The sequence below is a fragment of the Pan paniscus genome, chromosome 12 (genome assembly GCF_029289425.2).
Source record: "Pan paniscus chromosome 12, NHGRI_mPanPan1-v2.0_pri, whole genome shotgun sequence".
Classification (NCBI taxonomy): domain Eukaryota; kingdom Metazoa; phylum Chordata; class Mammalia; order Primates; family Hominidae; genus Pan; species Pan paniscus.
Window position 1 is genome coordinate 55,210,516 of NC_073261.2, and position 144,179 is coordinate 55,354,694.

A 144,179-nucleotide genomic window follows, 5' to 3' on the forward strand; every position below is an offset into this window, starting at 1 on the left:
GAGAGGATCTGGACAGGCAGAGGAGAGGGACCTAAAGACCTCAAAAGTGGGATCATAAAGGCATTGGGGACAATGAAGATGCCAGTCCGATCAGAGCAGAGGTTCCACAGAGAGGCAGGAAATGGCCGTATTTACAAACCAGAGAGAAAGATTTGGTACTGCTGGTCCTAAAGGAATAGGGATGGACTTGACCTTTTGAAGTGATTCAAAACCAAATGGTCAGTGCCAAGTTTTTACAATGCAAGGTCCAGGGCTGGCCACTCAAAGGTAAAGCCTTTGGTTGAAAAGTGATAGTGCTGACCAGTGTAATTAATAGAACAGCATCTAAGAGAGGTGTGTTCTCACTTGTGCATGCTGGAGAAGGAAGGGCTCTTAAAAATGATCTGGTCTAACTCACTTATTTGGCAGAAAGAGAAACAGAGACCAAGAGAAGGGAAGGCCGCCAGACAGGGGCAGTGGCAGGACTTGAATTTGGAGTCCTGTGAGATGTGCTGCCTGTGCTACCCTCCTGACTCCTCCTCCCCGGGGCAGCCAGGAAGGTAGTTTGCATTTCTCAGTTAAGCTGTTCCCAAGGAGATGGGTCAACCCAGACCCCATAGTCCCTCTGGCAAACACTGAAGGTATTATGTGGGGTTCAGCCCCATGGGTGATATTCTGTTCATGTAGAATGTGTCTGACCTACAGTCACATCGGGATCAGAGAAGGCCTTGAGTGCCTGCCAAGAGCTGGAGCTTTATCAGGCAGAGGGAGGTCTCTGGGGAGAAGGAGAAATGCAGGGCCTGGGGGCACACCCTGCTGTTGAGGAAGCTGGCCTGTGGCAGGTGGTCTGGGGGCTCCCTACTTGCACAGCCAGGTGGTCCTAAAAGGGGTACATCCCATCTGACTTTCTCCAAAAAGAGTTTGATTTCCTTTCCCAGTGCTGAGCTTGTTTCTGCCTTGACACAGTGACAAAATTGTGTTCCTTTCACCTGGGACTGGAAATCATTGAGCAGCACAGGAGCAGCAATTTAAGAAGAAAAGGCTGGCAAAGGGAATGCAGCACTGAACTACCCAAAGACCAAAATCCTTTTGTGGCCTTCAAGGCCCCTGGTGTCTGGCTGAAAGGGAGAGCACAAAGATGTGCTGCTGAAGGTCTGTGCTCCCATCACATCTCTGCTATCATGCTACTATGTGCAAGCACTCAACCTCTCTGAACCTCAGTTTCCTCATCTGTAAATTGAGGAGAATATCACCACCCTCCCTGGGCTTGTGGGAGGTTCAAACGAAGTTCAGCTCTACATAGATATTTGTCACTAATTTGCAGTCTTTCTCAACTGATCCCCTGCAAGCCCTCAGTTCCTTATCTGCTGGGGCTGGAGTTGAAAGGAACAATGAGGAGGCAGCTGAGACTTTCTGCAGAAGTGCCCCTGGATAGCAGAATCAGAGTATGACCAAAAAAGGTCCTCAGTGATAAAGGAGAATGACAGAAAGAAGGGGAGAAGAAGGAAGGGAGGTGGGTTTGGGAGGGTATGCAAAATCCATTTATTCATCTCTCATTTATTTGAGCCTACTGTGTACCAAGCACCATGCTGGGCCCTGGGGACTCAGATGAACAAGATTCTCATTCATTCATTCATTTATTCAACATACAATTATTAAGGGACTTGTATGAGGCTGCCAGGTGCTGGCATACAGAGGGAGTCAGGCAGGCAAATGAGCAATTGAAATGCAGGCTGGTGAATAGCCTAAGACAGGATGTACAGAGGGAGGCAAAGGGCATTGCAGATGGAGGGAGGCCTCCTATTCTGAGGCTGCAAGGAATGCCCCAAGGCTGGAAGGGACAGTATGTGTTGTGGTGAGAGGGGAGCCTGGAAAGGCCAAGAAAGACCCTGAATGCCACCAAGAGTTTGAACCACATGTACATAGGGAGCCACTGAGCGGCTTCCCAAAGGGAAACACCAGACTCAGATTCCAGTTTGGCTACAGTGTGGCCAAGTGAAATGGAACTAGTGGATGAAGCAAAGAGGAAAGGAAGAAGGGATGAGACTCTGGAGATGGTTGGGAGGACTGGGTGACTGATTGGCCTTTATGGGGTAGGGAGAGGGGACAGGCAGCCATGCAGCCCGTATTCACTGAAATGTTAGCAGAGCATGGTATGGGGGAGCGGAGGGGTGTGCGGGCCATCTGAGTGGACGTGTTCAGTGGACATACCAGAGCTTGAGACTGATTGGAAGTCATCAGCACATTAATCCATGTCTCTCAATACTGCCTGCCTATCACAGGCCCCAGGGAACTTATTAAGCACATGGGTTCCTAGGCCCTCCCCAGGCACACTGAATCAGAATCTCTGGAGTGCGGCCCAGCAATGTGTATATTGCAGCTCAGTGTTCCTGGTCTTTGTGGTTGTGTAGAGGATCCCCAACCAGCCACAGGTTCAGTGATTGGCTATAAGGACCCAAAGGACTTAGAAAAGCCTAACTGTGGTCTAATGATCCACAGTTATAGATCATTACAGTGAAAAGATACAGGTTAAAACCAGAAAGGGAAAAGGGAGAAACGAGGCACTAGCTTCCAATTATCCTTTCCCAGTGGAGTTGTACAGACAATGATTAATTCTCCCAGCAATAATGTGTAACAGCACATGCTAAGTGTTGTCAACCAGGGAAGCCCAACCAAGCCTTAGTGTTCAGGGTTTTTCTTGAGGGGTCAGTCATGCAGGCATGCAGCTCCTGGGGGATTGACCCCAGCTACTCAGGCTTCAGCCCCTAGAGAAATCAAATTGATACAGCAAGGCCCAAAGCCTCAGGCTTACAAAAACATTGTTAGAAGGCAGAATATTCCAAAGGCTTAGAGGTCAAGCACCTCTCAAGAGCTGGTCAAGGACCAGTCCTTTTTTTGGGATGTGCAGCGTTGTTAGAGCTAACCAACACTTTACTGCCCAGTGGTCTATATTAGAATGCACTAAGGAGCTTCCAGAATGCTCTATGGCCAGGCTGCATCCCAGACCAATCACTCAGAGTCTCTGGAGGGGGGTGTGTGGGTCTGTCCAAAGTCAGGCCCCACTGCCATAGATTGTAATTGCTACCAAAGGAGGGAGTGAGCTCATCCCAGAGTGAAGGAGGAGAGAGTGCTCACAGATGGAAGAGATGGCCAAGAACAGTGGACTAAGGAGCAGCACAGGCTGCAGACTGCAGGAAGGATGGCACACAGGGAAGGAGCGACCAAAGAAAGGGGCAGAGAACCAGGGTCCCCATGGTCTAGACAGCAAAGAGAGCGAGCAGGTAGTCAAGTCACTTAGGTGGCCTGGTGCCTTAGTCAGCTCAGGCTGCTGTAACAAATTATAATGAATTGCCAGGTAGCTTAGACAGTAATTTATTCCTCATAGTTCTAGAGGCTGGGAAGTCTGTGATCAGGCTGCCAGCATGGTTGGGACTGGATGAGGACTCTTTTCTTGGTTTCTCATACGGACGCCTCCTTGCTATATCCTCACATGGCAGAGAGAGAGAGAAGGCATGCTTGCTTATGTTTCTTCCTATAAGGGCACTAATCCCATCATGCAGGATACAGACATTCAGTGCATAGCACCTGGGAAGGCTCAGTTAGGTCCAGGGGTAGGAGCAGGGTGCCAGGAAGAGCAAAAATTTCTGTCAGCCTACCTCTCTCCTCCTCTTTCACCTCTACTTCCTCCTCCTGCTCCTCCTCCTCCTCCTTCTGATCCCCTCCCTCCTTCCCCTCTGCAGCTCTCCACTCCCCTCCTAGACTTTCTTGATAGAACCAGAAGGGAATGCTTGAATTGGCCTGGACTGCCCAGCCTGTACGGTTCTGGGAGTGGGGTGGGTGGATGGAGTGACCTCCGCAGGCCCTCCCAGCTCTGCCCTTCTGTGGTCCTGTGGTTGTGACTGGATCTCCAGGATGGATGTTGACCTTTCCAGGTCTAAGCACTGAAGATGCTTTGGTGCTTCTCCCCAGGAAGAAATTCAAAATAAAAGCAAAACCACAAACCACACAACTTTTATATGCACGCTAAAAATAAAATGGCTTTTTTCTTAAATGTTCCAATTGCAAAAGTCTGAATATTTGAAAGCTGTACCTCCTTTGCCCTCTTTTGAGTCTTGCTCTGTCACCCAGGCTGGAGTGCAGTGGCTAGATTCTGCTCACTGCAACCTCCGCCTCCTGGGTTCAAGCGATTTTCCTGCCTCAGCCTCCAGAGTAGCTAGGATTACAGGTGCGTGCCACAACGCTGGGCTAATTTTTGTATTTTTAGTAGAGACGGGGTTTCACCACGTTGGCCAGGCTGGTCTCAAACTCCTAACCTCAGGTGATCTGCCCACCTTGGCCTCCCAAAGTGCTGGGATTACAGGCGTGGGCCACCACATTCAGCCCAACCTGGTTCTTTTGTTAACCCTTTGTTCTGTGATCTTTGTCACTCCATCTCTTTTCAAAAGCTGTGTGCTATGTTTTGTTGTTGTTGTTGTTGTTGTTGTTGTTGCTGTTGTTGAGACAGGTTCTCCCTCTACCACCCAGGCTGGAGTGTAGTGGTGCGATCTCAGCTCACTGCAACCTCTGCCTTGAGGGCTCAAGTGATCCTCCCACCTCAGCCTCCTGAGTAGGTGGGACTATAGGTGTATGCCACCATGCCCGGCTAATTTTTGTATTTTTTATTGTAGAGACAGGGTCTTACCATGTTGCCCAGGTTAGTCTCAAACTCCTGGGCTCAAGCAATCCTGCTGCTTCAGCCTCCCAAAGTGCTGGGATTATAGGCATGAGCCACTGTGGCTGGCAAAAGCTGTGATATTTACAGGTTGGGGGGAACATCAAGAAAGTAGAAGCTTGCTTGGCTTGCTGGATCTTGGGAGATTTTGTTGCCATCCTAAGTCTTGGGCCTCTCTCACCTGGAGCTACAGCAGACATTTCAGCCACACCTCACAATCCTGATTTCAGCTCTCCCCTCTGACACCACATGACAACCAGGAGCTTCATTAGAAAGCCTTAGCCTGACATTGTAACCTTTACCCTGCATTGGGCAATGCCTCCCCGGGAGCCTCCCACCCTCCACTGGCCTCTATTTGTGACATTCACCTTAATGTTTGAGTGCCAAGTTCCTCCCTCTTGGTGTCCCACATCAACAAATCAGATGAATACAAAAAAATTACATAATTCCTATGAGCCAACCAGGGGGAAAGTGAAGACCAACCATCTAAGGAAATGGGGGGTGGATTATCTATCACCCCTGGTTCAAGTCGATTAAAGACATACAGACTGATCATGGATTCAAATATGGCCTGATCTAGAAGTGTGGGGAAAAACTGCCAACTCTATCAGCTTTGTCCTCAGACCCTGACACAAAAGCAGAGTTCACATCTACTGTCCCGCTTCTGACGGAGGCCACCTGTGGTCGGCAGTTCTGCTGGTTTGCGCTGCGCATGTATGAATATAGCCTCCAGATCTCCCCTAGCTTCCCACCCCATCCTTCATGCAGAGGTCACTATATGTTTGGATAGATGCCAGGGTGCCACGTGGCCATGTCTGCCAATGGGCTGGGGGACTACTATGAAAAGGCTCTGCACTTGGGGCCCTCAGGGGTACCACTGGCTCCATGAGCCTCCTATGGCAGGACAGGCTGATCCTGGTGTGCAAAGCCTGGTCATCTCACTTCCATTCCTATTCTGGGCCAAGCACTCCTGGGGCCTCAGTCTCCTGCCCCTGTGCCAGCCTGTGGGTGGTAGGATTCTGAGGTCCATGCTGGGTTAGAGCAGTAGGTCTCAGCCAGGAGATATTGTCACAACTAAGGAGAAGGTGCTGCTGGTATCTAGTGGGTCAAGGTCAGGGATGCTACTGAACATGCTACAGTGCACAGGACAGCCCTCAGAACAGAGGTCTATCTAGTCCAAAATGTCAAAGAGAAAGCCTGGGTTATGGGAAGGGGTGTCCTCCAGAGAGCATGGCCTTAGATTTTCAGCCCCTCTAAGAATGAGATGTTCCTTGTTTATTTTCTCCATCTCTCATTGGCCCAGTTGTAGGGGAGGGAAGAGTTAGACCAGGGTAGGATCCAAGCACTCCTGATCCTCTGAGCCAAATATGGTTCTCCAGATAGCACAATTTCCTCTAAAAATGCAGTCCAAGATGGAATGGGTAAGAAACCTGCTTCCTTCCATCTTCTAGTACATTGGCTTTAAAAACTCATCGTAAAAATATGAAAAAGACATTTACTGTAGCACTGTTCATAACTGAAAAAGATTAAAAACAAAAACCTAAATGTCCACTTAAAAGGACCGGATAAATAAATTATGATACATTCATGCAGTGGAATTATATGCAGTTGTTAAAAGAGTGAGGTAGCTCTAAATATAATGATATGAAACAATCTCCAAGACATTATTAAGAATCCCATGGCCAGGCACAGTGACTCACACCTGTAATCCCAGCACTTTGGGAGGCCCAGGTAGGAGGAGGGCTTGAGCTGAGGAGTTTGAGACCAGCCTGGGCAACATAGTGAGACCATATCTGTACGAAAATAAAACAATTATCTGGGCATGGTGGTGCACACCCGTGGTCTCTGCTACTTGGGAGACTGAGGTGGGAGGATCACTTGGGTCCATGAGGTCCAGGCCGCAGTGAGCTATGACTGTGCCACTGCACTCCAGCCTGGGTGACAGAGAAAGACCCTGTCTTGAGAAAGAAAAAGGATACCAGCAAGATGCAGGAACAATATGCCTGCTGTACTAATACTTGCATGAAAATATTATTTTAAAATACTATGTAAACCTAGATGCTGAGTGTGAATTAGACACGCTCAGAAAAGACACTGGTTGTCTCTTGGGAGGGGAGCTGGGGCTGGGACCGGGAAGGGATAGAAGAGAGATTTACTATTCACTCTAGGTCCTTTGCAGAATCATCATTGTGGTATGTTTCATTGAATAGAAGTTTAAATACCTTACTGAAGTCAAATCTATCACCATTTTTCTTTTGAGCTTACACTTTTAATATTTTTTTCTTGAGACAGAGTCTCGCTTTGTTGCCCAGGCAGGAGTGCAGTGGCTCAATTATAGCTCAATGCAGCCTCAAACACCCAGCCTCCAGGGATCCTCCCACCTCAGCCTCTTGAGTAGCCAGGACTACAGGCATGCAGCAGCACACCCAGCTAATTTTGCACATATATATACACACACACACACACACACACATATATATATAGAGAGAGAGAGAGAGAGAAAGAGAGAGATGGGGTCTTGTTGTGTCACCCAGGCTGCTCTGGAACTCCTGGGCTCAAGCAATCCTCCTGCTTCAGCCTCCCAAAGTGCTGGGATTACAGGCGTGAACCACAACACCCAGCCACTTTCAGTATTTTATTTAAGAAATTACTTTCTACATGTTATGGACTGAATGTTTGCGTCCCCTCAAAATGTATATGTTGAAATCCTAGCCTCCAATATAATGGTGTTAGGAGGGGGGGCCCCTGGGAAGTAATTGGAAGGGAGGAGCTCGCACGATGGGATCAGTACCTTTATAAGGAGAGATTCAGGAGAGTTTCTTCCTGTCTTTCTTGCTCTCTGCCGTGTGAGGATACAAGAAGATGGCCCTCTGTGAACCAGCAGGTGGGCCCTCCCCAGGAACCAGCCATGCTGGCACCCTGATCTTGGACTTCTAGCCTCAAGAACTTGGAGAAATCAATGTTTGTTGTTGAAGCCACCCAGTCCATGGCATTTTGTTAGAGCAGCCCCAACTAAGACACTGCTCCAATCATAAGGATATCCCCCTACGATTCCTTGTAATTGCTTTCAAAGTTTTGCTTTTCACAGCTAGATCTTTAATCAACCTGGATTTTATTTTTGGTATGATGTGAACTAGGGATCTAGTTGTATTTACTTTCCATATGGAAAATCAATTGTGCCAACACCATTTGTAGAATATTCCATCCTTTCCCCAACAATCTACAATGCAACTTCTGTCTCATTCCAAGTTTCCATGTGTCATGGGTCTTTTGCTGGGTTCCTGTTCTCTTCCAGTGGTCAATTTGTAAATCCCCTTGACAACACATCACTGTCCTAATTCCTATGACATTATAGTATGCACACAAATCTTAAACGTTCCATTACCCACCGACCTCTATGTTACTCTCATTCTTTAAAAATATTTTCACTTGTGGCTGGGCATGGTGGCTCTCACCTGTAATCCTAGCACTTTGAGAGGCCAAGGTGGGCGGATCAAGAGGTCAGGAGATCGAGACCATCCTGGCTAACACGGTGAAACCCCATCTCTACTAAAAATACAAAAAATTAGCTGGGCATGGTGGCGGGCGCCTGTAGTCCCAGCTACTTGGGAGGCTGAGGCAGGAGAATGGCGTGAACCTGGGAGGCGGAGCTTGCAGCGAGCCGAGATTGCACCACTGCACTCCAGCCTGGGTGACAGAGTGAGCCTCCATCTCACAAAAAAAAAAAAAAAAAAAATATATATATATATATATATTCACTTGTGTTCCACTAGAAGCAGAGTCTGAGTCAAGGATTTGGGTGCAAGCATTTTTTTAGAAGGTGATTCCAGGAAGCCCAGGTAAGAGGGTGGGAAGTGAAATAGGTAAGGGAAGAAAGCTAACAGACAGTGCATTAACGAGCAGGTTGCCACAAAGGGTAACTGGGGTTCAATCTCACTGGGCCCTTCAAAGTTATTCCAACTGAGGGGTGGGGAAGCTGCAATATTTATCCACCAACTCCCATTCCTCATGGCTGTTTTAAAATGCACTGAACATTTATTTTAATCAGATATGGTAAGACACATAGACATGGACATGACTGTCCTGAAGGAAAGAGTTTTTTTATACTCAAAGTTTCCTAGAAACAAGAGCCACGGCATGCTATGCAGGGATACATAGGGGGGCACCAGGGTTGGTCAAGAAGTCAAACGAGTGAGGGGAAAACATGGGCAAGAGCTTTATTTGTGGCATCCAAGGGAAAGGCAAGGTAAGCAGGCACAGGATTAGCTATTAATAGTTTGAATAATTTCATTCGGCTCTGGGGCCTAGGGCTCTCCCCAGTTTTCTGGCTCATGGCCCTGGGATGATGAGGGCAGAGGGACAGTGGCCCAATGTAAGAGCCCGATGAAGGAGGTGGTTGGGTCTATGGGCTTTGGATTGGCTGGTTTGCATATGGAAGGTGCACTTGCAGGTGAGTCCTTTACTATCTCTAGGAACTGGCTAGCCCTGGGAGGAGCATTCTCTCCAGGATCAGCAAGGCCCCAGCTGTCAAAACATCAGGAAATACAGGAAATGAAAAGGAATGATGAATACACTGAGTGTGCTCTTGAAGGCATGTAAGTGGCTGGCAATGCCGAGGGCTATGGGGAGGGCACCAATGGTGTCTGCTACACTATTCTTGGCCCCTCAATGACTACATGAATTTTAGGATCAGCCTGTCAAATTCCACAAAAACTTCTATTGGGATTTGTGTGGGAATTGCTTGAATTTATAGATTAATTTGGTGAGAAGTAATATGTTTATAACATTGAGTCCTACCATTCATAATATATACAGTATATATTTCAATTTAGTCAGTTCTTCCTTTAAGTCCCTGGGTAGTTTTTATATTTGTCTTAGTCCCTTTGTAGTGCTATGACAAAACACCTGAGACTAGGTAATTTACAAACAACTGAAGTTTATTTTCTCAGTTCTGGAAGTTCGGAAGAACAAGATCAACGCTCCAGCAGGTACAGTGTCTAGTGAGGGCCTGGTCTCTGCTTCCAAGATGGTACCTTGAATGCTGGTTCCTCTGGAGCAGACAATGCTATGGTCTCATGTGGCAGAAGGCAGATTTACCACCATCCCTAAGCCCTTTTATAAGGCACTAATCTCATACATGAGGGCTTGCCCTTATGACTTAATCACTTTTTAAAGGCCCCACTTCTTCATACTATCACCTTGGCAATTAAGTTTTAACACATGAATTTTGGGAGACACATTCAGGCTATAGCAATACTCTTCATGAAAGGTCTTGTGTATATTTTGCTAGATATATTCTCAGGATTTTGTTGCTATTGTGAATAGAATCTCTTTTTCTATTACATTTTCTTAATTTGTTATTACTGATGTATAGGAATGCTAATCTTTTTTTAAGTTGATCTTGAATTCAACAACCTTGCTAACTCTCTTACTAGTCTTAATAATTTATCTGTATATTCTTCTGGATTTTCTTCATAGGCAATTATATGGTCTGCAAGTACAGGAATTTTTCTTTCCAATTTAAAATTTTTATTTCCTTCATTTTTTTTTTTAAGATGGAGCCTCACTCTGTCGCCTAGGCTGGAGTGCAGTGGCATGATCTTGGCTCACTGTAACCTCCACCTCCCAGGTTCAAGAGATTTTCCTGCCTCAGCCTCCTGAATAGCTTGGATTACAGGCACCCACCACCATGCCCAGGTAATTTTTGTATTTTTTTTTAGTAGAGATGGAGTTTCACCATGTTGGCCAGGCTGGTCTTGAACTCCTGACTTCAAGTGATCCTCCTGCCTCGGCCTCACAAAGTGCTGGGATTACAGACATGAGCCACTGCACCTGACCTTTATTTACTTTATATATCTCACCTATTACTGCTGCAGTTTGCAGAAGAGAGGATGCCCTCAAACCTAACTTCTCCAAACCATCCCAAAGGGGAAGTCTGCTCCACATCAACAATGTTATTGTTTTTAAAGACCATAAGTCAACATGTTAGATAATAGCAAAATGATGTCCAAGGGGCAATATGAAAGCAAGACTGAGAGTCCTGGAAAGAAGGTGGCAGAGCTGCCTTTTTAAAATGGTCATCCCCTCACACCCTACCCTTCCTGCCTTCCTCCAGTTGTCAGATTTGCCTGTTGGGGTCCACACGGGGAAGGAGATAGGGGGCTGGACTGAGAGGGAGATGGAGAAGCTGCCAGAGGCCCTTTTGGATCCAGAATTGAGGCAGCAGTTCCAGCTAGGTCCAGAGGTGGGGGCTGCCCCCCAACGCCCAAGGGAATGGCACTGATTCCAAAACGTGGCAAGAACTCTCTGGCTGGGAGAGGGATGTGCTTGCTCCCTTGAATCACCTGAGCCCAGGCTGGAAGGCCCAAGGGGGAGCACAGGCCAGCCCACTCCAGCCCCATCCCCTCCCTTTAACCCTAAGCTATTCACTCTCCCAGATTCCACTCCCTTTTCCTAAGTGACCTCCCTGCAAAGTCTGCAGAGAGCAGCACTCCTTTGTGCCAGCTCACCCCGCACTGTCCTGTCTTTCAGCAACCCCCATGGGTATGAACTTGAGATGATTCATTTTCCTAAAAGCCTCTTTCGGGTGAGGGAAGGCGTGGGTGGCTCTGCAAGGTTTGGAGTGGGGGCTGCCTCTTCTCAGAGCCACTGGGAGAGCCAGTGTCACCCTCCATGGTGGGTGTCTGCGGGCTGGGGAGCAGCCATGGATGACACCATCTTTGCAGGCAGCCCAGGTCATCCCCAGTGGTCTAGGAGACTGGGGGTGCACCAACTCCCACTCCCAACAGGGCCGAGGCTCCTTCCTCACCTAAGAGGTGACTTTCTTGAAGAGTGGGGACAGAGGAGCTGGCAACCTGTGCGGCGTAGGCACCTGGGAACAAATCTGCGGCTCAGTCTCAGAGAGAAGTCTCCTCCAACACAGCTATTGCAGAAATGGGGAAACTGGGCCTAGAGGGAAGGGGGCTTGCCCAAATCACCAGCCCTGGAATGTTTTGCGCTTTCAGGGTGGATCTCCCAAGAAATGCATTTAATGGCACTGCTGCCTCTGGTCACCCACCTCGAGGTGTGGTGGGCCTGGACAGTCACCTTGACTGAGGGCCAGGCTGATGAAGTCAAACCTACCACTCAGGAAGGAGACCCAGCCCTTCTCCAGGCAGAGTTCGAATGTGAAGACTGCCTTCTTTGGGCCTCAGTTTCCCCACCTGAATTGCAAGGGCCCTTCTAGCTCCTACAGTCTGGGCCAGGCTTTTCCTCTGAGCCCCAGTCAGCCTGGAGGACCAGGGCTACATCTTCCTTGGACAGAGACCCACCATAGGGGTGGCAGGACATAGGGGTGGGGGTAGGCAAGGTTCCTGTAGGGAGGTGAAGCCGTCATCAGAGATGGTGTCTGCAGGCAGTGGGTGTATCATGGCTCTGCTACTACTTGCTGAGTGACTTCCCCATTCTGGACCTCAGTTTCCCCATCTGTTTTACGGAGATAATATGCCTGCCTACATATCTGGGGACTTGGATGTGTGTGTGGGCTAGTTGCAGTGTTTCTTAGGTGTGGTCCTGGGGCAGCCTGCACCACCCCATAGAGATTTCTGGGCCCCATCCTAGGCTCACAGGATCAGAACTCTGGGAATTTGCATTTACACAGGCATCCGGGTGATTCAGACACATGATTGAAGAAGCACTAATAGTATATTGTAAGCTCTTTATAAAAGGTAAATTCATAGCTGCCTTTTAATAAACATAAATTTCATCTTCCCTTCCTCAGTTAAGGACACACAACCCAGGTGAAAATCACTCTGCCTTTCCAGATGCGGAATCTTATCTTTCCACTAAGATTCTGTTAACTGTTACTTTCTGTAGTTTGTATTCCAAAACAATGGGTATATCTTTCCATTTTTTCAATATAAATGTTTAGGTTGGATGTGCTTTTTCAAATGGGACACACACTCACACCGTTTAGAATTCCAGCTATGGCTTGTCAGGCCTCTGAGCCCAAGCCAAGCCATCGCATCCCCTGTGACTTGCACATATACACCCAGATGGCCTGAAGTAACTGAAGATCCACAAAAGAAGTAAAAATAGCCTTAACTGATGACATTCCACCATTGTGATTTGTTCCTGCCCCACCCTAACTGATCAATGTACTTTGTAATCTCCCCCACCCTTAAGAAGGTTCCTTGTAATTCTCCTCACCCTTGAGAATATACTTTGTGAGATCCACCCCTGCCCGCAAAACATTGCTCTTAACTTCACTGCCTAACCCAAAACCTATAAGAACTAATGATAATCCATCTCCCTTCGCTGACTCTTTTTGGACTCAGCCCACCTGCACCCAGGTGAAATAAACAGCCATGTTGCTCACACAAAGCCTGTTTGGTGGTCTCTTCACAAGGACGCGCATGAAATTTGGTGCCCTGACTCGGACCAGGACCGCACCCTGTAGCCTTTCTGTGCAAATAACTTGACCTTACTGTTTTAGCCTAACCCTCATGTCTGCGTGCAGTGGCTGCCACTGCTTTAATACTTTTAGAGGCCCTAAAAATCACAGACTATGCTCAACTCACTCTCTACATTTCTCATAACTTCCAAAATCTATTTTCTTCCTCATACCTGATGCATATACTTTCTGCTCCCCGGCTCCTTCAGCTGTACTCACTCTTTGTTAAGTCCCACAATTACTATTGTTCCTGGCCCGGACTTCAATCTGGCCTCCCACATTATTCCTGATACCACACCTGACCCCCATGACTGTATCTCTCTGATCCACCTGATATTCACCCCATTTCCCCATATTTCCTTCTCTCCATGTCTCTACCCCTTCTCTGCTTTTCTGGGGGAGGGGCAAGTACACCTCAATCCCTTCTCCTTCACCCTTAGTGGCAAGTCCTGCTTTTCTGGGGAAGGGGCAAGTACCCCAACCCCTTCTCTCCTTGTCTCTACCCCTTCTCTGATTTTCTGGGGCAGGGGAAAGAACCCCTCAACCCCTTCTCCTTCACCCTCAGTGGCAAGTCCCACTTTTCTGGGGGAGGGGCAAGTACCCTAACCCCTTCTGTCCATGTCTCTACCCCTTCTCTGCTTTTCCTGTCTTGGTCCTTCACCCTTAGCAGCAAGTCCCGCTTTTCTGGGGAAGCGGCAAGTACCCCAACCCTTTCTCTCCTTGTCTCTACCCCTTCTCTGCTTTTCTGGGGAAGGGGCAAGTACCCCAACCCCTTCTCTCCATGTCTCTACCCCTTCTCTGATTTTCTGGGGCAGGGGAAAGAACCCCTCAACCCCTTCTCCTTCACCCTTAGTGGCAGGTCCCGCTTTTCTGGGGAAGAGGAAAGTACCCCAACCCCTTCTCTCCTTGTCTCTACCCCTTCTCTGATTTTCTGGGGCAGGGGCAAGAACCCCTCAACTCCTTCTCCTTCACTCTCAGCGGCAAGTCCCACTTTTCTGGGGGAGGGGCAAGTACTCCAACCCCTTCTCTCTGTGTCTCTACCACTTCTCTGCTTTTCTGGGGGAGAGGCAAGTACCCCGACCTCGTATCTCTGCACCCCGATCCCTTCTCTGCTTTTCTGGAGGGCAAGAAACCCCCACCCCTTCTCCGTGTCTCTACTCTTTTCTCTGGGCTTGCCTCCTTCACGATGGGTAAGCTTCCACCTTCCATTCCTCTTTCTTCTCCCTTAGCCTGTGTTCTTAAGAACTTAAAACCTCTTCAACTTTCACCTGACCTAAAACCTAAATGCCTTATTTTCTTCTGCAATGCCGCTTGACCCCAATACAAACTCGACAGTAGTTCCAAATAGCCAGAAAACTGCACTTTGAATTTTTCCATCCTGCAAGATCTAAATAATTCTTGTAAAATAGGCAAACGGTCTGAGGTGCCTGAAGTCCAGGCATTCTTTTACACATCAGTCCCTCTCTAGTCTCTGTTCCCAGTGCAACTCATCCCAAATCTTCCTTCTTTCCCTCCTGCCTGTCCCCTCAATCCCAACCCCAAGCGTCGCTGAGTCTTTCTAATCTTCCTTTTCTACAGACCCTTCTGACCTCTCCCCTCCTCACCAGGCCGAGCTAGGTCCCAGTTCTTCCTCAGCCTCCGCTCCTCCACCCTATAATCCTTTTATCACCTCCCCTCCTCACACCCAGTCTGGTTTACAGTTTCGTTCAGTGACTAGCCCTCCCCCACCTGCCCAGCAATTTACTCTTAAAAAGGTGGCTGGAGCTAAAGCCATAGTCAAGGTTAATGCTCCTTTTTCTTTATCCCAAATCAGATAGTGTTTAGGCTCTTTTTCATCAAACATAAAAAACCCAGCCCAGTTCATGGCTCATTCAGCAGCAACCCTGAGATGCTTTACAGCCCTAGACCCTAAAAGGTCAAAAGGCCATGTTATTCTCAATATACATTTTATTACCCAATCTGCTCCCAACATTAAATAAAACTCCAAAAATTAAATTCCGGCCCTCAAACCCCACAACAGGATTTAATTAACCTCGCCTTCAAGGTGTACAATAATAGAAAAAAGTTGCAATTCCTTGCCTCCACTGTGAGACAAACCCCAGCCACATCTCCAGCACACAAGAACTTCCAAATGCCTGAACTGCAGCAGCCAGGCGTTCCTCCAGAACCTCCTCCCCCAGGAGCTTGCTACACGTGCCGGAAATCTGGCCACCAGGCCAAGGAATGCCCACAGCCCAGGATTCCTCCTAAGCGTGTCCCATCTGTGCAGGACCCCACTGAAAATCGGACTGTTCAACTTACCTGGCAGCCACTTCCAGAGCCCCTGGAACTCTGGCCCAAGGCTCTCTGACTGACTCCTTCCCAGATCTTCTCGGCTTAGCGGCTGAAGACTGACGCTGCCCAATCACCTCGGAAGCCCCGTAGACCATCACAGGTGCCGAGCTTCTGGTAACTCACAGTGGAGGGTAAGTCCATCCCCTTCTTAATCAATATGGAAGCTACCCACTCCACAATACCTTCTTTTCAAGGGCCTGCTTCCCTTGCCTCCATAACTGCTGTGGGTATTGATGGCCAGGCTTCTAAACCTCTTAAAACTCCCCAACTCTGGTGCCAACTTAGAAAATACTCTTTTAAGCACTCCTTTTAGTTATCCCCACCTGCCCAGTTCCCTTATTAGGCTGAGACACTTTAACTAAATTATCTGCTTCCCTGACTATTCCGGGATTACAGCTACATCTCATTGCCACCTTTCTTCCCAATCCAAAGCCTCCTTTGCATCCTCCTCTTGTATTCCCCGACCTTAACCCACAACTATAAGATACCCCTACTCCCTCCTTGGTGACCGATCATGCACCCCTTACCATCTCTTTAAAACCTAATCACCCTTACCCCACTCAATGCCAATATCCCATCCCACAGCACGCTTTAAAAGGATTAAAGCCTGTTATCACTCGCCTGCTACAGCATAGGCTTCTAAAACCTATAAACTCTCCTTACAATTCCCCCATTTTACCTGTCCAAAAACAGAACAAGTCTTACAGATTAGTTCAGGATCTGCGCCTTATCAACCAAATTGTTTTGCCTATCCACCCCGTGGTGCCAAACCCATATACTCTCCTATCCTCAATACCTCCCTCTACTACCCATTATTCTGTTCTAGATCTCAAACATGCTTTCTTTACTATTCCTTTGCACCCTTCATCCCAGCCTCTCTTTGCTTTCACTTGGACTAACCCTGACACCCATCAGTCCCAGCAGCTTACCTGAGCTGTACTGCCGCAAGGTTTCAGGGACAGCCCTCATTACTTCAGCCAAGTTCTGTCTCATGATTTAGTTTCTTTCCACCCCTCCGCTTCTCACCTTATTCAATATATTGATGACCTTCTTCTTTGTAGCCCCTCCTTTGAATCTTCTCAACAAGACACACTTCTGCTCCTTCAGCATTTATTCTCCAAAGGATAGCGGGTATTCCCCTCTAAAGCTCAAATTTCTTCCCCATCCATTACCTACCTCGGCATAATTCTTCATAAAAACACATGTGCTCTCCCTTCTGATCATGTCCGATTAATCTCCCAAACCTCAATCCCTTACAAAACAACAACTCCTTTTCTTCCTAGGCATGGTTAGTGCGGTCAGAATTCTTACACAAGAGCCAGGACCGCACCCTGTAGCCTTTCTGTCCAAACAACTTGACCTTACTGTTTTAGCCTAGCCATCATGTCTCCGTGCAGCGGCTGCCACTGCTTTAATACTTTTAGAGGCCCTAAAAATCACAAACTGTGCTCAACTCACTCTCTACATTTCTCATAACTTCTGAAATCTACTTTCTTCCTCATACCTGATGCATATACTTTCTGCTCCCTGGCTCCTTCAGCTGTACTCACTCTTTGTTAAGTCCCACAATTACCATTGTTCCTGGCCCGGACTTCAATCTGGCCTCCCACATTATTCCTGATACCACACCTGACCCCCATGACTGTATCTCTCTGATCCACCTGATATTCACCTGATTTCCCCATATTTCCTTCTTTTCTGTTCCTCACCCTGATCACGCTTGATTTATTGATGGCGGTTCCACCAGGCCTAATCGCCACACACCAGCAAAGGCAGGCTATGCTATAGTACAAGCCACTAGCCCGCCTCTTAAAACCTCTCATTTCCTTTCCATCGTGGAAATCTATCCTCAAGGAAATAACTTCTCAGTGTTCCATCTGCTATTCTACTACTCCTCAGGGATTATTCAGGCCCCCTCCCTTCCCTACACATCAAGCTTGAAGATTTGCCCCCACCCAGGACTGGCAAATTAGCTTTACTCAACATGCCCTGAGTCAGATAACTAAAATACCTCTTAGTCTAAGTAGACACTTTCACTGAATAAGTAAAGGCCTTTCCTACAGGGTCTGAGAAGGCCACCGCAGTCATTTCTTCTCTTCTGTCAGACATAATTCCTCAGTTTAGCCTTCCCACCTCTATACAGTCTGATAAAAGACCAGCCTTTGTTAGTCAAATCAGCCAAGCAGTTTTTCAGGCTCTTAGTATTCAGTGAAACCTTTATATCCCTTACGGTCCTCCATCTTCAAGAAAAGTAGAACAGACTAAAGGTCTTTTAAAAACACACCTCACCAAGCTCAGCCACCAACTTAAAAAGGACTGGACAATACTTTTACCACTTTCCCTTCTCAGAAGTCAGACCTGTCCTCAGAATGCTACAAGGTGCAGCCCATTTGAGCTCCTGTATAGAGGCTCCTTTTTATTAGGCCCCAGTCTCATTCCAGACACCAGACCAACTTAGACTGTGCCCCAAAAAACTTGTCATCCCTACTATCTTCTGTCTAGTCATACTCCTATTCACCGTTCTCAACTACTCATACATGCCCTGCTCTTGTTTACACTGCCGGTTTACACTGTTTCTCCAAGCCATCACAGCTGATATCTCCTGGTGCTATCCCCAAACTGCCACTCTAAACTCTGGAAGTAAATAAATAATCTTTGCTGGCAGGACTATGCTGAATCTCCTTAGGCACTCTCTAATCAGATGTCCTAGGTCCTCCCAATTCTTAGACCTTTTATACCTGTTTTTCTCCTTCTTATTCCATTTAGTTTCTCAATTCATCCAAAACCGTATCCAGGCCATCACCAATCATTCTATATGACAAATGTTTCTTCTAACAACCCCACAATATCACCCCTTACCACAAGACCTCCCTTCAGCTTAATCTCTCCCACTCTAGGTTCCCACGCCGCCCCTAATCCCGCTTGAAGCAGCCCTGAGAAACATCGCCCATTCTCTCTCCATACCACCCCCCAAAAATTTTCACCACCCCAACACTTCAACACTATTTTGTTTTATTTTTCTTATTAATATAAGAAAGCAGGAATGTCAGACCTCTGAGCCCAAGCCAAGCCATCGCATCCCCTGTGACTTGCACATATACACCCAGATGGCCTGAAGTAACTGAAGATCCACAAAAGAAGTAAAAATAGCCTTAACTGATGACATTCCACCATTGTGATTTGTTCCTGCCCCACCCTAACTGATCAATGTACTTTGTAATCTCCCCTACCCTTAAGAAGGTTCTTTGTAATTCTCCTCACCCTTGAGAATGTACTTTGTGAGATCCACCCCTGCCCGCAAAACATTGCTCTTAACTTCACTGCCTAACCCAAAACCTATAAGAACTAATGATAATCCATCTCCCTTCACTGACTCTCTTTTCGGACTCAGCCCACCTGCACCCGGGTGAAATAAACAGCCGTGTTGCTCGCACAAAGCCTGTTTGGTGGTCTCTTCACAAGGACATGCATGAAAGCTTCCTCTCAAATTATTAGCCCTTTTCTGCCAGGGAGTAGTTTTTCCCAAGGAGTTCTGGAAGACAAGACCCTGGACAGAGGCTGGTGGTACCCCCCCTCCCGCCCCACCGCTCATCAGAATTGCTGGATCATGACTGACCCCTAGTGGCGGCTTCTCTGCTTAACTGTCAGCCCATGGACTGGGGTGTGACCCCCAATGCTGCTGCAGAAGCTTTCACCCGTCCTGGGCCACCCCTGCCATCTGTGGAGAAAGGCCTGTCCCTTGTCTTCTGAGCCCAGCTGGCCTCACAGGCATTCAGCAGATTGGAAAGTCTAAGCATGTGCTGGGCTGGGCTCCCCCACGCCCCTTTTTGGAGTGAGGCAGAGTGCATTCCAGCCCCCAGCATCCCTGCTGTTTATTCCCACCCCTCACCCCCGCCCCCATACACACTCACAAGTACAAACACGGGCGCAGTCACGGGCACACACCGCCACGGAGAGCATTTCCACTTCCAGCCTCGGCAGAGCAGTCTCCTTATAGGGAAGTTAACGAGGCAGTAAAGGCTCAGGGGTCAGGGAGGACCTCTGTCGGGAGGCGGCTGCTAGACCCAGTTCTGCCTCTGACTTGCTGGGGGTCCTTGAGAAAGTTGCTTCTCCTCTTTGGTTTCAGTTTCCCCAGCTGAGAAATGGAGGGTTTGGCCAAATGGTCTAAGGTTCTGGGAACCTCTAACTTAGAGCCCGTAACTGGTGGTCAAGATGAGGGAGAGTCCCTCGGGGTCAGCTGAATGCCTGAGAGGCAGGACAGGCCCAAAGGTGAGCAACTTGAGCACACCAGGTGGGCTCCGAGCTGGAGGTGAGCCCCACAGCCTGCAGAGCAGCCCTGGACTCGTGAGCCCCATCGCACCCGTCCAGGGGGACTTCAGAGATGTGGAATCCAGCCTCCTCTAGTATTGCAGAGCTGGGGGATGGGAGCTGCGGATTCTGACACCACAGCTGCCTTATATATGCCAGATGGGCTGGGGCAAGACACACCCCTTTCTATGAAATGAGCAGTCAGTCCAAATAGATGAGCTAAAGAAAGGCTGTGGGAGGGACCCAGCTCTAGCCTGAGGCTACAGACTGGCTTCCAGGGTACTCAAGCAGCTGCCTCTGGGGGAGGGGTCCCAGGTATGAGAGGCAGGGCTCAGAATCTAGGCCAAGCCTCCACAGGACCCCCCTCTGGAGAGCTCGGAGCAGTCTCGGGGGGAGGGTCAGCAGGCAGCAAGTGCACTAGGAGCATCTTTCACAAGGCACCCAATATTGCATCTGCTCCAATAGGCAGCGAGTTGGAAAGTGGATGGAATAGGCAGGGTGGCAGCTGCTCCCCAGGACCAGGAGTCCAGCCCAGCACCCACCCAAGTCCACCTCAGGCCTGCTCAATTGGGTTGATCCATGCTCTGGGCCCTCTGGCCCCACCCTCAGAGGGAGGGGTTTGGGGCAACCAGGTGAACTGGCCCTTGCGGGAGGCAGGCAGCCCCTCACCAGGATCCCCACCCCCACCTCTCCAGCCCCCCTCATTCCCTGATCCTTCCACCTGCTCTCCTGCCCCAGTAGTTTCCTCTGCTCACTCTCATCCCTTTTCCTGCTCCCAGGCTCACCTGCTCAGATGTCCTTGACTCTCCTCTGAGTCTCCCTCTTTCCAAGCCGCCTCCCCTCTACCTAGCACAGTCTCCCTGAAGACACCAGAGTACACAAGCTCAATTTCCCGCACCTCACCTTTACTCCCAGACATGGGAGAGAGATGACATGAAGACCCGAACACCACTTGGCAAGAGATCTGGGGTGTGCAGGGGGGCAGATCTGAGGCTGTGGAAGCTCCAGGGGCTCCCTGCAGAAGGCTGCATTTAAGCTGGGTTTTGAATGTGGCTCTGAGCTGAGACCTCTCCTTGAAGCTCCAGACCAGGAGCCAGCTGCCAGCTGGACCACTTCATTTGGTGTCTCAGAGGAACCTTGCACTCCATAAGTCTAACTCTGAACCCAGAAAATGCCCCCATCTCAGCCCTGTTTCTTCTCAGGGAAAGCACTACCTCATACCCAGTTCTGCACCAAACCCAAACTATGAGCGCTCTGGATAAGCCAGTGCCAAGAGGGAAAGAGCTCTGAATGCCAAGCCAAAACATGTGAGTTTTAACTCCACCTCCAGCTCCGAGAGTTGTGGGTAGGGAAGGGCCTTAGTCCATTTTGCTGTAGAAAGACCAGTCTGGCACTGTATTGTACATGGATGACAGGGGAAGAGTGAGGGTGGAGAGACCAGAAGGAGGGCAGGACTGGGGAGGTAGGGACATGGCTGTAGCAGTGGAGATGGGAGAACAGACAGGACTTGGTGGTTACTTGGATGAACCAAGGGAGGGATCAGGAAGAGACACCCAGTTTTGTACCAGATGTCTAGAGTGTGGGATGCCATTTATTGCTCGAGGGAAGAGGAGGAGGAAGAGGTACGGCATGGGAGGAGATAGCTGAGCTCTCTCTTGAATGTCACTTGAAGTCCCCAAGGAGAGACAGGCCTGCCAGCACCTTCATGAACTGCTTCAGCCAGCCCTTGGGGCACCTGTGGTCCCTGGCCATCTCGACTCTCCCCTTTGTGCCTGTCAGCTGCCATGGGGGTCAGTTGCACAAGGGCCCAGCAGGTCTGTGTGTTTTCCCAGGGGACTGCCGCATGGCCAATGCTGAGGAGAAGCTGATGGACGACCTTCCCTTCTGAACAAAACCCGTTACAACTACCTGATCCGCCCAGCCACCAGCAGAGGCCCTCACAGCTCATCTCCATTGAGATGGAGCTCTCCCTGGCCTAGCGTGTCAGCATGGTAGGTGCAGAGGGTAGCTGTGGCTCAGGCTCAGGCGAAGAGGCAGCTCATGCCCACACACCAAGCGATCATTGGCCAGAGGAATGAAATTACTAGGGTTGACTTAGACTTACCATTACATGGCAGGGAGGCTGCAGAAGAGTCCATGAAGTTCATAGGTGTCCAACATTTAATGAAGTCAAGGTTTTGTTTACAAAGAAGAAATAAGGGTGGGAGCGGGATGACCACTGGGTAGGCAGCCGATGGGCCTGCTCAGCTGAGTCTCCAGCACGACCATAAGCTTCTCCTCATCCTCACAGCCCCACCTTATTATCTCCCTCAACCCTGCTCAACAGATGACCTTACATGCTGCCTACTTGTTGGGGGAAATAAGAACCAGACTGGGGGAATTGACGGGTACAGAGGCCCAGGTGTAGGGGCAGGACCAGAGGCAGTGCAGCGCCTACTGAGCCAGGCGGGTGAGGGTCTGGACAGTGTGTGTGGCTGCTGCAGGCATGGAAAGGAGGCGCAGATGGAGGCACTCCCAGGGGCCATTGTCAGGCTCTCCATATGTGGACGCATGCAGAGGTGGGGGTGCTGAGGAGGGAGGAGGTGCAGGGAATTTCTCTTCTCCTCTCTACTGCCTCTGAGTTGGAGATGTCAGATGAAACCATGGCCCATTGTAAATGAACACAATGTCCCCACTCACAGGGTTAGAACCCCGCCCTTGGAAGCAGCTCTGAGGGGACCATTCACATGGGGAGAGTGCAGGAAGCTGTGTCCAGCAGGGGAAGGAGATCACCAAGGGGGCTGACCCTCCCCTGGTGAGGTGGCTGCCTTCTGACACACCAGATGCTCTCTTTAGCATGGTTGGCCCCCACACACCCAGCCTGTCAAATTTACAGCCTTCAAGAAGGCTTTGGCCAATTAATGAGCAGCTCCCTCTCCTAGGAGGAAGGACGTCTAAAGGATGAGGAGGGCAGTAGAACCCTGTACGCTCTGCCCCCTCCCTCCACAGTTGGACCGAAAGGAAGGGGGCTTTCAGACAGGCTTGCCCAGGCTGGGGTCTGAGTGTCACTGTCCAGCCAGTGGTCATCCCGCTCCCATCCTCACCTTCTTGCTTAATGGGTGAGCCCAGCTGCTGCCGCAGCTGCCACCCTAGTGAGGGTGAACGAGCAGGAGGCTGCGCTGCACTTCCAGGCTCAGGCTGCCTGGCCAGATCTGCTCTGAGAGCCCTGTAGGCTGATAGAGGCTACCAGGAGGAGGACGGGATGCAGCTGCCAGCCCCCACCTGTGCAAGTAGTACTTCTAAAAGCTTGGGTATACAGTAAATATTAGGTGCTGGGCTGCGGGGCCAGGAAGGGGTATTCTCCTCCTATTTTTCAGAGTTTATTTATTTGATGAGGGAGGGTTATAGATACAACCAGTTTAAAGATGGAAATTTTTAGAGTGCAGGCAGGGATTTAGGGTAAACCAAGCAGACTTGTGCAAGCAGCTCTTTTGGGGAGGCCAGAGTCCTGTACCAATGTCCTCAGGCATGTTCAGCAGCTGCTGGGGGAGTGCTGGACAGGATTAAAGCACAGGAGAACTTTCTGGATGACAGAAATGCTCTATATATTGAAAGGAAGTAGGTTACATGGGTAATGCATTTGTTAAAACTGATCAAAATGTGCACTTCACATCTGTGCATTTCACTGAATATAAATTATACCTCAAATTAAAAACATTTTTTAAAAGACAGATGGGTCAGGCGCGGTGGCACACGCCTGTAAGCTCAGTATTTTTGGAGGCCGAGGCGGGAGGATCACGAGATCAAGAGATCGAGACCACCCTGGCCAACATGGTGAAACCCTGTCTCTACTAAAAATGCAAAAAAATAGCTGGGTGTGGTGGCACGCACCTGTAGTCCCAGCTATTCAGGAGGCTGAGGCAGGAGAATCGCTTGAACCCAGGAGGCGGAGGTTGTAGTGAGCCGAGATTGTGCCAGTGTACTCTAGCCTGGCGACAGAGTGAGGCTCTGTGCCCCTCCCCCCCAAAAAAAAGCCCTGAGGTGGAAGATTGCCTAGCGGGCTCTAAGAAAACCAAGGAGGCCAGAAGACTAGAGCAGAAACAAAGCAAGGGAGGCAGCAAAGAGCCAGATCATGAAGGGCAAGTGTTAGCAAATTTGTTCTGTGAAGAGCCAGATAGTAAATATTTGAGGCTTTGGGGGTCACGTGGCCTCCATCATAACTAGGCAACACTGCTATTGTAGTGTGAAAGCAGCCACAGACAATACGTAACATATGAGTGTGGTTGTGTTCCAATGAAACTTTATTTACAGAAACAGCTGGCTAACTTGCCATCCAGCTACTGTTTGCCAGCACCTGATGTAGGACCCTGCAGGTCATTGCATGGATTTCAGCATCGACTTTGAGTGAGATGGGAGGAGGGGAGACAAAGATTTTGAGCATAAGCTCTGAAAGGACCCCTTTCCCTGTTGCATTAAGAATAGATCATGGGGTACACAAGGATGGAAGCAAGAGAGGGAGTGAGGAAAACAGAAGGCTGATGCAGTAATCCAAGGGGAGATGATGGTGACATTTTGGGTCGGGATGTTGGCATTGCCATTGATAAGAAATCGTTATATTCTGAATATATTTAGAAGACTGAGCCAGCAGGATTTGCTCATGGTAAAGGTGGTAACGTACAAGAGAAGAGTCAAGGGAAACTCTGAGGACTTTAGCCTAGCAACTGGCAGGATGGAGCAGAAAGAGTAAGAGTTCAGTTTCGGACATGTAAATGTGAGATACCACTTAGACGTTCTTGAGGATGAAAACCCTTGAACTGATGTAATCAAGTCAGGTCAGACTGGAAATACAAATTTGGGAGTTGTTGGGGTTTAAATGGTATTAATACATGGGACCAAGGATTGACTGTAGATAGAGAATTAAGAGGTCAAAAGACTGAGCATTTCATTAACAAAAGGCAGGGCAGTAAGAAGGAGCCTGCAAAGGAGACTGAGCTAGCGCAGTAGGAGGAAGAGACTTGGCAGCCAGAAAACCAAGTGAGTGATATATGTCAAGGACTGAGGGGCATCAAATGCAGGCAGAGAAATGCTGTGGGGCAGGGCCACCACAGAGAACACCTTCCCAGGCAATGCCCAGCACAGCCACTGGGGCAGGGCTGCCCCTGAGACCCTGGACCTATACAGCCACCAGTGTGCAATGCCAGGCTGGGAGAGCTGCATGCACAGGACTCCAACCAGTGAGAGTGAGGGCATGGGCTGCACCCAGTAAAGCTATGGGGGTGGAGCTGCCTGGAGCCTTGGGGACCTAACCCTCACCCCAGTGTGACTGGAAGGTGAGACATAAAGTCAAAGACTATCCTCAAGCCTCAAGACTTAATGTTGTTTACCTGGTGTGTTTTGGACTTACTTAGGACTAAGCTACTTCTTCCTATTTCTCCCCTTTAAATGGGAATATCTATCCTATGCCTATTCCACCGTTGTATTTTGGAAGCACGTAACTTGTTTGATTTGACAGCTGGAGGGAAATTTGGCTCAGGATGAATCACACCTTGAGTTGGTCTTACCCATGTTTACAGACTTTGGACTTAGAATTTAAAGTTGATGCCGGAACAAGTTAAGATTTTGGGAGCTATTGAGATGGAATTAATGTCTTCATTTAAGAACGTACACTTGAGAAGCCAAGGGTGGAATGCTATGCTATGATCTGAATGTGTCCTTCAAAATTCCTGTGTAGAAACTTAATGGCCAATGAGATATTAGAAGGTAGGACCTTTAAATGATTAAGTCTTGAAGGCAGAGCCCTCATGGATGGGATCAGCATCCTTATAAAAGGACTGAAGGATTGAGTTTGATGGCTTTTTGTTCTTCCACCTTCTGCCAAGTGAGGACATAAGGCACCACCTTGAAGCAGAGCAGCTCTTACCACTCAACTTGCCAGCACCTTCATCTCAGACCTCTCAGCCTCCAGAACCGTAGGAAATGTTTCTATTGTAAACATTTTCTATTGTAAACATATCATAAATGACCCAGTCCCAGGTATTTTGTTATAGCAGCACAGATGGACAAAAGCCAGTGCTTAATGTAGCCCCAGCCTAGCTCTACCCTGCTGCAGCCAGCCTCTGCAGTAACAGGAATGCAGAGTGCAAACTTCCACAGGCTCTTCTGGACCACTGATTGACCCCTTGTAGACAAAAAAACCAGAAGGGCTTCACCTGTTGCTTTGGTGGAATCTTAGTCCACATTCTCTACCCATCTGGACTAAGGCTTACTGCATTTCCATCAAATCAGTATGAGAGCCTATCAGACAAAAGGCATTTTTCCCTGGATGGGGAGGTTGAAACAATGAGCACCTGGTGGTCACAGAACACTCTGCAGACTGCAGTTTACATTCCTGGCTGTATGGAGCTTCTATTGCTTCTAGATTCACTTCTCCATCATACCTGTCCTCTGCAGCTGATTGTGGATAGTGCTCTACAGCCTACATTAAACCTTTGTTCAGATGACATGAGATCATTTCCCAAAGGGGAAGGAAGTAAGGCACAGGCATGAAAATGCTACTGTTTTATGAAATGACAGGGCAATGGGAGAAGGAAATCAAGAGCCCAAAGAGTGAGGACCTCTGCTGTAGACAGCTGCTTGTGAGGGGGTTGGCTGGCTCTGTCCTCTTCACAGCCTGCAGGCCAGTGCTTGCTCACCAGCCCATGTGGACAAGCTGGCCTGGCCTTCACACAGGCCTGAGCCACGGCAAGAGCACAGCAGGATCAGCTCAGGCAGTGCCTGAACAGGAAGGGCCTGGGGAGGAGCCAGGTCCTGCTTCACACCAGTGAAAACCGGAAGGGCTTTGCAAATGGTTAGGGGTTTGTCTTTTCACATTATGGAACCCTCAAATATCTGTCATCGATGCAAAGGAAGGTTCTCAAGAATTTTATTATAAAACAGAACAATGACACAATATAAGCTTACACATTAATATTTACATTATATTCAAAATATATTACAGCTTTAATTTATGAACAGAAATATCCTGTCTTTTCTTCTTTTTCTTTTCTGTTTTCTTTGCATCATTGATTTGCATTTTTACTTGATCTTGTAATTTAGAAAAGAATGCTTGAGAGGACTTTAAGGCCTTGTCTTTACCTTCATCCTGCAGTTAAAAACACATGCTTATGCTGTAAAATGTACTTATAAGTGAAAAAAGCCAAAAATAGTACATCACCATTACAACAATGTATGCAACCATAAATATGAAAAAGGACTAGAATTACAGAAAACTGTATCAGTTAGCATAGAGGTATTCTACACTGCTACAATGTTCTTATAATCTAAGAGAGAAAGGAGTGGAAGACAAGCTGCTGCCAGGACCCAGGTTATTGTGAGGACCCTACATGAAAAATTCTAGAACATTAAAGGTTGCGATTCCAGCCAGTCAGCATCATGCATCTCTATCCTGCAGGTGGGCTGTCGGCTGGCTCAGACATTCCAGTCACCCAGCACTTGCTATCCACTTGCCCCACAAAGGTCCCCTTGAGCAGTTTTCTTTCCCTTGTCCTTACCTTTATGAAGGAAGCTTTGCCAGTTTTGGTCAGCTGTTTTAACTTCTCCGAAGCTACTGTTTTGCTGTATTTCCCTGCTTGATCTACACTGCTCTTTTCAAGCAGTTTTCTCCGCTTCTCCTTCTCTTTTATTTTCATACGCTTTTGATATTTCTTTTTCCTTCGCTCTCGTTTCTTGTCTGTAGCTGTTTTTTCAGCAGCTGTTTTTATATCTCCAGCTTTATTTTTCTCCTATTAAAAAAATAACCACCAACATATTCGTTCATCAAGTTTAACAACTAGGACACTGGAATGGAAGAAACTGCAGGGTAGCCAGCAAGCAGGCTGTGCATCTGTGGCCAAATGCATGAAGATGCAGAGCAATCCCCACCTGCATTCCAATGAGCGTTGGTAACTCAGCTCTTTAAAACCTGAAATGCATTCTTTGACAGGCACAGACTCTTATAGTGACGGTTCAGTTCCCAAACTAATTCACAAGAAGGCAACATGGAGAGTTGGGTTCTCAACCTAACAGCACAAGAGGAGCCAGCCCTCCACAGCATTTAGATTCCAATGGGCTTCAGGGACATGCCAGAGGCAGCCTCAGCTCTGAGCTGCTAATGACAGCAACCGGACTGAGGCCAGAGGGCAGAGACCAAGGAACAGAGGAAGGGAAGGGAAACATCTCTCTAGTGAGGATCAATTCTATCTCTTTTCTCCTCAGCTGCCAGCCTATCCTGCCAGGGCTGTCACCTGCACTGAGGTGGCAGAGGCTCAGACAGAAGGGGTGAGTGTAGGTGTAGCAAATCAAGTGAGGAGGGAAAAAGAAGGCCCTGCTGCTAAGCCAGCCAGGAAGATGAGCACCTGGCAGAAACCATTATTACTGTGTAAGGCATAAGCTTCAATGTTCACATGGCAGGGATTGCTGCATTTGATATATCTAGCCTCTTCTGATAACCAAATGCTCGATTCTAGATTCAGATTCCATTACTAATTAGCATTACATGAATAAAATAAGGGGGAAATGCTGACACTAAACTATTGCTAGTATATATGCAATGCAAGCCATTTGTTTTCAACTTAACATCACTGCTAGTATTCGGATTGGATTATAACAAGATATTGATACTAGCTATTTTAAAACTGCTCTTACAGTAACTCTCAAACCTGTACCTCATAATAAAGCCAGAATATAGGAGACTGGTATTTGAATATTATAACATTACTAGTTTGCTTATACTTAGAAACTGCTGAGATACATTGGAATAAGAACTACAAGTGCAAGGCAAATGACGTCAAATAAATGGAGTCTGGCTATGATCAACTAACTTGTATCAGACATTTAAGGTTTCAACATTGGCTTCTTACCTTGATCTCCTCTGGGGCCAGGAGAGCTGCATCACTAACACTCACTGGGGCTACTTCCTCCATGGTTATGGCTGGCAGATTTGACACAACTTTAATCTCTGGTACAGGCTAGAAAAGAGATAATACATTCAATGGGAAGCCAGAAGGGACTCTAACACAAAATGTGTGAACTGTGAACCTATTAACTTAAAGTATAATATATAAAATACTTTATGGAGATTATCTTTTTTTCACTTGCTTGAAAGTCAGCAAACCTAATGGAGACTATTTAAAATGTTAGATATGGTGACAGCCAAAGTCCTAAGTGGACTGGCATGACGGCAGTGCTGAGGGGCAGCACTGCTTCAGGATCCCAGAGACCTGGGTATTTTAGGGTTTTCTGTCTCAAAACCATTCCAACAGCACGTATTTCTTTTTTTTTTTTTTTTCTTTTGAGACAGAGCCTTGCTCTGTTGCCCAGGCTGGAGTGCACTGGCGCTATCTCGGCTCACTGCAAGCTCCCTCTTCCGGGTTCACGCCATTCTCCTGCCTCAGCCTCTAGAGTAGCTGGGACTACAGGTGCCTGCCATCACACCTGGCTAATTTTTTGTATTTTTAGTAGAGATGGGGTTTCACCGTGTTAGCCAGGATGATCTGGATCTCCTGACCTTGTGATCTGCCCGCCTCGGCCTCCCAAAGTGCTGGGATTACAGGCATGAGCCACCACACCCGGCATTTTCTACATTTTTACATAACATTTCTGCCATCTTCAAACATCAGTTCTTCCATCTCTTCCTCAACTATTCCTATCTACCATGCATGTGGACATTCTCAAACAACCATTAATGCTGTTTGGTAAGATTTACTGATTTCTATTAATATTATCTTGACTTTGCTTACAGAAAAAAAAGCTAGCTCTAAGAAGTATATAGAAAAAGATGCAAGGAAAGATGTTTATGGGAACAAGAGTCAAAAATAGACTACTGATAAATTTCCTCATCTTTCAACTACTGAAAACATCTCTATAAACAAATATGAAATAATACTGAAAAACTAAAACAGTATCAAAATAAATCAAAGCTATCAATTACAAAAAGGGGGAAAGAATGCAATGTTAATTGAAGGACCATCTGCTTCAGATTTTTGTCTTTTTTTGAAAGAACTACCCAAGAAATCCAGTAATTAAAACAGGTTTCATACTGATCCTGCAACTAAAATGGTGACTATATATTGCAGTCACATTAGCATTCTTTCTTCCTTATCACCATCCTGTCCATGGAGTTATTTGCTCAAGGAAACTTCACAAAGAACAAAAACAAGCCATAAACACAATAGGATCCTGGATTCTAAGTGAGAGAAAAATGAGAGTGTGAAAGAAATCATTTCTTCCACCGGACCACTGTTCAACTGTTATTAAAAACACTGTGTTCCATTCTAGCGTTTAAAGAGAAATATGGAGAAAAAGAAGACAGTCCAAAAAGCCACAAAATGCTGGGCACGGTAACTCACGCCCGTAATCCCAGCACTTTGGGAGGCCAAGGCAGGCAGATCATTTGAGGTCAGGAGTTTGAGACCAGCCTGGCTAACATGGTGAAACCCCGTCTCTACTAAAAATACAAAAAAATTAGCCAGCCATGGTGGTGCATGCCTGTAGTCCCAGCTACTCGGGAGGCTGAGGCAGGAGAATCGCTTAAACTTGGGAGGCAGAGGTTGCAGTGAGCCAAGATCATGCCACTACACTCCAGCCTGGGCAACAGAGTGAGATTCTGTCTCAAAAAAAAAAAAAAAAAAAAAAGCCACAAAAAATAACGGCTGTGATTAGTAAATGGAGTCTACAGAGATGGTGTGAAATACCAACCTGAACATGAAAAAAGTAGTACCAAGGAGAACCTACACTAGCAATTCTACATTTCTTAAGGGAAAAAAGACAGGCTTTTCATTTGGGCACATAGACACATATACATTCACTTCTCCTTCACTTCCCAGTATTCCAAGGAATGTCTAAAGGCTTCCATGTGTTAGATCCTAGCTAGTGCGAGGAACAGAGTGGAACAGTAGATGCATTTCGTGCTGCCTGAAGACAAGTAGAGAGCAATGAACAACTAGCGAATGACTGCAAATGTGCGATGCAGCTATGAGGAAAAGGAGCCAAGTGGTGAGACATGCAGCAAGGTGGGAAGGGGAGTCTACCCTAGGTAAGGAGCCAAGGAACATCTGCAAGGAGGGGAAGGCGTCTGGCCTGGGCAATAAGAAGGAGCCAGCCATGCCAAAAAGGAAGTGCAGCCTACTGGGCCAGGGGAAGAGCACAGTGAGAAAGCGCAAGGGACTTGGCCTGCTCAAGGAATCAGAAGATCAGTGGGGGTGGGGGTAGCAAGCCAAGGGAGACCAAAGGGGTGGGAAGAGCCAGATCACACAGGTAAGGCCCAGAAAGGCCCACGTCCTTCATCTCAGTAAGACCTGCTGGACAAGAGGAGTTGAGAAATTCCACTCATCTCTTCACCTGTTTATTTTACACAGCCCATAGCAGGGACTTTGGGAATCTAAAGATGGTTCCTGCCATCAAGAACTTACTTGCATGTAATTACAACTGGATTAAAAGCATACATATATACCAAAAAAAACAAAAAAAACAACAAAAAAAAACCAACCAGGTTAAAAAAGCTTACTGTCTGAGAAGATAAAATATTTGCATGGGAATCACCTAGCCATCAACTAATAATAAAGGATCTTGGAGATTAGCTCTTCGGTACAAATGAAACGTAAAGCGACTGCCTGTATCATAAAGCTAGTTAGGAGCAGAACTCAGCTCAGGTTCTGACTTCTAGACTAGTCTTTAATTCATGACATTCCATTTCAGACAACAACACAGGCACCAAAGGGCAACAGGTGAACAAGTACCAAAGGATGGTACAAGCATGTTTTATGGGTTCACAGAAGCTGGTAAGCAGGAGATGAGGCTCCAAGGAATAGACAGGTAGAGCCAAGTCTGGGTGACAGACAGACAGGGGAGGAGCATTTGAGAGGGCTGGGCCTGGTGAAGGAACATCATGCGGAGACAGCTGGGCCCAGAGTTAGTTCTCACTCTCCCACCTCCTAAACCTTGGTTTTCTCCCCTGTGAAATGGAAACTATAGTACCTGCCTTAGTGTTGTGTGCATTAAGTGTTAGTGTATGTAAAGAACCTAATATGACACATAGCAGATACTCCATAAATGCTGGTATAGATATCCATACATCTCCAAACCCATTATACAATGAAAATGCAACAGAAGACTGAGAGGGTAGGGAAAGGAGGAGTCCCTGTGGCTACGGCTGAGGGTCTTTTAAAGTGTGAGGTAAGTTAAAACAGTAAGAGGCAGTACTAGCACGATGCCTGACCATGCCCAGCCCCAGCTGGCAGGGGCTCACTGAAGATCTGGGTAGAGCCAGAACTGTCATGGGACCAGAAGTGAGCTTTCCTCATGGAGACCCTGCCTGGAATTTACAGCAAACTACAAGTTTGTATCCTGAAACAAAATAAAGAGCTAGTCTCACAAAGGATCAAAGCTATGAAGGTCACCCTGCTCTAGCTACACACTGAACTGTTAACACACTTACCGGTTTAGGGATAAAGTGGAAGTTTGAGAGGGCATCCAATTTTAAGAAGAGGGAATCCATCATCTTCTGAATTTCTACATGTTCTGGATTTTCTTCTTCTGCTGTTTTTTGCTTAGGAAATAAGTTCAACAATGTCAAACTAAGCGACTTGATATATATCACAGGACAAAACACTAAAGGTCAATGAGGGTATTTCTAACTTCTCATCACTAAAGCTTCAGCTACAAAGAAACATTCCAAAAGCAAAATTAAAAGCAGCAGTACCATGAGGGTTCCAGCACCTACCAGAGATGTGATGTGCATTTTAGGAGCTACAGTAACCATTACCTCTAATATTCAGAACTTAAAAATTTAATTACCTTGGTATTTACTTCTGTCAAAAACTAAGCTGTTCCTAAGATGGCTACAGTTGTTTTTAAAAGGAAAATAGCAAGTGATAACAAGTGTTGGCAAGGATGGAGAAACTGGAACCCTTGTGCATTGTTGATAGGTAGGAATGTAAAATGATGCGGCCACAGTGGCAACAAGCTTGGCAGGTCTTCAAAAAGCTACACAGAGAATTACCATCTGACCCAGCAATGCCACTCCTAGGTGTACAACCAGGAGAATTAAAAATAGATACTCAAACAAATACATGTACATGGCACTATTAACAGTCAAAAGGTGGAAACAGCCTGAATGTCCACCAGTGGATAAGCAGATAAACTATGGTACCTACACACAACGGAATACCGTGTAACCATAAAAGAGAAATGAAGCACTGACAAATGCCAGTCTTGAAAACACAACACTAACTGAAAGAGGTCAGAAATGGAAGGCCACATATGGTATGGTTCCATTTATATCAAATACTCAAAATAGGCCAATCCACAGATAGGATGCAGACTGGGGTTTGTTGGGGCTGGGGCAAGTGAGGAAAGGGTAGCAACTGCTTAATGCGTATGGGGCTTTATTGTGGGCTGATAAAAATGTTTTAGAACTAGAGAGAGCTAGTAGTTACATAACACTGTCCTAAATGCTCCCAATTTGTTCACTAAGTGGTTCATTTTATGTTATATAAATCTCACATCAATTAAAAAGAAAAAAAACGGCCCAGCATGGTGGCTGGCTGGGCGCGGTGGCTCATGCTTGTAATCCCAGCACTTTGGGAGGCCGAGGCGGGAGGATCACGAGGTCAGGAGATTGAGACCATCCTGGCTAACATAATGAAACCCTGTCTCTACTAAAATACAAAAAATTAGATGGGCTTGGTGGCATGTGCCTGTTACTCAGGAGGCTGAGGCAGGGGAATTGCTTGGACCCGGGAGGCAGAGGTTGCAGTGAGCTTAGATCACGCCACTGCACTCCAGCCTGGCAACCGAGCAAGACTCCGTCTCAAAAAAAAAAAAAGAAAAAAAAGAAGTAAAGTGTTAATATAGACTTCATAAAATTATCCAAATACCCATTTGGATGGTAGGGACTTTTTTGTTCTTTTATTTACATGTAATGTGTTAAAGATTTATTCTCACAAATCACATTGAAAAAACTGACAGAAATTTTAATTCTACTGAAGAGAAAAAGAAAATTTCATGCTTCTCTCTCTGTCCCCTTTGGCCCCAAATGCTTATTCTAAATGCCTAAGAGGGCTTTTTGTTTGTTTGTTATTAAGACATGAAAAAAAGAAACCCACCAGAACTAGGAAACGATAGGCTCTTTGCCTCCTAATCCTGATGACAGAGATGCATTCAGGTCTGTTTCCAATGTCCATCATCAGCACCCACCTTCCAGCCATAGTCAGGCATCACGCTACTACTGCTTACTATTTTAACTTACCTCACACTTTAAAAAATCCTAAACATGTCCTTTCACCTCATTCTAGGTAACAATATCTGTAAAATCAAATATGTAGCTATATATTGGCTATACAGCATTTTTCTGAGCCACATTACATACACAAATGTGAGTAAAGGGTCCTACATGTGCTGTTTACCATCATTTCACTTCTAGAACTAGCCTAGCTACTAGAACTCCAAGTCCATCCTCAAAAGCTTCTGAACTGGCTGTTGACCTCTAAGAGAGAAATGAAACTAACATTTAGAGCTGGCATAAGCTATTGCATTACCTATCTAATTTTTAATTCTCGTGGTCACCAAATACCTTCTGTATCTACCCAATCTCCTCAAAGATTCAAATGAAACTGTACACATCCTCCTTCAGCTACCACCTTGGATTGCAAGGCAGCCAGGAAGAATTTTAATTCAAATCTTTTCAGTTCTTCAGTTTCACAGTGGCATCAGGGCAATTTGCTGTTGCTGAGGGGCATTCATTAACAAAATCTGGTGGGAATCGTAAATGGCTTTTGCAGAAGAAAAATGCCATCTGATCCCTAAGTACCCACATTCCCAATAAATCAAATGTGAAGGAATAATTTGATTATTATATCAGCATATAATATTCCTAGGAATAGGACCTTGTCCTATTATTTAACCAGAGATTTCTTCCTTCCTTCCTTTCTTTTTTTGAGATGGAGTCTCACTCTGTCGCCCAGGCTGGAGAGCAGTGGCGCGATCTGGGCTCACTGCAACCTCCACTTCCCTGGTTCAAGCAATTCCCCTGCCTTGGCCTCCCGAGTAACTAGGATTACAGGCACATGCCACCATGCCCGTCTAATTTTTGCGTATTTTTAGTAGAGATGGGGTTTCACTATGTTGGCCAGGCAGGTCTAAAACTCCTGACCTCAAGCAATCCGCCCGCCTCAGCCTCCCAAAGTGCTGGGATTACAGATGTGAGCCACCATACCCAGCCCAGAGATTCTAGTTAAGTGAAAGAAAAAACAGACCTAAAAATCAGAATGAATTCATAATCATGTAAAATATATCAGTTACTTCAAAATATCAATGAGAAATGCTTTTAAAGTTGTAGCACCACCATAATTGCTAGAAAGTTAATGAGTTGTAAAAGTATCAGGTGACCAAAGTCTAATTGCAAAGCAACCCCCCTCAACCCCTCACATCCAGCGGGAATATTAGAACCCTTCTATTCCTAGCATGCTCTGTCTCATACTTACATGAGGTAGCCAAAGAGCTCAAGATTTCTGTTTCACGATTTCAACAGTCACAAAAAGCCTAGTTCTCTACTTCTATTTCTTTAATAATAATGGCTTGGCCTTACAGGCTTCCTCACCTGGTTGAGTTTGATGTACTCCTGTTCATAAATTTCAGCAAGGCTCAATTTACTCTTCTCATGGTCTAAGGTTAAACGCTTTTTATATTCATATGCATCCTCTTTAGGTTTTTCTTTACGTACTACATCATCCCAAGCCTGAAACATAAAGTGCAGGTAGAACATAACAAAACCTACAATTTATTTCTAGGTTCACTTAAGAATCTTCCTCTGGAATATTATTATAATAAATATTATCAATATATTAATAAATTATCATTAATATATTAATAGTAAATTATATCATTGTTATAATAAATATTTATTATTACTTATTACAGAGTAAGCAAATTATAGCAAAAAGAAAATTTTCAACTCCTGAAATAACTATTCAAGTCACAAAGAATAAACATTAGGAAAGCAAAGAAACCATTACTCAAATATCTTTTTCTGTTTTAAATGAGTCTTCCTACCTGGTTACCAACTTTAATTCCACATTTCCCCATCACAGTTTGTTTAAAAGTCAAGCCTTGAGTTAGTTTATCATGTTTCATTTCAAATTTTAAGATGTTCTGCACATGATACTCACCCTTTAAACCCTTTCTATTTTAGACCCACAAGTGTAGGCAAACATTATACACATGTTATAAGGCCATCTCTTACTGTACATGCCATATATCTAAGTTTTATTCTAAGTTTACAAAATCAGATCAATTCTTCAACAAAAACCACTAGGTTTTTAACATTTGAAAAAAATACACCATTGAGAAATGGTTTTAAAATTGTAGTACTACCACAATGCTAGGGTTTGAATGTCCCCTCCAAAACTCATGTGGAAACTTAATCCTTGATGTGGCAACACTCAGATGTGAGGCCTTCTAGGACGTGACTGGATCACCAGGGTTTTGCCCTCATGAATGGCAGTTGCATTTATGGATTAATGGGTTATCATCAGTGGGGGAATGGTGGCTCTTAAGAAGAGCAAGAGACACCTGAGCCAGCATCTTAGCATGCTCAGCCCTTTCACCATGTGATGCCCTGCACCACCTTGGGACTCTGCAGAATCCCCACTGGTAAGAAGGCCCCTCGACCTTGGACTTCTCAGCCTCCATAACTGTATTCCTTTTAAGTTACCCAGCTTCAGATATTCTGTTATAAGTAACAGAAAAAAGACTAAGACATATATACTGAATAATTTACCACACCAGATACTGTGCCTAAGCCAAGGGTTCTGGGTGCAACCATCACAGGTCAGCCACCAGCTTCACTGAGCACCGCCCAAAAGGTCAGCAAGACTCACGAGAAAGGATAATGGCTTCTTGCTCCTCTCAGGCACAATACTCGTCTTTCCTGGGTACTACTGAAGAGCAGTACCTCACACAACAAAAGCTGACTAGGTAGCCTAGATTTAAGGTTTGTGAACACTAAGTGAAAATAAAAAGCAATAGTCCTACTCTCAAAGTACTCTCGCATTATTTCTAAAAATTTCGGTGACATTTTGATTAAGTTAAATTTAATTCTTACTGACCTGATCTCTTATCCTCTGTTTAATGATATCTTCCAGTTGAAGGGTGGTTTCCTCTGTAATCACAGGTGCTAAAGGATATACAACGTTTATTCATTAGGTAGATATCCACTAGACCACTGATTCAGTGCAGTCCTTGGACCCACAGCATCAGCAACACGTGGGAACTTGTTAGAAATGCAAATTCCTGGGCCACCCCCATACTTCCTGAATCAGAAAGTGGGGAAGAGGGACAGCTATCTGTGCTTTAACAAGCCTTGTGATGCTCCCTGAAGTTTGAAAACCACAAAACTAGGATACATATGGTAGTAAGTGCTAATACTTTACCCAAGGTACCCAGGGACTCTTCCCCTCTTTTCCATTCTCTCTTCCATTGAAATAAAATGAAAACTCATTTTGATGTAATGGGTACAAGAAAGAAGTCAATGAGATGACCACAGTTTCAGGTTGAAGTTCAAAATTTAATCAGTGGACCATGACAGGATGCAAGCCTTCAAAACAGATTACTACAAGAAAGCTGATTACAAACTATACATTAGGTATCATTAGCGTATTGTTAAATTTTTTGGGTGGATTAATGGTACTGTGATTACATAGGAGAATGTCCTAGTTCTTAGAAGATATCTGCAAAAGTACTTAAAAGTGAAGTGCCATGAGATTGGCAACTTACTTAAAAAAAGGGCACATATACAATCTTACATATGTTAGGGAGAGAAAGCAAATATAACAAAATGGTAACTGGTGAATCCAATTGAATAGCATATAGGTGTTCACTGCAGTATTTTTTCAACTCTTCTGTGTTTATAAGTTGATTTTTTCTTTTTTGACAGAGTGTCGCTCTGTTGCCCAGGCTGCCCACGCTGGAGCACAGTGGCACAACCTTGGCTCACTGCAACCTCCCCTTTCTGGGTTCAAGCGATTCTCCTGCCTCAGCCTCCCAAGTAGATGGGATTCTGAAATCTGCCACCATATCTGGCTGATTTTTGTATTTTTAGTAGAGACGGGGTTTCACCATGTTGGCCAGGCTGGTCTCAAACTCCTGACCTCAGGTGATCCGTCTGCCTCGGCCTCCCAAAGTGCCGGGATTACAGGTGTGAGCTACCATGCCAAGCCATGTGTTTACAAGTTTTTAAAATAAAAAGTTGAGGGAAAAGAAACATCACCCCAAATCTTTGTATGAAATGGAACCATGGAAAAAGCACAGACATGAAAACTACAGAAGAGGGCACCATACCCATCCGGACAGCATGGTCAAAGTGTAGGGTCTCCTCCAGGAGGCTGTTCTCTGGCCTCTTCTGTGCTGTCACTTCCCCCTGAAGCTGCCACGGCTTTTTTTCTAACAACTCTTTTTCTAAAGATGCAATTTTTTCATTCATCTAAGAAAGAGATAAAATAACTAGTATACATTTAGAAAATAAAATCTTATATTTGTGTAAAAGCAAAAAATAATTTAAAAAGTGGGAAAGCAAGAAACATACTGTTCTACAATTCTGTTCTTGCCATCTTTTTATTCTGTCGATGACTTCGTATTTCTGCTGCCTATGGTGGGGTGAGCTGCAAACAATTTCTTTTCCTGATTAATTTAAAATGCCATGTTTATAATATACTAAACGCCCCCAGAAGCTTTTGAGTTTGTTTCTGGGCTCTATTCTATTCAAGTGATCTATCTATTCGCAAATCAAGTAATTCTTTGATTAGAATATAAGTATCTGATGGAGTCTGACCCTTTTGACTGCAAACTCAAATTCTTACTCTAACTTCTTTTTTTTAAATTTTTTTGAAGCAGAGTCTTGCTCTGTCGCCTAGGCTGGAGTGCAATGGTGTGATCTCAGCTCACTGCAACCTCCGTCTCCTGAGCAATTCTCCTGCCTCAGCCTCCCGAGTAGCTGGAATTACAGGCATGTGCCACCACACCCGGCTAATTTTTGTATTTTTTAGTAGAGACGGGGTTTCACCAAGTGCTGGGATTACAGGCATGAGCCACCATGCCTGGCCATTATCTCTAACTTTTAAAAGACAACAATGATGACTTCAGTGTATAAAATGCCAGCCTTTTCAGCTACCTTACAGAATTCTCTTATTTTCCTAATATCAATTCAGTTTATCCATTCGGTTTCCTCTCCAAATACCAACACTTTCATTTTTCACTCTTAGTGGAATATAAATACATCTGCAGTATTCCTAATCTTTTTTTTTTTTTTTTTTTTTGAGACAGTCTCGCTCAGTTGCCTAGGCTGGAGAGCAGTTGCGTGATCTCAGCTCACTGCAACCTCCACCTCCTAGGTTCAAGCAATCCTCTTACCTCGGACTCCCAAATAACTGGGACCACAGGCGCGTGCAACCACGCCTGACTAATTTTTGTATTTTTTGTAGAGACGAGGTCTTACCATGTTGCCCAGGCTGGTCTCGAACTCCTGAGCTCAAGCAATCCTCCTGCCTTGGTCTCCCAAAGTGTTGGGATTACAGGCATGAGCCACCGCACCTGGCAGTTTTCCTCATCTCTTATCTTTATCTTTTGTAGTTACACTGGCCTATGCATTTAAAAGAATGTTAATCAACAGTGGTAACTGTAATACTGGACATCTTGTCTTATTCCTGATCTTAAAGGGATGTTTCTAGAATTTCACGCATCATGCATGATGGCAGTTTTTGGCTTAAATGTATTTATATTCCACTAGGAGTGAAAAAAAAAATTAGAAATGAATATTGAATTTTATCAAATGTCTTTCTGACATATATGGAGGTGACTATATGTTTTTTCTCCTTAATGTCTTGCAGTCAGGAATCATACTAGATTTTCTAATACTGATTCAAGAGAATAAGGTTCATGCAGTTGTGTGGCATAATTTTTCCACTGTGCTGTAGGATTTTTGCATCACTGTTCATGAATGAGACTGTGCTCTGTGTATGTATGTGTGTATGTATGTGTGTGTGTGTGTGTGTGTGTGTGTGTGTGTGCGCGTGTGTGCATTTTAATGCTACCTCTGTCAGGTTTGGGTTTTCATGACCTAACAGTTTCAAAAAAAAAAAGGTTGAAAGTTCTACTTTATTCTTTATATGTGGAAATTGAAATAAATTATTTGTGATTTATTGAAACTTAACTTGAAGGTCTGATGTAATTTCACAATAAAACCAAACCTTTCTTTCTTTATTTGTTGGGGGAGGGCGGGAGGAGTGGGGTGGAAGGATACTAACTCATTGATATTTTATAATGGTGCTTTTTTTCCCTTAGAATTTCTCTATCTTCTGGGGACAATCTGACAACCATGGATTTAATTCAGATTTTAGATTTTAAAAACAATTCTTTTGATATTCTTGGTATCTTTTATTCTCTGCCTGTTCTCTTTTTTTTTTTAATTTTTTCAGATAGTCTCTAGCTCTGTTGCCCAGGCTAGAGTGCTGTGGTGCAATCATAGCTCACTGCAGCCTTGAACTCCTGGACTCAAGAGATCCTCCCCCATCAGCCTCTCGAGTAGCAAAGACTATAGGCACACACTACCATTCCCAGCTAATTTTTTTAATCTTTAGTGGAGATGGGCTTTTGCCCTGTTGCCCAGGTTGGTCTCAAATTCCTGGGCTCCAAACAATCCTCCCTCCTCAGCCTCCCAAAGTGCAGGTGTGAGGTGTGCCTGGCCCTATTCTCATTTTTATTGTGATAAAAATTTTAAGGTAAATAAATGATAGAGCCAAATTATTAGAGCCAGACTACATCTACAAAAATTTAATGAAATTTCACTTGTCTGAAATCATGACACAAAGAAACAATTTTTACCAACTTTGAAAAATATGTTTGTGATGGTATAAATTAAAATTCTGGCTATTTGGCACTCACAAAAATCTGTGGAGCACCTTAAAGACATAGGTGGTATCCGCCGGGCGCAGTGGCTCATGCCTGTAATCCCAGCACTTTGGGAGGCCGAGGTGGGTGGATCACCTGAGGTCAGGAGTTTCAGACCAGCCTGGCCAACATGGTGAAACCCCGTCTCTACTAAAAATACAAAAAAATTAGTTGGGCGTGGTGGCGGGCACCTGTAATCCCAACTACTCAGGAGGCTGAGGCAGGAAAATTGATTGAACCTGGGAGGTGGAGGTTGCAGTGAGCTACGATCACGCCACTGCACTCCAGCCTGGGTGACAAGAGTGAAACTCCATCTCAAAAAAAAAGAAAAAGAAAAAAAAGAAAAAGAAAAGACATATGTGGTATCCTCCAAAACAGTCGAAACAGTTAAGATGCTCACAGGACAGCTTTATCAGGAGAGACATGCTATACATATAAAGATATTAGGGACAGAGAAAAAAAAATTATCTTTAAAATTTTTTTTATTTTTGAGACAGAGTCACACTCTGTCGCCCAGGCTGGAGTCCAGTGACACCATCTCGGCTCACTGCAACCTCCGCCTCCTGGGTTCAAGGGATTCTCCTGCCTCAGCCTCCTGATTAGCTGGGATTACAGGTGCCCACCACCACACCTGGCTACTTTTTTTTTTTTTTTTTTAGTAGAGATGGGGTTTTACCATGTTAGCCAGGCTGGTCTCGAACTCCGGACCTGAAGTGATCCACCTGCCTCAGCCCCGCAAAGTGCTGGGATTACAGGCATGAGCCACCACGCCCAGCAGAAGCAACTATTTTACTCACAGGCCCCAAACTGAAATGCAGGCACTGATTTTGCAAATCAGATGCTTTCCATATGGCAAGATTTTTGGTTTTTTGTTTTAAGACAAGGTCTTGCTCTGCCGCCCAGGCTAGAGAGCAGTGATGCAATCTTAGCTCACCGCAGCATCAACCTCCTAGGCTCAAGTGATCCTCCCACCTCAGACACCAGAGTAGCTGGACTACAGGCACACATCACCATGCCCAGCTAATTTTTGTATTTTTGGTAGAGACAAGGTCTCACTATGTTGCCTAGGCTGGTTCTGAACTCCTGAGCTCAAGCGATCCTCTTGCTTTGGACTACCAAAGTGTTAGGATTACAGGCGTGAGCCACTGCACCTGGCCAAGATATTTGTTTTCAAAGGATGGTTAATAGTTTTCAAAGGATGGTTAATATCAAGTATATTAAAAATTCCTTAAATTACTAATTACCTTTTCCTGTCTTTTTTCAAAGGAGGATTTAACTTCATCAGAATTTTTCTTTACATTTAAAACACCTGTATCTTCAGTTTCCTCGTCATCTGGTAAAGCAAAGGTCACTCTTTTCAAGCTTTCTTTATGTTGTTTATTGTCTTCATTTTCTTGAAGGTCATCATCTTCATCCCTACAATACCAAAACTCTTATAAAAAGAAATATACTACTTTCCATTAGAAAAACAAAAGGAAACAAATTTTCCCTTAATAAAGTTCTTATTTTATATACCTAATGCAACCAAATACTCAGAACTTCCAAAATCATTCAGTTATTAAGGAACAAAAGGTATTATTTAGGTAAAACGCTATGTAAGAATCAGAACAAAAAGTGTCCAACATATAGAAAATAAATTATTCATCAATCTATAATACAAATCTCTTATCTCACAAAAATAACAGGATTTTATTGACACAAAACCAAATCAAAGTTCCTGGTAAGGAAGGTTTGATTGCTACTACCAGAGATATTTTTCTTCATTAAGTGATCTCTAATGTCCCTTTACAGTCAGAGACTTTCCTCTGGCTATCTTGAGAATATCTGATATTAGAGAATCCAACTTGCTAAGACAAACACATTTGATAACTACGAGTACACATACATGATTGGGCAACTCCAGCTTACAATGTAAAGGATGGTTCAAAATACTCACGTTTCCGAAATACTTAGTTCTTCTGCTGCTTCTTCAGCAATTTCATCATCTTCTTTGTTTGAATCCAGCTCATCATCATGAACATTTGTTATGTCTTCATCACTTTCAACTGGATCAAAAAAATCTTTGTATTTCAGATTTCTGGAACTTTTACCTGACTAAAATAAAAAGATTTTAAAAACTATTAATTAGGGATAGAAAAATATATTAACACATGCATATAGATTTGCATGTATATTGTATGTATATATTACTTTCTGACTTAATAACACTACAAGCTAATAACTAATAACTAAACTAATAACTAAATAATTATTAGGTGAAAATGGCAACTAATAACACTACCACAAAATTATAAGACCAACTGGAACATAAATCGAATGGAAGTACAGATTCATTCATAACTGATAAGATAGAGCACAATATTTCTTATCACTAAATCTTTTAACTACAATTAAAGCTCTCCTAGAAAAACAGAAGAAAAGCTAATTTGAGGAGGAGGAAAGTGCTCTCTCCTCTCTCAAAACTTTACCTTAAGTTTTTTACTTCCAAACAGTCCCCCTTCATCTTCATCAGAATCAATATCTTCAAAAAAATCAATATCTTCCTCCTCCTCATCATTATCATCTTTTCGTTCCTCTTCTTTTTCTATGTTTTCTAAATAGGCCTCCATTTCAGAGAGTTTGAAGAATTTATCATCTACTATGGACTTTTCTCTTGGTTTTCCATGTCCTTTGTTTTGCACCTTGCTCTGCTGTTCCCATTTGCTGATATCAAAGTCAAGGTCAGAATCCTCATCACTGAAAACGGGGCTTTTCCTCAGATCAGATTTGCTTGAGTTTTCAGCTCTCTCACCCATTTCAGGATCATCATTACCCATGTCGGACACTTCCTCCTCCTCTAAATCTTCTAGGTCCTCCTCGTCATCAGCCTCTATCTCTGAACCATCCTCTTCACGTTCCTGTTCTTCACTCTCTGGGAGAAGACTGATATCTTCATCATTAATTGTTTCACTAACTGCATTCTCAAAGTATTGTAAAATTGGTTCATTTTGCAATTCCAGTTGTTGCCAAATCTGCTCATCATCAAAATTTGCTATCACAAGTTTTTGCAAGGGGCTTCCATGGATCCTACCATTCTCTAATATTTTATTAAAGTCATAAAGCACTTTTGTTAAAGAAGTGAACTTTGATGCCAATCCCTCTTGAATCCTATTGGGAGGAATTAAGTGAGATTTAGAATTATAGGTAATAATTTCACAGCACTCTTAATAAAAATAAAAAAAACCCAACTCTTTCGTAAAATAAAATTTGAATGAAGTATAAGTATAGATTCTGGCCCCCAACAACATATAAGCTGATGAGCTACACTGATATATAAAACCTGTCAACCAAGTATCTGTGAATCGGCTGTATAGATTTTAGGCAGGAAAACCATTATAAATCTATTTGCTTGGAGATATATAGTGAATTAACCTTAAATTATCAATTCTGCTACATTATATACCACTCCATTCATTCATTCACTTATTCATTCAATGATCAACATTTGCTTTGGCTACAGTGGTCAAGGAAAACCTCTCTTAGATGTCACATCTGAGAGGAAACCTACAGATAAGGAGATAGTCTTATAAAGGTTGGGAAACACGTATTCCAGGCAGAAGAAATCCTCTAAGATGCAAATCCTCTAGAGGTGAGCTTGAGGAACAAAAAGGTGAGCATGGCTAGAGTGTGAAGGAGGCAGAGGGTGGAGCTGGAGAGACTGAGGGGAGCCAAATTATGCATGGTTCAGGAGTAAGAATTTGTCATTTAAAGTGTAAAGAGAAAACATTTTAAGCAGAGGGATGAAATGATGATTTACACGAAGGAAGGAGAAAGGGAGGAGGGAGGAGGAGGAAAGTACAGTGATTAGAAGGTTGATGCAGCATTCCAGCGAAAGGATAATGGTGATTTAGACTGGAGTTAGAGCAGTGAATATGCTGAGTATAGTTTGGAGGTAGAACTGACAGGATTGCTAAAGAATTAGATATAGAATAGAGAAAAATGAAGACATTAAAGTAGCAGCCTAGTGTTATGTTTGAGTACCTGAAAAGACAGAAGTGCCATGTACTGAGATAGGGAAGGCTTGGGTGGTGGTGTCAGGCCTCTGAGCCGAAGCTCAGCCATTGTAACCCCTGTGACCTGCACATATATGTCCAGAAGGCCTGCAGGAGCCAAGAAGTCTGGGGCAGCCGAAAAACCACAAAAGAAATAAAACAGCCAGTTCCTGCCTTAATTGATTAACCAACATTACAACATTCCTCCATTGTGACTTGTCCCTGCCCTACCTTAACTGATCAATCGACCTTGTGACATTCTTCTTCTGGACAATAAGTCTTATGATCTCCCCACCATGTACCTTGTGACCCCCTCCTCCTCTGCTAATAGATAACCACCTTTTACTGTAATTTTCCATTACCTACCCAACTCCTATAAAGCAACCCCTTCCCCATTACCATTCGCTGACTCTCTTTTCGGACTCAGCCCACTTGCACCCAAGTGAATAAATAGCCTTGTTTCTCACACAAAGCCTGTTTTAGTGGTCTCTTCACACGGACGCGCTTGACAGGTGGAGCATGGGAAAAGGACTTCAGGGGATGGCAGAGTATAGGTGGGTAGAAACAACAATTCTATTAAACAGACACAACAGCTCTATTTTGGACGCAGTGAATTTGAGATGCTTGACAGTACCAAAATTTTAAAAATCGTTAAAAGTTGTACAGTGCGGATATCCCAGTTGCGTGCTACGGAATTCAAACTAAGCTCAGTCTGTAGTTGCTGTGAGCTGGGAACTCAGGGAAAGGTTGGGGTTTGAAACATAAATGAGTAATAATTTCATAGATCACATTTTAAATTCTTCGACAAAATACATATAAAACGCTTGTGTTGGGGAGAGACATGGAAGTTCTATTTCTGAAGAAGCTTAGTCATGGGGGGTGGACAGACAAGTGACAAGTTCGTACTTTCAATAAAGTATGCTAAGCGTTAAGTGCTTTGGGAGCACATAGGAGGAAGAAGAAACCAACAGGCTGTGTGTAGAGGGATGGGGGCGTAAGAAGCCCAAGGGAAGCTTCTAGGTGTTAATAATTGAGGTTACAGTGATTTCAATAACACTCAACTGAGAGATCCATCTATACAAATTTTAACAGTTTTTAAAATTTTGATAGCCTAGGAAAGCATAAACTCTGAAATTTGGGGAAAAGCGATTTTACATTTCCCCTTAGCTTCCCCCAGCTCCACAATTTGCCGGAGGCCTGCAACCCGCGTCCACGTGAGACCCCGCTCGCACCCCGAGCCCGGGATCTGCGCACTTACGTGAGGAAGCACTCGGGCCGACCCGTGGCTTTGCCGACTTCCGTCAGACACCGCTCCAGGGTCCGTCGACGCCAGACCTGCGGCGCCATGGCTGTCAGCAACTCCCGACACAATGCAGCATGCAAGGGAAGGGAGCCACCCGGAAACCGCGCGGCAAAGATGCGCCCAGCGCAACTTGGATTTCAGAGCCGAAAGTTCCGCGGCGCACAGGTTCCGGACTCGCCCTCAGCCAGAGCCAATGGCAGCGCGAGCGCTTTCGCAGGAGGGTGGGAAACAAAAATCTCCATGGTCAGCCCAAACGCCTTTCAACTCTCTCCAAACTTCGTTTTGTATTTTTCAGGGGCCCACAAAGGGTGACCCGTCCTGGCCTTACGTTTCTGTTTTAGCTAAAGTAGGCGCGTTGTAGCAGGAAAGCAGCGACCTTCGCCACGCCCCTGACCTTTCTGTCCCCGCCCCCTCTGCCTCCCGCCCCGCCCTCTGCCGCGCGTCTCTCACCCTCCGTGGCTAGTCTGGACGTGGCGGGTTGCTTTCCAAAATGGCGCGGGTGCTGAAGGCTGCAGCCGCGAATGCCGTAGGTGAATACCGGGCACCGGCGACCTTCGCCATGGGACAGGGCGCGTGGGAACGGCGGTCGGGGGCGGAGGAGGCCTCGGCGTGGCCAAAGCACCTTGATCTAATGTCCTCCCCCGGGGGCGCGTTCCACAGCAGCTGCTGTCACTTAGGCAGAGGGTGCCTTCCAGAAGCGCCACCGCTTAGTAGCGGGGATTGCCTTGTGCATGAGTCCCATTTCCATCCGAGAGCTGTGCGCCTTGGGCTCTGCACCTTCCAGTATGTGGGCGGGAGAGTCGAGGGAACTTGCCCGGCAGGTCAGGCAGGGCAGGGACAGAAGTAAATAGAAGCGGATCGGTAAGTTATTTTACCGCGCACCAATAAAGAGACTGGGGAGAAACCAGAAAGGAGAGCACGTTCTGTAAAAACAACAACTACTAGTCGGCCGAACTCCAAGCGTGACCAGCTTTCTGTTGGGAACACTCAAAGGTCAGTGGTGTAAAGAATACAAAAGGAGTGGTTTTTCCACGTGCACTAATATATTTATCGCGTACACAGATAAAAGCATGTGGATTTGGAAACTTTCTTGAGTTCTCTCCCCCTTCATTTTTTAAAAAAATATGTACATAGAATCAGTTATGACAGAAATAACTGTAATAATTGTCACGTTTTCTGACTCACTTTCTCCTCTTTTTATCCTTTTTTTTTTCTCTTCCTCCTTTTATGAGAGGGCAAGTATTTCCCTTAATCTGAGATTCCCTGTTAGGAAGAAGGTGCCAAGTGGTAATGCCCCAGAGTTACTCCGGGACATTCGTGATAAATCCTTCTAGCACCAGAGCCCACATTCTTAACCGTAAGGCATACCTTCCTCTTAGGTGATACACAAGATAGGAATGTAAAACTATAAATAAATGAATATTTGGGAAAAGGCATTTTTATGTCTATTTTTAGAACTGCACACTTTAATGATTGACAGTTTGGGAAAAAGTATGACTTCCAACAGGTCATACACATACTGCAAGAACTCAATACAGATAAAGGTGCATGTTTGTTTTGTACTTACATACACATCTTGGCATAAAGGAAAAATGAAGACAGTGTATTCCAAAGATTGCCTTTGATTTGTCCTATTAAGATACTTGAAGCTTAATGTCTCCACTTGTGTGTGTGTGTGGTTGAATATACATAAAGTAAAATTTACCTTTTTTTTTTTTTTTTGAGACAGAGTCTCACTCTGTTGCCCAGGCTGGAGTGCAGTGGCGTTAGCTCACTGCAACCTCTGCCTCCCAGGTTCAAGCCATTCTTCCGCCTCAGCCTCCCGAGTAGCTGGGATTACAGGCACCCGGCACCACGCCCGGCTAATTTTTTGCATTTTTAGTGGAGACGAGATTTCACCATGTTGGCCAGGCTGGTTTGGAACTCCTGGCCTCAGGTGATCCGCCCACCTCGTCTTCCCAAAGTGCTGGGATTACAGGCGTGAGCCCGTCTCTACTAAAAATACAAAAGTTAGCCGGGCGTGGTAGCACACGCCTGTAATCCCGGGTACTCGGGAGGCTGAGGCAGGATAATCGCTTGAACCCGGGAGGCGGAGGTTGGCGTGAGCCAAGATCGCGCCACTGCACTCCAGCCTGGGCAACCAAAGCGAAACTCCGTCTCAAAAAAAAAAAAAAAAAAATTGCTTTTTAAGACTGAATAATATTCCATTGTGTGTGTATACCACATTTTGTTTATCCATTCGTCTCTTGATAGCCATTTGGGTTATCCCCACCTTTTGGCTATTGTAATACAGCTATGAACGTGGGTGTACAAATACTTCTGAATTCCCGCTTCTTTGGGGGTGTGTATACTCATAAGTGGAATTGCTGGATTACATGGTAATTCTATGTTATGGCCCCTCTTTTAAGGAACATAAAACTTCGCCGAAAAACAAAAGCACAGAAAAATCAGAGTGAACACGTAGAAAAGTTCTGAAAATGGAAATTGAACCTGTTAGGTGGGAGACAAGAATGACCAACTTACATGACTGCATAGGTTTACTTTCGTTAATCGTCTGTAAATGGGCTAACAGAAATGTAATCTGTTTACTTACTGTAATGAATAAAAAAAATTTGATCATAGTTTGAAACAAGTTGAAGATATATATATGGTGCTGTGAAATTAACTGGTCAAATGTTTAAGAGAAAACTTACCAGACTAACTTGAAAGCACTTCTAATGAATGACTTTCTAAATACGTATGTTTCCTCAAACCAGATATTCAGTGAAAATTCAGACTTATGTTCGGCCAGGCGCGGTGACTCACGCCTGTAATCCCAGCACTTTGGGAGGCTGAGGAAGGTGGATCACCTGAGGTCAGGAGTTCAAGACCAGCCTGGCCAACATGGCAAAACCCATCTCTACTAAAAATACAAAAATTAACCGGGCGTGGTGGCGCACTCCTGTAATCCCGGCTACTCCCGAGGCTGAGGCAGGAGAATTGCTTGAACCTGGGAAGCAGAGGTTGTACTGAGCCAAGATTGCGCCATTGCACTCCAGCCTGGGCTACAGAGCCAGACTCGTTTCAAAAAAACAAACAAACTTATTACGTGTTCTAAAATTAGATTATGTGAAGGTCGCACAACTTTGCAAATATGCAAAGAAATGAATTGTACACTTCAAATGGGTGAACTTTATGGTATATAAATTTTAAGTCTTTAAAAACTATTAAGAGATAAAGCTGTTAAAAAACCTATTACAAGTGATTATTCACTTTTATAGTACTTTTTATACAAATTTAACATCTAATGTCTTTAAATAGTAAGTACTCTTAATGCATTTGAGTATAGATCCTTGCAGCTAAACCTTTATGTATTCAGGGACAGTGTCTAAAAAATGTGATCTGAAATAAATGCAAAATCTGAACTGAAAGAAATGCAATGTTATTTTTAAATCAGGACACTAAAAGTGATTAACGAGAATTGATATTGAAAGGAAGATTGGAATGAGAGTTAACATACACATCCGATTTTGATCTTTTACTTGTATACCAGCTTCCTGACATGTGAAAATAGTTTCTTAAATCTGTATTCATCTTTACACGCATTTTTTATTAACACTTCTGTTTTTAAATATCTTATGCATTTATTTGCACATGGTTTTACACTGTAGTATATTCATGCAAAGCAACCTTTATTGGAATAATCACAAATTAAACATTACAGAATTCAAAATAATGCAATTCTGCTGCACTATTCTGAAATGGGAGGCAGAGAAATCTAAAACTAAAGAGCTGTGAATTCCTGCCAGTTGGAGGGCAACCTGAAATAAAAATAGCTTTAAAAAGGTAGCTTCAATGTTGGTAATCATTTTCATAATTTATGCATTTATTAAAACATCACATTGTATACCTTAAAGATACACCATTTCTATTAGTCATCATACCTCAAGCTGGAAAAAAGTGTCTACAAGTCAAAGGAGAAATATAATAATTAAGAGTTCAATTCACAACAAACTTTTCAGGAACACATTTTTATTAAATATAAAGCTCTGTCTCATTTTAACTCCTTTATTCAGTGTTCTCTACCCAGTTTGCTTGGTCTACACAATTTCACCTTTGGATTTTTATTGTTGGATCTTTTTTTTTTTTTTTTTTGGTAAAATGTACATAACAAAACCCTTTAAAAATGTACAGTTTAGGCTGGGCACAGTGGCTCATGCCTGTGATCCTGGCACTTTGGGAGGCCGAGGTGGGCGGATCACGAGGTCAGGAGTTCGAGACCAGCCTGGCCAGCATGGTGAAACCCTGTCTCTACTAAAAATACAAAAATTAGCCGGGTGCGGTGGCACGCACCTGTAATCCCAATTATTCAGGAGACTGAGGCAGGAGAATCGCTTGAACCCGGAAGGTGGAGGTTGCAGTGAGCCGAGATCACATTATTGCACTCCAGCCTGGGTGAAAGAGCAAGAGTTCGTCTCAAAATAAATAAATAAATAAATAAAGTACAGTTTAACAGTAATTATTACATTCACTGGGTTAGTGCAACTATCACATTTGTCTATTTCAAAACATTTTCACTGGCCTAGTGCTGTGGCTCACATCTGTAGTCCCAGCACTTTGGGAAGCCAAGGTCGGAGGATCGCTTGAGCCCAGGAGCAACATGGGCAGCCTGGGCAACATAGTGAAACCCCATCTCTACAAAACGTACAAAAATTAGCCAGGCATGGTGGCTCATGCCTATGGTTCCAGCTACTCAGGAGGCTGAGGTGGAAGGTATTCTTTTTTTGCAATTTAGTTTCAATTGTACATTTATGTATATGTGTACTCGGTTGTAATCCACTTGGATTTCATGATAACAATGAAACTTACTAAGTTTCTAACTTGGTTTCTTGTGAATATTAGATAGTTGGTGTAAAAAAATAAATACAGTGCCAGACAGTAGGTGCACAGTAAATTCAGGCCATTCTTGTTGTTAATGACATGCAATGACTGTTTGCTAAATGAATGGAATGCAGAGTTATCTGTGGAGATCAAGAAACTATCTGATGAGGACACAGCGACAGTGAATTTTAAAAATGCTAAAAACTGACTGGAATGGTGGCTTACACCTATAATCCCAGCACTTTGGGAGACCAAGGTGGGTGGATCACCTGAGGTCAGGAGTTTGAGACCAGCCTGACCAACATGGTGAAACCCCATCTCTACTAAAAATGCAAAAATTAGGGTGGGCACAGTGGCTCACATCTCTAATCCTATCACTTTGGGAGGCCGAGGTGGGTGGATCACCTGAGGTCAGGAGTTCGAGACCAGCCTGGCCAATGTGGCGAAACCCCATCTCTACTAAAAATACAACATTAGCCGGGCATGTGGCAGGTGCCTGTAATTCCAGCTACTCGGGAGGCTGAGGCAGGAGAATCGCTTGAACCTGGGGGGCGGAGGTTGCAGTGAGCCCAGATCACGCCACTTCACTCCATTCTGGGCAAAATAGTGAGACTCCGTCTCAAAAAAAAAAAAAATATATATATATATATATTTATATATATATATTTATATATATACACACACATACACACACACACAAATTAGCTGGGTATGGTGGCAGGCACCTGTAATCCCAGCTACTTGGGAGGCTGAGGCCAGTGAATCACTTGAACCCAGGAAGCAGAGGTTGCAGTGAGCTGAGATCGCACTGTTGCACTCCAGCACTCCGGCCTGGGCAACAGAGCATTAAAGAGTACTGTATGTACTCTTTTAATGTATATTTATACCTTTAATGAACTTATTACAAAATATAAGACAAAAAATTGGGTACAGGTAGAGAAATTGCTTGCTCTTATTAAATATATGTTGTTTCATTGTGAAATGCAGAGAATAGCAAGTAATTCTTAATATGCCACTATTTAAGTGTTACCAGTAAATATGAATTGTTATGAAAAAATGTTATCCTGTGTTTTAAATCTAACTGCAGCTCAGAATTAGCTTTTTTATTCCAGTCAGTTATTTGAATGGGCAGAGCAGAGTAATTCTGATGTAAGTTTTTCCATTTATCTCCTGGTTTCATTTCAATAATTAAAAAGAACAGATATATAAATAATGAATTTTTGCATGCATTATTTGTTTAGTTTTTAAAATTCAATTTAGAAGTGCGTTAATTCTCAAAAGAAGGATATCAATGGCTGTTTAATTTTTCAGGGCTTTTTTCCAGACTTCAAGCTCCCATTCCAACAGTAAGAGCTTCTTCCACATCACAGCCCTTGGATCAAGTGACAGGTTCTGTGTGGAACCTGGGTCGACTCAACCATGTAGCCATAGCAGTGCCAGATTTGGAAAAGGCTGCAGCATTTTATAAGAATACTCTGGGGGCCCAGGTAAGTGAAGTGGTCCCTCTTCCTGAACATGGAGTATCTGTTGTTTTTGTCAACCTGGGAAATACCAAGATGGAACTGCTTCATCCATTGGGACGTGACAGTCCAATTGCAGGTTTTCTGCAGAAAAACAAGGCTGGAGGAATGCATCACATCTGCATCGAGGTATTTTAATTATTTTAATGCCTGGTATTTTAAATCTCTCTTTTAAAAAATGTCTTCTACTTTTTAAGTCTATTTATGGTCACTGTCATTAGAAACTTTTGTAAAGTTCTTTAAGGAGGATGATAATATTCATCCTCCTCAAAGGTGGATCCTTACATACATTTCTTTTCCCTTTAGAAAATTCTAACATATAATATTAATGTATTTTTTTGAAGTCTGGATTCAGTGACCACTGTAAATGCCACCAAAGTTAGCCACAATGTAGAGTCTGCTTCAGAATTGATCATGTTTGACCTCCCATGTAACAGGAGTACAGCTGTTTTCACTGTCATAAGGCAATTAGGAGAAACAAATGAAAAGACTTTAAAGCTTTCAGTGTACATGCTAAGTATTCTTTATAACTCTTTTCTCTCTTTAAAATGCTAATAACTTCTTCGTTATTATAAAGTCAATACATTTTCAATTACTCTAATTTTTAAGATCTTCTGAATTGCACCTGCCAACAATTTTTAAAGGAATGTGAAGAAATGTTAGACAAGAAAAGTCCATTAGAGAACATTTCTATAGATGTTCATGTTCAGATAACTGCCTTTTAGAATATCAGCAATGACAATTATGCATCGATTTAATTTGCTAGGACAATTCTTTTTATAGAAAGAATGACATAATTGTTAAGCCAAATTTCTTTTTCTTTTTTTTTTTTTTTTTTTTGAGACGGAGTCTTACTCTGTCACCCAGGCTGAAGTGCAGTGTGGCGTGATCTTGGCTCACTGCAACCTCTGCCTCCTGGGTTCAAGTGATTCTCCTGCCTCAGCCTACCAGGTAGCTGGGATTACAGGCATGCGCCACCATGCCCGGCTAATTGTGTATTTTTAGTAGAGATGAGGTTTCACCATGTTGGTCAGGCTGGTCTCAAACTCCTGACCTCAGGTGATTCACCTACGTCAGCCTCTCAAAGTGCTGGGATTATAGGCGTGAGCCACCTTGCCTGGCCTGTTAGGCCAAATTTCTAATACAGAGGAGAGGTCATTTGATTCTAGAGTGAATTCAAGGATGTATTCAGTTCATTATTGCAAACATGTATGAGACCCTATAATGTGTATTCTGCCAAGTACTTGGGATTTAGCAGTGAATAAGACATGAGTCATGTCCGTAGTGAGGAGGGTCAGAAATTTAAACACCCAAGTGCAATATACTATGATAAGTAGAATTGATATATGTGACTTTGCAGTAGCACAGATGAAGGAGATTGATTGCTCCTGGCAGATTGAGTTGCTGGGAAGGCCTCACAGAGCATAAGTTACAATGAATGTGAAGGAATTCCCTAGGTGAACAAAAGGAGAAAGTTATTTCAGGCAGAGGGAATTGCATGTGGAAAGGCATAGAGTTATCATAACAGCTAACACTTAGTGGCTGGGTGTGGTGGCTTATGCCTTGACATGGCTTGGCTGTGTCCCCACCCAAATCTCATCTTGAATTCCCACGTGTTGTGGGAGGGACCAGTGGGAGGTAATTGAATCATGGGGGCAGGTCTTTCCGTGCTGTTCTTGTGATAGTGAATAAGTTTCACAAGATCTGACAGTTTTATAAGGGGGATTTTCCCTGCCCAATCTGTCTCTCTTTGCCTGCTGCCATCCATGTAAGATGTGACTTGCTCCTCCTTGCCTTCTGCCATGAGTGTGAGGCCTCCCCAGCCATGTGGAACTGTAAATCATTAAACCTGTTTCTTTTGTAAATTGCCCAGTCTCAGGTATGTCTTTATCAATAGCGTGAAAATGGACTAATATACACCTGTAATCTTAGCACTTTGGGAGGCCAAGGTGGGCAGATTGCTTGAGCCCAGGAGTTTGAGACCAGCCTGGGCCAAATGGCAAAACCGTGTCTCTACTAAAAATACAAAAAGCTAGTCAGGTGTGGTGGTATGCACCTGTAGTCCCAGCTACTTGGGAGGCTGATGTGGGAGCATCACTTGAGCCCAGGAAGTGCTGAGGTGGAGGTTGTAGTGAGCCGTGATCACACCACTGCACTCTAGCCTGAATGAAAGAGCGAGACCCTGTCTCAAAAAAAAGAACTAACATTTAGTGAGTCCTCTAGTAGTATGTCTACAAAGTAACTCAACACATACTATTTTCTTGAATTTTCATAGCTACCCTGTGAGGGCCCTATTATCCCCATTTGACAGGAAAGGAAACTGAGACAGAGTAGTTAATTTGCCCACGGTCATATCAATAGCAGATATGGGGCTGAATCCCAGATTGGTTCTGATTCCAGGGTCTGCACTCTTACCCATGATGCCAGTTGCCTTCATTATATTAACTGAGTTTTAAATTTGTGGTGGGGAAGCTATAAGACCTTAAGCAGGGAACTAAACAAGTCCTAATATTAGCCTTTATTTTATTTTTAGGGAGTTACTTTTGGCTGCAGGTCTTTGTCAGTGGACCTGAGGGTTTGTCTAAGCCCTACCCCACCCCCCAGGATGAGAAGCAGGACCTTTGAATCCACTCCCCCTCTCTCCCTCACTGCACTATCAGTATTCCATCAAGAGAGCCCATGCTTTCAAAGGAGTTCAGCTATGTGATTTAGTTCAGTTAAGTAAGGAATAGTGGAAGTTCAGTAATGGCAGATTCAAAAGCAGAGATTAGAAGGGGGACATGCAAATGTATTGGATATAAAATGAAGGTAGGTAAGAGGAGAAGGTGTGAACAGTGGTTAGTTAGGTGCTATTTTAGTATAATACCCCCATCATCATTCTCTGCCCTCCACAAAAAAATTAAGTGGCTTAACAAGATTTTATTTTTCTGTTTTCAGTCTAATATTAGCTATCCCAGGCTGATGGGCAGTTCTGCTGTCCATGACACATGACTTACAAGGTTGCTCCAGGCATCACCATTTGCCAGCCAGAGGGAAGGGAAGGGAAGGTGGAGTGGGAATACCTGGCAAGTGGCTTTAAGGAGATGCTCTAGGATCACTTCTGTCCTTATCCCATTGGCCCAAGCTTAGTTACATGACACACTTCTCTGCAAGGGAGGCTGGGGAATGTAGTCTCTAGCTAGGCAGTTATGTGCCCTGCTGAAACTTGGGGGTTGCTGTAATTAAAAGGAGGAAAAGGAGAAAGTACTGGAGGCCATCAATGGATGCCACACTTGGTGATTTTTAAAAAGTGGTGTGTCACCTGGGCACGGTGGCTCATGCTTATTATAGCACTTTGGGAGGCCAAGGTGGGCGGATTGCCTGAGCTCAGGAGTTTGAGACCAGCCTGGGCAACACGGTGAAACCCCATCTCTACTAAAATACAAAAATTAGCTGGACGTGGCAGCACACACCTGTAATTCCAGCTACTTGGGAGGCTGAGGCAGGAGAATCGTTTGAACCTGGGAGGCAGAGGTTGCAGTGAGCCAAGATCATGCCACTTCACTCCAGCCTGGGCAACAGAGCAAGACTCTGTCTCAGGAAAAAAAAAAAAATGTTGAACCACTCATCAGAGAATTGGCTTTCCCCTCTGTAATCACAGGGCTACTTTCTGTCCTTTTTCACCAGGATCTTATAAAACCTCTGACTTAGCATATATCTGTTTGTGCATGCTCCATGGTTTTCGTTGACTCACTTGATGAAATGTTCCTTTCTCACATGTGGATTACGATCTCAATAGTTAATTAGCATTTTTCTGTCGAGGTTGAGTTGGTTTCTACTTTTTCTTGTGAGGTTTACTCATATTTCTTGTGTGTCTTTGCCTCTCACTAGAGGAAGTTTAGAGGGCATCTTGTCCCATCTCTTCTCTTGCTCAAGTATGGACTGAATCACCCACTGTTTTCTGGCACAGCTTGTGTTTGTGCTCCTAACTGCTGCCTGCGATGGCAAGAGGGGGGTCACCTTCCCTGCCTTCTGCGTGCCTCTGCTTGAGGAGACAAAGCTGGCCGTGCTTTCTCTGGAGAACTTACCCAGACAGCACAGTGTGTCACAGTGAAGACTTTAAGGGCCACCAGAAATACTTACTCAAATTTGTATTGAGTTTGTAAAAATATTTAAATGCTTCCGTGCTGGTTGGTAAACAGCTGCTGCTCTGTAACCCCTGAGTAACATTCCTTTTCCAGAAGGACCCTTTTCTGGGACCCTTCAGACACCCTTCTCCCTCTACAATTTTTTTCCTTCAGAGAGAGGGTCTCACTGTGTCACCCATGCTGGAGTGCAGTGGCACAATCGTTACGCACTGCAACCTGGAACTCCTGAGCTCAAGCGACCCTCCTACCTCAGCCTCCTGAGTAGCTACGGCTACAGGCAGCACACCATCATGCCCAGCTAATTTTTTTTTTTTTAAGAGACAAATTCTTGCTATATTGCCCAGGCTGGTCTCAAACTCTTGGCTCAAGCAATCCTTCTACCTCAGCCCTTCCAAAGCACTGGGATTACAGGCATGAACCACCATGCTCAGCCACACAATTCTATCTGATTAGTATCTTTGTATTTTCCTGATTGTTAAGTATTTTTGGTATCACTCTGTCCTTCACTGTACAAGATGCTGGGGATATGTGGCTGAACAAGCAGAAAGTTCCTGTCTACCCAGAGCTTGCCTGCTTGCTTCATTTATTCACACATGCTCCTCATTTTCCAGAGAGGATTAAAGGTGACTGACTAAAACACAGCCTACAAAGTACAAAAGGATAAACAGAAGTAATAGTGCTAGTTGCAACAAAGAGGAAATATAAGGGATGATTAGCATACCTTACTAGTTTAGCCAAATACAGTCCCACACCGCATAACAATGTTTCAGTCAGTGATGAGTCCACATGAGGTCCCGTAAGGTTATACACTGTATTTTTATTGTACTTTGTCTGTGTTGAAATGTGTTTAGACACCATTGTGTTACACTTGCCTACAGTTTTCAGTAACATGCTGTACAGGTTTGCAGCCAAGGAGGAATAGGCTGTACCCTGTAGCCTAGGTGTGTAGTAGGCGCCACCATCCAGGTGTGGTGATGTTCGCACAACAATGAAATTGCCTAGCGATGCATTTCTCAGGACTCGTACCCATCAAGTGACACACGACTGTATTTCTTTCTACTTACCAAAAACAAAAAAGGAAATAAACAGTATTGAGTACCTATGACTCCTCCCCATTCCTTCCCTTCCTGAAGACTTCAGGTAGGACAGAGCAGAAGAGTCATTTTTGTTGATGGGGAGAACCAGACTGGCCTAAAGCAGGGTGTTGGGATCCTGGCAAGGTGAGGAGGGCATCCATGAGTGAGAGCTGCCTGCCCCGGGGAAGCCAGAGACTGAGTGCCCATGCATGGGGAGTTCCAGTGCAAGGTGTCCGAGTCTGAGCAGGGTTTGTGCGTTTGTGCCCAAGGGAGCATCTTGACTTGCAGTGTCAGAGTGAGGAGGGCATCAGCATGGGAGGCCAGCTTAGAACTAAATGCTTATGTCCCCTCAAAATTCATATGTCGAAATCATAACCCCAAAGTGATGGTGTTAGGAGGTGGGGCCTTAGGGAGATGATTCCTGAGGCCCCATTCATGAGCAGTAGGCCTATCCCTCATGAATGGGATTAGTGTCCTTATAAAAGAGGCCTCAGAGACACCCGTTGCCCCTTCCGCTATGGGAGGACAGTGAGAAGGTGCTGTCTGTGAACCACCAATCCCCCACCAGATGTTGAATCTGCCAGCACTTAGATCTTGGACTTCCCAGGCTCTCAAACTGACAAATTTCTGTTTTTTCTGAGCCACCTAGTTTAGGTATTTTGTTCTAACAGCCCGAATGGACTGAGACACAGCTCAGAGCAGGGAGCTGGAGCCCAAGGATGTTGAGAAGGGCGTCCACCTGAGGGGCAGCGGCAGCAAGGAGTGGGAGAGCCAGAGCAGGGTAGGGGCACCGACACTGTGGGGAGGGCACGCCCAGCACGGAGGGCCAGGGCTGGTCCTGTGGGGAGTGCATCGTTGCAGGGGAAAATGGTGACTAATGTGGGGAGTTGAAGCCCAGGTGGGATAAGCTGGGTGTCCTCGCAGGGAGTGGCCTGGCATGGGAGCAGGGCCTGAGAAGGGTGAGGCAGATGTTCACATGGGGTAGGGGGCAGGTATGGGGAGTCAGAGCCACACAGGGTGAGGAGGATGTGTATCCACTGGGACGCTTCCGGGCGGGATGTTGAATCCCACAAAAGGCAAGGAGGACTGCAGCACAGGGAGTGGCCCAGCTCACATGGGGTAACAGGCCTCTGTGCAGGGGTGGTGTGGCCTGGAATTGTGAGTGGGAGCTCAGATGGGATGAAGAGGGCAGCCCCATGGTTGGAGCACATGGAGGGTGATGAGTGCAGTGCTGAGGCTGAGGGAGGGGCTGCAGAACCATAGGGACCGGTGACAGAGAAGGGGCTGGTTAGATGAGTAGGTAGTAAGGATCATGGGAGCCTGGCTTCCCAGTAGCAGACAGAGATGTTGGATTTGATTTCAAGGTAATCTTGAAATTACTGTTGCAGGCTGCTGGGGAAAAGCACATGAGAAAAATATTAATAGTATTTAAAAACTAAGACAAAAGGTAGAGAAATGCAGCAATTATAGCAGTTTTATTTTCTGAGTGATTAGACAATAGATGACTCATTTTCTTGTTTGTGCTTTTATATGTTTTGCAGATCTTTTTTGACAGCATATATTCCTTAGGAAAGAAAAAATTTATAACTTCAAAGTAACAGGCTAGTGAGGTAACTCATTTCCTACATACTGGGTAATGTTTGTTCTTCAATCAAGAAAGGAAAATATTCTCCTTTTTAAAAAATTTTATTCTCATTTTGGCTTTTCACAATAAACTAGGGAATTAAAAAAATATTTTACTATCCACTGTGAAAATTTCAGCAGAGACAAGCATTTGAGGGATACTCCACATAGCCCCCACTAGACTATATAGTCATTGTGGAAGCTTAGGTAACATGTGCTCTTCTGAAATAAATCCAAGAAGACAGGAACCATCTGAACCCTGTGTAAAGTGAGACAGTGTTAGGCTTGCATAATTCACTTAGCTTTTAGCTTTTGAGGAGATACAGTTGGAACAAATACAACAAATACTTAATCCAGACTTTTCACTTTAACTTTCATGGATTTATACCAATTTGAGGATTGAAGTCATTCATTATATCAGCACCATTACAACTGTATATAAAATAAAAGCTTATGTTTGTTAAATCTGTCCAAATGTCATGTACACTTAAGAGGGGTACATTATTACTTTTTCATAAAATTTGGTCATTGAGGATTACATACCTTAAGGTTAGAGTTATTTAGCCCAATTACTTGGCTTCAAACAAACAAGATTGTATTGCCATTTTCAGATGGGGAAGCTGAGGACCAAAGAGGTTATGAGATGTACCTGAAGATTGTGAATTCTGGCCGGGTGCAGTGGCTCACACCTGTAATCCCAGCACTTTGAGAGGCTGAGGCAGGATCACCTGAGGTCAGGAGTTGGAGACCAGCTTGGCCAACATGGTGAAACCTATCTCTACTAAAAATATAAAAATTAGCCATGGTGGCACGCGCCTGTAATCCCAGCTACTGGGGAGGCCGAGGCAGGAGAATTGCTTGAGCCTGGGAGGCGGAGGTTGCAGTGAACTGAGATCGCACCACTGCATTCTAGCCTGGTAACAGAGCGAGACTCCGTCTCAAAAAAAAAAAAAAAAAAAGTTTTGAATTCTGATTGTGACAATCCAAACATTTTTTATTCGGGTTATTGTCACTCTTAATTTGCAGGTGAAGGGGCAGAATCAAGATAAACTCAGATACAGATAAATACCAAAAAAAAGAAAGAAAGAAAAAGGAAATAGCTGGTAAGAAGTTGAAGTGAAAAGTAAAGGGCCGGGCGTGGTGGCTCACGCCTGTAATCCCAGCACTTTTGGGAGGCTGAGGCGGGTGGATCACGAGGTCAGGAGATCGAGACCATCCTGGCTAACACGGTGAAACCCTGTCTCTACTAAAAATACAAAAAAATTAGCCAGGCGTGGTGGCGGACACCTACTACTTGGGAGGCTGAGGCAGGAGAACGGCATGAACCCGGGAGGCAGAGCTTGCAGTGAGCTGAGATTGCGCCACTGCACTCCAGCCTGGGCCACAGAGCAAGACTCCATCTCAAAAAAAAAAAAAAGAAAAGTAAATAGCCCCGATTTTCACTAGTGGCATGCAAAGTCTTCCAGAACTATATGGTACACTCTGTAATTGTTTGAAGGACTATAAAAGCAGTTTTAAAAAACCATAACCCCCCCCTTTTTTAAATTAATACTTTAAGTTCTGGGATACATGTGCAGAACGTGCAGGTTTGTTACATAAGGTACACATGTGCCATAGTGGTTTGCTGCACCCATTAACCCGTCGTCTACATTAGATATTTCTCTTACTGTTATCCCCCACTTTCCCCCACCCCCCAACAGGCCCCGGTATGTGACTCCCCACCCTGTGTCCATGTGTTCTCATTCTTCAACTCCCACTTATGAGTGAGAACATGCAGTGTTTGAAAACCTCCCTTTTTTAAAAAGATGGGTTATTACTGACTGTGTTACTTTCATCCTTACTTAGAGGGACTGATTTAATTTCCCAAATCAAATTGCTCTGCATTTCTTACAACTATTGCATCTGCTTTCAATTCAGAAAATTAAGACATTTTAATTTTATTCTTTTTATTACTGCCAAACAAAGCATTAGGAGTACTATTAAAAGAATCATAAAATGTATAGCAACACTAACAGAAGGATAAATATGGTAAAAGAGCTTTAAAATCGAAGTTAGTGATAGAAATAGTAACAGAAGTAGAAATAGATGCTAGTGCAATGTCATTTAGACATTTATTAGTTTTTTGAGACAGGGTCTCACTCTGTTACCCAGGCTGGAGTGCAGTGGCAACATCATAGCTCACTTCAGCCTCAACCTGGGCTCAAGCAATCCTCTCATCTCAGCCTCCTGAGTAGCTAAGACTACAGGTGTGTGCCACCACACCTGACTGATTGATTGATTATAGAGATGGGGCTTCACTATGTTTCCCAGGCTGGTGTCAAACTCCTGGGTTCAAGCCATCCTCCCACCTTGGCCCCACCTAAGTGCTGGGATTATAGGCATGAACCACTGTGCCCAGCATGAAACACTGTGCCCAGGCTTGAAGTAATTCATGATTGAGGGATATTGAAGAAGGAGTATACTAAAACATTGGGTTGCAATGTCAAAATTATAGATACTTGTACTTGGATAGAATGTTCCATAAATGAAAATATTCATAATCACATGTAGCATAGGAGTTATCAAAAGGGCACTATGGAAAAAGTCATGATTATATCATGAAATTGTTCAAACATATGAGAAGTAGAAAAAAAATCATGTCAGTACTTTCATCACCCAGGTTCAACAGTTTTCAAGCTCTTGCTACACGTCATCTTTTTTTCTTTTTTCCTTAAATTATTTTAAATGAACAACATGTCATTTTACCCTTACTCAGTTTGGGTCTCCAAGAAATACAAAAATAACCATGGTGACATCATCTTTATTTTCTGGCACTTCAGTCAAAATTAAAGGGAAATCTTTTGGCACCATCTATACACAGCTCATAAATTAAATTTCCCAGATTGATTTACAAATGTCTTTTTATAGTTGATTTGCTCTAATCAGGATAAAAACAAGATCCACTCATTATAAACAGTGGTTAATCTCATCAGACGCTTTAAAAAAAATTATGAACATCTTATAATAGTTTGATACATTTATCACAATTAGTGAACCAATACCAATTCATTGTTATTAGCTAAAGTCTGTACTTTATTCTGATTCCTTTAGTTCTTACCCAGTGTCCCTTTTCTATTCCAGGATCCCATCTAGGATTTCACATCACATTTTTTTTTTAAATTTTATTTTAAGTTCCAGGATACAAGTGTAGGACATGCAGGTTTGCTACATAGGTAAACGTATGCCATGGTGGTTTGCTGCACCTGACAATGCATTACCTAGATATTAAGGCTTGTATGCATTAGCTATTTATTCTGATGCTCTCCCTTCCCCCACTCCTCCACCCCTAGCACATCACATTTAGTCATCGTATCTGCTGAGGCTCCTCTTGCATGTGGCAGTTTCTCAAACTTTCCTTGTTTTTTTGTTTTGTTTTGTTTTCTAACCTTTTTCTAGGATCTCCTTTCCTTGTTTCTGATGACCTTAACACTTTTGAAGATTACTGTTCAGTTATTTTGTAAACTGTCCCTCAGTTGAGATTTGTGTTATATTTTTCTTATTAGACTCATGTTATTGATTTTGGGAAGACCATAGAGGTAAAGTGTCATTTTCATCACATCATATCAAGGATTCATACTATCAACATGACTTACTACTGTTGATATTAACCTTGATCTCCCAGGTGAGGAGGTATTGTCAGGTTTCTCCACTGGAAAGCTGTTCTTTTTTTCTCCTCCATACTATCCTCTTTTGGAAGGAAGTCATTATGCAAGGCCCACACTTAGGGAATAGAGAGTTATATCAGTATGGACTTGTGGATATTTATTTTATGACTTGCATTACAATCTAATACTACTTTTTTCCCTGCAGATTATTCCAGCTTTGGCCATTAGGAGCTCTTTCAGTTGATTCTTGTGTCCCTTTGACATACCCCCATCATTTTTGGTTTTGTGTTTTGTGTTTGCTTTTTAAGCACTTCCTTTCTTTTTCTGGCACTGTAAGATGCTCCAAATTCATCTTCTATATGAGATGCTCCAAATTCATCTTCTTTACTCTTTGCCCTAGCCATATAATTAGACATTTCATCTAGGAGCCCTGGTTCCTAGGAGAATGGTATTAGAAGCCAAGATCTAGGTTCTAAGTGTGCTTATTGCTACTGGGTGTGTCATTGGTTCTTGCCCTACTGAGCCAGGACAACAGGGAGATATATATGTGTGTATACTGTATATATACACATATCTATACACATTTCTGTATATAACTATATTATAGAATTCATGAAATGTCATAAACTCCTCAGAGCATACTGACGTCTCCAGCTCTAATCCATTACCACATAGACCACACTAGCCTTTATCTTCTCATTCCAACAGCGAGAAACTTAGCTCCCACTATCAGCCATCCATCTACTTCGTTGTTCAATTTCGGTATGATGTGTGGTAGTTATATTTGTCTTCTAGGGCTGCTATAATAAATGATCACAAACTTAGTGGCTTAAAACAGAAATTATTCTTTTCACAGTTCTAGAAACTAGAATTCCAAAATCAAGAGGTAAAAAATATGGAAGAAAAAGAAAACAGAATAGAGCATAAGACAGATGTAGGACATGGTCAAAAGTTCTAGCAGAATATAGTTGGAGTCCCAGAAAAGGGAGAGAGAGAAAATAGAACAGAAGCAGTAATTGAAAAAATAGTTGACAAGGACACTACCAATCTGATGTAAAACATCACTCTATGGTTTCAAGAAAGTCAGCAACCCCAAGTAGGGCAAACAGAAAACTACACCAGGCCGGGCAACGGTGGCTCACGCCTGTAATCCCAGCACTGTGGGAGGCCAAGTCGGGCAGATCACTTGAGTTCAGGAGTTCGAGACCAGCCTGGCCAACATGGTGAAACCCAGTCTCTACTAAAAATACAAAAATTAGCCAGGCATGGTGGCACATGCCTATAATCCTAGCTACTCAGGAGGCTGAGACAGGAGAATCGCTTGAACCCAGGAGGCAGAGGCTGCAGTAAGCCAAGATCATGCCATTGCACTCCAGCCTAGGTGACAGAGTGAGACTCTGTCTCACGCCTGTAATCCCAGCACTTTGGGAGGCAGAGGCGGGCACATCACAAGGTCAAGAGATCGAGACCATCCTGGCCAACATGGTGAAACCCCTTCTCTACTAAAAATATAAAAATTAGCTGGGCATGGTGGCGTGTGCCTGTAGTCCCAGCTACTCTGGAGGCTGAGGCAGGAGAATTGCTTGAACCCTGGAGGCAGGGGTTGCAGTGAGCTGAGATCGCACTACTACACTCCAGCCTGGGTGACAGAGTGAGACTCTGTCTCAAAAGAAAGAAAACCACACCTAAGCACACCATAGTCAAACTGAAAATCAAAGATGACAAGAAAATCTTAAAAGCAATCAAAGTAAAAAAGACATATTATAGAATGACATGTAATGACACTTTTTAGTTGCTGACAGAAAAAACCTGCCAATTTAGAAATCTGATTCTGGCCAAGTTGGTGTAAAAGAGATCAGTTTATCCTCCCTGAAACAAACAAGCAACCTAGACAAAATACATGAAATAATGGATTTCTGGCATTGGACATCAGGCAGCACAGGAATTGATTTCTGAGAGAGGGTAAACAAACAAGATGAGCCCTACAATTACCCAGTTTACTGGCTGTAGAGAGTTTCCAGACTGCAGTGCAGGAAGGGGGAATCCACGTGGAACTTAGTGGTCTCCCTGAGTTGAGGAGATAGGAGTTGGAAGTCTGAGGAGGCCATGGTGCTAGAGTTCACAGCTCTCTCCTGGAAAGGAGAGCTGCACAGAGAGTGAACTCTAAAGATCTGTAGTACCTTTCATGTCTTCATCTGAGCTTCGAGTATTGCACGCATGTTAGGAAGCTAGAATAGAACCCCTTGAAAGGATTAGAGGGAATAATCCACACACAGAGGTGGGGATAGTTTTTTCTTACTAGTCATAGTAATTTCCATAACATTGGGAAGAGTACTCAGAAGGGCTTTGGCTTGGTAGTGAGGAAAATTAGTCCTAGACTAAAAGCTGCTCCAATCCCAACTGACGCAGCAGAAAAAAAGCTTAATAATATTGATATGAATTTAAAAATAAGATAAAATTGACAATGTCTGACATCAGTGAGGACCAATTTTCCTCACTAAGTGGGTCGAGCCGTTCCTGCCACGAGCTTCTAGTGCATGTTCTATTCTGAAAAAGATGAGAATTAACCAGCTACAGTGCAAGATGTCATGAAATGAGCTGTGTTCAGAATCTAGGCACGTGTGACTTTGATATATCTATGAGGTTTAAAAAAGAAATATCAGGAATACAAGTAGAATATGTGCCATATGAAGAAATCATAGCTTATTTATGTAACATTTAGTATCCTCATTAGCTGTTTGACTGGTTTTAGAATTCAGCATATAATCCTTGGCTCTTTGGAAATAAAATTGTATAAATACTAATATTTATTAGATCTGAATGGTAGGTACATGGGTGTTAAACTAGTCTCTGTGCTTTTGTGTGTTTTTTTTAATTAAACTAGTGATTTTAATTAAACTAGTGATTTATGACTGCCTAGGAATGTGGCCATTCATATCATACCTTTTCATCCATTTCTTAGGTTCCCAGTCTAAGTGGGTGACTTTCCAAGATAGAGGCAGATCATTTCTCTGTCAAGTATAGAGAGACACATCTGCTCCTCCTAGAGTGTCCATAAGTATGAAGAAAATAGAAATAACTTAGAAGAGGCTGCAAAAACATTAAAGTTTGAAATTTTTTTTGGATGGGGAATAACATTTTGATGGCAGTTTAATAGTGATTTTCATGTGTGTCTTGATAATGTCAAAGGTAATAACCAGGTGTTTTGGCAGGGCAAGTTTTGGGGATCAGGGAAACACTCATATTTGCTAAGTACCTATTATGCCATAAACTGTACTGAAAGCTTTTTATCTGTTACCTCATTTTAATCTGTAGTCAATTTATGTGGTAGACCTCATTTGCCTGTTATAGATGAGGACCCAGGGTTCTCAGGAAAAAGCAATGTCTTCAATCTCACTAATAGTACTGCCAGAATAAACTATTATAAAGTATATCATACATGATTTAGATTATAAGAAGAAACATTTACTAATGGTGAAAATTCTGAGCATTGTGGTTGCTTACCTAGAAAAATTTAGTAACTTCTTTTACTTCTCTGAAAATTTTAAGCTTATTTTTTATGATGATTTAAGAATGGTCCTGCCCACAGGCAGAGGAGATAGACTGCATGAGCTCTCAAAGTTTTTTCTAAGTCTTATGACACTATAAGTTGGTATTTTATGATCTCAAATGTGTTCAATTTATTTCCCTTTCTTAAGGTGGATAATATTAATGCAGCTGTGATGGATTTGAAAAAAAAGAAGATCCGCAGTCTAAGTGAAGAGGTCAAAATAGGAGCACATGGAAAACCAGTGATTTTTCTCCATCCTAAAGACTGTGGTGGAGTCCTTGTGGAACTGGAGCAAGCTTGATTTATATTTGCAAGCAACTAAATTAATTGACCTGAAAAAGCCTATCAAATACTATCAAAATGTACTATGACATTGAGTCCTTCACTGCTTCCATCATGTAAAAGTTCACAGTTAAAGACTGAATTACAGAAAGATTAAAATATATACATATATAAATACATAAATATGTATATTATTTAGATTAACAAACATTTGTTAATTTGAATTTGAAGAAAATCTTGATTACTAATTACTTAGGGAACATTATTAAAATCATATAGAAATAAATTATTCCTCTTCTACAATGGGGTAATTGAATGTAATGTGTTAGCTGTGTACAAGGGTATGTGTGTGATGGATGGATACACAAAGGAGTTATGAAAGTATGACAATTTTGTGGCTAATATTTGGGGCAAAAGTTTCTAAGAATGTTTTGGAATACTTTTTTAGAGCAAACTGTTTAAGATTAGGGAATTTTGATCTCAGAAGTTTTGCTCTTCAAAAACAACTCATGGTCACAGTTTCCTCAGGGTCCAGGTGTTTTGGGTGCTAGGGCTAGATGTATAGGAAGTTTTGTGGAAAACCTGGTGCGTCATCTAGTAGGCATGTAGATGTCTGAATTATTTTTTAAATCAGTAGTAATTTGTAGAGTTAGGTATCACGTAGATGCTAGAACACCACAACAGGTCCTAGGGGAATGTACAAAATGAATAGAAATCCACTGCCAAGATGCTTATGGTTCAGTTGGGGAGAGTACTGCTTGAAATAAATGTAAACACTTACAAAACAACATCTGAATGAATTAAAAAGGAAAGGAAAGAGAGAATAGATCTCAGAGGATAGTCAGACTCAAATATGTTAGAAACAAGTTTCAGATGAATTTCAAAGATTACAGATGGATGCATTGAATGCATAGTGGATGGAAAAGTGGCTAACAAGTTCATGGATGAGTGGATGTTGAGTAAATGAGTAGATATGTAGACATTGAACTTGTTATGGAAGACAAGTATAATATCCAATTATACTTTTCATTTAAAAGTTAAAGTAAAAATAACAACATTGATGTGGTTCTCAGTGTATGTAGAGGAAGTATTTTAGACAATTACATCACAGAGTGGGGGCAGTAAAAGGGACTTAAATGGTGGTTAAATATCCACATTCCACTTCAAGTGGTAGATGTTGATAGTAGTAGACTGCAGTAAACTTCATGTGTGTATTGCAGTCTGTAACCACTGAAAAACTATACGAAGAGATACACTCAAAAATGTAGATAAATCAAAATGGACTACTAAAGAATGCCCAAATAACCCACTTGAAGACAGGTAAGAGGAAATAGGAAAAAAGCAAAACAATAAAATGACTGACCTATAACCTCACATATCAGTAATTACATTCAATGTAAATGGTCTAAACACACCAAGATTGTGAGAGTGAATTTAAAAACCTGACCCAACCAAATGCTAACTACAAGAAACTCAAAATATCGGTAAATTAACAATGATTTATCAGTAAATCTCAATATCAATAAACTAAGAGTAAAAGGATAGAAAAAGATACACCTTGCAAACAGTAATTCAGAGAAAGCTGGAGTGGATGACTTACTATCAGACAAGGTAGACTTTAGGACAAAAGAAAATTGCCAGGGACAAAGAAATACATTACATAATGATGAAGAGGTCAGATCACAAAAAGACAACAGGTGTGCATTAACCAAATAACACAGCTGCAAAGTATATGATCTAAGAATTGATAGAACTAAAAGGAAAAAATGGACAAGTTTACAGTTGGAGACTTCAACACCCCTTGTTTAGTAATGGATAAACCCACTAGACAAAAAGCAAGTGCGTGGGAGAACCAAACAGTACTATCAGCCAATACATAATACACATTTTTTGGGCATTTATGGGACATTCACCAAGATAGACCATATCTTGGGTTATGAAACAAACTCTAACACATTTAAAATAAGTGAAACATATAAAATATGTGACCATAAATGAATCAAACTAGAAATCAATAACAACACAAAAACCTTCCCAAACTTGTAAGTTGTCAAAGAGGAAGTCTCAAGAGAAGTAAAATACATCCTGAGCTGAACGAACTTGGAAATACAACAATCATTTTTTATAAAATGTATTTATTGCTTTAATCTATGAATCAATAAAATTTTGCTTTCATAAGAAGAATGAAATGTGATTACAAGAAATGCAAAACAGTATGTTTAGTAGATGCTGGTGTTAGCACCCATCCACTATTTCTTCTTTAATAGAGTTCTGACTTGGTTAGGTTCCCATCCTTATCCTCTCCCACACAGGTAAAATTCTCAGGTAAAGCCCCAGGATTAGACTGAAATTACATCACCCTTGCCAGTGATGGGTTCAATGATGTGGTTCATAACTACATATGGTTATGTAATTCATATGTGGACTAAAAGCATGAAGAAAGGTTTTCTAGAGACATCTGGAAATGTTCTTTCCCACATCTAGGTGAGAACTATGAGAAGTCAGCCTCTCTCCCAACAGAGTTGAACAAGGAAAACAGGTAATTTGGTTGCTACCAGCAACTATCCAACAACTATGGGACAAACAAAAACCCAAAAACCTTTAGGATAATGGTGATCCTGGTTGGCAGAGTAGAGAAGCAGAAAAAAAAAAAACTTTTCAATGACACTTTTTAAAAAATTAATTCATTGGCTGGGATTGGTGGCTCAATCCTGTAATCCCAGCACTTTGGGAGGCCATGGCAAGTGGATTGCCTGAGCTCAGGAGTTCAAGACCAGCTTGGGCAATATGGCTAAACCTTGTCTCCACAAAACATAGAAAAATTAGCTGGGCATGGTGGTGTGCACCTGTAGTCTCAGCTACTCAGGAGGCTGAGGTGGGAGGATCATTTGAGCCTGGGAGGTCAAGCCTGCAGTGAGCTATGATTGTGCCACTGCACTCCAGCCTGGGTGACAGGGTGAGACCCTTTCTCAAAAACAAAAAACATTTATTGAACAACAAGTTTATCAGTGGGCTTTTTAAAATTAAGAAACTTTAATCAAAATTTTTAAAGATAATTATCCAGAATGTTTACATAATTGTAAAAGCTTGATATGGATTATTTGAACATTAAAAACAATAGGCCGGGCATGGTGGCTCACACCTGTAATCCCAGCACTTTGGGAAGCCGAGGTGGGTGGATCACCTGAGGTCAGGAGTTCGAGCCCAGCCTGGCCAACACGGTGAAACCCCGACTCTACTAAAAATACAAAAAATTAGCCAGGCATGGTGGTGGGCGCCTGTAATTGCAGCTTCTCGGGAGGCTAAGGCAGGATGATTGCTTGAACCTGGGAGGTGGAAGTTGCAGTGAGCCAAGATCACACCACTGCACTCCAGCCTGGGTAATAGAGCAAGAAACCGCCTCAAAAAATAATCGTAATTCTTGTTATTTATATACTTCAATCAGTGCCCTAGCCATGTCTGTTTGTAACACCTTGTTGCATTTTCCTGAAAACTTTTTTTTCAGTATAGTCATTTAATTTTTTAAATAAAATTGTTTACAGTTTTCTTCAAATTACAGTTTATAGTTTACATATTGGAAATTGTTGATATATCTAATTGACTCTTCTCTTCCTATCTAACTGAAACTTCATACTTTTAGACCAACATCTCCCTCTTCCCCCCACCTTCTTCAGTCCCTGGCATTTCTACTCTCTGCTTCTATGGGTTCAACCTTTTTAGAGTCCTTGTATAAGTGAGAGCATGCAGTATTTTTCTTTCTGTGCCTGGCTTATCTCACTTAGTATAACATCCTCCAGATTCATCCATGTTGTCACAAATGACAGGACTTCCTTCTTTTTTAAGGCTGAGTAGTATTCCACTGTTTGTGTGTGTGTGTGTGTGTGTGTGTGTGTGTGTAACATTTTCTTTATCCATTCATGCATTGATGGACACTTAGGTTGATTCTGTGTCTTGGCTATTATGAATGATGCTGCAACAAATATGGGAGTGCAGATATCTATTGGACATACTGGTTTCATTTCGTTTGGAAATATACCCAAGTGTATATACTCAAGTGGAATTGCTGGATCATACGTGCCATGGTTTGGATATGGTTTGTTTGACCCTGCCAAGTCTCATGTTGATATTTGATCCCCATTGTTGGAGGTGGGACCTGGTGGGAGGTGTTTGAGTCATTGGATCCCTAAGGAATGACTTGGTGCTATCCTCAAGGTAATGTATGAGTTCTCACTCTATTAGTTACCATGAGAACTGGTTGTTAAAAAGAGCCTAGTGCCTGCCTCCTCTCTCTCTTGCTCTCTCTTTCTCTCTCACCATGTGATCTCTGTACATGCCTGCTCCCATTTGCTTTCCACCATAAGTGGAAGCAGTTTGATGTAGATGCCAGTACTGCGTCTTGTACAGCCTACAGAACTCTAAGCCAAATAAACTTATTTCCTATATAAATTATCCAGCCTCGGCAGAGCGCAGTGGCTCACACCTGTAATAGTACTTTGGGAGGCTGAGACAGGAGGATTGCTTGAGGCCAGGAGATAAAGACCAGCTTGCACAACATAGTGAGACTCCTGTCTCTACAAAAAATAAAATAATAATTTACCCAACCTCAAGTATTCCTCTGTAGCAACACAAATGGACTAAGACAATATGGTAGTTCTATTTTTTAATTTTTTGAGCAACCTCTATACTGTTTGCCATAATGACTGTACTAATTTACCTTCTCACCAAAAGTGTACAAGGAGTTTTCTTTTCTCCACATCCTTATCAACCTATCTTTTGTGTTTTCAATAGTAACCTTTTTTTTTTTTTTTTGGGGATGGGGTTTCACTCTGTCGCCCAGGCTGGAGTGCACTGGCATGACCTCGGCTCACTGCAACCTCTGCCTCCTGGGTTCAAGTGATTTTCCACCCTCAGCACCCCCAAGTAGCTAGAATTACAGGTATGTACCACCACACCCAACTAAATTTTGTATTTTAGTAGAGATGGGGTTTCACTATGTTGCCCAGGCTGGTCTCGAACTCCTGACCTCAAGTGATCTAGCCATCTCGGCCTCCCGAAGTGCTGGGATTACAGGTGTGAGCCACTAGGCCTGGCTATTTTTTTTTTTTTTTTTTTTTAAGACAGAATCTCAATCTGTCACCCAGGCTGGAGCGATAACTCAGGTCACTGCCACCTCCACCTCCTGGGTTCAAGCGATTCTCTTGCTTCAGTAGCTGGGACCGAGTAGCTGGGATTATAGGCATGCACCACCATGCCTGGTTAATTGTATTTTTAGTATTTTTAGTAAGGACAGGGTTTCACCATGTTGGCCAGGCTAGTCTTGAACTCCTCACCTCAAGTGATCTGCCCACCTCAGCCTCCCAAAGTGCTGGGATTACATGTATGAGCCACCATGCCCAGCCAATAGTAGCCATTTTAATAGGTATGAGATGATATCTCTGTGGTTTTGATTTGCATTTCCTGATGGTTAGTGATGTTGGGCGTTTTTTCATATACCAGTTGGCCGTTTGTATGTCTTCTTCTGAGAAATGTCTATTTAGTTTTGGAAATTTCTATTGACTTATCCTCAAATTCAGAAATTCTTTCCTCAGCCATGTTCAGGTTACCTTTGATGCAGGATTTTTCTCAGGCCCTTTGCTGGACTCATGGAAGGGGTGCCCATCTACTCCGCCCACCATGCTCAACCCCTTGTGGGAGGGAGAACATGAGAGAGTGAGTGCAGGCTCTGGCTGGCTGCTTCAGGCACTGACACAGGAGCAAGCTCTGTGCAGGGCCTGCACAGACCAGGCGTGTCGCCTTGAGGGGAACATGGTGGCATCCAGGTGAGGGTGCCCACAACCTTCCTTCCTGAAGTCCCAAGGAAGTGTTACAGTGCTCCTTTAGTTCTGCACTGCGGACGGTGGTGTATTAGCAGCTCAGTTGGCCCCTTGCCTTGTTGTGTGGGGTGGCTGCCCTGCACTGACAAGCACAAAGGGCTGATGTGACAGCCTTTCTGGGGACTTGCATTCCATGGGTCCTGAGCATTTGTCTGGTTTCCAAGAAGAATGAGATCATGCAGATGAAGGATGGTGAAGGCAGAGAATTTTATTGAGTGATGAAAACTGCTCTCAATAGAGAGGGGAGCTGGAGAGGAGATGGGAAGGGCAGGTCGTCTTCCCTGGAGTTAAGTCATCTTTTGCCCAAAGTCAGGCCATCTCCTCCTCTTCCAACTGAGTCTGGGGTCTTTATAGGCACAGGATGGGGGGTGGATGCTGATTGGTTTGTGTGTATGCAAGAAAGGTTAAAGTGAAGCCTCCACTCAAAGGTGGGCATGACAGTGTAGAAAACCTATTAGAAAAGGATAAGGTATATGTAAAATAGGTGAAGGGTGGGGCCCAATCAGAGGAAAGCATGCCAAACAGGAAGATGATTTCTCAATCCGTTCTGAGGATTTAACCTGTAGCTTGGCTTTCAGGCTTTAAACTGTCTTCAGCTTGGAGGTGGGGTTTCAGTGGAGATCCACCCCTATCTGCCCAGGAATTTGGCTGCCTGCTGTCACTATCACCTTGAGCTCATCAAAGGCATTCTTCATTGTTGTTTATAGCAGTTTTGATTGTGTGTTAGGCTGTTTTTGCATTACTATAAAGAATACCTCAGGCTGAGTAATTTATAAAGAAAAGAGAGTTAATTAGCTCATAGTTCTGTAGCCTTTACAGGAAGTGTGGTGCTGGCATCTGCTTGGCTTCTGGTGAGGGCCTCAGGAAAGTTTTACACTTGGCAGAAGGTGAAGTTGGAGCAGGAATGTCACATGGTGAGAGCAGGAGCAAGAAAGCAAGGAGGGTGGTGCCACACACATTTAAACAATGAGATGTCTCGTGAACTCACTCATCACCAAGGGGATGGTGCTCAGCCATTCATGAGGTATCCACCCCCATGATCCATATACCTCCCACCAGGCCCCACCTCCAACAACTGGGGGTCACATTTCAACTTGAGATTTGGAGGAGACAAATACCCAAACCATAGCAGATCTCTAGCATTTCTTTTTCATTCTTTCTTAGAATTTATATCTCTCTGCTTACATTATCTATCTGTTCTTGCAGTTTGTCCAATTTTTTCATTAGAGCCCTTAGCATATTAATTTAATTAAGCAATTAAAGTTGTTTTAAATTCCCAGTCATATCATTCCAACATCCTTTGCATGTCTAAGTCTGGTTCCATGCTTGCTCTGTCTCTTCAAACTGTGTTTTTTGCCTTTTAGTATGCATTGTAATTTTTTATTGAAAATTGGACATAATGGGCTGGGTGAAAAGGAACTCTGATAAATAGGTGTTTATTACTAATGTGTTTGTATGTGCTTGATGGGTCATAGTCCTACGATTAAGTCAGTCTTTTAGTGACCCTGTGTACCTAAGCTATAAATTTTGAAGTGCCTGTCAGTTTTTCCCTACCTTAGGTGGGATGGGGGGCTGAAGTTGGGTATCCCTTCCCCTAGGTTAGTTAGAACCAGATAAAACACCAATAGGTTAGGCTCTGGTAAACTAGTTTATCTTGAGGACAGGCCTTTTAAGAAAGAACAGAATGCCAGTCGCGGTGGCTCACACCTGTAATCCCAGCACTTTGGGAGGCTGAGGCGGGCGGATCACGAGGTCAGAAGCTCAAGACCAGCCTGACCAACATTGCGAAACCCCGTCTCTACTAAAAATACAAAAATTAGCCAGATGTGGTGGCACGTGCCTGTAGTCCCAGCTACTCAGGAGGCTGAGGGAGGAGAATCGCTTGAACCCAAGAGGCGGAGGTAGCAATGAGCTGAGATTGTGCCACCGCACTCCAGCTTGGGCGACACAGCAAAACTCTGTCTCAAAGTAAAAAAAAAAAAACAGAATGCTCTGGTATATTTTTTTAAATGGTTACTTCCCACTCTTTCTGCTGGAAGCCAGAAGGGATTTTTCTGCTATGCACTTAAAGAAGCTGGTAGAGGTCCCAGAGGAAAAAGTCATAAGAGAGCAGTGGGGGTGGGGGCTATGACTGAGTCATGTTGGAGTTTTTAACTCATAGACTTGTCCATACAGAACCATAAACGATTTGTCAATTACAGGGCAGCTTTCCTGCCCTGGAATGGCTCCCACAAAGCTTTCTGCTTGTGAGTTTCCTCCCCAGTAAGTTGTGGTTCTCTGTGTCCACCTGTCTGTTTCTCTGTCTGGGGGCAACAGTTTGCCCTGTGACCTCACTTCCCTGACAGACCTGAGAAGAGCTGTTTATTTTTCAGTTTGTCCAGCTTTTGACGTACTAGGATGGAGTGGCATCTTTGAAGTCCTTACATGTTAGATCAGGATTTCAATGGCATTTTAATCTGCTGGATTATTCAGTCCTGAAATCACCCTCTCTGAACTGCTTTTTATATGGGCTAATTTCTTTATTTTTTGAAGTCAGTTCGAGTTGAGGTTTTGGTAACTTGAAACTGAAAGCATTCCAATAAAGTACAGTTGACCATAAAAATGAGACAAAAACCCTCACAATTACGTGAGGAAGCTCTAATTAGTATCAAATACAGAACAGAAGACCAAGTACTCATGGCTGACTAACTCGGGTGCAGTGGCTCACGCCTACAATCCCAGCACTTTTGGAGGCCTAGGCGGGCGGATCACGAGGTCAGGAAATCGAGATCATCCTGGCTAACACGGTGAAACCCCTTCTCTACTAAAAATCCAAAAAAATTAGCTGGGCATGGTGGCGGGCGCAGTTATCCACCCGCCATGGCCTCCAGAAGTAACATTTTAATGAAAGAGATCTAGTCTTGAAAAGTATCCTTGGAGTCTGGGGTAAGAGAGTAAACTTTTTTTCCTATATCTCTGCCAAAATGTATTCCAAGTTACCTGTCTCAGAAATGTTGAAGCAGCTATAAAATTATCAAGATGAACTGAGAGCTTTATAAATTTATATGTCCTCTTCAGTCAGATAACCATATTCACCTGGAAGTTACAGAAACAACAGGTTTCTGTGTCTCAAGGTGACCTATAAATGTGACACAGATTACCAGCACTATAGGTGTGCTAGTATAGATCACATGAATCTGCTGAGTTTTAAGCCAGAATAGCTGTTAGTGCTGTGCCTTTCACCCATTGGACATATATTTTATTTTAAAATGCATATTGTATTCAGAAAGCTACCTCTCAGTTTTAATTTAAACCTTCGTTATTTAAAAGCCAAATTTATTATAGATTTTTATAAACAACAAGAAATAGTTTTAGTAAGGGAAGACGGCTGCCATGTTTTTGCTGAGGTTCCAAGAAGTGCCTCCTGAGAACCTGGGGATGAGGGAAGTAGGGTCGCCCTCTGCCGGGTACACATGGAACAGCTACAAGGAATGGAAGTGATTGGTGATCCTTTTCAGGGAATAAACCAAGAGATTGTTTTCAAATGTTTGACTAAGTCGTTATCCCCAAACTCCTGTTAAGGTGATGAGAATAGAGACTGAGGCTCAAAGTGGAAGACAGCAATGTAGACATAATTTACTAACTAAAAATTTAATCTTTTGGAATGAGACTAAAGGGACATAATAAGGTCAATCCACTGGGAGCCAGAAGAGAGATGCCCAGAGAGCTGGAGGTTGGCAGGACCTTTCTAACCACCATCCCTGAGCACACCATCCCATGTGTGTGTCCTGGGCCCTGGGGTTTTTGTATTCCTGTTGTTGGGCATGATATTAACTCCCTTTGTTGTCATTCCATCTTCATCAAACATGTCAGTGCCAGCATTTGAGGTCTACTTGACAGATACATCTTTCATTATAAACTCATAGTAGAAATTCTGGTTTATATATCCATCTCTAATGAGTTTGGTTAATGTGAATCTACCCCATAAGACAAAATCAGTCAGGCTATGCCCAAATCTGTCTTTTGAGCTAGCAGGTTGGGAGACAGACCAAAGTAAATGTCGCTTCCAAGACTCTTGGCAGTTAAAGTGCTGGTCTTCTCAGTCAGTACTCATTTCTGCAACACAGCTTAATATGAACTGCAGTAGAAGACAATGGAAAATGCAGTTCAACATTTCACTCGCTTTTGGCTCTGAATGCATTTTATACAACATTTCCTCATTTGAGGGCAACACTATGTATGTATGTACATTACAAAGATACATACAATGCAACAATTAAATAGATTTTAGATGTCACAGTAATTAGAAATTTAGGGTATGATAGTCAAGTAACATACTTTATCAGTGCCTGTGCAATTTCCAAAGGACAGCCATACATTTGTCTCTGATCTTAGTAGCCAGATACAGGAGCACAATTAATTCCAAATTTAATGGGTTCCAAAAGATAAAAGTTAGCTTGTTGTCTAAGACAAGCCAACTCTACCCAGTAGAGCTGAGAGAGTATTTTCCTCAGGTTCCCATAAAGAAGACACTTTGAGCTTATAGAAAATGTTCTCAACAGCTGGGTGCGGAGGCAGGAGAATCATTGGAACCCAGGAGGTGGAGGTTGCAGTGAGCCAAGATTGTGCCACTGCACTCTGGCCTGGGCAACAGAGTGAGACTGTCTCAAAAAAAAAAAAAAAAAAAGTGTTCTCCACAGCACCCCTATGATAAATAAGGAACACATTTCAAATAGTGTTTGCTTTCTTGTAATGTCTCTTTGTGCAGACTAATGGCATACTCTGCAGTCCAGTAAATAGCAATTCTATGAGGCATCAAGACTCCCCAATCCACATGAAATAAAATGAGAAATGTCATTGTGCAGGACTTCAGGGGCTACTCCCGCGGGAGAGAAGCTGTCAGAGTGGGACACCAGGCCCTGCCTCTCAGGGGCGCCCTGAGGGACAGAAGTCAGGAGCAGAGTGCAGGGGCCGCTGAGCTGGAGAACAAGAGAGGAACACTGTGTGCAGGAGTCACAACAAGGGGCCCAATGAGAGAGACGTTGGAGTAACTGCTGTGCAAACTTTGGGGAGCAGATGGGCCAAGGACTATTTTAGGAAGTTAAGATGTTTGTTGTGTAAACAACAGCCTGGCCATACCCTTCAAGACAACCAGGCAACATGGCACGGTGGTTTGGAGCAGTGGCTTCAGAGTTATAGACTTGCACACCTCATAAAATTACTAGGAAAAAATTGTGTGCCTCCTATCTCATTTTAACAAATGTGACAAAAAATTGTTTTATCACAAGTTCAAATAATTATGAAGTATATAATTTCTGGGGTACTGTAAACACTGACATTTTAAAACAAAACTGTCTCATCAGTCTTTTTACATGTATAGTAGAATATTAATACAATAGCAATTTGAAACCCTCCATTATCCACTTACAAATTACCATAGGCCCATCTCTACTAAAAATATAAAAATTAGCCAAGGGTAGTGGCGGGCGCCTGTAATCCCAGCTATTCAGGAGGCTGAGGCAAAAGAATCACTTGAGCCTGGGAGGTGGAGGTTGCAGTGAGCCGGAGATCACGCCACTGCACTACAGCCTGGGCGGCAGAGTGAGACTCTGTCTCATAAATAAATAAATAAATAAATAATAAAATAAAATACCATAAACAAGCTCTTCATTAAGGGTCAGAAATTGTACCTTGTGCATTTTACCTATTGAAATTTAACTTCCATTCCAACTCTCCCACATAACTTTACAAATTTTATGTATTTTTTATGCATGAAAGTCTTATTTTGATCATCCAGTTAACCAACAAAATGTGACACTGGCGATGAGATATTACTGCTGAGATTTGGTTGCATAAAGACTCTGGCTTCTGTCTTGCCGGTGTTGTTCCACTCCCACACTTGCTGGCTTGCTCTAGCCAGCTGACATGTTGTGGACTGCCCCATGGAGAGGTGCGTGTGGCCAAGAACTGAGGGAGGTTTCCAGCCAACAGTGAGGAGCTCAGGCCTTCAGTCCAATTGCCTGGGAATAACTGAGTCCTGCCAACAACCCCATGAGCTTAGAAGTACATTCTCTCTCAGGCTGGGTGCGGTGGCTCACGCCTGTAATGCCAGCACTTTGGGAGGCCGAGGCTGGTGGATCACGTGAGGTCAGGAGCTCGAGACCAACCTGGCCAACATGATGAAAACCCGTCTCTACTAAAAATACAAAAATTAGCTGGGTATGGTGGCACACGCCTCTAATCCCAGCTACTCAGGAGGCTGAGATGGGGAATCACTTGAACCCAGGAGGCGGAGGTTGCAGTGAGCTGAGATTGTGCCACCACACTCCAGCCTGGGCAATACAGTGAGACTCAGTCTCAAAAAAAAAAAAAAGTACATTCTCTCTTAGTTGAGCCTTCAGCTGACACCTTGACTGCACACCTTGAGGTCACATTCAGATTCTAGACTCACAGAAACTTCTCAATAACTGTGTGATAATGTCTGATGAGTGGTTTATCAATTATATTGATCTCAAAGTACAAGACTTTGATTTCATTGATTGTCTCTATTATTTTTCTGTTTTCTATTGTACTGACTTTCACTCTGATCTTCATTATTTCCTTCCCTCGTCTTACCTTGGGTTTAATTTGCTCTTCTTTTTCTATTCCTCCCCCCCTCCCTTCCTTCCTTCCTTCTTTCCTTCCTTCCTTCTTTTCTTTTCTTTTCGACAGAGTCTTGCTCTGCTGCCCAGGCTGGAGTGCAGTGGTGGGATCTTGGCTCACTGCAACTTCTACCTTCTGGGTTCAAGCGATTCTCATGCCTCAGCCTCCTAAGTAGCTGGGACTACAGGGCGACACCATGCCTGGCTAACTTTTGTATTTTTAGTAGAGACGGGATTTCACCATGTTGGCCAGGCTGGTCTCGAACTCCTGACCTCAAGTGATCCACCTGCCTCGGCCTCCCAAATTGCTGGGATTACAGGCGTGAGCCGCTGTGCCTAGCCATGCTCTTCTTTTTCTGGTTTTTAAAGGTGGAAGTTGAAGTAAGTGATTTGAGACCTTTCTTCTTTCCTTTTATAGGCACCCAGCATTGTAAATTTTGCTCTAAGTACTGTTTTAGTTGGATCCTGCAATGGAAAATTATAAGCTGTCTAGAAACAATGAAAGGTTAGACATTACATGCCAAAATCTATGGGACACAGGGAACGTTTAATGTACAATACAATAAATATTATAAACCTAAACATCTTAGTAATTAAAGATGCTTAAAAATAAGATACGTGCCCATCTTTAGGAATAGACAATAAAAAAATATAGGTTAATAGGAATGAGAAAGAAGACATAATAAAAATCTAGGGAGGATTATAAACTAATTGTACAAACTGGCCAGGCATGGTGGTTTATGCCTGTAATCCCAGCACTTTGGGAGGCCGGGGCAGGTGCATTGCTTGAGCTCAGAAGTTTGAGGCCAGCCTAGGCAACAAGGTGAAACTATCTCTACAAAAAATAGAAAAATTAGTCGGGCATGGTGGTGCACACCTGTAGTCCCAGCTACTTGGGAGGCCGAGTTGGCAGGATCACTTGTGCCACGGAGGTCGAGGCTGTAGTGAGCTGTGATCGTGCCACTGTAAGTCAAGGCTGCAGTGAACCGTGATTACCCCACTGCATTCCAACCTGGGTGACAAGTGAGACTGTGTCTCAAATAAAATAAAGTAAAATAAAATAATTGTACAATAGTACATGTTACTCCATAGCAATATATTTGAAAATCCAAAAGAAATAGATTATTTCCTAGCACAGTATGAATTATGAAAGTTATCTGAAGAAGTCGAAAACATGAATAGATCAATTTCAACAGAAGAGACTGAAATTGTGATTAAAATCCTGCCATTGAAAAGTCACCAGGAACAGTTATGGAATGTAAAATTCTGTTATGTATGTAAAATTCAGTTATAGAATAGTAAGTCCATGACTGAATTTTACATAGGCTTTAAAGAACAGATAATTCATATGGTATTTAAACAATTCCAGGAAAATAAAACGGGGTTCAAAGCTCTCCCAGTTCATTTTATGCTGCCCTAGAACTTCAAATCAAAACCTGACAAAAATATTTTTAAATGCATACCTCCTAAATTTGAAAATAGCAAATAAATGGGTATGCATAGGAAAAAAAGGAAAAATAAAATTTAAAAACATAGCAAATAAAATTCAGGAATGTATCAGGAAAAATCAGATACTCTATCTACATAATCCATTACATTCAGCATGAATTGGGGTTACATACAAATTCCCCATTAAGAGACATCTCCACAGCACACTGCAAGATGGAATTGTTAAAATACTAATCTGATTATTGAGGATTGTCATTCATTTGTTTTTTGTTTGTTTTTGAGATGGAGTCTCACTCTCTCACCCAGGCTGGAGTGCAGTGGCAGGATCTCGGCTCACTGTAATCTCTGCCTCCCAGGTTCAAGCAATTCTCCTTGCCTCAGCCTCCCGAGTAGCTGCGATTACAGGCGCCCACCACCACGCCTGGCTAATTTTTATATTTTTTGTAGAGACAGGGTTTCACCATGTTGGCCAGGCTGGTCTTGAACACCTGACCTCAAATGATCTGCCCACCTCGGCCTAGTGCTGGGTTTCCAGGCATGAGCCACCGCGCCCAGTCTTTGTTTTATAGTTTTATCACTCTAGAAACTGGAAACCCAAAATGATTTTTACTGTTACTAGTTGTCTGGTTTTACTTTTGTGTGAAGTATCAAAAATATTTGTCCCAAGATTAGAGAACGGACAAATGGTTTGACTCTTCAACTTCATTTGCAACATGTGCATTCACTGTGCAAAGACAGGCCTCCTCCACACTCTGCTTCTGAGCTGTTTGGGGACCACTCATGCTTCCATGTGAATTGAATCATCAGGGGACCAAACCCTGGTTATTCACTTAATGAACACTGGTGTTTCCTTATCATCTGCTTTTCTTTCTTGGGCTTTTTGCTCCCTATGTCCTTTCTACAAACATAGTGTTTTTATGACCATATGAAATGAAACTGCACTTTTAATCTAATAAGTTGCTTAATTTTAAAAATTGGCTGCTTACGTAAGCATTCTCTTCCCCAAATATATGGCCCTCCAGTTTCCATGCCCTCTCAGACCTGGCACCAGGCACTCTTTTCAGATTCCCTTGCTAAAAAGCTAATAAACTTTGACGTGTGCTCAACATCAGTTTGTCTAAGAAAGTTTGTTTGTAACAAAAGATGTGCTAAAGTGGGTCAAGATAATTAGACCACAGCTTGCTTCACTGTGACCCGTGATCCAAGGCCTTTATGTCATAAATTTTGCCCACTGTCTTAGTTCATTCAGACTGCTACAACAAAATACCATAAACTAGGTACCTTATAAAAAACACAAATTTATTTCTCATAGTCCTGGTCCCAAATCTCAGCTTGAGACTACAAATGACGATTTTTTTTGTCTTTCAGGTTTAAATTTTTTTTAAAAAATTGTATTAAAGTTTGTAGGCACATAATTTAAATAAAACACTTCTCCAGACTTTTAATGGAAAAAAGGCAATCTTTGAGTACCACTGCCTACTCCCCTCTTCTCCCATTCTGCCCTCTCCAGGCACAACCCCTTTAAAATATTTTAACTGCTTTTTTAAGTATTAATATTTACCTTCAGCTGGGTGCACTGGCTCACACCTGTAATTCCAGCACTTTGGGAGGCCAAGGCGGGTGGATCACAAGGTCAGGAGTTTGAGTCCATCCTGACCAATGTGGTGAAACCCTGCCTCTACTAAAAAAAAAAAAAAAAAAATTAGCCAGGTGTGGTGGCACATGCCTGTAATCCCAGCTACTCAGGAGGCTGAAGCAGGAGAATTGCTTGAACCCAGGAGGTGGAGGTTGCAGTGAGCTGAGATCATGCCACTGTACTCCAGCCTGGGTGACAGAGTGAGACTCTGTCTCAAAAAAAAAAAGAAAAAAAAGAGAAAAGAATTACCTTCATATCACTAAATAACATGCTTCTATTACTATTTCTTGATTTTTTTGGTTCCTTGTATTTTCTATTGACTCCCCACCGTGGAAGATAACATTTGTCTCTCTTTCAATAACTTCTTTTCTCCTGGTGTGTTATCTCTCACACACACAACCCATTCCCTTCTTTCCATCTTCCAAACATAATAATTTTGGTTAGATGTATATTAGGTGTTTTTATTATTATACTCTGTTATTATTACCGTGTATGATTACAGCAGGGTCATGTAGTATACTATGATTTCCTTCCCTGCAAATAATTTATTTGTGGCTGGGGGGAGGGTGGGAGTAAATAAGTTTGCTTTTTGTTTGTTTACTTGATTAATTATATATGTACCCCAAACTCTCAATTGTTTTACCCTATCTCAAGAGGTACTGTTTCTTAAATGATGCTATCAATTTCATCTTCTTTTTATAAAAAAAAAACAGAGGCTGGCTCTGTTGCCAGGCTGGAGTGCAGTGACATGATCTTGGCTCACTGCAACCTCCATCCCCTGGGCTCCACGATTCTTGTGCCTCAGCCTCCCAAGTAGCTGGGATTGCAGGTGTGTGTCACCATGCCCGGCTAATTTTTGTATTTTTAGTAGAGACGAGTTTTCGCCATGTTGGCCAGGCTGGTCTTGAACTCCTGGCCTTGTGATCTGCCTTCTTCAGCCTCCCAAAGTGGTGGGATTACAGGTGTGGACCACCACACCCAGCCCCAATTTCACCATCTTTAACATGTGCCTCCTAAAGCCTTTTGACCTGCTCCAGTATGGTTGAGTGTGGTCCTCTGCACTCATCTGGGATAACTGATACCAAAATACTTTCCTGTCCTTGTACTACACATTACTGGAATCAGGAAAAAAGAACTTAGTACTTACTCCAGGAAACACTTGCTCTGGGAGTGAACCAACTAAAATAGTTTATTTCTCAAGACTTACAGCTTGCTTGCCAAAGCTGTTCAAGAAACTTGCCTCACTGTTCCCAATGACCCAGAGCCATCATGTTGACAGGTGACAGCGTGCTGGCAGTCCTCACAGCCTTCGCTCGCTCTTGGCGCCTCCTCTGCCTGGGCTCCCACTTTGGCGGCACTTGAGGAGCCCTTCGGCCCACCGCTGCACTGTGGGAGCCCCTTTCTGGGCTGGCCAAGGCCAGAGCCGGCTCCCTCAGCTTGCAGGGAGGTGTGGAGGGAGAGGTGCGAGCAGGAACGGGGGCTGCGCGCCGCGCTTGCGGGCCAGCTGGAGTTCCGGGTAGGCGTGCGCTTGGCGGGCCCTGCACTCGGAGCAACCGGCTGGCCCTGCCAGCCTGGGCAGTGAGGGGCTTAGCACCCGGGCCAGCAGCTGCAGAGGGTGTACTGGGTCCCCCAGCAGTGCCAGCCCACCGGCGCTGCGCTCGATTTCTCGCCGGGCCTTAGCTGCCTTCCCGCTGGGCAGGGCTCGGGACCTGCAGCCCGCCATGCCTGAGCCTCCCACCGCCTCCGTGGGCTCCTGTGCGGCCCGAGCCTCCCCCATGAGCACCGCCCCCTGCTCCACGGCGCCCAGTCCCATCGACCACCCAAGGGCTGAGGAGTACGGGCGCATGGCGTGGGACTGGCAGGCAGCTCCACCTGCAGCCCCCGTGCGGGACCCAGTGGGTGAAGCCAGCTGGGCTCCTGAGTCTGGCGGGGACGTGGAGAACCTTTATGTCTAGCTCAGGGATTGTAAATACACCAATCAGCACTCTGTGTCTAGCTCAGGGTTTGTGAATGCACCAATTGACACTCTGTATCTAGCTACTCTGGTGGGGCCTTGGAGAACCTTTATGTCTAGCTCAGGGATTGTAAATACACCAATCGGCACTCTGTATCTAGCTCAAGGTTTGTAAACACACCAATCAGCACCCTGTGTCTAGCCCAGGTTTCTGAATGCACCAATCGACACTCTGTATCTAGCTACTCTGGTGGGGACTTGGAGAACCTTTGTGTTGACAGCTGTATCTAGCTAATCTAGTGGGGAGGTGGAGAACCTTTGTGTCTAGCTCCGGGATTGTAAACGCACCAATCAGCGCCTGTCAAAACAAACCACTGGGCTCTACCAATCAGCAGGATGTGGGTGGGGCCAGATAAGAGAATAACAGCAGGCTGCAGGAACCAGCAGTGGCAAGCCGCTGGGGTCCCCTTCCACACTGCCTCTTTGCAATAAATCTTGCTACTGCTCACTGTTTAGGTCCACACTACTTTTATGAGCTGTAACACTCACTGCGAAGGTCTGGAGCTTCACTCCTGAAGCCAGCGAAGCCACGAGCCCAGGGGGAGGAACGAACAACTCCAGACGCGCGGCCTTAAGAGCTGTAACACTCACCGCAAAGGTCTGCAGCTTCACTCCTGAGCCAGCAAGACCACGAACCCACCAGAAGGAAGAAACTCCGAACACATCCGAACATTGGAAGGAATAAACTCCAGACGCGCCACCTTAAGAGCTGTAACACTCACCGCGAGGGTCCGCGGCTTCATTCTTGAAGTCAGTGAGACCAAGAACCCACCAATTCTGGACACAATATCATAAATTTTACCCACTGCATTGGCCCATTTAGGCTGCCCAAACAAAATACCATAAACTGGGTACCTTATAAAAAAACAAATTTCTCAGTTCTGGAGGCTGGGCCGATTTGGTGTCTGGTGAAGGTTAGCTTCCTTCTAGCTGCTGCTTTCTCCTTGGAGAGTAGCTTCTCCCTGCATCCTCATATGGTGGAAGGGGCAAGGCAGCTCTCTGAGGCCTCTTTTATAGGAAAACTGATCTCATTCATGAAGACTCCATCAATCTTCCTGGGCTCAAGCTATCCTTCTAGCCCAGCCTCCTGAGTAGCTGGAACAACAGGTATGCACCATCAGGCAGAGCTAATTTTTTTTTAAATTTAAATTTCTTGTAGAGACTGGATCTTGCTGTATTTCCCAGGCTATTCATAAATTCTTGTGCTCAAGTGATCCTCTCACCTCAGCCTCCCAAATTGCTGGGATTATAGGCTGGGTGTGGTGGGCCACCTCAGCCTGGGGTCTCTTCAATTAAGGTTATAATGCTAACTGTCAGGCCTCTGAGCCCAAGCCAAGCCATCGCATCCCCTGTGACTTGCACGTATACGCCCAGATGGCCTGAAGTAACCGAAGAATCACAAAAGAAGTGAATATGCCCTGCCCCAACTTAACTGATGACATGCCACCACAAAAGAAGTGTAAATGGCTGGTCCTTGCCTTAAGTGATGACATTACCTTGTGAAAGTCCTTTTCCTGGCTCATCCTGGCTCAAAAAACACCCCCACTGAGCACCTTGTGACCCCCACTCCTGCCCACCAGAGAACAAACCCCCTTTGAGTGTAATTTTCCTTTACCTACCCAAATCCTATAAAACGGCCCCACCCTTATCTCCCTTCGCTGACTCTCTTTTCGGACTCAGCCCGCCTGCACCCAGGTGAAATAAACCGCCATGTTGCTCACACAAAGCTTGTTTGGTGGTCTCTTCACACGGACGCGCATGAAATTTGGTGCCGTGACTCGGAACAGGGGACCTCCCTTGGGAGATCAATCCCCCATCCTCCTGCTCTTTGCTCCGTGAGAAAGATCCACCTACGACCTCAGGTCCTCAGACCGACCAGCCCAAGGAACATCTCACCAATTTCAAATCCGGTAAGCGGCCTCTTCTTACTCTCTTCTCCAACCTCTCTCACTGTCCCTCAACCACTTTCTCCTTTCCACTCTTCAATCTCTCCCTTCTTTTAATTTCAATTCCTTTCATTTTCTGGGAGAGACAAAGGAGACACGTTTTATTCGTGGACCCAAAACTCCGGCGCCGGTCACGGATTGGGAAGGCAGCCTTCCCTTGGTGTTTAATCATTGCAGGGACGCCTCTCTGATCATTCAGCCACGTTTCAAGGGTGTCAGACCATGCAGGGACGCCTGCCTTGGTCCTTCACCCTTAGCGGCAAGTCCCGCTTTTCTGGGGAAGGGGCAAGTACCTCAACCCCTTCTCTCCTTGTCTCTACCCCTTCTCTGCTTTTCTGGGAGAGGGGCAAGTACCCCTCAACCCCTTCTCTCCTTGTCTCTACCCCTTCTCTGCTTTTCTGGGAGAGGGGCAAGTACCCCTCAACCCCTTCTCTCCTTGTCTCTACCCCTTCTCTGCTTTTCTGGGAGAGGGGCAAGTACCCCTCAACCTCTTCTCTCCTTGTCTTTACACCTTCTCTGCTTTCCTGGGGCAGGGGCAAGTATCCCTCAACCCCTTCTCCTTCACCCTTAGCGGCAAGTCCCGCTTTCCTAGGGGGCAAGAATCCCCCAATTGCTTATTTCCACGCCCCAACCTGTTATCTCTGCGCCCCAACGTCTTATATCTGCGCCCCAACGTCTTATATCTGCGCCCCAATCGCTTATTTCCATGCCCCAACCTCTTATCTCTGCGCCCCAATCCCTTATTTCCACGCCCCAACCTCTTATCTCTGCGCCCCAATCCCTTATTTCCGTGCCCCAAACCTTTCTCTGCTTTTCTGGAGGGCAAGAAACTCCCACCCCTTCTCCGTGACTCTACTCTTTTCTCTGGGCTTGCCTCCTTCACTGTGGGCAAGCTTCCACCTTCCATTCCTCCTTCTTCTCCCTTAGCCTGTATTCTTAAGAACTTAAAACCTCTTCAATTCTCACCTGACCTAAAACCTAAATGCCTTATTTTCTTCTGCAATGCCGCTTGACCCCAATACAAACTCGACAGTAGTTCCAAATAGCCAGAAAAAGGGCACTTTGAATTTTTCCATCCTGCAAGATCTAAATAATTCTTGTCGTAAAATAGGCAAACGGTCTGAGGTGCCTGACGTCCAGGCATTCTTTTACACATCAGTCCCTTCCTAGTCTCTGTGCCCAGTGCAACTCGTCCCAAATCTTCCTTCTTTCCCTCCTGCCTGTCCCCTCAGTCCCAACCCCAAGCGTCGCTGAGTCTTTTTAATCTTCCTTTTCTACAGACCCATCTGACCTCTCCCCTCCTCACCAGGCCGAGCTAGGTCCCAATTCTTCCTCAGCCTCTGCTCCTCCACCCTATAATCCTTTTATCACCTCCCCACCTCACACCTGGTCGGGCTTACAGTTTCGTTCCCTGACTAGCCCTCCCCCACCTGCCCAGCAATTTACTCTTAAAAAGGTGGCTGGAGCCAAAGGCATAGTCAAGGTTAATACTCCTTTTTCTTTATCCCAAATCAGATAGCGTTTAGGCTCTTTTTCATCAAATATAAAAATCCAGCCCAGTTCATGGCTCGTTCGGCAGCAACCCTGAGACGCTTTACAGCCCTAGACCCTAAAAGGTCAAAAGGCCGTCTTATTCTCAAAATACATTTTATTACCCAATCTGCTCCCGACATTAAATAAACTCCAAAAATTAAATTCCGGCCCTCAAACCCCACAACAGGATTTAATTAACCTCGCCTTCAAGGTGTACCATAATAGAAAAAAGTTGCAATTCCTTGCCTCCACTGTGAGACAAACCCCAGCCACATCTCCAGCACACAAGAACTCCCAAACGCCTGAACCGCAGCGGCCAGGCGTTCCTCCAGAACCTTCTCCCCCAGGAGTTTGCTGCAAGTGCCAGAAATGTGGCCACCAGGCCAAGGAATGCCCGCAGCCCAGGATTCTTCCTAAGCCGTGTCCCATCTGTGCGGGACCCCACTGGAAATCGGACTGTCCAACTCACCTGGCAGCCACTCCCAGAGCCCCTGGAACTCTGGCCCAAGGCTCTCTGACTGCTTCCCAGATCTTCTCGGCTTAGCGGCTGAAGACTGACGCTGCCCGATCGCCTCGGAAGCCCTGTAGACCATCACGGACGCCAAGCTTCGGGTAACTCTCACGGTGGAGGGTAAGTCCTTCTCCTTCTTAATCAATATGGAGGCTACCCACTCCACATTACCTTCTTTTCAAGGGCCTGTTTCCCTTGCCTCCATAACTGTTGTGGGTATTGACGGCCAGGCTTCTAAACCTCTTAAAACTCCCCAACTCTGGTGCCAACTTAGACAATACTCTTTTAAGCACTCCTTTTTATTTATCCCCACCTGCCCAGTTCCCTTATTAGGCTGAGACATTTTAACCAAATTATCTGCTTCCCTGACTATTCCTGGACCATAGCCGCATCTCATTGCTGCCCTTCTTCCCAATCCAAAGCCTCCTTTGCGTCCTCCTCTTGTATTCCCCCATCTTAACCCACAAGTATAAGATACCTCTACTCCCTCCTTGGCGACCGATCATGCACCCCTTACCATCTCATTAAAACCTAATCACCCTTACCCCGCTCAATGCCAATATCCCATCCCACAGCCTGCTTTGAAAGGATTAAAGCCTGTTATCACTTGCCTGCTACAGCATGGCCTTTTAAAGCCTATAAACTCTCCTTACCATTCCCCCATTTTACCTGTCCTAAAACCAGACAAGGCTTACAAGTTAGTTCAGAATCTGCGCCTTATCACCCAAATTGTTTTGCCTATCCACCCTGTGGTGCCAAATCCATATACTCTCCTATCCTCAATACCTCCCTCTACTACCTGTTACTCTGTTCTGGATCTCAAACATGCTTTCTTTACTATTCCTTTGCACCCTTCGTCCCAGCCTCTCTTTGCCTTCACTTAGACTGACCCTGACACCCATTAGGCTCAGCAAATTACCTGGGCTGTACTGCCGCAAGGCTTCACAGACAGCCCCCATTACTTCAGTCAAGCCCAAATTTCATCCTCATCCGTTAGTCATACTCCTATTCACCGTTCTCAACTACTTATACATGCCCTGCTCTTGTTTACACTGCTGGTTTACACTGTTTCTCCAAGCCATCACAGCTGATATCTCCTGGTGCTATCCCCAAACTGCCACTCTAAACTCTTGAAGTAAATAAATAATCTTTGCTGGCAGGACTATGCTGAATCTCCTTAGGCACTCTCTAATTAGATGTCCTAGGTCCTCCCAATTCTTAGTCCTTTTATACCTGTTTTTCTCCTTCTCTTATTCCATTTAGTTTCTCAATTCATCCAAAACGGTATCCAGGCCATCACCAATCATTCTATACGACAAATGTTTCTTCTAACATCCCCACAATATCACCCCTTACCACAAGACCTCCCTTCAGCTTAATCTCTCCCACTCTAGGTTCCCACGCCGCCCCTAATCCCGCTTGAAGCAGCCCTGAGAAACGTCGCCCATTGTCTGTCCTTATCACCCCCCAAAATTTTTTGCTGCCCCGACACTTCAACACTATTTTGTTTTATTTTTCTTATTAATATAAGAAGGCAGGAATGTCAGGCCTCTGAGCCCAAGCCAAGCCATTGCATCCCCTGTGACTCGCACGTATACACCCAGATGGCCTGAAGTAACTGAAGAATCACAAAAGAAGTGAATATGCCCTGCCCCACCTTAACTGATGACATTCCACCACAAAAGAAGTGTAAATGGCCAGTCCTTGCCTTAAGTGATGACATTACCTTGTGAAAGTCCTTTTCCTGGCTCATCCTGGCTCACAAAGCACCCCCACTGAGCACCTTGTGACCCCCACTCCTGCCCACCAGAGAACAAACCCCCTTTGAGTGTAATTTTCCTTTACCTACCCAAATCCTATAAAACGGCCCCACCCTTATCTCCCTTCGCTGACTCTTTTCGGACTCAGCCCGCCTGCACCCAGGTGAAATAAAGAGACGTGTTGCTCACACAAAGCCTGTTTGGTGGTCTCTTCACATGGACGCGCATGAAACTAACCATGGCTTAAAATACTAAGCAACATTTTCCAAATTGTTTATTGCTATTGCCTTGACTTTGGAGAAGCTGGGAAGTAAGGAGGTGAGGTGAATACTCTGACAATTAACATGTGTTAGAGAGGAAAGTTGTGTGAAGAGGCTGCCAAAGTAAACAGTACGAATGAATCTTCTTGTACTAGGGCTGCTGCAAACCCCAGGTAGACAAATGACAGTCCAGGCTCTTGAACCATCGGGAACCCAAGAGTCTACCCTACTGTGAGGAAGGGGCAGGCCTTCATCAATAAGGGTCCCACCATCATGGGCTAATAATCTTTCTCAGTTTAGGTGATACTGAGGTATTGAAACTGTTAGAAATCTGACAGATTTGACCAAGATTTGGAGATGTCCACATGTTGGGAAGGACTGAGTGTCCCTAGCCGCTGTCCTCTGGGATAACGCAGACGTCATTAGTTTGCGAAGTGGGTGGGGAGAACAGGAGGATTGACTCTAATGTGGTGTGCAGTGGGGGCCTTGATGTCCTTCTGCCTCTGTCCACATTTCCCCATGTGACTCATTGCACCCTGCATTGCTCACAGGGATCATTAGTTCTCCCGGTAGACAGAGCACCTTCTGCAGCCTCTGCTCTGCTGCCTTGTGAATTTCCTCCATAGACTTGGTTGGTTATAATTTGGATACGGTTTTTTGTTTTTCTCCTTTGTTTTAATCATCTCCCATATTGAAGCTGCTATTGGTGACAGGGACAGGGGAGCAGGAAGCCAACCCAGGGAAACATGCGAGTTTCCTGCACACCATTTAGCCACCTGCCCTCACTGGCCAAACCCCTACTGCTGTTCCCAGTCAGTCTGGTTTTCAGAGGAATCATGGGAATAGAACAGCTGGATACACTAATCTCTACAAGGTGTCAGGCAGGAGATTCACCTTCCCCAGTCCCAGGGGACAGGAGAGAAATCTGTAAAGGGACAGATGCACCATCTTTATTTTAAAAGAAAAGGCTCCCGCAGATTTTGTTACTAGGAGTCTCCTTTGTGACATTTGCTAAGTTTTCTCCCCAATCCTACCTTCCTATTGACTATCTTTTATATAAAAATAATAAATATTTTAGGCTAATATGAAAAAAATGAGATAAAATCTTAACATTTTACTGGTGTACAGATACTAAAATGTGCTTACTATAAAACAGTAAAATATTTCACTTTGGAAATCATCACTAAGTAATTATTCTATCCTGTTGATTGTGAGCCTTCAAAAATGTTTAATGCTTGATGGATGGTTTGGGAGGCAGGGAGTCCTTTTGTTATTGGGGGAGGGTGTCCAGGTTCTTGGCATCTGGAACAAAGAATTGGACAAAATGCACAAACAAAGCAAGGAAGGAAGGGATTTATTGAAAAAGAAAGTACACTCCACAGTGTGGGAGTGGGCCCAAGCATAGTTACAGAATTTTGGGGAGTTTAAATACCCTCTAGAGGATTCCATTGGTTACTTGGGGTAAGCCCTATGTAAATGGCAGGATGAAGTAAAGTTACAAAGTCATTTACTTGGTCTATGCCCTATGGAGAGGATCTTTCCTGTCGCAGCTGAAGTGTGAATTGGCCTTATGTTCCCTGCCTCCAGACCCTATTTTCCTGCCTCACTTAAAACAAAACAAAACCAAAAAACAAACAAACAAAAAACTTTAATGAGGCATATGTTACATATCATAAAACTCACCCATTTCAAGTATAAAATTCAGTGATTTTAGTAACTTCCCTCAGTGATGTAGCCATAACTATTACTCAGTTTTGGAACAATTTTATCCCTCCTGATAAGATCCTTCATGCTCTTTCACAGTTAATCCTGTTCTCACCCCAGCTCCAGGCAACCAACAATCTACTTTCTCTCTATATAAATTTGCATTTTCTGGACACTTTGAATCAATGAAATCATACAATATGTGGTCTTGTGTCTGGTTTTTTTTTTTTTTTTTCTAGACAGAATCTCGCTCAGCTGCCCAGTGCAGTGACGTGATCTCGGCTCACTGCATCCACCGTCTCCGTGGTTCAAGCGATTCTCCTGGCTCAGCCTCCCGAGTAGCTGGGATTACAGGCACCCGCCATCATGCCCAGCTAATTTTTGTATTTTAGTAGATATGGGCTTTCACCATGTTCGCCAGGGTGGTCTTGAACACCTGACCTCAGGTGATCCGCCCGCTTCGGCTTCCAAAAGTGCTAGGATTACAGACGTAAATCACTGCGCCCGGCCGTGTCTGGCTTTTTTACTTAGCTAATGTTTTTGAGGTTTGTCCATGACAGATAACGTCTTGGTAGTTTGTTCCTTTTATTGCTGAGTAGAATTCTGTTGATGGATGTACCACATTTTGTCAGCAGAGAGCCTTTTAAACTTGGATTCCAACTTCCTGTTGTCTAAACGGAACCCTCCAAACGTAGGACTTATAGGGGAAGCTGCTGTGCATGTCAAAAAAACTACTAATCAGAATGAGCTTTGTCATCCAGAGCCAGAACTGCTGCAGAAATTTTTATAATTTTGCAACTTCTTTTTTACAAGGAACTTTTGTGCTACTACATGTCAGGACTTTTGAAGTGTCTGATAAATCCATATAATAAGTATGAGCATGTGTCTGAGTGGACAAGAAAGTGAAACCATCCATGCTACATTGGATAATTTTTCCTCCCCCAGACTGGATAGGGAATCTCAGCTTTCAAAGTAGAGTATCCTGGCTCCACTTACAAAGCTGCACAGGCATTAAAGATCGTGCTGCCTTTGTTAGGCAGATTTGGAGGGGAGGCCCAACAGCAAAGATGGAGAGGAAAAAGGGAGTGGAGCTTGTGGAACAGGAAGCCCCCCAGGGTCTGTGCAGGGCTGCTCAGCTCTTGAGGATGTTGTGGATGGTGAAGTGGTGATGGTGTCCCAGAGCAGCCCAGCACCTCCACTGGGCCCAGAAGGTCTTGACTTCGGACACTTACCCCTGTTTCACAAGTGTTTATAAAGCTGTTTTTGCTTTTTTCCCCCTAATAATTACTTGGTAGTTATTAATCCTTCTTTGGGGGAGGGACAGGGCTTTAAAACTGAAGAAAATAATTTTCATAAAAATATCAAAAATGGAAAAAAATTACTTTGTAAAAAATTTGCTATACAAACCAAAAGGCGGCTGTTGAGAATCTCAATAAAATGTTAAGTGCATTTGCTAGCAGTGGTACCCTTTTGCCTAAGGTTGGGTCACTGTGCCATCATACTGTGGGGGGCGGGGGTGTGCGGTATGTGTGGTGTATATGTGTGAAACTTTTTGTGTCAGGATGGGTCATAATCTTAGTTGCGGTTTTCTTTCCAAATAGGGTTACAAAGTAGTAAAACATGGGCTGGAAGTGACAGACCTGAGTGAATTTCACCTTCACAACTTTGTGCCATTGGCCTGCATTTTATTTACAAATAACCTCTTTATTTGTAAAGGTGCAGCACCTCTCCCCTGGAACTATAATGACAGAATTTTAAAATGCCGCCTGGCACATAATAGGCACTTACTACATGGTAGCCAATAGTGGCAATGATATGTACAGCTCTGAATAAAGAGGCAGTGGCATCTTTGAGCTAGAAGGGAAACTAGGCATTTGTTTTCCTGTTTCTGGGCAAAACTGGGGCTCTTACTACCTAGAAAACAAGTATTCCGTATCTGCCTTTCAACTATTGAACAAGTTTCACATCCTGCTATATGTCAAGCATTGTCTTAGGCACAAGGGTTACGGGGGTTACCAAGCAGCCACAGTCCCTGCTGTTGTGATTATGGTTTGGCAATGCCTATTTAAACTGAAACCTCACTCAGATCTCCCAGTGATTTGTTGAGGGGCTTTATCATATGATAAAAGACGATATGGGACCAGCCCAGGACCCATGGGTTTTGCTCTGAGCCCTATCATTTCTTTGCCTCCTTCCTAAAAATGGAAGGGGGCGGGGCGGGGGGCTTGGTGGATCCTGAGCTGACTTGCCTATTTACAGCATTTTAAAATCCTATAGTTACATGCAGTTTTGTGTAAACAGGGTTTATTAGAATGTAACTTCCTTGAAGAGGTGGATGATATATTCTTTTTTTTTTTTTTTTTTTTGAGATGGAGTCTCACTCTGTCACCCAGGCTGGAGTGCAATGGTGTAATCTTGGCTCACTGCAACCTCTGCCTCCTGGATTCAAGCCATTCTCATGCCTCACCTGCTAGCATGCCCGCCTAATTTTTGTACTTTTAGTAGAGACAGGGTTTCACCATGTTGGTCAGGCTGGTCTTGAACTGAACTCAAGCAATCCACCCACCTCATCCTCCCAAAAGTGCTGGGATTATAGGCTTGAGCCACTGTGCCCGGCCTGGTGTACTTGTTTATTTATTTTTTTGAGACGGAGTCTCGCTGTGTCACCCGGTTGGAGTGCAGTGGTGCGATCTCGGCTCACTGCAACCTCCGCCTCTTGAGTTCAAGCGATTCTCCTGCCTCAGCCTGCTGAGTAGCTGGGACTACAGGTGCACCCCACCACGCCCAGCTAATTTTTGTATTTTTAGTAGAGATGGAGTTTCACCATGTGGGCCAGGATGGTCTCGATCTCTTGACCTCGTGATCCGCCCGCCTCAGCGTTCCAAAGTGCTGGGATTACAGGCATGAGCCACCACGCCTGGCCTTGGTGTACTTACTTTTAATGCTTAGAGTACTCATCACACCTACAAGACATTCAATAAATGTTTGCTGAATGAAAGGGACAGATGAAGCTGTACTATCCCTGTGATCACACAGGGAGATAAGGCAGTGCTAGCCTCATTCCAATGCTTGTTCCAAGTTCTCTTGTCTCATCACAGGGCTGTTACAGGCTCAGATGAGAGGACTGTATACATCTCTTAATGCCTTGGTAATACAAAATCCCATGAATTGCTTCTGATAGTTTGTTGGGGGACACTATAAGTTTAAAATTAAAGGGGAAGAAGGCCGGGCACAGTGGTTCACGCTTGTAATCCCAGCACTTTGGGAGGCCAAGACGGACAGATCACCTGAGGTCAGGAGTTTGAGACCAGCCTGGCCAACATGGCAAAACCCCAACTCTACTAAAAAATACAAAAAAATTAGCAGGGTGTGGTGTTGCATGCCTGTAATCCCAGCTACTTGGGAGACTGAGGCAGGAGAATCACTTGAACCTGGGAGGCAGAGGTCGCAGTGAGCCGTGATCACACCACTGCACTCCAGCCTGGGCAACAGAGTGAGACTCCATCTCAAAAACAAAATAAAATAAAATAAAAGGGGAGAAACTCAGCAAAAATCACTTATGGGCTGGGCATGGTGGCTCACACCTATAATTCCAGCACTTTGGGAGCCCAAGACAGCAGGATTGCTTGAAGCCAGGAGTTTGAGACCAACCTGGGCAACATAGCAAGACCCATCTCTACAAAAAAATGACAGAATTAGCCAGGTGTGGTGGTACATGTCTGTACTCCCAGCTACTTGGAAGGCTGAGGTGGATCACTTGAGCTCAGGAATTCAATGCTGCAGTGAGCTATGATAGTGTCACAGCACTCTAGCCTAGGCAAGAATAAGACCTCACCTCTAAAATAAATTTTAAAAAATCACTTGTGATTTTCTGCACTGCAGCCTAATAGAGCTTTAATAACTGGGAAGTGACCTCATCACATCTCCTAAATGTGACAGGAACTAGGAACACATCTGACCTTATGCACTTTAATACTGCCTTTTTTCAGCATTTTTTTAACACGTATGCTGGGACTAAAAAAGTCAAGATGTGCTCCTCCACTAAAACCTCCACTGTCCAATTGGAATTGCAGTCTAGACAATTCTAAGGAAAAGTGATGGCCATATTCTGAAGAACATGAGTAGGTCTCAGTAGTTATAAACTCTTTTCACCAAAATGCTGTTTGATCCTCATCCTGAGAGCAGTATTTTAAAAAATCTCCAAAGCTCACCATTCATTAATAACCTAACAGTTTTTTAAGACTGTGGGATATAGCAAAGATGCCTCTGCTGTGTCCTTGTTCTCTCTGCAAGCTTTTTACCAGATGCTGGACTGGAGACTTGCTGAGTGCTAGACCACAGTGATTTGGTCATAGCTGGATGTGAAGATGGCTGGCTGTTCTTTCAGAAGGGACCTGGCTGGAGTTCTTATTGCTCAAAGCTCCAGCTTGCAGCACTGGGCTAGAGCTGATGGAAGGAGAGCTGTTACTATTCTGTTCTACGTGAATGCTACACTGTGAAAGAACAGCATCGTCTGACTTGGGCAACAAGATAGTATTCAAGATGTCTTAGAAGGCCTAATCAGAACTTACCAGCTGTAGCATAGCGCTCCCTCAAGTGCAGATGCTAGACCTCTGCAGCAGAACTTACTCAAGCTGTTCAGTATAATAGAAATGAAAATTCCCCATCCCATCCTTAACCTATTATCATCAGATACCTTAGGGCAGGGGAGGGGAGTAGACAAAAACCTGATTTTATTTGTATTTATTATTTTTTGAGGCAGAGTCTCGCTCTGTCGCCCAGGCTGGAGTGCAGTGGTGCGATCTCGGCTCACTGCAAGCTCCGCCTCCTGGGTTCATGCCATTCTCCTGCCTCAGCCTCCCCAGTAGCTGGGACTACAGGCGCGCGACACCATGCCCGGTTAATTTTTTGTATTTTTTAGTAGAGATGGAGTTTCACTGTGTTAGCCAGGATGGTCCCAATCTCCTGACCTCGTGATCCACCTGCCTCGGCCTCCTAAAGTGCTGGGATTACAGGCGTGAGCCACTGTGCCCGGCCAAAACCGTGTTTTAAAACAAACTCTAGAATAACTGATGTCTGTAAGTTGGAGAACTGATGTGCGGGACATGATCCACATGCCTCTAATAAAACACCTGGAGAGGCAGCTATTGTGGATCAAGACTCCTGTCCTTAGTCTTCACCAAGCAGCACAGGCTGTGGAACCGAAGCTTCAGGTTTGCCTTCACTGGCCGAACTATGGTATCCAGAGGACAGGAATCATGTCTGCTCCTCACTGATGCTCCTCATTCTCAGGGACACACAACACATAGTGTCACGCTGTAAGCAGAGCCAGGCTAGTAGTAGCCAGGAATAGGTCAGCCACCGAGGTGAGCGGTACCTAGTTGGTCTTCTTGGATCTCAGCCATTCTCATAACCTTTCAACAACTCATTCATAGGAAAAACTTCAAAATGTCCTGCTTACCTGCAGTTACTAAATCCAGTGAGGCAAAGATGCTCCCAGTCTAGAATTGTACTCTAGCCCCTAAATCTTGCTGGGAGTCTCAGAAGAGGGTGTGATATGCCTAAGGTACTCTCTGTGATGTTCTGCATGGCGAACACTTGTTTCTGGTGACTGTGGTCACCAGGGATCGTTACCTACTTGACACGACAGGAGGAAACAGGTCACAGATTAACTGGCAGCCACACAGTGCATATGTATGGTAATGTGGGGGGAAGGGTAGCACACAGACAAATCATCTGCCCAAGTGCATGCTGAGTGGATGCAGATCACAGGCCGAGCACCTGGGGGCGGGGCTTTAAACCTTGGACTAAATCCACTCATGAGTCCTCTGGGATATCTGCAGGCAGGTGCACTGAGGATGTACATAGCACATGTGTTTGATAATGCAGTCCAATTGGGGAGTGGATAAAGTGCATTTATTTTCTTCTATGTTTGTTTTTGTAAAAAGGAGAAAGGAAGCAAAAGACTCCTTCCTTCCAGACCCAGTGTCCACTGAGCTTGGAGGGGGTGGAGCCGGGACCAGCCCCCTAGGAGAAGGTGTAGGAATAGAAGGCAATGGCATTGGCACTATAGTCCATGGGGAGGAGGTGCCCGATGTGCCTGGCCCCTAGGCTGGCCCCACCCAGAGCGGAGGAGTGCCTCAGCTTCATCAGGGTGAAGCTGGAGAAGAAGTTCTGAGCCTGGATCTCTCTGCCCTGGGTCAGCGCCAAAAGAAAACCTGGAGGGAAGAACACAAGGACAGAGATAAGAGGAGAAGAGCAACCTGTACTGGGGCCAGGAAGGAAGACAGACAAGGATGCCCAGACCCTGAGGTACTCCTGTAGAGATGCTGGAGGGGCCTACATGCCAAGTGCCCAGCACACAGGGTGCACTGGGTACTCAAGTATTGGAGCCAGCAGCATAGGGGGCCTGCTCTCCTCTTAGCTCCAAAGGACCCAATGCCAGGAATTCCATGGTAGCAATGGGAGTCCTTGAGCTACTTCAGAATGTCCAGTAGAAACCGTCCAACTGCCTGGCATAAGGCTGCCAGGGCTAAGAAGCCAGGCCTCTTTTCTTCTAGCTAGAATTATGTTGACTAGGGATGTCCCCCAGGTTATCACACGCCAGTCAGTGCTCCAATTTTAAGTCTGATTTGTCTTTAACTTTTTAAAAGTAGCTATTATTCAATAAATCATTTGGAACACAACATCTTTTCAAGAGTTCAAGGAAGGTGGATGGGACATCATTAAAGGGCTCAATGGCAGAGTGAGGTTGAGGGCCTTAGACGGGAGCATCAGTGGCCTGTCTAGGTCTCAGGGTCCAGGAAGCAGGTTCTCTCTGGGGCAAAAAGCTTTCCTGGGCCACCTCCTTTCCAGCCCCGTCCCCTGCCCTTGCCCTTCCAGCCACCCCCCAGGCTCACCTTCCTTCAGCAGCTCCCAGCTCTTCCACACAGAGCCCACGCACAGGATGGGGAGTCCAATCTCGCCCTGGAACAAGACCTGGGTGGAGAGCAGAAAATGGATATGGGGGCCAACCTAGCCTCTCCAGTGCTGAAGGCGGGAGTTTCCTATGACCAACCCACTCTATCCCAGTTACTCGCCCTCAAGCCAAGAAACAGTAGACAGACTCAGGAAAGGGGAAAAAAAAAGGGAGGAAAATAGGAGACATTTGTAAAGGGCAAGGAGAGAAGAGGAAGGAAAAAGCATTAAGCAACAATAGAGAGGAAGGAAAGACAGAAGTGAGGGAAATGAACAGAAACATGACTGAACTGAAATTAACTCAAAGGGGACAGGCTGGGCGCGGTGGCTCATGCCTGTAATCCCGGCACTTTGGGCCAAGGTGGGTGGACCACTTGAGGTCAGGAGTTCAAGACCTACCTGGCCAACATGGCAAAACCAAAAGTACAAAAATTAGCCGGCCATGGTGATGCGCGCCTGTAATCCCAGCTACTGGGGAGGCTGAGATACGAGAATCACTTGAACCTGGGAGGTAGAGTGGGAGGTGGAGGCTGCAGTGAGCTGAGATCACGCTACTGCACTCCAGCCTGGCTGACAGAGTGAGACTGTGTCTCAAAAAAATAAAAAATAAAATAGAAAGGGGACAGCACACACACACACGTACATTAAACTAATTTACTATACATAAATACAGATTACAGGCCAATTACAGAGGGCGGCATTTGACCAAAGAACTTTCTTGTTACAGACATTCTGCAGAATGCTTCTTAGACCCTAAGTTCATTTAAAATAGTATCCAATTTATACAGGGTTTGATGGGATAGTCCCATCCACAGTGGGAAAGGACCACTCCTCACCCAGCAGCTCCCCCCATCTTCACTCCCACCTCAACTCACCGGGTCAATCTCGGGCAACACTGCTACGATGTGTCTGCCCAGCATCTCCCCAGCCTTCCTGAAGATATAGCGGGAAAGGGGGTCTCCCTGCTGAGCACCTGGGGTAGGGAGGACGGAAGAAGGAAACTGGTGAGAAAGGAGGGAGCTGCCATTCCTGGGCTATCCTTTCTCTGTTGCAAGGCAGCCATCACAGGAGCACCCTGAGCTAGGAGTCTACTGCAGGATGGATGCCCGCCTCGTGGCAGGTGGAGAAGCAAGTCTCCACTGACAAACATACCAGCTACCTCCCTCTGTAGAGGGGTGCCCTGTACAGAGGTGCTCACTCAGGCCCCCAACTCAGGAAGGGAGGGCAGCACCCACTAAAGGAATGTACTGGCACCTAGTATGCATCCAGCTCACACTGAGTTACTGTAAGTCTGTTCCTATGAGGCTGTCAGCTCTGGGGACCCAGGACCCCAGCTGAACAGCTGGCTGGTACTCCTGTCAGTGCCCTCCACCGACTTCTAACAGTCTGCTGTTGGTTAGCCTGTTCCTGGTTCTTTTCTAGAGGGGACTCAGTCCAGCAGGATCTAAGAGAGCCCTAGAATGCCCTGAGGCTGCAGGAACCCAGATTAAGGCAGGATGGACCTCACAGTGGAGAAAGAGCAATGTACAGATATACAAGCCCTCTGTTCAGCATCTCCTGACACCCAACAAAATATGCCTAACCTCTCTATAATCCCCTAGTTCTTTGAGTATAATTGGCTAGGAAAAGAAAGTTATAGATTTGTCCGAAGGACAACTGCTTCATAAATTCCTCAGAAACAGGCATACAGCCTAAGCAAGCCATGATAGCTATTAAAGAAAAAAACACAGGTAATACACAACTGTCAACACGACCCACGTGCCCTTCTGCCTCCACCCCAAGGCCCACCACCACCAAGGCCAGTGGTGGCAGAGAACTGAGGTCACTTGGTGAGAGGAAAATTGTTGTCAGTCCTGTCTGAACCCCACTCAATCTCCCAACTGGGGATCTTTGGAGAACAAAGCCAGATAAAACCCACCCCCCACCTCCAGTACCTTCTGCAATTTTCCGGCAAAACCCAGCAAACCTGCATTTATCAAAGTCCCTATACAGGTGAGTGAGTATCCCTAGCCGATCTGGCACCTGAGAGGAGAAAGGGCACAAGAGAGTCATCAGAAGCAAAGGAAAATCCCCAATCTGCCCACCAAAGTTGGCCTTCCTAATGTCTCTACTGTTGGAAAAGCTAGAATAATTTTTTTTAACTCCAAAGTACAAGGATTTGAGATTTCTCATTTGAGAAGTTATCTGTGTTCCCTAACATGGACTTCATTATTTCTTATAGATTAGTTTGAAGGCAGCACAGAGAACAGATTTGTGTTAACCAAAGTGTTTCCTATAGTTTCTTCAGCTGCTCTTTTTTTGTAATTTTTTTTTTTTTCCTTTTTAGGGACAAGGTCTTGCTGTTGCCTAGGCTGGCCTTAAGCAATCCTCCCACGTCAGCCTCCTGAGTAGCTGGGTTGGGGTGCTCTTGAAAAGATTTCTTTGGTCAAAGGAATCCAAAGAATATTGCATATTGTAACTCTCCCTTGGGGAGTCACAATGCACATTAGCAAATTAAAGGCTCTGAGAAGTCCTGCAATCAAGAAATCAATTTGTTTCTCCCAAAACTTATTTGACCACAGAAGGTAGGTCCTTCCAATCCCAACAAACTTATACATCTTTAACACCTCTAAGGTCCTGAGGAACCAATGGTTCCCCAGAATTTTTTTTTTTATTTTTTTTGAGACAGAGTCTCGCTCTGTCACCCAAGCTGGAGTACAGTGGTGTGATCTCACCTCACTGCAACCTCCGCCTCCCAGGTTCAAGCAATTATCTCTGCCTCAGCCTCCTGAGTACCTGGGATTACAGGTACCCGCCATCACGCCTGGCTAATTTTTGTATTTTTAGTACAGACAGGGTTTCACCATGTTGGCCAGGCTGGTCTTGAACACCTGACCTCAAGTGATCCGCCCACCTTGGCCTCTCAAAGTGCTGGGATTACAGGTGTGAACCACTGTGCCCAGCCCCCAGAATACATTTTAAGTAAATGTCTGAGGGGGTGGGTGGTAAAACTTGAGCACCTACAGCAATGTAGTAAGCACGTTATATACTATCTCATCTGATCTTTGAAACAACCCTGTAAGAATGACTAAAGGATAGAAGAGGGAGCAGCAGACCTATCAGTAGAGTTTGGAACCAATTGGCTGAGTCCGGATAGCTTAACAGTTACTAACTGCACTTCCTACGACAACTGCTCATCAAGTGATTTCTCTTCCTGGTCCCCTCCTATTCCTCACCTTGGCCTAGCCGGGATCCTCTTTAATCATCAATCCCTCAGCCCTGATAATCCAGGCCCTACTTCCCAGCATCTCTATTTTCCTTCCTTGGTCCTGGTCCTAGCCCCAGCCCCAGCCCACCTAAATGTCTGGACAGGAAGACTAACTGGGCCTCACAGGTAACTATCAAACTCATCAACCTTGTCCTCTCCCTTTCACCTTTTCTCCCGCCTTTTACCTCTGGTTCCGCTAAAGGCAGATGTTTCCTAACTTACCACAAATGAACACAGCACAGACAAGGAGGAGTCAATCCCCAACGCCCAGAGGAGGAAGATGCATATCCCCCAGAACTCTCCCTGTCCACCTCTTTAAGGGCTCTCTTGACCCATCCAGGCCAGAAGCAGCTCACAGCCCAGTGCACACATTCATACTCTACTTGCTGTCTCTGCCCTGTGATCTCATCCTGCACTTTTCATTCTAGCCTAGAATGCCATCTCTTTCACCTCCCAGCAGGTTCTAGCTGCCCAAGAATGAAGTCTGGCTAATCACCTGTCCCCAAACCACTCCTTCCTCATGACTGACACCCTCCTAGAATGCACTGCCCTGTCCTAGAATGCACCTCCTAGAATGCACCCTGTCCTCACCTATGACTTCACCCTGCAACTCAGACCCACAACTCACCCTATTTCCTGCCGGTCCGCCCAGGCCCTCCCCTGCATCCACTCTTACTTGGAGTGTTTCACTGCCCTACCCCAGGTGCGCATGTTTACTGGGAGCAGGAGGAGTACCTGGAAATAGTGGAACATGGCCTGTTTGACGTAGCCGATATCATGAGGAGCCGCCTCTAGGTTGTCAATGGAGTCAAACACTATTTTCACTGCTTGGTGTGCGATCCAGTAGGCTGCAGGGAGCAGAGAGGGCTAAGAAGATGGAAGCAGTCATCCTGAGCTCACGAGGAGGAAACTCAGATCCAGACAGATTAGTGATCTGCTTGAGTTTTATACAAATTAGGTTTCCTGATTCCCAGCCAGGGGTGGCAGGGGGTGGGAGAGGGGTGTGGGAGGGTCTCTATCAAACTGTATCTGACTGACCAAGATAAGGGAAAGTTGGAGGGGGAAAACAGAATAGGTGAGGCTGTGTCACACCAGCTCCTACCCAAGGATAAGGCAAGGTCAGTCTGTTGTCACAAATACCACTGGAGTCACTGCCATGAACTGGACCTCAAGGGCCCCTATGAAAATAAACACACACTACCTAGAGAGAGGTGATGTTGGAAGGGCTTCTACACCCTTTCCCCTAGCAGACTGGTATGGCATCTCCTGGCATCTATGGCCTTACCCTCAGTTTCAACTCCTCCCTAAGGACAGCAAGTCAACACAGGCAGGCCCCTGTGCTGAGGGATGAATCTGAGTCCTGGGTGCAAGTCATTGCTGGAGAGCAGGGTCAGCAGCTCATCCAGCATTCGCACCTCTATGATCTCAGTCATGATCCTGCACATGGAATGGCCAGGTTCAGGAGTTGTCCCCAGGAAGCCCCAAGGGCTCAGTGAGCCAAGGCTAAGGAGAGAAAGACAGGGAGTGAAGGAAGGAGCAGATCCAGGACCTGGAGCTGGGCCAGTTAGTGAGCTCACCTGAACCCTCATCACCCATCATATGGCCCCAGCCGCCGCAGCCACTCTCGGAGCCATCAGGGTTGATGAGCCTGCAGTTGGAGCCTGTTCCAGATATGAGCACAACTCCACCTGCGGAAAGGGAATAGGAGGCTCAGTGTGGCCAAGGCCTGGCACAGAGCAACAGCTTGCCACTGTGGAAAGACAGGACAGAAACCAGCCCCAGGCAAGGGAATCACCACCCAGTCCTGTAGAGGAGAAAACTGAGCCCAGCTAGTTTCCTGCCTGAGGGTGAGGGCCTGGGTCTCAGAAAAACTCTAATCCCATAATGCCCTCGTCTAGGGGGACAAAGAGAAATGCAAGCCTCCACCTCTTAGAGGGAATGTGGCTCCTTGCCCAGCCGGTCTTCCAGTGACTCTACCTGCTTTACTGGGATTGTGCTAGACCCGTTCTCACAGTGATATTCACTCATACCCTAAACCATCTTATGAATACAACTACCTCTATTTTATAGATGAGAAAACTGAAACTCAGAGTTTTGGAACTTCGCCAACATGGTATAGCAGGCAAAACAGGAACTGGGATTCAAACACCAATCCCATGACACCAACACTCTTTACACTATCACAGGGCCACCCCACTTCCTCCTCAGCACTGACAGCTTCCCCAGCCTGCCTTCCTCACTATACCGCCCCCAGGTGGTCCCTCATCTGCAGGGGAGTTATGTTTGACCCCACTCCTGGATTCCCATCAAGAGACCTTTCTTGCCCTCCCTCCTGCTGCCTGGTCCTTGCTCTGGCAGAGACTTAAACTACTGAAAGAGTTGAGGGGAATATAAGAGTGGCTGCCTTCTGGATATTTGCAGAACAAGTTTTGTCAGCTATATCTAAGGGGCTTTCCCAAAAAAACCAGTTCTCACTCTCACCCCTCCCTCCACTTCCTCACCATCCGGTGTAGCTGTGGCGATGGAGCCGGCGGCATCGGTGGTGATTAAGTAGCTTTCACTCAGGTAGGGAAATCGGTCCCTCAGCTCCTCGATCAGGATCCTCCCCGCGTCCTCCTGGTCCCCACCGCTCAGAGATAGGCCCTAGGCCACGCGGGAGGTGAGCGAGTGTGCAAAGCCCCAGCCCCAGCTCTTGTCTCAACCCCCGCCCCCTCCTGAGGCCTGATTCCTGTTCTCCCCATCTGGCCATACCCTGTTCACCCAGCCCCAGTCCTCCTTTCTCCCCACACAATGACCCCTCAGAAGGCTGTGGTTATAAGAACAACCTGGACTGGGGATGGACAGAAGAAAGAGGGGATTCAACAATGCCAGCTTTGGAGCTTGGAAGGGCAGTAGTGCTCTTAACAGAAAGATCAGGCAGCGGGGCAAGGTGAGGGGAGATGGAGAGAGGTAAGCTTGGTTTGGCATACATGGGGTTTGCCTGTGTCTGCAGAACATCTCACATATATGTCCAGGGAGTAGCCGGAGCTACCGCAACTTGGGAGAAAGATCTGAACCAGGAGTAAATAATAGCTAACACTGAATGAGTGCTTATGGGTCAGGCTCTATACTAACCACTTTGCAATGTATCATGCCATTTTACTTTCCCAACAACTCTGAGGTAGCTACTATTCACATTTTCCAAATGAGGAAACTGAGGCTTAGAGAAGGTGAGTAACCTACACAGGGTTATGCAGATACTGAGCAGCAAAGATGGGATTCAAACCAAGGTCTCAGCAGCTCTCCAAAGCCCTGTGCTCTTCCAACACATTTGTAGTTTGTAGGTGGCAACTGAAGCCATGAGACTGGGTGAGATTATGACAGTTTTGACACCAGGGACTAAGTCTTGGAGGTCTTTCCCTCTGCAGTCATCAAACTCATCTAGTCCAAACTTGCTAGCTGTCTCAGTGTCACTGATGGCTGAATTCCCAGGCTCCACCCCAGACTCACCAAGCTTCGCAGCGGTACCAGAGGATCCACCCCTGCTTTCCGTTTGGCCCTGTTCACCATCTCATTGATCCTCTCCACACACTTGTCTGTCCCGATCAGCTGGCCCCAATCAAGGGAAGAAGGAGTTACAAAGGCTTACAGAAGCTATGTTGCCCCCACAGGCTGCTCTGTGAGTCCCAGCCACCACCTCAACAGGAATTACAGAGAATAAAATCAGAACCAAGCCCTCTGATCCCCTCAGTGTGGTTTTTACCCAGTGGTTTGTGCTCAGTCCATCTGCTTCTGCCAGGATCTTCCCATCCTCTGAGACTAAAAGGACCTTGGATCGTGTGCCTCCCCTACAGAACACAAGAGGGCACTTGATCTTGCTCGGAAAAACCCACAGAGAGAGCTAAGCTTGTGCTGTCCACACTGGCAGAGCCCAGTATGATGGAGGAGACAGCTTCGACAAACTCAATCACCACTCCCAAACCCGCCTCTGTGGTTCAGTGTTTGCATGCTCTTTAACTGAAACATAATTCTCACTCCTCTTCCCTTGGGGATGTCCTCCTTATCCTGCAAGACTACTTATGCTTCACCTAGTCCTCGAAACCTTTTCTGAGGTGTGGCCCACCCCAACGAATTAGTTAAGTCTCCGTTAGTTAAACCTTCACAGTGCCTCCAAAGTTATTAAAGTCTCCTCTGTATGAAGAGTGTGTTCAGACGCTTTGTGTCCGCCTCTCACTAGACTTCAAGCTCCACTGGGTCAAGCTCCTGATCACTTACTTACCCTCTCAGAACGAGCACAGGAGCTGGCACAGGCAATGCTCAGCAAACACTCCTAAGAAAAATGGCACATCTCTCTGCTTCCCTCACAATAGCTAAAGACTGCATTTCAAGATCCAGCTGCCAAGGTCTTCAAGACACCTTTGCTAGAAATGCTGACCAGATGGCAGGGTGACTTCATACATACTTAAGCAACTAAACCTTCAAATGTTGATTACTGGGGGTCACAGTAGTTCACAGGGAGATCTGTGGTGATGGGATATATGTTTCTTTATTGATCATTACTTTTAGGAATGGCAGAAGAAGACACTGAAGACCGCTCATCAAACTCAAAGAGGACATGAAATTTCAAGGGGGTAGTTAATACATGAGGTGGCAGATTCCACAACCAAAAGCATGTCTTGACGAACTGGAAGAAACGGGTCATATCTTACAGATGACTATAACAAGGATGAATGCAGACTCCTATACTGTTTTTTTTAAGTGCTACAAATACAGGATGGGAAAGATCATTCCTAACAATTCATGTGAAAAGACTTTGGGGTCTGTGAATCAGCAGTGGGGTGTGGCTGCCAGAGAAGTGAAAACAATCACAGATTCGAAAGTACAGTGCCCTGGCTGAGAGGCCAGCGACCCCCATTATTCCCTGATTTGACACACTCAGATTCACAGAATGTTGCCACTGGCAGGGACATAGCGATCTTATTTATCCCTATCCTCACTTTGCACATATGGTAACTGTAGCCCAGGGAGGGTAAATATCTTGTCCATGGTCATACCCGGGCGCAGAGCTATTACAAAAAGTTCAGTAAACAAGCTTCTGAGCAGAAAAATGCAATCTAGTGAAAGCAGCATGGAAGGCCAACAGGGATGGAGCGGTTTTCAGACATCAGGACAACCTAGTACTCTGGCTCGCAGCTGCTCCAGCTCCCGGATAACCTCAGCCAAGATCTTTGTCCCGCTTCTCCCCACTCCCACTCCCCACCCTGCCCGCGCTCAGCAATTTCACACCTGACACCTGTTCTGCAAAACTCTGTCCGAGGTCAGGAATAGGAAAAAGGTGCTGCTTCTCCAGCTGAAGACAGCGGAGTGGGTGTTTCGTGGGAGAAAGGGGCGTGGTTCCGCCAAGAAACACAAAGGATCCCCAACCCGGGGTGTGGCTGTTGCACAGGCAGAGTCCCCGTAAGGCATACAGCTGTGCGCTCCAGGGCGCCCCTGCGCGTGCACACACCTCTTCACCGCAAGGTCCCGCCGCCCAAAGTGCCCGGACGCCGAGGATCAAGGCCACCAGCTTGCCAGGCTGGCCACGGCCTTCCGCCCCGCCCTCGGGCCCAGGCTCCCTCCGCCGGGCCGCACTCACCCCTCTACACCCCCATAGATCGCGGCCATGCTGCTGCTACCGTCGCTGCTGGTCCCGCCGTTTGCGTCTCTCCCCGCCTGACACCTCCTTCCCTCCAGCTGTCTGGGCACCGCCCCACTTCCCGTGACCTCCCGCGCAGCCAGCTGACTCCCTGTGCGCGTGCGCGTGCGCGTGCGCGGGGGCGGGGCGCCGGTAGGAGCCGGGGATCGCTGCGTCCCTCAGGCTGTCTTCCTTCTGGTGTCTCCTCCAGGTGGAGCGACTGCGGTCCGCAGCGGCCCCTCCCGTCCTCCTGGATCCTGCTTCCAGAGATGGACACTAATCCCAAGAGGAGGAATCAAAGAGGGGTATCTAGGTCGGTCGGACCCTTAGGACACATCACTGACCTGCCTGCCTGTAAACGCCCGGAAGTTGCTGGCAGTCCCGCGTTAGGTTGCGCGTGCGCACTGCTCTTGGCCGCGTAGGTTGTGACGCATGCTCGGCCAGACCCCCGCGAAGCTGTGGGTTCAGGGACCTGCGCCCATGGACCTGTAACAGAAATTACTGTAATGTTCTACTGAACATCTGCCACGCGATGGCGAGTCACACGGGCACACACGAACACTCGCTCAGATTGTTGCCCTGCGCTCGTGTGAATGTACGGATCCGGGAGGAATTGGGACCTAAACAGACAAGCCCTCGAGGCGGTCCCGGCAGCCCTGAGGAGGGAGCCTTCACCTCTTCCTACCCACCCAGTTTACTTCTTGTGGAGGATATTTGCAGGGACATAGCCCACTGGGAGAACTAGCAGATACGGCTTTACAAGTTTTTTATTGCCTTTCAGCCCCCATTCCGCTCCCCTTCCTTGCGCTGCGTCGGGAAAGGGAATGGGATCCCTAGGGGTGCAAATACAGGCCAAGTCAGGGAGAGCTGTGGCTCCTGAGGGCCTCCTCTGGCTCCTCCGGGAAGTTCTGGGCCCTCAAGGAGCAGCTTCGCGGGCCAGGAGGGCGGTTAGCTGCCCTTGGCATCTTTTTGGGGAAATCAGTTGGCCTGTCGCGGGTCGAACTCTGTCACCCTTGACTGCCTGCCATCTTCTGGAGAAACCCCTAATAGGGTGCTGTGTCTGGTTATGCTTTAGTGAGAAAATTAGGCTTTTTAAGCTTTCTCATTTCCTACCCTACCACGTTGTAATTCACAAAAGTAAAAAGTAAATCACTACATGATAGACTCTGTATCATGTATTCATTTATAGAATATATATCATATATTCTATATCAGATGGAGAATATAATAGAGGGTAGGATTTTTTTATGCCTGCCTACGGCATTTTTTTAATTCACAGCACTTTAGAGCTGGAAGATTATCCAACACACACATTTTTAGAATTACAGAGTTAGTAGACTGTGGTGCAATTAAACTGGGCAGGATTTTTGGAGACTAGATTGTAGGTGGATTTTGAAATAATTGTTTCTGTCCTGTACTACTGCAATGAGCCATGGGACGTATGTGTATGATAATATTAAGTTTGTCTTTGTATTGCTTGTTTAGGCAAGCAAGCAAAAGGGAAAGTGCCCAGGTTTAAGACAAGAATTGAGTTCACCATTTACTAGCTGGATGAGCTTGGGTGACTTACAGGTAATTGCTGCAGCCTCTCCTTTACAAAATGGAAATGATAAACATCTACCTGCTGGGGCTGACGCAAGATTTAAATGCCAAAAGAGTTTTGGAAACCCTAAAGTACTTCACAGATCTTAACTAACTTGTATTTACATTACCAATTAGTGTGTGCTGTCCTGCACAGTATCCATATGTGAATACTGAGGACTTGAAATGTGGTTAGTCCAAAATGAGATGTCCCGTCAATGTAGAATAAACACAGGATTTCAAAGACTTAGTACAAAAAAAGAGTGTAAGATACCTCATTAGTCACTATTATATGAATCACATGTTGAAATAACATTCTGGATGTAGTAGATCAAGATTATAGATTACTAAATTTTGCCAATCTATTATATTTTTTAGTGTTGCTACTAGAATATTTAAAATTTTGACCTACATATTTCTGTTGTACAACCCTGTTGTCTCTATCTGGACCATAATATTTCAAAGTCACTGAATGCCTATTTATGAAATAAATAATGGCCATATAAGTGATTTAAAGAAGAAAGTAGCCGGGCGCGGTGGCTCATTCCTGTAATCCCAGCACTTTGGGAGGCCGAGGCGGGTGGATCACCCAAGATCAGGAGTTCAAGACCAGCCTGGCCAACATGGCGAGACCCTGTCTCTACTAAAAATACAAAAGTTAGTTGGGCGTGGTGACAGGCGCCTGTAATCCCAGCTACTTGGGAGGCTGAGGCAGGAGAATCACTTGAACCCAGGAGGTGGAGGTTGTGGTGAGCCAAGATTCTGCCATTGCACTCCAGCTTGGGTGACAAGAGTGAAACTCCGTCTCAAAAAAAAAAAAAAAAGAAAAGAATAAATAAAATACATTTATGTTGTACATTATAATTCTTTTTGTTTGTTTGTTTGTTTTGAGACAGAGTCTTGCTCTGTCGCCCAGGCTGGTGTGCAGTGTGGTGTGATCTCAGCTCACTGCAAGCTCCGCTTCCCGGGTTCACGCCATTCTCTTGCCTCAGCCTCCCCAGCAGCTGGGACTACAGGTGCACGCTGCTACGCCTGGCTAATTTTTTGTATTTTTAGTAGATACGAGGTTTCACCGTGTTAGTCAGGATGGTCTCGATCTCCTGACCTTTTGATCCGCGTACCTCGGCCTCCCAAAGTGCTGGGATTACAGGCATGAGCCACTGTGCCCGGCCTTGTACATTATAATTCTATAGAGCTCTTTTATGTACCTTTATCTTGTTTGATCATCCTAACAACCTTATGAGAATGACAGATTTTTTTTTTTTTTTTGAGACAGAGTTTCACTCTGTGGCCCAGGCTGGAGTGCAGTGGCGGGATCTCGGCTCACTGCAACCTATGCCTCCTTGGTTCAAGTGATTCTCCTGCCTCAGCCTCCCAAGTAACTGGGACTACAGGCATGCGCCACCACGCCCAGCTAATTTTTGTATTTTTAGTAGAGACAGGGTTTTACCATGTTAGCCAGACTGGTCTTGAACTCCTGACCTCAAGTGATCTGCCTGCCTTGGCCTCCCAAAATGCTGGGATTATAGCGGTGAGCCACCGCGGCAGGCCGAGAATGACAGATTTCTAATCACATATTACAAATGAGGAAACGAGAGGCTCTAAAATAAAAGTAAAAAGCCTAGGCTCACACAAATAATAGATGTGGCTTATTATGTGTGGGTAGTTAATATAAAGGGAAGGAAATTCAAGATGTTGCAATATAGCAAGGTATACCAGTTTGCACTGGGCTTGCAACATCCCAGTAGCTGCTTCTATGACGCTCACAAGGTTAATAAAGTTCTTTAAGAATCTGCAAGCCACAGTCTTCTTCTCTGTCTTCTGTACTTTGTTCCTATGACCCCAGGGAGGCCATAGTTTGGGAGTCAGGGGGAAGAGTGTTAAGAGAGACAATGGGAAAATATCTTTCCTCACAAATCCACTTAGGATTTTGGGACAGATGACTTTTGGTCAGGGTCCTCAACAGATTTTGTTGACTTTATTCATGAAACACAGCCACATCTGTTTTTACTCACCACAGCATGTCCAGGGCTAACCTCAGTACTCCACAAATAGCTTTGAGAGTGGTTTATAAACTATAAACACGGTGTCACAGACATGAGGGGTAGCAAATGCCTGATTTGAACTAAAGAAGGGAGCAAGCAAATTCCACAGCAGAAACTAAATTTACAGAACAGATCAGGAAGAGAAAGAGAAAATAAGGAGAAGTGAAATTGTGAACTGAGGGAGGAGGAGTTGGACGTGTGGTCAGGGAGCCTCAAAGAGATCTAGCCCCAGTCGGTCTTGCATTAGAAGTTGCCAGTACATGTGTGACCTCAGCACTGTGCTTTAAAATAATCTGGCAGGTTACTTATAGGGTGACAAATGGGAAGGGAGAGTTTGGAGAAGGGAAACACTTAGAAGGCTGGACATTGGCCCAGGTGAGAGATGAACAAGCAAGTGGTGGAGATGGAGGTGGAGGTGGGGGGCAGAGCCGGAGTCACAGGGAGGGAGCCAGGAGGGGGGTCATACTAACATCTGCTGTTGATCTGGGATGAGGAAGGAGAGAGAGGCTGGAGTTCACTTTCCCACAATTGAAAGAGGCAGGGGTGAGGGGCTTCCTTACCAACGGTGGAGGTGGGACTCTGGGGCTGGCATCTGCAAAGCAAGGGAAAGACAGCCTACGGGACTGCCAGGCCCAACCCAGAAGGGACGAGGGGTGCATGGGGTCTCCAGAACACAGAGGCAGCCGTAGACAGCTGGTGTAAACGTTCTGTCCTTCAAGTCTCTTCAGCCATGTAAGGGAACTGAAAGAAAAGAGGGACCTTATCTGCCTTGATCTTAAGTTGTTCTGAGGGATGTGGGGCCTCAGGCCAGGGCAGCAACCTGAGCAAATCCGGTTGGTTTACTCCCTCTTCTTTTCTGAGCATGTGGGTGTCTATGTGTGAGTTTATATGCGTGTCCTGGCCTGCATCAATCTATGCGTAGGTGTGTATTTTTTTATATATTCGAACTTCTCTTTGTGTATGTTTCTAAGTGACTGAAGGTGTCTACAGATGCATATAGTTGAGATGATGTCCTCACGTATTTTTCTATACTAATGTGTCTACAGATTTCATGTTAACGTTTCAGTTCTTGAAGAAACCTAAGCAAGCCTGCATATTTAGGCACCTTTAGGCAGATGCATAAATGTGCACCTGTAACTTATGCTGGAGCCAGCTCACACAGCTCACAAAGACCCAGTTTTATGTACAACTCTCCATCTTCCATGAGGTGTAATTATGTTGGTAGCTTGAAATCACCGTGGTGGGAGTATTTACACCACAGAAATCAGTAACTGCTACAACTTAGGTTGTTGTTATTGTTGTTTTCCAGAAAGCTGGCTGTTAACACTTACCAGCACACCACTGGGTATATGCCTGTGAGAATGCCCACGGTCTGTGTATATCAGTGTATAACACACACTGTATACGAAAGTGTGTATCTGTGTAGTGGCTCCAATGTTTTACAGACTGCAAACTCAGGGGTACAAAAAGATAACTTTTTCTACAACTAAACTTGATTTCTGACTCAATCCTCCACTCTTCCCTAAAAGCAGAAAAACTTAATCTAGTTAATCACTTACAGATGAACTCAGTCATTTCGGGTTTCAACTTAGGTCCAACACTTGTCCTCCTCCTCTTGGCTCACCAGGGTGACATGTGACAGCCAGGGTTAAACCACTGCAGCAGCACTGAGGAGAGGCATCCACCAGCCTCTGCTGAGATGCACAGTTTTCCCACTGGGGCATTTGGTCTCCTGACATCTCCTAAGATTCCCAAGGCACCATGAGCCCTCCAATTGCCCAGTCTGTACTGCCATTTTGGGAATGTGTCTCCTTGTCAGGTGTCAGGGATGTTTATATGTCTTTCATAGTGCCTAACTATATAACACTCTGTAAGATAAAGTGTATGTCCATTTTATAGCAGCAGAAATGCTCAGAGGTTAGGGACCAGATTGCCACAACACCCTGTGAATTATGTGCACTAGTACATGCTTTTGGTAATGATGGATTAGGACATTGGTGCTTGAATAATCAGAATCCCCCATTCCATCATTGGGCCCTGCACCAACTGTGATGTCTCCTATGCTACGGTATAGCAGGAAACCCAAAAATAAGTGTACATGGAGAGAGGGCTGTGAGGTTGAACCAATATGAATTCTGTGCCATGTAAAACCAGTGGAATAAGTTTCACAGACCTCCCCTCCGAGCCTGTCTGGTTCCTTTATCAGGATTTAGTTATCTGGCTTCTAGATGGAGCTCTGGTACTGAGCTACCAACATTGTGTGTCCCAGAAGAAAGAGGCAAAGAACTACAGCAGTGGGGTGGACTTTTCCAGAACAGACCTCCTCTGGAAGAGGTTCTGTAAAGTTGCTGCAAGGAAACGGTGGGCAAGGGATAGAGGGAGGGTGATCTCTTCCAGGCTTCTGCCTTGCCCATTAGCAAATGTGTGGAACCCATAGTTCCCCCTTTTATAAAATTGTATTTTTTTAAGAGATAGGGTCTCATTCTGTCTCCCAGGCTGGAGTGCAGTGGTGTAATCATAGCTCACTGTAGCCTCCAGCTCCTGGGCTCAAGTGATACTCTTGCCTCAGCTCCAAAAGAGTTAGGACTAGAAGCATCCACCAGCACGGCAGGCTAATTTTTAAAATTTTTTTGTAGAGATGAGGTCTCACATTGTTACCCAGATTGATCTTGAACTTCTAGCCTCAAGTGATCCTCCTGCCTCAGCCTCCCAAAGTGCTAGGATTACAGGGGTGAGCCACTGCACTTGGTTGTATTTATTTTTTGAAAAAAATATATAATTTTTTGAGATAATTTTAGATTCACATACAATTGAAAGAAATACTACAAAGAGATCTCAGTTTCCCCCAGTGGTAACATCTTTCACAACTATAATATCACTACTCAGATATTAACAGATACAGTCCATCAATCTTTCAGATTTCTCCATTTTTTATCGTACCCATTTTTTGTTTTTGTTTGTTGAGATGGAGTTTCGCTCTTGTCGCCCAGGTTGGAGTGCAGTGGGGCCATCTCGGCTCATTGCAACCTCCATCTGCTGGGTTCAAGAGATTCTCCTGCCTCAGCCCCCCTGAGTAGGGATTACAGGCACGTGCTACCACGCCTGGCTAATTTTTGTAGTTTTAGCAGAGATGGGGTTTCACCATGTTGGCCAGGCTGGTCTCGAACTCCTGACCTCAGGTGATCTGCCCGCCTCGGCCTCCCAAAGTGCTGGGATCACAGGTGTGAGTCATCACTCCCAGCCTGTCGTACCCATTTTTATAAATATGTGTGTGTTTAGTTCTAGTTTTATCACACATGTAGGTTCATGTATCCACCACCGCAGTTGAGATACCGAGCTGGAATCCATCTCCAGCAGTATTCCTCCAGTTCTTCTCCTTTTATACTCACACTCCCTTTCTGCCCTGAACCCTGGCAGCAACTAATTTGCTCCCCATATCCAAACTTTAGTCATTTCAGGAATGTTATATAAATAGAATTGGGCCAGGCACAGTGGCTCATGCCTGCAATCCCAGCACTTTGGGAGGTAGGATGATCACTTGAGGCCAGGAGTTCAAGTTCAGCCTAGGCAACATAGTGACCTCCCCATCTCCCTGTATAATTTTAAAATAAAAATGAATTTAAAAATTATAAATGGAATCATAGAGTATGTAACCTTTTTTTTTTTAACCCATCTTAGTTCTCTGGAGATTTACCCAAGTTTTGTTGCCCGTCTCAGCAGTCATTCCTTTTCATTGCTGATTAGAATTCCATGGAATGGATGTAGTGCCTTTTTTAGTGACATAGTCACACATACAAATCTCTATATACTCTAAAGGTTATAAAGTCATGGCTCCTTATCTGCGAATCCTTGAGCCTAAGGAAGAATGCAAGACAGAGCCACTTCTGGAGCTTTCTTTTCAGCTCCTGGAGCTGAGCTTGGCTGGAACCCGCCTTCCCCATCTGCCTTTGGGCATCTGGGAAGCAGCCCAAGCCTGGTGCTGAGTGAGAGCTTCTGGGAGAGCTCCTGCTGAGACAAGGGACAGTCCCTGGTGGGTGGAGGAAAGGATTGTTGGGGGAAGGAAGAAAGCAGAGGCTGTGAGACTTTCTCCAGGCGACTGTCTCCACTGGCTTTGTCACTCCCTACCAGGTTCCCAGAAGACTGTACTTCCAGCCAGAGTGCCTCCTCCCAGAATCCTGAGGGTTCTCAACCCCTTTCCAACTTAGCAGTTCCATCCATCACAGTTACATGTGTACATGAGCGAAAGCCTGCTCCCATCTAACTTGATTCTCTCAGGATGCTTCTAAGGATGCCTCCTCCCCTGTTGCCCAGGCTAAAGTGCAGTCATGTGATCATGGCTCACTGCAGACTCGAACTCCTGGACTCAAGTGAGCCTCCCACCTCAGCCTCCCCAGTAGCTAGGACTCCAGGTGCACACCACCACATCTGGCTAATTTTTTATAGATACAAAGTTTCCCTATGTTGCCCAGGCTGGTCTTGAACTCTTGCCTCAAGCAATCTTCCTGCCTCGGCCTCCCAAAATCCTGGGTTTACAGGCATGACTCCCTCTCTGACACTCTCTGAAGCTAGAAAGTGAGAAAGGGGGGCTGGGAGAGTCAACCAGCTGGGAGCATTGGGAGGCTAGAAAAGGGGTTAGAATGGACTGGAGCAGTCAGGAAGGCTTCCTGGAGGCAGTAGTCTTAAGACTGGTGAGAAATGAATGCATAGTGAGAAGGAGCAGGAAGGGCACTTGGAGTGAAGCAAGGGTGGGGCGGAGGAGGGGTTTGTGCAGGAGACGGGGTCAGAGCTGGAACTCAGAGTGTCATGCTTGGGTGCTTGTGGGTGGTGGGCAGGGCCAGGCAGCTTTCCTTCCCCTCACCTGCCCAGGAGAGCTGGACAGTGACCTGCAGGCAAGAGACTGGACAGAAGAAAGAGGACGGGCCGGCCAGTAGCTTAATCAGTGATACCAGTCCCCTTGCATCATGACCTGTAGGTCTCAGAGAGTTCCTGGGGCTGACTGCAGCCAGTCCTGGCTCTTCCAGTACCTGCTAGAGGAGAGTGAGCCCAATAGTCTGGTTTGCTCAGAACTCAGGAGGGCTCTTGGGACATAGGACTTTTCCATTTTTAAAATGGGAGGAGTTGGTCACTCTGTGAAGGAATCTCTTCCAGAGAGGGGGCCCAGAGCAAGGCTGAGGGCGCGACCCCAGTGATCCATGCTATCGGTAATACGACTTGAGTGTTTTTAGGAGGGAAAATGTTTTGTTTTCAGTTTTATAAAATTGTCTTCCAATAACTTAGGGCAGGATTTATATGTTACTGCAAATAATAAAATGAGATATTAATAAAATGGATTAAACTGATCCATAGATCAGTTCGGCAGTGTTTCCCAGTATTTCCTCAAGAGATATTAATGGGTATCTCCAGAACACAGGATTCCTATGGTCCTTGGGAACACTGAGTCTTCCCAAATCCACCTGTCCCACCCTTACCCTGGAGAGACACAATGTACTGCCCATCAGTAGATTGAGGCTCAGAAAGCCCCAAAGGAGAGAAACTTGTTTTTTCCTGTTTAATGGCTAAATAAACAAGGTTATTTGCACAGATGTAGTCTGGTCTCTCAAGTGGTATTGAGTCCCTAATACGTGTTCCCTGCTACACACACCACAAATTTTCTCTTCCATCCAGTTTGGAAAACTCTGGAAGTGAACATAGATCTACAGGCTGCCACCTACTTTATGGCCCTGGAGTCCCTGTATCAGCTCAATAATCCCACAGCCAGGTTTTAAGGATAAATCAGCTAGAAGTGTAATTTCTATTCTTGTTCGATTTTTTTTTCTTTAATAATCCACTGGCTGGATTATTACTGGATTAATACTGGATCCTATTCAAAGGCCACAAAATTTCAACTCCCCACATGCCTCATAATAAAGCCCTAGGCCTGGGCTTTGTTTCCCTCAGGTTGGGACAAGCAGCAGCAGCAGGGTCCATGCCCTGGAGCCGCTCATCACTTCTGAAGGCCTCAGGAAGATGCACCAAGCTGAGGCCTGGCAGCGTAGGAGAGTGGGGCTGGCAGCCCTCCACTCTTTCTTTCCCTTACCTTCTTTCCTGAGTCAGCCCTGAATATACCGCAGATACTGTTTCCAAAAGACTTTGGCTGCTCCAGCCTTTTCTGGCCCCTGTGGAAAACAAGCCAGGTGGCTTTCAGTTCTCCAGACCCAGGCTGGGGCCAGACCAGGGCCAGGAGTTGTCACCCAGGGTCTCTCATGGGCCCTCCCCAGGATCCTGCATCTGTCTACATGATGGACTATATCAAGGGAGGCCACTGGAGTTGTTGACACAATGGGTTTTTTTGCAGTCATGAACCCCCAGTTGGAGCACTGGGAGAAGAAAAGCAGGAGAGGCAGGCCTTACCCAAGATCTGCCCTCAGTTCTGCAGTCCCCTGACTGGGGTAGGTGGGGCAAGGATGTAGTCATAGTGTGCAAGAGCAGGTAAGAGAAGCAGTGGAAAAGGCAGGATTGGAGGATGGCTTGGAGAGTGAGAGGTGTTCTAGTCCCAAACTAGGAGGAGATTTGGGCCCTGGTAAAACTGTGAAGTGGTACAAGTTGGGCTCTGGAGGCATGAAAAGTGGGAGTGGAGTGGGCACCTTCCACAGGAAGCCAGGTCTTGTGCTCTCTTGTGGCCCAGGCACTGTCCCTCTCTCCACCTTCAAACCCCATTGGGAGGAAAGTCAGATGAACCAGCACCCACTGAGGATCCCAGCCTTGGCTGAGGAAAAGCCACCTCACCTTCCCCAGAGGACTGAGATCCCGGACATGAGCATGATGGCTGGTAAGCTGGGGCTGCCACTTCTACCCCAAAAGCCATCCACCGAAAAGCCCCGGAAGCGGTGTCAAGGGACATGACAGCATCAAGCTCAGAGACCTGACAGTGGATACCTGCAAGGATCGATTGTGTATTCCAGGGAGCCGGCCTTCCTCTCCCCACCCTTCAGGACCCCGCCCCAGTTAAGGCTGTGCACTTTAAGAGAAGCCCCGAGGGAGAGCAAGGATTGACCTGGAGGGGTGTTCTTCTGATGGCGGTCTCTTTCTGTTGCCCAGGTTGGAGCATACAGGCACAATCCCGGCTGACTGCAACCTCCGCCTCCCGAGTTCAAGCGCTTCTTGGGCCTCAGCCTTCCGAGTGGCTGAGACTACAGACACACATCACCACACCTGGCTAATTTTTTGTGTTTTTAGTAGAGACGGGGTTTCACCATGTTGGCCAGGCAGGTCTCGAACTCCTGGCCTGAAGTGATCTGTGTGAGTCGGCCTCCCAAAGTGCTGGGATTACAGGCCTGAGCCACCACACCTGGCCAAGATTTTCTTTTTTCTTCCTACACATAAGTAAGGACATGTAATATTTGTCATTCTGTGCCTAGATTATTTCACTTAATATACATACCTGCAATCTCATCCATTTTCTCTGCAGTGGAGAGGATTTTATTCCTTTTGAGGCTGAATAATACTTCATTGTGTGTGTATACCACAGTATTTTAATTGAAACAAATTTCGAAAAAGCAAATATTTTTCAAATGTCTCGGAATGTGAAAGTTTAGGGATACTGTGCCCATTTTATTCTTTTCTATTTCCCATTTTATGTATATGCAAGTGTATCATAAAGCAGAAATCATTGGGTAAATAAATTCATAACTTCAACAAATGTAAAATGAAAATGCTAAGTGGTGGCTGGGTGCGGTCGCTCACGCCTGTAATCCCAGCACTTTGGGAGGCCGAAGCAGGCGGATCACCTGAGGTCGGGAGTTCAAGACCAGCCTGACCAATATGGACAAACACTGTCACTACTAAAAATACAAAAAAAAAAAAAAAAAAAAATTAGCCGGGCGTGGTAGCACATGCCTGTAATAGCTACTCAGAAGGCTGAGACAGGAGAATCACTTGAATACGGGAGGCAGAGTTTGCAGTGAGCCGAGATCGTGCCATTGCACTCCAGCCTGGGCAATAAGAGTGAAACTCTGCCTCAAAAAAAAAAAAAAAAAGAAAAAGAAAATGCTAAATGGTAAGAAAAAACAGCATAATAAAAATTTGTATGGTGTTGAAGGACAACACATTTGAAGATAATATTTGAAGAAATCATTATTACAATTAACTTCTTTTCTTACTTATTGGAGCTTGATGCCTCTAAAAACTTCATCATTGGAATCACCTCTGGTGCTTTAAGGGAAAAAAAAAAAAAAAAAAAAAAAAATCCACTTACCTACACAGGTGCAAGTAAATCAGACTTTCATGTAATGAGACGCAGGCCTCATCATTTGTAAGCTCCCCAGGTGATTTGATTCAAAGACAAGCTTGAGGATCAGTGACATGGATCTCTACACATAAGCTGCCTAAATAGATTCTCTAGAAGCAGTTTATAGAGAAATTCCACATGAACTCTGGAAGACGATATGCATTTGATGTACAGTATGTCCTCACTTATTGTCTTTGAAAGTCTCTTGGAAACTTCACCTTTAAGCAAAATTATGTATACTGAAACCACTTATTCCTCATCAACATCATAACAACTTTGAACACAACAACAGTGTTGGAGGACCTGCTGTACATTGTTTCCATAAAGTCAATGTTCAGGGAATTCCAAAATGAAGTGAAGACTTCCTGTATATAAAAAGATGGTTATGATTCCACCTGGATGACAGGGTTACTGGTCAGAAACTAAAGGAGGCCACCTAGGTATAGAGGATTCAGTCATGAGGTTTATGCTAAACAAAGGATCCCAGAATCCTCACCCATTCCAGTTAAAGGCATAACGATGAAAGCAATATTCACATAGGAAATGTGGAAAGAAATAAAAGCCATCAAGCCACAAAAATAATGTGACTAAGGGGCAGGATTTGCAGATGTAGGGATTTAATGTGCTTGCCCTTTCTTACCCACACAAGAAAAAGGATGGAACAGATCATGAGATTCGACTGTTCTGCTGCGCAGCCTCCACAGGGCGCTTTGAATGTCCCTGTTTCTCAGGCAGTAGATGAAAGGGTTCAGCATGGGGGTGACCACAGTGTACATCACTGATGCCACCACACCACTGCTGGGGGGTGGTGCCACAGCTGAAGTCAGGTACACGCCAATGCCTGTTCCATAAAATAAGCAAACAACTGGCAGGTGAGAGCGACAGGTGGAGAAGGCTTTAGACTTCCCATCTGATGATGAAATTCTTAGAATGGAGGGGACAATGTTAGAGTAAGACAAAAGGATCCCTGAAATCGGAAGAAAACGAAACATAGTACTATCTAAATATATGAATATGCTATCGATGACGCTGTCAGAACAGGCAAGGTTGAGAAGCTGAGATGGGTCACAGACAAAATTAGAGATTTCCACATTCTTGAAGAAGGTGAATTGTAACACAGTCCAACTGTGCAGCTGGGAATCCAACAGGCTAAGGAAAAAGGACACCAAAATGAAGAAGACACCGAGGCGAGGATTCATGATGACTGGGTAGTGCAGGGAGTGACAGATGGCTACAAATCGGTCATAGGCCATCACAATCAGGAGCATGATCTTCTATACATGCAAAAAGGACAAAGAAAGACATCTGTGTCAGGCAGCTTGCATAAGAGATGACTGCTATGTGACTGCATGTCCACAATCATCTTGGGAACTGTGGCCGAGGTGAAAGCGATGTCAGCCCACGACGGGTTGGAGAGGAAGAAGTACATGGGGGTGTGGAGGTGGGAGTCAGAGCTGACAGCCAGGATGATGAGCAGGTTCCTCAGCACCGTGAGCAGATACATGGACAGGGACAGCCCAGGGAGGACGGGCTGCAGTTCTGGATCCTCTGAGAGTCTCAGGAGGAGGAATTCTGAGACACCTGTGAGATTCCGTGGCTCTGTGTGACTTGGACACCTTGAGAAGAAAAGAGGATTGGAAAAATAAAAGATAAAAACCAGCCCTTAATGCTGTGTGTATATTTTGGATGCAAGCAATTCACAAGGAACATTTTCACACTTGAGGACCATACACCGTCAGCAATATTTCTCAGTTGTGACAAACCCAAAAATCTCAGAATTACTACGATTTACTTTTTTGCTACTCAACTCCTTCTGTACATACTACTTTAGAGAAAATCCACTGAAGAATGTTAGAAGACCAAAACATAATATATAACAAATCCGTGATCTCAGTAAAATACGGCCTACTCTCTTCAGAAACAATAACATGCAATAAAAACGTTCTTCTCTCTTTAAGAAAAAGATCTCAGTCTAATTGAAAGAAATTAAGAAGCAGTGAAATACCCTTTATTTTATTCTGACACCGTGCTACAAATTCCTCTGATGTAGAATATTTAAAAGGATGACACAAGAGCTAGGACCGCATTATCTAAAAACTAAGTCAAACCTTAGAGTTCTTAATCGGAAGACCTTTTAGCATGCCAGTTACTTTTCATATTTATTGCCATCTTTAGGTTTTCTGACATAATTTCTTCATAAAAATACATGCACAGTCAAATGTGGGAGCTGTGTCTCCAAATTAATTGAATATATAACTCTTGGCCGAGCGCCATGGCTCACACCTGTAATCCCAGCACTTTGGGAGGCCGAGGCTGATGGGTCACCTGAGGTCAGGAGTTCCAGAGCAGCCTGGCCAACATGGTGAAACCCCGTCTCTAGTGAAAACAAAAAAAAAACAATTAGCCGGGCGTGGTGGCGGGTAACTCTAGCTACTCGGGAGGCTGAAGCAGGAGAATCCCTCAGAACCTGGAAGGCAGGGATTGTACACCCTGTGATACTAGTTTTGATATCCTAGGGAGATATTGCTCCTGACATCAGAGTGGGCGAACACCCTGTGATATTATTTGCAATATCCTAGAAAGATATTGCTCCTAATATCACAGTGGGTGTACACCTGTGATATTAATTGTAATATCCTAGAGAGATATTACTCCTAATAATACAGTGGGTGTACACCCTGTGATATTGTTCAAAATGTATTACGGAGATACGACTCCTGCTATCACAGTGAGTGTACACCATGTTTGTACACCCTGTGATATTATTTGTAACAACTTAGAAAAATATTACAGCTAATATCAAAGTGGGTGTACACCCTGTGATGTTATTTGTTATATACTAGGTAGATATTACTCCTAATATCACAGTGAGTGTACACCACGTGTGTACACACTGTGAAACTATTCGTAATACCCTAGGAAGATATTACTCCTAATATCGCAGTGGGTGCACACCCTGTGATATTATTTGTAATAACCTAGGGAGATACGACTCCTAATATTACAGTGGGTGTACACTCTGTGATACTATTTGTAATGTCCTAGGAAGATATTACTCCTAATATCAAAGTGGGTGTACACCATGTGTGTACATTCTGTGATACAATTCGTAATATCCCAGAGAGATATTTCTCCTAATATCACAGTGATATTATTCATAACATCCTAGAGAGCTATTGCCTCCGATATCACAGTGGGTGTACACCTGTGATATTATTCAGAATATCCTAGAGAGATATTTCCTCTAATATCACAGTTTCTGTACACCTTGTGGTATTATTTATAATATCCTAGGGAGATATTATTCCTAATATTACAGTGCATGTACACCATGGGTGAACACCCTGTGATGTTATTGGTAATATCCTCTAGGGGGATATTACCCGTCATGTCACAGTGGGTGTACACCATGTTTGTACACCCTGAGATGTTACTCATAATATCCTAGGGAGAAATTACGCCTGATGTTACAGTGGGCGTACACCATGTGTTTCTATTCTGTGATGCTATTCGTAATATCTCAGAAAGTTATTATTCCTAGTGCCACAGTGTGTGTATACCGTGTGTACACTCTGTGATATTATTCGTATTATCCTAGGGAGATAGTTCTCATAACATCACCGTGGGTGGACATCATGTATGTACACCCTGTGCTGTTATTGGTTATTTCCTGGGTAGATATTACTCCTAGTATCACCGTGGGTGCACACCATGGGTGTACATCCTGTGATGGTATTCGTAGTATCCGAGGGAGATATCACTCCTTATGTCATACTGGGTGTACAGCCTTGTGATATTATTGGTAATATCCTTGGGACATATTACTCCTGTTATCACAGTGGGTGTACACCCTGTGATAGTATTTGTCATATCCTAGGGAGATATTACTGTATACCCTGTGATATTATTTGTGACAATTTAGGGAGCTATTTCTCTTAAAGTCAGAGTGGGTGTACACCCTGTAATATCCTTCCTAATATCACAGTGGGTGTACACCATGAGTGATATTTTTTCTAATATCCAGCGGGGAAGAGGATGATATTGCATCCGATATCGCAGAAGGTGTACACCCTCCTGTGATATTGTTCCTAATATCCAGGGAAGGAGAGGATGACATTATTCCCAATATCACTGGGGTTGTACCACCCCCCGCCGGGATATTGTTCTTAATACCCAGAGGTGGAGAGGATGATATTACTCCCAATATCACAGGGGGTGTACACCACCCCTGTTTGATATCCTTGGTAATATTCCGGGGGGCAGAGGATGATATTACCTCCAATATCGCAGGGTGTGTAAACACCCCCTGTGATATTGTTCCTAATGGCCTGTGAAAGAGAAAATATTACTCCCATTATCGCAGGGGGTATTCAGCCCTGATGAATATTGTTTTCTAATATCCAGGGAAGGAGAGTATGATATTACTCCCAATATCGCAGGGGTTGTACACCTTTTTGTGATATTGTGTCTAATAACCAGGGAAATAGAAGATGATATTACTCTCAATATCGCAGAGGGTGGACACCACCCTGGGATATTGTTCCTAATGTCCTAACGGGGAGAGGATGATATCACTCCCAATATCGAAGTAAATGTACACCACCCCTGTGATATTGTTCCTAATATCCAGAAAGGAAAAGAATGATATTACTCCCAACAGCATAGGAAATGTATACCCACGCTGTGATATTTTTCCCTATATCCAGGTGGGGAGAGAATCATATTACTTCCAATATCGAAGGGTGTGTACACCCACTCTGTGATCTTGCTGCTAACATCCAGGTTTGGGGAGGACGACATTACTCCCAATATGGCAGGGGCAAGTTCCCCCCCGTGACCTTGTTAGTAATTTCCTGGGTGGAGAGGATGATATTACTCCCAATATCGCAGCGGGTGTACACACCCCTGTGAAACTCTTCCTTATATCCAGAGGGAGAGGGGATGATATGACTCCCAATACCGCAGGGGGTATACACAGCCCTGTGATACTCTTCCTAATATCCACAGGGAGAGAGGATGATATTACTCCCAATATCCCAGGGGGTGTACACAACCCTGTGATATTGTTCCTAATATCCAGAGTGAAAGAGGATGATATGACTCTCAATATCGCAGGGGGTGTACACCCCTCCTGTAATATTGTTCTTAATACCCTGGGAGGGAGAGGATAAGATTAAATTGAATATCGAAGGGAATGTACACCCTCCCCCTCTGATAACCCTTCCTAATATCCAGGGGAAGAGAGGATAATTTTACTCCCAATATCGCAGAGACACTACACCCCACCTGTGATACTGTTCCTAACATGCAACCGGGGAGAGGATGATACTACTCCCAATATCGCAGGGCTGTTCACATCCCCAGTTACATTTTTCCTAATATCTAGGGGAGAGACAATTATATGACAGCAAATATTGCAGGGTCTGTACATCCCTTTCTGATATTGTTCCTAATATCCAGGGGGGAAGAGGATGATATCAAATATGAAAGGGGGTGTACACCCCCCACCCCTACGATGTTGTTCTTAATATTCATGAGGGGAGATGATGATATTACTCCAAATATCGCAGGGGTTGTTGACACCCCCTGTGATATTGTTTCTAATATAGAGGGGGGCAGAAAATAATATTACTTCCAATATTGCAGGTGGCGTATACCCCACCTGAAATATTGCACCGAATATCCAAAGAGGGAGAGGATGGTATTAATACCAATATCGAAGTGTGTGTACACGCCCCTTGTGATATGGTTTTTCATATCCAGTGGGCGGGAGGATGATATTAGTCCCAACATCCCAGAGGGTGTACACCACCCCTGTGATACTGTCCCTAACTTCCAGAGGGGAGAAGATGATATCACTCCCAATATCTCACAAGTTGTACATCCCCCGTGATATTGTTCGTCATATCCAGGGAGGCACAGGATGACATTCCATTGAATTTCACGACAGGCGTACACGCACAGTGTGATATTGTTCCTAATATCCAAGAAGGGAGAGGATGATATTACTCCCAATAAAGCAGTGGGTGTACATTACCCCTGTGTTATTGTCTCTAATATCCGGGGCCGGGGGAGGTGGGGAGAGGATAACATTCCCTCAAATTTAGCAGGTGGTTTGACGCCCCTTGTGGTGCTGTTTTAAATATCCAGCGGGGAAGACAATAGTATAGCACTATTTTCGATAGTCCGATTCATCCGCTCCACCTTTCCGGAACTCTGAGGCTGGGAGGCGGCATGCAGTTTCCATGTGATCCCCAATACCTTTGCCGTCTTCTGTACCAAGTCAGCCACAAACACAGGCCCATTATCTGAGCCTACCCATAAGGGCAGTTCAAATCTAGGAATAAGATCTCGAAGAAGCAGATGGGTTACTTCACGAGCTTTCTCAGTTCATGTTGGATAAGCCTCCACCCACCCAGACTAGGTACACCCAAGAACTAGTAAATACTTGTTACCTCCACACTTTGGCATCTCTCTGAAGTCTACCTGGAGATCTTCAATGGGGGCTGCTGCATAAGCTTGTATGCCGGGCAGAACGGCTGGACCTTGCCTCGCATTATGCTGTCGGTGGGTAACAAACCGCTGCCTCATGGTTTTGGTGAGGGCTGACAAATGCGAGATGTAGAAATACCGGCCTAACAACTTTTCCAGTGACTCCTGACCTAGATGGATGGTTTCATGCACAGCCAGTACAACTGCAGCTCCTAGGAGCTGTGGCACAGCTACTCTCCCATCTGGTAACTGAATCCATCCTTCCTCTGTCACTTGTCCTCCCCTTTACCTGGAGAAAGTCCTTTTCTTCTTTAGAAGAAGTAGGTACAGGATCAGGTGTTTGAGGGAGCAGAGGGGCTGTGACTGATGCCCGGAAGGGGACAGATGCTGCTTTTTAAGCCTCTGAGTCAGCGTGGGAATTCCCCAAACCCACCAAGGTGGAAGCTCGCTGATGCCTAAGTGCCACCTTGTGGGGTTTCCATACTGCTTCTAATAATTGCAAGATTTCTTGTTGATATTTTATGTCTTTTCCCCCAGAGTTCAGTAGGCCCTTTTCTTTCTATAATGCTCTATGCACTTGAAGGGTTAAAAAGGCATACCGAGAATCAGTGTCAATGTTTACAGTCTCACCTTCACTGAGTTCTAAGGCCCCAATTAAAGCAATGAGTTCAGTTTTCTGGGCTGAAGTGGCCTGGGGCAATGATCTGGCTTCAGCAACAGTATCCAGGGTTACTACTGCATCACTGTATATCCTGCACATCTCTCTCCTTGTGGGTTGATGAAGCTGCTCCCGTCCACGTATAGTCTACTGATGCCCAAGGCTGGTCCCGGAGGTCAGGTCTGCTAGAGTCAACTGAGTCCAACACTGCTACACAATCAGGCTCGACAGGGCTCTCTGATACCGGGAGCAAGGTGGCAGGGTTTAGGGTGTTACAAACTTCAGTGGTTATACGGGGATTTTCACAGAGCACACTTTGGTACTTGATGAGTCTAGCATTCGTTAGCCAATGATGTCCTTTAGTGTTCATTAAAGTCACCCCAACATGGGGGGCCTTTATGTTCAGGTTTTACCCAAAAGTCAGCTTATTTGCTTCTTGGACTAGCAGGGCAGTTGCTGCCAAGGCCCTCAAACACGGGGGCCATCCTTTAGAAACTCCATCTAGTTGTTTAGAGAGGTAGGCCACCGGCCTCGGCCAGGGCCCCACAGTTTGGCTAAAAACTCCAACTGCCATCTTTTCTCTTTCTGACACATACAATGTAAAAGGCTTTGTCAGATCGGGTAGCCCCAGGGCTGGGGCTGACATAAGTTTTTCCTTTAACTCATGAAAGGCTTGCTGTTGTTGGGATCCGCATTCAAAAGTTTCCCTGTCCCCCCACCCCCAAACTTTGTGAGGTCATACAAAGGCTTGGCTAATACTGCAAAGTTTGGGATCCACAGTCTACGAAACCCCACAGCTCGTAAGAATTCTCTCACCTGCCTTCTGCTCTTAGGCTCCGGTAGATTGCAAATGACCTGCTTTCTTTCTGATTCCAGGCCGCGTTCCCCCTGTCGGATACTAAATCCCAAGTAAGGTACCTGCTATCAGCAGATCTGAGCTTTTTTCTTGGACACCTTATACCCACAGTCCTCCAGGTGCCGGAGTAGGGCATCTGTTCCCTTGGCGCACCCGACTGCCATGGGGTGTCCCAGCAAAAGGTCATGAACGTATGGGAGCAACACGCTCCAGCAAGGAGACTGACAAGGAACTGTAATTCCCAAAGTTCTTAGGTGCTTGAGATGGACCTCGATACCTTGAAGAGCTTCTCTGGGGACCGGGTCCTGGTTTTGCCTAACCAGCTGGGCCCCAGGCTTAACTTGTATGAGTATGGGGGCTTGGTTGACTGCCAACCCTGGAGGGTTGTCTTCTGCCCGTACTCTTCGCCACCACTTAGCCAGAGGTGGTCTTATCTCTCCGCCCGGCTCAGTTAAAAAAAGTCTCCATTCCTCCTCTCCGGGGACGGTAAGGGTCATAATCACTCCCGTTCTGGGGAATTTTAGCAGCAAAGAACTGTGCTCTGTAAAAGACAGTTGCTCTCAGCTTGCTGAGCAAGTCCCTTCCCAAGAAGGGCAAGGGACAGTCAGGCATGTACAAAAACTGATGAATCACTGTATGTCCTCCTACAGTACAAATCTGAGGCCAGCAGAAAGCTTGCTTTGCTGAAACCCCCATGGCTCCGATGATATCAATAGTCTTTTTGGATAAGGGGCCGACCAGGGCGGTTACTAGCGAATGTTCAGCACCGCTACCTACAAGAAAATCAATGTCTCTACCCCCGACTGTCATTCTGACCAGAGGCTCTTTGGGGACACTTGAGCCCGGTCTCCCTCAGTCCAATAACCCTTCTGCCAGGTTGAGCAGGGCCCCTTCCTCCTTGTCCGGGGCCTCCTGCTCTGAGTCACCTTGTTTTCTTTTGAGCTGAGGGCATTTGTTCTTCCACTGTCCTGTTTCTTTACAAGAAGCACACTGGTTACACTGCAAACTCTGACAGCCAAGCTGAGTTTCATTCCCAGGGCCCCCGCTTCCTTTGCCTCCTTCGGGGGACCCCTCTGATTGCTGCAGCTGACAACCAGGTCGGTGTTTCACCGGGCCTGATGTTCATTCTCTTTGCGGTTTTCCTTAAGGCTTACTGCAGCCCTGTTTACAAACACCTGGTTGGCTATTTCTAATAATTGTGATGTATTCATCCCTGCAAACCCAGCCTGTTTCTGCAGTTTTCTTCCAATGTCTTCTGCGCTTTGACTGACTAAAGCCATGTGAATCATGCGCTGATTTTCAAGACTATCAGGATCAAAGGGAGTATACACACAATAGGACTCACACGGTGTCTCGTAGAATTGTGCTGGACTTTCTTCTTTTCCCTGAATGACCTCAGAGACCTTGTTAACGTTTGTGGCCTTCTGTGCTCCCCTCTTTAATCCTTCCAAGAGAGCTTCCCTGTCTCGGTTTAGCAGTTTAGCCTTTGCATAGCCTCTCTTTCATTTGGGTCCCACTGGGGTTCGGTTCCTGGTAACTGGGTCCTTAGGGGGGGTTTTGATAATCAGCTGGTGCATGTTCCTCTAGCCACTTAGTTGCTGCTTGGAGGACTCTCCGCCTTTCATCTCTGTTAAAGAGGAACATGAGCAACTGGTGGCAATCAGCCCAGGTGGGGTTGTGGGTCTGGATAATAGTTTGGAGCAAATCAATTAGAGCTTGTGGCTTTTCGGTATTGCACGAGGTATTGTTTTTCCAGTTGAGAAGGTGGGCAGAGGTGAAGGGCTGCTACACAAAAACACGCCTCTCCACCAAGTGACCATCCTCATCTATCCCAGTATACCTCTGCTCTCTCAGGGGCATTTGTATCCCAGTTTCGGGTCGTAAACCAGCTGCCAAGGGAGGGGTTTCTCCCGAGTCTCCACCTCCTCTCTTATCTGCTCTGGGTGGCCTAGGGATATGCTTGTCTTGGGGAGGCACAAGCACTGTGGGCTCAAGAGTGGGGAGCTTCTTTCCCTGGTAAGGGGAGGGCAGCACTGGGATCACTGGTGCCATCACCTGTAGTGGATCTGCTGATGTGGGGTCGAATAGAACTTCAGGAGTTGATTTCCCTGGGCGGGTGGAGCCGGATCCTTCCTTAGCTATCTGTCCCTTTGCTCCTAGTACTGCTGCTGCCTGGCCTGTTAGCCACTGTGGGGGGTCTAGCACCAGCTGTCACCAAGTGTCTATGTACGGGAACTGGTCTAGGTATCCTTTACCAGTCACCTTGTGCCACACCTTAGAAACAAGGGACCTGTCCAGGCTTCCTTCTGATGGCCAACCCACTATTAAAGTTGAGCAATCTATCTCTCAGAGAGTTCTAAGTTCCCCTGGCGGTCTAGTGGTTAGGATTCGGTGCTCTCATCTACCGCGGCCCGAGTTCGATTGCTGGTCAGAGTGAACCAAGAAACGTTCTGGACGAGCCATGGACAAAACCCCTCAGACACCAGATTTAAAAAGGAAGAGAATTCTTTCTTCGACCAGGAGCGTCTGCAGACTCGCGTATTAAGAGCCGAGCTCCCCGAAGGAAGACAGACTCCCTGGCCCTTTTCAGGGCTTACAACTCTAAGGGGTTCCACGTGAAAGGATCGTGATGGATTGAGAGCACATGTGCTTAGAGTTGGGCGGGGGGGGGGGTTCATCTTTTCACCTCGGGCCAGCTCATCAGTGGCACCAACTGCTCTTGCCACTGACTTCATCCTGTTCTTTTTCAACTTTTACTTCCTTCTCCTTTTCAGAGACAGGAGACAGTCAGAAAAGTGGCTTCCCTCCTCAGGGCGACAGGATGATATTACTTCTACTATCGCAGGGGGTGTACACACCCCTGTGAAACTCTTCCTACTATCCAGAGGGAGGGAGGATGATATTACTCCCAATAACGCAGGAGGTGTACACAGCCCTGTGATATTGTTCCTAATATCCAAGGTGGGAGAGGATGATATTTCTCCCAATATCGCAGGGGTGTTCACATCCCCCATTACATTATTCCTAATTACTAGGGGAGAGACAGTTATAGGACAGCAAATGTCTCAGGGTCTGTACATCCCTTCCTCATATTTTTCCTAATATCCACCGGTGAAGAGGATGATATGAAATATCAAAGGGTGTGTTCCCTCAACCCCCCCTTGATATTCTTCTTAATACTCATGAAGGGAGACGATATTACTCCAAATATCGCAGGGGTTCTTCACCCCCCCTGCGATATTGTTTCTAATATCTGGGGGAGGGGGGCAGAAAATACGATTACTTCCAATATTGCAGGTGGTGTATACCCCACCTGGATATTAGGAACAAGAGCACAGAAGGGATGTACACCCAGTGCGATATTTGGAGTAATGTCATTGTCTACCCCTGGCTATTAGGAACAACATCACAGAGTGGTGTACATTTTCTGTGATATTGTGAGGAATGTCACAATATTACTTATCACAATTAATAATATCAATTATTAATTGATATTAATAATAATCAATATTAATAACTGATAATCCGATTTAAAAAATCAATACCGATAATAATGATAATTACTATTAAATAGTTATACTAAGAATAACAATAAATTATTAATATTAATTATTAATAACACCTATTAATAACTGATACTGATGTTATTCATTAGAAAACAGTAATATTAGCTCCTAATAATTAATATTAATATTAATAACCTGAACACTTTTTGTTAGCAATTATTTATTAATATTAATATTGGTAATTCATATTGATGTTAATAATCAAGGAGTAATAATTAATACCAATACTACTCCTAATACCGCAGTGGGTGTACACCCACCTGTGATATTGTTCCTAATGTCCACGGAAGGGAGAGAGCACGATATTACTTTCAATATCGCAGTAGGTGTACACCCACCCGGTGATATTGATCCGAATATAATATCCAGGTGGTGGAGTATGACGCTACTCCCAATATAGCAGTGAGTGTACATCCACCCGGTGATATTGCTCCTAATATTCACGGAAGAAGAGAATGCTATTACTCCCAGTATCGCAGGAAGTGTACACCCCTTCTGTGATATTGTTCCTAATATCCGGAGGGGGAGAGGGTGATATGACTCCCAATATCGCAGGCTGTGGACACCCACCCTGTGATACTGTTCCTAATAGCCAGGAAGGGAAAGGACAATATGACTCCCACTACAGCAGGAGGTGTACACCCACGCTGGGATATTATTCCCAATATCCGTGGAGAGGAGAGGCTGATATCACTCCCAATATCGCAGGGGGTGTACATCCATTCTGTGATATTGTTCTTCCTATTCAAAGGCGGAGAGGTTGATATTATCACACAGGTTTGTAGACTTTCTGTGATATTGTTCGTACTATCCAGAAGAAGGGAAGATGATATTACCTCCCATATCGCAGGAGGTGGACACCCACTCTGTGATATTTTTCCTAATATGCAGGGCGGGCGAGGATAATATTCTTCTTAATAGCGCAGGGTGTGTACAGCCCCCCCAGTGATATTGTCCTTAAGATTCCAAGGCGGAGAGAATGATATGACTCCCAATACCGCAGAAACTGGACACCACGCCAGTGACATGTTTTCCATCACCGAGGAGAGAAGAGGATGACACTACTTTCAATAGCGCATGGGGTGGACACGCCCCCAGTGATATTGTTCCTAATTTCAACGTGGGAGAGGATGATAATACACCCAATGGCACTGGGGGTAGAGACACTCCTGTGATATTGTTGTTCATAACAAGGGGGAAGAGGATGCTATTAATGCCAATAGTGCAGATGATGTACACCCATGTGTGATATGGTTGGTAATTTCCAGAAGCGGAGAAGATATTCCTCACAATAACGTAAACAGGCTGTGTGACCACCGTGGATCGTAATAACCAGGGGGAAAGAGGGGGATGATATTACTACCCGCATCACGGGGGGCGCCCGCCCCCCTGCCATGTGGATCGTCATATCCATGGGGGGAGGGGGGGGTGATATGACTCCCCGCAGCGCGGGCGGCGCCCGCCCCCCTGCGATGTGGATCGTCATATCCGGGGGGGAGAGGGGGGTGATATGACTCCCCGCATCGCAGGGGCCTCACCCCCTTGCGATGGGGATCCCTAGAGCCAGGGGGGGATAGGGGCTGGCTCTTACTCCCCGTACGGCGGGGGGGCCTCACCCCCCTGCGATGGGGCTCCTAAGAGCCAGGGGCAGAGAGGGGCTGGCTCTTACTCCCCGTATTGCAGGAGGTGTGTACAACCCCTGAGATATTGGGAGTAATATCATCCTCTCCCCCTGAATATAAGAAACAATATCACAGGAGGATGTACACCTCCTGCGATATTGGAGGTAACATCATTTTCTCCCCCTCGGGATATTCCGAACAATATCACAGTGGGTGTGTACAGCCCCTGCGACATTGCCGCTAGTATCTTCCTCTCCCTCCCAGGATATAAGGAAGAATGTCACAAGGGGGTGTACACCGCCTGCGATATTGGCTGTAATATCTTCCTCTTCCCCACTGCCCTTTAGAAGCAATGTCACAGAAGGGGTGTACACCCCCTGCTATATTGGGAGTGATATCATCCTCTCCGTCCCTGGATATTAGGAACAATCTCCCTAGGGAGTGTACACCTCCTGCAATATTCAGACTAATATCATCCTCTCGCCGCCTGGATATTAGGATCAATATCACAAGGGTGGTGTGCACCCCCGGCGAAATTGGAAGAAATATCATCCTCTCCACCTTTGGATGTTAGGGACAGTATCACGGGGGAGGTCTCTGCCCCCTGCGATATTGGGAGTCATATCCTCTCCCCCACGGATATCGGGAACAGTTATATCAATTATTAATATTAATAAATATAATAACAATTAATAGTAATCATCGATATTAATAATTACAGTAGAGACAATAAAACATCGTAGGGATTAAAAATATTAAGGGTTACTATTAATAATTAATAGCAATATCACTATTAATAATACAATAATGATATCAGTAATTAACGTTACTTCAATCAATCATAAGTGATGTTGGTAATAAAGCAATAATTAATATTAAGATTAATAACTAATAATAAAAGTGACATTAATATTAATAATTAACGTTAATCATGCATAATCCTATCTTGAAAATAATCATTAATGATTAATAACGTTATACTATTAATTAATACTACCATGGCTAATTATTAATAAGACTGATGTTTAATAATTCATAATATTATTACTGCTAATGCCGCAGGGGGTGTACAACTACCTGTGATATTGTTCCTAATATCCAGGGATGGAGAGCATGATATTAGTTTTCATATCACAGTAGGTGTACACTCACCCTGTGACACCGATCCTAATACCCAGCGGGTAGAGTATGACATGACTGCCAACATAGCAATGATTGTACAGCCACCCGGTGATATTGTTCCTAATATTCATGGAAGAAGCGTATGATATTACTCCCAATATCGCAGGGAGTGTACACCTCTTCTGTGATATTGTTCCTAGTAACCCGAGGGGGAGAGGATGACAATAATTGCAGCATCGCAGGGTGTGTTCACCCAGCCTGTGAAATTGTTATTAATATCCTGAAAGGGAGAGGATATATGACTCCCCATAATAGATAGATATGACTCCCCATCATAGAGCAGGAGGTGTACACACACCCTGTGATATTCTTCCTAATATTCAGAGGCCCAGAGGTTGATATTACTCCCAATATCGCAGGAAGTGTACACCTCCATGTGAGATGGTCCTTAATAATATTCCAAGGCGGAGGGGGTGACATTATTCATAATATATTATGGAGATACGATTCCTGATATCACAGTGAGTGTACACCCTGTTTGTACACCCTGTGATATTATTTGTAACAACTTAGAAAAATATTACAGCTAATATCAAAGTGGGTGTACGCCCTGTGATGTTCTTTGTTATCTACTCGGTAGATATTACTCCGAAGATCACAGTGAGTGTACACCACGTGTGTACACACTGTGAAATTATTTGTAATACCCTAGGAAGATATTACTCCTAATATCACAGTGGGTGTACACCCTGTGATATTGTCTGTAATCACCTAGGGAGATACGATTCCTAATATTCCAGTGGGTGTACACTCTGCGATGTTCTTTGTAATGTCCTAGGAAGATATTACTCCTAATATCAAAGTGGATGTACACCATGTGTGTACACTCTGTGATATAATTCGTAATATCCCAGAGAGATATTTCTCCTAATATCACAGTGGGTGTACACTCTGTGATATTCTTCGTACTATCCTAGAGAGATATTGCTCCCAGTATCACAGTGGGTGTACACCCTGTGATATTATTCATCATATCCTAGAGAGACATTACCTCTAATATCACAGTTTCTGTACACCCTGTGGTATTAGTCATCATATCCTAGGGAGATATTATTCCTAACATCACAGTGCATGTACACCATGGGTGGACACCCTGTGATGTTTCTCGTCATATCCTAGGGGGATATTACCCTTAATGTCACAGTGGGTGTACACCACGTATGTACACACTGAGATGTTACTCATAACATCCTAGGGAGAAATTACGCCTAAAGTTACACTGGGTGTACACCATGTGTTTATGTTCTCTGATGCTATTCGTAATATCTTAGAAAGTTATTAGTCCTAGTGCCACAGTGGGTGTATGCCATGTGTGTACGCTCTGTGATGTTATTGGTATTATCCTAGGGAGATAGTTCTCGTAACTTCACCGTGGGTGTACATCATGTCTATACTCCCTGTGGTGTTATTGGTTATGTCCTGGGTTGATATGACTCCTAATATCACCGTGGGTGCACACCATGGGTGTACATTCTGTGATGGTATTCGTAGTATCCTAGGGAGATATCACTCCCTGAGTCATAGTGGGTGTACGGCCTTGCGATATTATTGGTAGTATCCTTGGGACGTATTACTCCTGTTATCACAGTGGGTGTACACCCTGTGATAGTATCTGTCATATCCTAGGGAGATATTACTGTATACCTTGTGATATTCTTTGTGACATTTTAGGGAGCTATTTCTCCTAAAGTCAGAGTGGGTGTACACCCTGTAATATTCTTCCTAATATCACAGTGGGTGTACACCATGAGTGATATTTTTTCTAATATCCAGCGGGGAAGAGGATGATATTGCTTCCATTATCGCAGAAGGTGTACACCCCGCTGTGATATTGTTCCTAATATCCAGGGAAGGAGAGGATGACATTATTCCCAATATCACTGGGGGTGTACCACCTCCCGCCGGGATATTGTTCTTAATATCTGGAGGTGGAGAGAATGATGTTACTCCCAATATCACAGGGGGTGTACACCACCCCTGTTTGTAAACACCCCCTGTGATATTGTTCCAAATGGCCTGTGAAAGAGTAAATATGACTCCCATTATCGCGGGGGGTGTTCAGCCCCGATGATATTGTTCTCTAACATCCAGGGAAGGAGAGTATGCTATTACTCCCAATATCGCAGGGGTTGTACACCCTTTTGTGTTTTTGTGCCCAATATCCAGGAAACTAGAGGCTGATATTACTCCCAATATCGAAGTAATTGTACAGCACCCCTGTGATATTCTTCCTCATATCCAGAAAGGAAAAGAATGATGTTACTCCCAACAGCCTAGGAAATGTATACCCGCGCTGTGATATCTTTCCCAATATCTGGGTGGGGAGAGGATCATATTACTTCCAATGTCGCAGGGTGTGTACACCCCCTCTGTGATCTGGTCGCTAACATCCAGGTTTGGGGAGGACGAGATTACTCCCAGTATCGCAGGGGGAGTACACTCCCCCGTGACCTTGTTAGTCATTTCCTGGGTGGAGAGGATGATATTACTCCCAATATCGCAGGGGGTGTACACACCCCTGTGAAAATCTTCCTAACATCCAGAGGGAGAGAGGATGATATTACTCCCAGTACCGCAGGGGGTTTACACAGCCCTGTGATACTCTTCCTAACATCCACAGGGAGAGAGGATGATATTACTCCCAATATCGCAGGGGGTGTACACTACCCTGTGATATTGTTCCTAATATCCAGAGCGAAAGAGGATGATATGACTCTTAATATCGCAGGAGGTGTACACCCCTCCTGTCCTATTGTTCTGAATACCCTGGGAGGGAGAGGGTAAGGTTACGTTGAATATGGCAGGGAATGTACACCCTCCCCCTCTGATACCCTTCCTAATGTCCAGGGGAAGAGAGGAAAATTTTACTCCCAATATCGCAGAGGCACTACACCCCACCTGTGATGTTGTTCCCAATATGCAAGGGGGGAGAGGATGATACTACTCCCAATATTGCCGGGCTGTTCACATCTCCAGTGACATTTTTCCTAATATCTAGGGGAGATACAATTATATGACAGCAAAGGGCGCAGGGTCTGTACATCCCTTTCTGATATTGTTCCTAATATCCAGGGGGGAAGAGGATGATATAAAATATGAAAGGGGGTGTACACCCCCCACCCCTATGATATTGTTCTTAATCTTCATGAGGGGAGATGATGATATTACTCCAAATATCGCAGGGGTTGTTGACACCCCCCTGTGATATTGTTTCTGATACCTGGGGGGAGAAAATCTTCTTACTTCCAATATTGCAGGTGGCGTATACCCCACCTGAAATATGGCACCGAATATCCAAAGAGGGAGAGGATGGTATTAATACCAATATCGAAGTGTGTGTACACGCCCCTTGTGATATGGTTTTTCATATCCAGTGGGCGGGAGGATGATATTAGTCCCAACATCCCAGAGGGTGTACACCACCCCTGTGATACTGTCCCTAACTTCCAGAGGGGAGAAGATGATATCACTCCCAATATCTCACAAGTTGTACATCCCCCGTGATATTGTTCGTCATATCCAGGGAGGCACAGGATGACATTCCATTGAATTTCGCGACAGGCGTACACGCACAGTGTGATATTGTTCCTAATATCCAAGAAGGGAGAGGATGATATTACTCCCAATAAAGCAGTGGGTGTACATTACCCCTGTGTTATTGTCTCTAATATCCGGGGCCGGGGGAGGTGGGGAGAGGATAACATTCCCTCAAATTTAGCAGGTGGTTTGACGCACCTTGTGGTGCTGTTTTAAATATCCAGCGGGGAAGACAATAGTATAGCACTATTTTCGATAGTCCGATTCATCCGCTCCACCTTTCCGGAACTCTGAGGCTGGGAGGCGGCATGCAGTTTCCATGTGATCCCCAATACCTTTGCTGTCTTCTGTACCAAGGCAGCCAAAAACGCAGGCCCGTTATGTGAGCCGATCCGTAAGGGCAGTCGAAATCTAGGAATCAGATCTGGAAGAAGCACAGGGGTTTCTTGGCCAGCTTTCTCAGTTCGTGTTGGATAGGCCTCCACCCATCCAGAGTAGGTACGCCCAAGAACTAGTAAATACTTGTTACCTCCACACTTTGGCATCTCTCTGAAGTCTACCTGGAGATCTCCAAAGGGGGCTGCTCCATAAGCTTGTATGCCAGGCGGAACGGCTGGACCTTGCCTCACATTATGCTGTCGGCAGGTAACACACCGCTGCCTCACCGTTTTGGCAAGGGCTGACAAATGCGAGATGTAGAAATACCGGCCTAACAACTTTTCCAGTGACTCCTGACCTACATGGGTGGTTTCTTGCACAGCCAGTACAACTGCAGCTCCTAGCAACTGTGGCACAGCTACTCTCCCATCTGGTAACCGAATCCATCCTTCCTCCATCACTTGTCCTTCCCTCTACCTGGAGACAGTCCTTTTCTTCTTTAGAAGAAGTAGGTCCAAGGTCAGGTATTTGAGGGAGCACTGATGCCCGGAAGGGGGCAGATGCTGCTTTTCGAGCCTCTGAGTCAGCGTGGGAATTCCCCAAACCCAGCAAGGTGGAAGCTCGCTGGTGTCCTCTGCAATGCATAACTGCCACCTTGTGGGGTTTCCATACTGCTTCTCATAATTGCAAGATTTCTTGTTGATATTTTCTGTCTTTTCCCCCAGAGTTCAATAGGCCCTTTTCTTTCTATCACGCTGTATGCACTTGAAGGGTTAAAAAGACATACCGAGAATCAGTGTAAATGTTGACAGTCTCACCTTCACTGAGTTCTAAGGCCCCAATGAAAGCAATGAGTTCAGCTTTCTGAGCTGCAGTGGCCCGGGGCAACGATCTGGCTTCAACAACAGTGTCCAGGGTTACCACTGCATACCCTGCACCTCTCTGTCCTTGGGGGTTGAAGAAGCTGCTCCCATCCACGTATAGTTCCCAGTCTACTGATGCCCAAGGCTGGTCCCGGAGGTCAGGTCTGCTAGAGTCAACTGAGTCCAACACTTCTACACAATCAGGCTCGACAGGGCTCTCTGATACCGGGAGCAAGTTGGCGGGGTGTAGGGTGTTACAAACTTCAATGGTTATACAGGGATTTTCACAGAGCAAAGTTTGGCACTTGGTGAGTCTGGCATTCATTAGCCAATGATGTCCTTTAGTATTCATTGAAGTCACCACAGCATGGGGGGCCTTTATGTTCAGGTTTTGCCCAAGAGTCAGCTTATTTGCTTCTTGGACTAGCAGGGCAGTTGCTGCCAAGGCCCTCAAACAGGGGGACCATCCTTTAGAAACCCCGTCTACTTGTTTAGAGAGGTAGGCCACCGGCCTCAGCCAGGGCCCCACACTTTGGGTTAAAAGTCCAGCTGCCATCTTTTCTCTCTCTCAAGCATACAATGTAAAAGGCTTTGTCAGATCGGGTAGCCCCAGGGCTGGGGCTGCCAGAAGTCGTTCCTTTAACTCATGAAAGATTTGCTGTTGTTGGGATCCCCATTCCAAAGGTTCCCGGTCCCTGCCCCCTTTGTGACCTCCTACAAAGGCTTGGCTAATACTGCAAAGTTTGGGATCCACAGTCTGCAAAACCCCACAGCTCCTAAGAATTCTCCCACCTGCCTTCTGCCCTTAGGCTCGGGTAGATTGCAAATGACCTGCTTTCTTTCTGATCCCGGCCTCCGTTCCGACCCCTGTCCAATAGTAAATCCCAAGTAAGGTACCTGCTGTTGGCAGAGCTGAGCTTTCTTCTTGGACACCTTATACCCACAGTCCTCCAGGTGCTGGTGTAGGGCATCTGTTCCCTTGGCGCACCCGACTGCCGTGGGGTGTCCCAGCAGAAGGTCATCAACCTACTGGAGCAACACACAGCCTAGGTCTCTGGTGGGAAACTTCTGGAGGTCTCGAGCCAACGCCTCCCCGAAGATGGTGGGGGAGTTCTTGAACCCTTGGGGAAGCCCGGTCCAAGTGTACACTACTCAGTGTACTGACACCTAACTCTGGATCTTCCCACTGAAAGGCAAAGAGCTTCTGCCTCTCAGGGGCTAATCTGATAGGAAAGAAAGCATCTTTCAGGTCCAAGCAGGTGAACCAGCTGTCCTCAGCTGGCAGCAACCCCAACAATGTGGATGGGTTAGGTACTGTTGGATGTAAAGTCAGTGTAGCTTGATTAAGCAAGCGCAAATCCTGTACCGGCCAGTAGTCCTTGGTCCGTGGCTTGGGAACAGGCAGGAGGGGAGTGTTCCATGGAGACTCACAAGGAACAATAATTCCAAAAGTTCTTAGGTGCTCGAGACGGACCTGGATACCTTGAAGAGCTTCTCTGGGGACCGGGTCCTGGTTTTGCCTAACCGGCTGGTCCCCAGTCTTAACTGGCCAATCCCGGAGGGATGTCTTCCAGCCGTACTCTTGACCACCGCTAAGCCAGAGCTGGTCTTCTCTCTTGGCCCGGCTCAGTTAAGAAAAGTCTCCATTCCTCCTCTCGGGGGACCGTAAGGGTCATAATCACTCCCGTTCCGGGTACCTTTAGCAGCAAAGAGCCATGCTCTGTCAAAGAGATAGTGGCTCTCAGCTTGCTGAGCAAGTCCCTTCCCAAAAAGGGCAAGGGACAGTCAGGCATGTACCAAAACTGATTAATGACTTTATGTCCTCCTACAGTACAAGTCCGAGACAAGCAGGAAGCTTGCTTTGCTGAAACCCCCGTGGCTCCGATGATGTCAATAGTCTTTTTGGATAAGGGGCCGACCAGGGTGGTTACTAGCGAATGTTCAGCACCGCTACCTACAAGAAAATCAATGTCTCTACCCCCGACTGTCATTCTGACCATAGGCTCTTTGGGGACACTTGAGCCCGGTCTCCCTCAGTCCAATAACCCTTCTGCCAGGTTGAGCAGGGCCCCTTCCTCCTTGTCCGGGGCCTCCTGCTCTGAGTCACCTTGTTTTCTTTTGAGCTGAGGGCATTTGTTCTTCCACTGTCCTGTTTCTTTACAAGAAGCACACTGGTTACGCTGCAAACTCTGACAGCCAAGCTGAGTTTCTTTCCCAGGGACCCCCTTCCCTTGCCTCTCTGGGGGGTTCCCCTGTGATTGCTGCGGCTAACAAACAGGTCGGTGTTTCGCCGGGCCTGACCTCCATTCTCTTTGCCGTTTTCCTTACGGCTTACTGCATCCCTGTTTACAAACACCTGGCTAGCTATTTCTGTTAATTGTGATGTATTCATCCCTGCAAGCCCAGCCTGTTTCTGCAGTTTTCTTCGCATGTCTTCTGCGCTTTGACGGACTAAAGCCATGTGAATCATGCGCTGATTTCAGGGCTATCGGGATCAAAGGGAGTATACATACGATAGGCCTCACACAGTCTCTCGTAGAATTGTGCTGGACTTTCTTCTTTGCCCTGAATGACCTCAGAGACCTTGTTAACGTTTGTGGCCTTCTGAGCTCCCCTCGTTAATCCTTCCAAGAGAGCTTCCCTGTCTCGGTTTAGCCTTTGCATATCCTCTCTTTCATGTGGGTCCAACTGGGGGGGGGGTCGGTTCCTGGTAACAGGGTCCTTACATACTCTTGGGGGTTTTGGTAATCAGCTGGTGCATGTTCCTCTAGCCACTTGGTTGCTGCTTGGAGGACTCTCCGCCTTTCTTCGCTGTTAAAGAGGAACATGAGCAACTGGTGCCAATCAGCCCAGGTGTGGTTGTGGGTCTGGATAACAGTTTGGAGCAAATCAATTAGGGCTTGTGGCTTTTCGGTATAGGGCGGTGTATTGCTTTTCCAGTTGAGAAGGTCGACGGAGGTGAAGGGCTGGTAGCCAAAAACACGCCTCTCCACCACGTGACCATCCTCATCTATCCCAGTATACCTCTGCTCTGTCCGGGGCATTTGTATCCCCGTTTTGGGCCGTAAACGAGCTGCCGGGGGAGGGGTGGAACGGCGCAATGCGACTTATCGCAATTAATAATCTCAATTATTAATTGACACTAATAATTGTCAATATTAATAACTGATAATATAATTTTTAACATCAATACCGATGATAATAATATTAAATAGTTATACTAACGATAACCATACATGATTAATATTAATGATTAATGATGCCTGATATTAATAACTGATATTGATCTTATTCATTAAAAACAGTAATATTAGCTCCTAATAATTAATATTAATATTAATAATCTGAAAACTTTATTAGCAATTATTTCTTAATATTAATATTAATATCGGTCATTCATATTCATGTTAAAAATAAATGAGGAATAATTCATACTACTATTACGTCTAATACCTCAGTGGGTGTACACCCACCTGTGATATTGCTCCTAATGTCAAGGGAGGGAGAGAGCATGATATTACGTCCAATATCGCAGTAGTTGTACACCCAGCCGGTGATATTGATCCGAATATAATCTCCAGGGGCTGGAGTATGACGTTACTCCCAATATAGCACTGGGTGTGCATCCACCCAGTGATTTTGCTCCTAATATTCACGGAAGAAGAGCATGCTATTACTCCCAGTATCGCAGGAAGTGTACACCCCCGTGTGAGATGGTCCTCAATAATATTTCAAGGCGGAGGGGATGATATGACGACATATATGGCAGAAAGTGCACACCCCACAGGGATACAGTTTCCATGATCCTGGAGGGAAGAGGATGATATTACGTTCAATAGGACACAGGGTGGACACGCCCACACTGATATTGTTTCTAATGGGAAGGTGGGAGAGAAGGATATGGCACGCGATACCGCATGGAGTAGAAACACCCCCGTGATACTGTTCTTAATATTCAGGGAGGAATAGGATGATATTACTCCCAATAGACACGGGTGAACACTCTCTGTACACCGAGGGTGCACACTTGTCTGTGAAACAGTTCATAATCTCCAGAAGGGGAGACGATATTACTCACAATATGGTAAACAGGCTGTGAGACCACCGCGGCTCCTAAGAGCCAGGGGGGCAAGAGGGGCTGGCTCTCAGTCCCCGCATCGCGGGGGGTGCCTCACCCCCCTGCGATGGGGCTCCTAAGAGCCAGGGGGGCAAGAGGGGCTGGCTCTCAGTCCCCGCATCGCGGGGGGTGCCTCACCCCCCTGCGATGGGGCTCCTAAGAGCCAGGGGGGCAAGAGGGGCTGGCTCTCAGTCCCCGCATCGCGGGGGGTGCCTCACCCCCCTGCGATGGGGCTCCTAAGAGCCAGGGGGGCAAGAGGGGCTGGCTCTCAGTCCCCGCATCGCGGGGGGTGCCTCACCCCCCTGCGATGGGGCTCCTAAGAGCCAGGGGGGCAAGAGGGGCTGGCTCTCAGTCCCCGCATCGCGGGGGGTGCCTCACCCCCCTGCGATGGGGCTCCTAAGAGCCAGGGGGGCAAGAGGGGCTGGCTCTCAGTCCCCGCATCGCGGGGGGTGCCTCACCCCCCTGCGATGGGGCTCCTAAGAGCCAGGGGGGCAAGAGGGGCTGGCTCTCAGTCCCCGCATCGCGGGGGGTGCCTCACCCCCCTGCGATGGGGCTCCTAAGAGCCAGGGGGGCAAGAGGGGCTGGCTCTCAGTCCCCGCATCGCGGGGGGTGCCTCACCCCCCTGCGATGGGGCTCCTAAGAGCCAGGGGGGCAAGAGGGGCTGGCTCTCAGTCCCCGCATCGCGGGGGGTGCCTCACCCCCCTGCGATGGGGCTCCTAAGAGCCAGGGGGGCAAGAGGGGCTGGCTCTCAGTCCCCGCATCGCGGGGGGTGCCTCACCCCCCTGCGATGGGGCTCCTAAGAGCCAGGGGGGCAAGAGGGGCTGGCTCTCAGTCCCCGCATCGCGGGGGGTGCCTCACCCCCTGCGATGGGGCTCCTAAGAGCCAGGGGGGCAAGAGGGGCTGGCTCTCAGTCCCCGCATCGCGGGGGGTGCCTCACCCCCCTGCGATGGGGCTCCTAAGAGCCAGGGGGGCAAGAGGGGCTGGCTCTCAGTCCCCGCATCGCGGGGGGTGCCTCACCCCCCTGCGATGGGGCTCCTAAGAGCCAGGGGGCAAGAGGGGCTGGCTCTCAGTCCCCGCATCGCGGGGGGTTGCCTCACCCCCCTGCGATGGGGCTCCTAA

General features: G+C 45.3%; 3 protein-coding genes and 2 pseudogenes across 7 annotated transcripts; 2 read left to right on the forward strand and 3 right to left on the reverse strand.

The window, feature by feature from the left end:
• Positions 1–9,073: 9,073 nt before the first annotated feature.
• On the forward strand, positions 9,074–20,798 carry LOC100968877 (uncharacterized; annotated as a pseudogene).
• A 5,849-nt stretch (positions 20,799–26,647) lies between these two features.
• MPHOSPH10 (M-phase phosphoprotein 10) lies at positions 26,648–46,156 on the reverse strand. Its single transcript, XM_003808168.5, has 11 exons — positions 46,008–46,156; positions 43,187–43,865; positions 42,655–42,812; positions 41,963–42,134; positions 38,115–38,256; positions 36,884–36,951; positions 35,377–35,514; positions 32,215–32,325; positions 28,640–28,747; positions 27,293–27,523; positions 26,648–26,883 (listed from the first exon to the last, which is right to left on the reverse strand). Exons 1-11 carry the CDS (start codon positions 46,094–46,096, stop codon positions 26,734–26,736), a joined length of 2,046 nt encoding a protein of 681 aa, XP_003808216.1. The 5' UTR covers positions 46,097–46,156; the 3' UTR covers positions 26,648–26,733.
• A 310-nt stretch (positions 46,157–46,466) lies between these two features.
• On the forward strand, positions 46,467–67,032 carry MCEE (methylmalonyl-CoA epimerase). Of its 2 annotated transcripts, none has more exons than XM_003808167.6 (3): positions 46,467–46,582; positions 52,224–52,561; positions 66,601–67,032. In XM_003808167.6, the coding sequence occupies exons 1-3, from the start codon at positions 46,543–46,545 to the stop codon at positions 66,751–66,753; spliced, it is 531 nt and encodes a 176-aa protein (XP_003808215.1). In that variant the 5' UTR covers positions 46,467–46,542; the 3' UTR covers positions 66,754–67,032. The 2 variants fall into 2 exon arrangements, with proteins under 2 accessions (XP_003808215.1, XP_008958516.1); XM_008960268.4 differs by having other exon boundaries at positions 52,224–52,399.
• Positions 67,033–97,934: 30,902 nt separating this feature from the next.
• On the reverse strand, positions 97,935–108,322 carry NAGK (N-acetylglucosamine kinase). 4 transcript variants are annotated; one of them, XM_008960267.6, is made up of 10 exons: positions 108,242–108,322; positions 105,987–106,071; positions 105,734–105,832; positions 104,746–104,887; positions 103,822–103,932; positions 102,980–103,092; positions 100,932–101,019; positions 99,873–99,970; positions 98,940–99,018; positions 97,935–98,258 (listed from the first exon to the last, which is right to left on the reverse strand). In XM_008960267.6, the coding sequence occupies exons 3-10, from the start codon at positions 105,791–105,793 to the stop codon at positions 98,068–98,070; spliced, it is 882 nt and encodes a 293-aa protein (XP_008958515.1). In that variant the 5' UTR covers positions 105,794–105,832; positions 105,987–106,071; positions 108,242–108,322; the 3' UTR covers positions 97,935–98,067. The 4 variants fall into 4 exon arrangements, with proteins under 4 accessions (XP_008958515.1, XP_003808214.3, XP_057157270.1 ...); XM_003808166.5 differs by having other exon boundaries at positions 107,859–108,277; XM_057301287.2 differs by lacking the exon at positions 108,242–108,322 and adding an exon at positions 107,899–107,916.
• A 12,084-nt stretch (positions 108,323–120,406) lies between these two features.
• LOC100968532 (olfactory receptor 7E24-like) lies at positions 120,407–126,346 on the reverse strand (annotated as a pseudogene).
• Between the last annotated feature and the right edge of the window lie 17,833 nt (positions 126,347–144,179).

Coding starts and splice junctions, on each gene's coding strand:
- MPHOSPH10 (XM_003808168.5), bottom strand. CDS start 46,096: ATGGCGCCGCAGGTCTGGCGTCGACGGACCCTGGAGCGGTGTCTGACG. Junction 43,866..46,007: donor CGGCCCGAGTGCTTCCTCAC/GTAAGTGCGCAG, acceptor TCCTCCCAATAG/GATTCAAGAGGGATTGGCAT. Junction 32,326..35,376: donor AGTACATCAAACTCAACCAG/GTGAGGAAGCCT, acceptor TTATTTCCTAAG/CAAAAAACAGCAGAAGAAGA.
- MCEE (XM_003808167.6), top strand. CDS start 46,543: ATGGCGCGGGTGCTGAAGGCTGCAGCCGCGAATGCCGTAG. Junction 46,583..52,223: donor TGCAGCCGCGAATGCCGTAG/GTGAATACCGGG, acceptor TTAATTTTTCAG/GGCTTTTTTCCAGACTTCAA. Junction 52,562..66,600: donor TGCATCACATCTGCATCGAG/GTATTTTAATTA, acceptor CCCTTTCTTAAG/GTGGATAATATTAATGCAGC.
- NAGK (XM_003808166.5), bottom strand. CDS start 107,887: ATGGCCGCGATCTATGGGGGTGTAGAGGG. Junction 101,020..102,979: donor CCATGTTCCACTATTTCCAG/GTACTCCTCCTG, acceptor TTCTCCTCTCAG/GTGCCAGATCGGCTAGGGAT. Junction 99,019..99,872: donor TGTTGCCCGAGATTGACCCG/GTGAGTTGAGGT, acceptor CTCTCCACCCAG/GTCTTGTTCCAGGGCGAGAT.